Genomic DNA, 144,179 nt, shown 5'->3' on the forward strand with positions numbered 1-144,179 from the left:
TGTTTTTCTAGAAATATATTCTCTTTGTTATGCTTGTAAAAAATTAAAACATTTAGGGTTTATGAAAGCTAAAAGAGGAAAAGATCTTTCAATAGGAAAGGTCCTGCCAGCCTGAAAATCAATGCTGTGAAAGACAAAAAGGATCCATCATATGTAGGCCACAGCTGCTTATGCCGAAGTGTAATTATAATAGAATGGTTTAGGGTGGAAAAGACCTCTAAGATAATTGAGTCCTACCATTAACCCAGCACTGCCAGGTCCCTTGCTAAAACATGCCCCAAAGTGCCACAACTTCATTTCTTTTAAATATCTCCAAGGGTGGTGACTCTACCACTTCTCTGGGCAGCCTCTTATAGTACCTGACAACCCATTTGGTGAAGAATATTTTCCTAATATCCAAACTGCACCTCCCCTGGTGCCATTCAAAACCATTTCTTCTAATGTATTCCTTTTTACGTGGGAGAAGAGACCAGCCCCCAGCTGGCTGCACCTTCCATTCAGGCATCAGGAGAGAGTGATGAGGTTTCCCTTCAGCCTCCTTTTCTCCAGGCCAAACACCCCCAGCTCCCTCAGCTGCTCCTCACCATTCCTGTGCTCCAGACCCTTCCCCAGCTCTGTTCCCCTTCTCTGGACTCCAGCCTCTCAATGCCTTTCTTGCAGTGAGAGGCCCAAAACTGGACACAGGATTTGAGGTGTGGCCTCACCAGTGCTGAGTACAGGGGACAGTCCCTGCCCTGATCCTGCTGCCACACCATTGCTGATCCAGGCCAGGGGCCTTTGGCCTTCCTGGCCCCCTGGGCACACCTGGCTCATGTCCAGCTGCTTTTACCAGCACCCCCAGGTCCTTTTCTGTCAGGCAGTGGCAGAATTATAGTTGCTGATAAACCCTCAAGGTGAAGTTGATACTTTGAACTTTTGACCTGGTTTTCAGCATAATGAATTTCATCAGTTTTTAAGGCAGAGAGGAAACTACTAGATCATTCATAGGTATTCATTTAAGTCCTTCATTACATTGGAATTTTAGATCAGTGAAGATTAAGTCTTAAAGGGCAAATGTGTGTATATTATATGTATGTATTAATATGTTTTATTCTTCCTTCACCTAAATGAAAACAAAACTCCATTGACCTCAGTAGAAGAGTATTCATATAGAAGTTTTCTAGAAGTAAGTGTCTAAAATAAGGTTTTCTTCAACTGTATTAGCTAAAAAATTTCCAAGAAAACATAACAAAATAAGATTTTTTCAGGATATTTTCAATAAGATCTTTATTAATTGGATATTATTTTTTTAAGTAATTCATCATCAAAGATTTCATCCTCCATCCTTTAAAACTGAATCTTAGAGGCATCTTCGATGGCACTCCACATCTGGGCAAAATAAAGCTGATGGGTCCATCTGGCAGAGCATTTAGATGTCAGTGTAGCTGCACTTCACAAGGACATGGTGTTATCTGGAAGAGAAGCACATGTATTTTCACTGGCATGAATACCCTCAAATGTGCTAAGAGAAATTAGCCTCATAATTTTTTTTGAGCATTTTTGCACATATTTACCACTGAGTTTGGATGATATACCAGAGAACTCCATTTCCCAGGTCATGTGCACAAAAGCTTGTTAAGTATGTTAAGCTTACACTGGGAAAATATATCAACAGAAATTTCTTTAAATGAAAAGTTCAAATCAAGCCAGAAAACTTTGAAATCAAGCAGTGACATGCAGCTATATATCAAGTCTATATAAAGTCTATATGAAGTTTTGCACAAAGTAAATGCAAATGAAGTCAAAAAGAACAAAAGTAGTAAAGTAACACAGGAAAAATAATCCAGACAGAAGAATATTTAATGAGGATCCAAGTGTTTTAGCCAAGCTAGGATATATGCATGACTTCATTCTAATAAAAAAAGGAATTATGAAATTGTCTATGGCTTTAAATATAATACAGGAAATCTGATAAAGCTGAAGAGCTTGACTCCCATCCTGATCCTCCTAAAGAAAGACTTGTCAGGATCAGTGAACTATGTGTGAACCTAAAACCTTGCGGGAAAAGGACAGGGGAAAAAAAATCAATCTACATTTCTCTTCTGTTCAATGGAACTTTAAATAATGGACTCTATTTCACAACACAGAATTTTTGGAGATTGAACTTTGATTTAGTTAGCAGTCCAAAGAAGTACAGATATATACATGATTATATTTGCCAGGAAATCAAAACATTTTGCTTTAATTGTGGCCTGACATGACAAAGATGGATGAAGAAATAACTGGCTTAAATCAATAGCACTGCAGTCATGCTTACTAAATTTTTTTTTTAGTTCTCCTAGAATATTTTGGGGCATGTGTTTAGTAAAGACTAGGATAAGTATTCTAGGTCAGTGGCATTCTAAGGGTCAGAAGAAAATATTTAAATGGATTTACTTAAAAGCTGCAATAATAGTGATGAGGAAATTATCTTTTTTCCAGATGGAAATTAAACCACATTCTTACCCATGTGGTACCTAGGTAATAAAATACATTTGAGCAGAAAAATAATTAATGTCTAATCTTGGGCTTTGGATGTCCATGAGCAAGGCCAACAAGGATAATCTGCACTCACACAGTGCTTGTCATGGAAGGAAACATTGAATGCTTGTAGTGGGTGACTCTGTTAGAGGATACTGAGGCACCCACCTGCTGGCCTGAGGAGAGTCATGAGCTGTATGCTGCCCTCTGGGAATTAAAATCCATTGTGCTCTGAGAGGGTGCCCCAGCTTGTGGTGAGCACAGACTATTGTCCACTACATTTTTTTCTTTTAGGTACAAATGACACCTCAAGCCAAAAAAATGGGTAGGATCAAGGAAGACTAGAAAGCTCTGGTGAGGCAGGTGGAAAATAGTAGTGCTCAAGTCATCTTCTCATTCATTCTACTGATTAGAGAAACAGGGAGAGTCAGAAGCAGAAGTATAGTGCAGATAAAAATTGCTGGTGCCATCAAGCAGGTTTTGGCTTTTTGACAGTGGATTGCACTTTAATGATTGCAACCTCTTAAGACAGAGATGGGATCCACCCACCTAAAAAGGGTAAGAGAATCTTTGGCAGCAGGTGGCCACTTCAGTCAGAAAAGCTTTAAATGGAGGGAATGGATTCTACTTTTCACACTGTCTCCCATAATATCCTCATAGGTCAACTCAGGAAATGTGAGTTTCATGAATGGGCAGTGAGGTGGATTAAGAACTGCTAAATGGCAGAGCTCAGGATGACAATCAGTGGAGTAGAATCCAGTTAGAGGTTTTTAGTCAGAGGCATCCCCAGCGATCAATACTGGGTCCAGCCTTATTCAACTTTCTTTTCAATAACCGGATATAAAGGATAGAATGTACCCTCAGAAATATTGCTGATGATGCAAAACTGGAGGGAGTGTCTGGAACACCTGAAGGTGGTACTGCCATACAGTGTGACCTTTATAGGCTGGAGAGTTGGGCAGAGAGAAACCTGAAGGTGTTCAACAAAGGGAAACATAAGGTCCTGTGCTGGGAAGAGTGTGGCCAGCAGTTTGAGAGAGGTATTTCCTCCCCTCTTCTTGGCATTAGAGAGGCCACATCTGCAGTATTGTGTTCTATTCTCCACAGTTCCAGAAAGACAAGGAACTACTGGAGAGGGTCCAATGGAAGCCCACAAAGACGATTATGAGTCTGAAGCATCTCTGTTCTGATGAGGGAGATGAGCCTGATTAGTGTAGAAAGAGAAGGCTGAGAGGAAGTCTCCTTAACACATATAAATATCTCTGACGTGGGTACCAAGAGAATTGTGCCAGACTCTTTTTAGTGGTGCCCAGTGATAGGACAAGTAGTAATGGCCAGAAACTCAAACATGAAAATTTTCATCTCAACATAAGAACTTCTTTATTTGGAGAATGGCAGAGCACTGGAACAGGCTGCCCAGAGAGATCACGGATTCTCCCTTTCTGGAGACATTCAAAATCCACCTGTTCTTGTGAAACCTGCTCTAGGTGACCCTGTTGTGTCATGGAGGTTGGACTAGGTGATTTCCAGAGGTCCCTTCCTGCACTAACAAATCTGAGATTCTGTGATTCTGTGAAACAAAATAAGAAATAATACATTCAGAGAATTACCTGAGACGACCTAGTTCTAAAATAAGTGGCTCAATCAAACAATTTCTCCTCAAAGGGAATTGATGAGAAATCCCAAGGAGAGATGAGCAAGGTTTGTGGATGGAACCTGCTTATCCAGAGGCAAACAGTTTTTTCAAAAATTCATTGATGGTTCATTTCAAAATCAGAATAAACCCAAATTTATATGATTTGTGTATTTTTCTGTGCAGAGTATTAATTTTTACAAATGTATAACTTTTTTCAGTAAAACAAAAATCTAACTCTTTAGTCCCAGGATGACAAGAAAAGACATGTGTCTGTGATTTTTCCCCTATGCCAGTGCTTAGGGAGGAAACTTCAGGCCCAATACACTGGCATTTTTGTACAGCCAAACTACTGCGAAAGTGAAAACAAACTTCTGGCTGTGAGAGAAAAACACTGTCAAATTTTATTGTAGCAGTTTAAGATATTATGAATGCTGAAATTCTGTCTTGCCTTTCTGACAGAGGTCAGTGCCCTTGCTCTGCATCAGAAGGAACAAGTGTCATCTGGTCCCCACGTGCTACATCCCTACAATGCCCATCAGCAGCTGGAGCTAAAAAGTCAAGATCTGCACTGATGGATCTGTGTTCATTTTTATTGACTGCTGCAGGGAAAGTGTAACAAACCACCACCCGAAATGTTTGTAAAAGGAATTGCAGGTTTTCATCTGCGAAAATCATCTCAGCAAAATTAAGAAATGGAGTCACATTGTTGAGTTTCACCAACTTTAAATCTTTGAGAGATACAACGTGCTTTATATTCAGACAGGAACAAAAAGTTCACTTAGTTTATGGAGTTATTGATGGGATTTCACATAAAATGAAAGGTTTGTCTCTTTCAGAAACGGTTGTTTTACTCCACTTGTCAGTGTTCTATTGAGGTTACAAAACACTGCTTCATTAGTTTATTATGCAGAGTTTCAAAAAATTCCAACATATTTGATTTCAATCTACAAAAGTAGAGATAATTCCTTTTTTGTTAACTGTAAAATATATCTGCAGAGACTTCCAAGAATGTGTATTTTCTTTTGTGAGAGTACAATTATTTTACTTTGAATTTTAGGAGAAAAATCAAGTTTATAGTAGGAAAGTCTGCTTGTAGAGGAATGGATTGCAGGGTCCTCACTGCTTATCGATGTTAAATTAAAGCATTTTCTAGAGTGTGTTAGCCAATATAGGCAATTAGCAATTAAAGTGATAGATATGGTAAAAATGTGCAGATTAAAAAAAAAAAAACCAAAATCACAAAACCAGCCAAACAGCAAAACAAAACAGAAACAAAAAATTGTCCTGTAAATTTAAATGACTCTGAATAGTATTCAGATTGTATAATGTCTTCAGATTGAAAACATACTGAAGAAAAACTTTCAGCCAGCTGAAATTTTATAGCAAAAATTAAGTTTCACTGAAAAATGCAAAATTCTGACATACTAAATATTTTGCTTAAAATAAATTACTTTGGTTTCATCAAGTTTTGCTAATCAGCGGGCAGCAGATAAAGACCTAGAGCCCTAGTGGGATGTCACCTGCCACTCTGATTATCTGGTCAGTTGGCAAGGAGGCTCCTGGAGGGCTCTGGAAGCACAGAGTGATCAGTCAGGAATCCCTACCAATGGATGCTGCTCCACACACTTGGCCCATTCATTTTCAGCAGGTGACAGCTTAGGGCCTTTTTCATAGGTTCTCTTGTATTGGAGTTACATTAGTCTGATTTCTGGTAAGTACATATCAAGGGAAATTAAAACTCTACCAGAAGAGAGCTGGGAGTTTTAAATTTTATTTTTTTTTTTTAATTCATCTAGGAGTAGGGAGAAAAGATACATTTGTATTCATTTTGAGCCTCTCCTCTCCTCTCCTCTCCTCTCCTCTCCTCTCCTCTCCTCTCCTCTCCTCTCCTCTCCTCTCCTCTCCTCTCCTCTCCTCTCCTCTCCTCTCCTCTCCTCTCCTCTCCTCTCCTCTCCTCTCCTCTCCTCTCCTCTCCTCTCCTCTCCTCTCCTCTCCTCTCCTCTCCTCTCCTCCCTTCCCCCTTATTTTATTTTTCTAAGTTAAAAGCTTAATTTATGCAGCTATGGTGCATATTACAATAACTGCCTCTTCCTACTGAGGAAGGGAAATATTGTATTTCTTTTCAGTGCCACAGATTCAGTTCAAATTTCAGTCTGCTGGTTTGTGATATTCAGATCAGTGTTGCATCTTCGGGGAAGATATTTTGGTGCAAAGCTTTTTATTTATCCCTTTCCAAAGACACAATCATAAGCCAATTTTCCTTCTGTCTAGTTTCATTAAATTACCTGATTTGAAAACAGCACCAGTGAAGTACCTAAACATCCTGCCTTCTCTCAGGGAATTAGCATTTTCCTTTGATGTGGTTCAAAGTGGGAAACCACATTAACGTGGGATCCAGCCAATTTCTGCTATTGCATTGAGATCAGCTGCAAAAAGTGCTTTGTACTGGCCTCTCCGGCCAAATGTTAGCTTGGCATATTTCACAAAAGAGAAGGAGGTTTAGGTAGGGCTTCAGAAAAATTCTGTCCTGAGGTCTGATACCCCAAAACAGTTTCTAAGGTTATAATTAATTGAATTTTATTTGATGTGATCAAACACAGGGCAAGAAGAAAAACCTTGACCCATATCTTTGATATTTAATAACAGAAGAATGATTAAAGGCAGGGATAGAGTCCTAAGGACTTCACAGGCCCATTGGTCCTGCCAAAGGCTCTTTACACCACCTGGTCTATCCTATGGACAGCCAGGATACCATGGCAGGGAGTAAAGCTCAGCATCAGAGGCAGAAAGCTTTCTCCATGTATTCCTGCATACAAGAACCCTATTGCAAATCAAAGTAAAAAAATCAGGTGTAAAAGCTGTTTATTAAGCCAAATAATATTTTTTAAAACCCTGTCTAATGTTCTAGAATGTAGTCACTTGCAGATCACAATATAAATGCTTTTTGTCACAGTGTATTTGGGTTATTTTATAACTTTTCATATTTAAAGGCTGTTCTGACGTAAAAAAATGAAGACAGAAAACTGAAGATCTGTGTACACCACTTTCAGCACATTCTATTGTGACCATTCTCCGCCAGAAGCCAGTTAAACTCTTTGTGAGCAGAGACCCTCAGTGTCTGAGTGCATTAGAAAGGACTAATAAGTGAAGTGCATGACTGCATTAGGCAGCAGTTAGAATGGAAAGGGTTTACCCAGAGTGGCAACACTCCAACTTCTTTTCTTACAGTCTGGCTTATAGAGGAGGTGTCATGTAAAGAAGTTGTGAGCAGCTGTGGGTCTCCCACCCAATGGCCAGGGCAGGTGGCCAGGCCAGGACTTCTCCGGTGTCATTTTCCCAAAGCATGCATGGAAGATGGTGCCTGGAGCATGCATTCCTGCTCTTTCATCAGGGTCCGTGCTTGCTGAGCAAACACTGTGGTGATGAAGGCCCAACTCTGAGTCGTAGAATGACTTCACAATACAAGGAAAAAATCCAGCAGTTCATACCAAAATCCATCTCTGGTTAGAGGACCTGCTCATATTTTCTGGAATTCCTCTGCACATATTCTCTGCTAAGATTTGCCAGTTATTTCAAAAGAGAAAAAAAATAAAATTTAAAAAAAAAAAAAGAGCAGTGCTGTTAGCTCTAGGGTGCTTGTTGCTATAAAACAAATAACCTTTCTTCAAAATCTGTAACAATAAACACTAGTCTCACAATAAACAGTAACTAAATATTTCACTATCCTTGAAGTTCTATTGTTTCATTTATAAGAAGCCTTGGGTGTCTTTTCTCTCAAGAAGAGATGTTGGAGTTACATTTTGTAACTCCTACCAATCAAGTAAACCCAGTAAACCCATATAAAAAATAAAAAATACATTTCAGCCAAACCTTCCTCTAACGTACAATCAGGACTAGTAGAATAATATTTTGCATTTAACATAGTATTATCTTTGCCATACAATTCAAAGGTTCAAATGTCATACCTAATTATCAAATAATTAGAAGGATAGTATTCCAATTAAAATATTTCATTTGTTGTGCAATCAACCCTGTTAGTGAAGAGAGAATATGTGTATATGTACAAACTAGTGTTTGTTTTCAGTGATGATTTTTTAAGAATGCTTGAATGTGAGCAATGATCAGTAGACATCAGAAAACTGTGCTTTTACTTAGCTTAAAATCAGGCCACAAAGGCCTGAAAGCTGGAGAGAAATTATTTACTTTTGTTATTGGTTTTAAATATGTACCTCATTTAAATACATATCTAGTTTAAACCAAAGGGAAAAAATAAACAAAGAAAAGTTAGGGCATGTTTTACAGTAAAGTAAGTTAAGACATGGATCAAAGCTTTCTCTGGGATTTTTTCCCCCTAATTAAAAGCATTTACTATTGTCAGCTTTCCCCAAATTCTCATATTCCTATCAATCACCAGCCTAAAGTTGTTCTGAAAGCAACTGAAAAGACTTCTTGTTTCAGTAACTAATTACGCTGTGAATACTTCCCTAGGGGAGGTCTAAGGCCCAATAATAGGAGTAACTTTTATGAAAACAAGCCCAGTGACTTTGCCTGCTGAGAGCTACATTGAAAGGCTTTACCAAGGAGATAGATTGGATTCCCAGTGCTGTTGAAAAAACAATCCGTTTGCAGGCTCCAGTGTACCAGAACAGCTGAAATACCAAACAAGCATGTGCACGTCCTAATTAATTAAATCTAATGATCCTGTCAAATGATAGGATTTTCTACAACATAAAGAACTTGGATAAAAAAACAAAATTGAAAGTTCCTGCTGAAAGACAATGCATCAGTATGGTATCTTGTGATATTTTCTCCACATTTTCTTTACTGAAGAGGAGCTGTGATCCATTTGTGAGCAGATCTTCTGAACAGCATTTGCTTCCCAGAAATCCTAAAACTGGAAAATGAATTACCAATGTTTGTTGGCAGATACTCAGTTGGCCTCTTTCATCCATATTTTCGCTGTCATTTTGTATTACTCTAGTTTTTCTATGTGTTGTTTACCTCAAGATATTTTCATCATGCTAATGTCACTACTTTTCAATTATGCATTTAAATCCTTTTGTAAAAGATATCTACCTCAAAGCACTTCCATACATCTCTCCATATGAAACAGTTCTGGCCTTCTTTACATAAATGAATTTATATCTTTCTTGGAATGATCATAACTTGGAGCAAATCTACTGACCGTAAATGGCAAAACCAAGGACAAGCCATTGCTGGAGCAGCCTGGTCTCCCAGCTGGTGTGAACTGGTGTATTTCCATTCAACTGAAAGGATGCAGATTAGCCCAGCTTCATTGATTTTGCTGAAATTATGCCATTTAACAACAGCTGAGACATGAAGCCAAATGAGAATATGATATAATTTAGAGTCTTTCTGGTTCCTTCTTAGTGAAACTGTTGTAGTTGCTCTTTGCATCAAAACATTATTTAAACCCCTCCTACTTCCATTAGTTTTATTTTATATATTAATATATTTTCCTCATGTTTAGGGGCATTGCTATTTCCAAATGGCTTATTCTGGTTATCATATATTAAAATATGTTAGCTATCACCCCTGACAAGATATATGCTACTGAAAACTCTCAAAAACTTAAGTGAAAACTCTTTTTAAGGACAGAGTAAAGAAACCAAACAAAAATTAAAAAAAAAAATACAACGACAAAACAAACACCAGACAACATTAAAAAAATCTACAAGAAAACTAATAAAACATGAGAAATCTCCTTACAAGGACAACATGGACATGTAGATTCCAATTATTGCAGTAACTTCAGCTTCAAACTATTTATTATTCTAATCAAGTCAGAACTTATTCAGGTACACTGATTTCCCAGCTACAGCCATACTCTGGCTTGTTCAGGAATGCAACACACATGATGATAGAAAACATCATGAAAAATTAGGGAGCGTCTTTCCACTCACTATTTCACATCTGAACCTTCTTATGATGTAATGGTAGATAGGAACATGAAGAATTTTATTTCCATAGTACCATACAAAGCCTTTATGTCAGAGTAACATGCATATTTTTGATTCATTTAGATGGGGAAATGCAGATACCCTATAAAACATAAAACTTTGCAGCTTCAGTTTTTTATTGCAGTGTATTCTTAGACTCATTTTTTGCTTACATAACTCACCTGAGTTTGATAAAGCCATTTCATTTTCCATTTGTTTCAACTACAATTTGTTTTGTGGAGGACATCATAAATCTTAAATGAAATGTAGTTGAGTCTTCAGTTATGAAAAACTCCCATAGGATTCCTCAGCATACAATTATTTTGTATTCTATTTAATTAAGCACCTAAATTATTTGCTACTTTATGGACATTTCACATCTGTTTGCAGAAACCATTTATTACAGGTTAAGTAAGAAAACAATTAAGGAAAAACAAACTAACATTAGGGTAAGACAGAGGACACATATTGAGACAAAGATGGAACACTGGTAATAATTTGTGATCTATATATGGCCTTGGATGAGGAACATTATGTCATTTCTTTCAAAGCTCTGTATGCACATTTAGGTAATTACAAGGCAGTCAGTATTAAATAGGAAACATAAAAATGGATCCAGAAAACATACTTGTAATACAGTACACTCCTGTTAAATAAGCTGGGATGTGAAGGAAGAATACTCAAGTTAGCATCTTTCTAGCTAACATCTGCAGACTGTGCTCAGTTCACATTTTACTAAGAGAAAGAATAAATTATAAGAATTGAAGTACATTAAAAATGACAAAAGCACTTAGGTCTTGCACTATGCAGCCAAAAAAAATCATGAACCTTGACTGTTCTATGGGTTTTATGTTTTGTTTGATTTAATATGGAAAAGCACAAACATAAAAAGCAGCAATGAAAAAGCTTCCCTAATCACTATGTTGCATCTCCCTAAGACAAGACTGCATGTATCTTGCTTTAAGATAAGCTTCCTAAGTGAGGTTTTTGAGTGAACAAGTTCCTGTTGCCTGAGGTACAGCATAGAGGTAGAAGTTAATGAGATAGTCCCAGAATAGCTGAAGGGTGAAGGTCTGTTACTGGAGGAATGTGTAGCTAAGTGGTCAGCAATGGTAATGAGGTCCACAGGTGGACGAGGATATAATCCAGAGAGACTGGAGCTGGATGCTTGCCCTTGCATGATGAGCCTACATCTAAAGACAACCTCAGCACGTAACAGCTACCAGAGGGTAACCCTGTTCCCTCTGTTTCTACAATGCATGAAAGAAAACACAGGCAAAACACAAAACTTAGGCAAAAGACTCTAAGGTAAAGTGAACCTGATAAAAGTAACAGATAAGTAAAATATGGAAGTCTTCTATGAATTTACCAACATGTAATGTATTTCCAGCACACCTGGAAACAGTAGAACAGCTATCTGTAGAGTTGTTCACCAGCTGTAGTCCAATAGGAAGAAATATTTACAGCTGATTCTGAGAATTCATAGATGTAGTGACCAAAGGTTACCATCAGGGAAGATGTGTTGTACCCTTCATTCAGTGCCAGTTTGTGACACCAAGGTAAACTGGTAATGCCAGTCTGTGGCACTAGAGTAATCCATCTATCTCAGCCATACTTTTATTACCTAGAAATTAGGAAAAAAAAAGAAACTTCATAGTGAGCATTTAGAAGCATAATTAAACCCATTATTTAAGTGCTGAATAGCAACACTGTGATCCAAACCCAGGTGCAAAGTTTGCTGCTTAGAAGGTACAATTGTAATGCAAGTCAACTATAATACATTGTTTCCAGATGTAAATTTTATAGAAGAAACTGATAAAAGTCTACAGAAGGGATAAAAATAAGCTTGGCACCTTCCTAGAGGTAAATTCCTGTAGGTGGTAGAAAACAGAATCTCCACCCTCCTCTTTCAGCAGCATATGACACATTTGACATCTGTACAAGTTCTCTCGAGAGCTTTGAAAGAGGTTGTGCTACTGCCAGTATTAGCCAGATACTGTGTTGTAAATCTGACACAGACTCCAGCTGAGTTACTTGCAATATTAAGCCCAAGGTAATATATCACTCACTTTCCACAAGAGCCAGTGCTGATCTTTACTTAGGCAGTCCTGTACGAAACACGACAAAAAATCATGTAAATTGTAGCTGCTTCATGCTGTTCTTGTTAGGAAGGTATACAAATAAGACTGCATGACACAGAAGATTAGGAGAGGCATTTTAATAATGAGTACATATTTTGCCTCTTGAAGATATTTAAATTCTCTGCATTTTTATTTAAGTCCATGGTGAATCTTTAGTCAGTTTTTAAAATAAGCAGCTGCCTGAGTGCAATTTTGTTTTGAAAAAATATCTTCTATTTTTATTTTAAAATAATTTTTTAAAAAGCAGTCTGTCTGAGGAAATCAGAATTTTTTACCTTGTGCCAGGTCTAGCCTGATGCCCTCCTTTAGTCTATCCCAAGAACAGTTGATATCAGTTACAGATATCACTGAAACAGGAACCATTGGTCAACTCTTCTTTCTCTTAATTTTGAGAATACAAATTATCTTTTCCTGGCCAATAATTACTAAATATGTGCTTATTTGGAGTTTTAACTCCTCCTTCTCTTTCCAGATGGTACTGTCTTTGTACTTATAATTTATTCTCCGAGATGGGGAGAAAATGGGGTCTTCTGCTGAGCAGGAAGGAAAAGGCAACATTCTGAGTGCTCTTGACCATCCTTACACCTATGATATAGATCATTCTATCCTTATGTCATTCATTTTCCTTTGACAGTAAAAAACATTTCACTGTTTCTATTTCACAAATATGTTTGATGTGAATTACACGAGGAAAGGTGTGAAGGGAAGAGAACAGAGAAGGAAATAATTGGTGTTTTAAATAAAAATCCTTCAGCACAGATAATGGGGCTTCTAAATATTAACTCACCAAAATATCATCTAGAAATCTGTATTTTAATAGTGTGAAGAAATTTAAACTGGCAGCAACATCATTCCTTTTGTTCTTCATAATTATCCTTGTGGCAATTCTAATTAAAACAGATGTTATTGAGGATAAATAGCAAGTACATTTATCATTCTCTTGATAACAAAAATGAGACATTCTATATGGTTTGAAATTTTCCTGTTGTTTTTTTTTTTTTTTTTTTAATAACACCTTAAAATAAATCAGCAAAGGTCAAAAATTATTAGGACATTGTTCTATGCTTTCAATTTTATTCAAAACAATGGACAGAATAGAGAGATGACAAAAAAATAAGCCTGCTTTCTAAGCACAGATTTCTTTACAGAGGACTGTGCTTTTACCACAGGCAGAAAGCCTCTAAAATTAAAAATACATTTGCTTACCTTTCAAAACCATCTTTTATTCAGGTGATTTTCTGCTAGAGATGAATGGAAAGAGTTTTGATAGAGTTTTAATTAACTTAAACCAAGACATATTCTTCTCACTTTACTTTCTGTGCTCTCAGAAGCAACTTCTCCTGTGCTACATCACAAAACAGAGGGCTTTGGCAGACTGATGCCTGCAGAACAAAGATTCTCTAAAGATCAGCTGGCACCTGCACTCTGAGTTTACTCACCCAAAACACATGTGAAATTAGTTCTCCGGTACAGTGTACTTACAGCTTGTAAAACAGGAAGATGGTGATTTCAAATGCATGCAATGCCAAATTTGAATTAAAAAAAAAAAAATATATAGCCTTATACAGTTAATATAGTCAGTAGTTTCATTTAATATCTTTTGCATTCTATTAATACAGGCAATGATCAGTAATTCATACATTATGCTGTTTTTATGGATTTTGACTTGAAAACCAGTTTGGTCTAAATATTATTTTTTTTCTTTTTTCTCTCTACAGTGGTAAGAAATTAAATTCTATGTTGCAACACTGATGTTTAATGTCATTTAGTCCATGCAAAAATTGATTGAAATAGCACTGTACAAAGATAGGCAATGCTGATAGAGGGGCCAAAATCTTAATCCAAAGGTCAGATATGAAGTTTGTAAGTCAAAGTCCATCATTGTCAGAGCATAATAACTTTCCAAATATATTAATTTCTCATTGTTTTTCTTTGTTACCATCTTAGTTTGGTTTGTTTCCATGGGTTGGATTTTTTTGGGCGATTTCATCTGGGTTCTGATTTTCTATGTGTTCTTCCCACTTCTGTTAGAATGAGGATGGTCTCAGGCTCAGAAGTTTGGGTCTAGATATGCCAGTGTCCACAGTCATGCTGATAATATGAGGCAGTAGCAAATTTATACTCTGAATCTTCATTTTATGCTTTTTTCTGTGTGTGATTTTACTTCAAGGAGGAAAGGAATACATCAATTTTTAACTTTTGTTTAGACTACTGCATGTGTAATATAAAACACATAAAAATAAAGTGTTTCCTGTGAGAAATAACTGATTTTAAAAGGAGAGCTCTATAATTATTTGGCCTCAAAATCCAATATTCTCGAAAGAACTTCAATAGTATTAAAAGAAAAAATCCTTTCAAAGGAAGAAGGACCTAAGTGTAAAAAATCCAAAACAAACAAAAAAAAACCTGTAAATAGAAAAATAAGAATTTTAAGCTACATTTATATAAAGAAGCACAAACATGGAACAAACAAGCACTAAATTAGAAACTTGCTATAAGGCTGTTTTGTTGCCCATGAGTATGTATAAAGGTGATTTTTTTACTTAAAGTAGCTGAGTAGTTACTTTGCATGCAGTGGGCTAACAGAGAAACAATGACTATAATAATAGAAAAAAAAGGGGTAAATTAGATTGTGTGATCACAGCAAAGAAGGTTCTGGCACAGTGGTTGACAATGAAAACAATGGAGAGTGATGCAGAAAAAAGGAGGAGGACTTAGATTGCCTGCCTGCTTCCTGCATGTGAGGAAGTTGATATGTGAGCATATCAAGTAGAAATTAATGCATATAGGTGTCAGAGAAAGTCAAAGAGACTGAAAACAATATCGTCAAATGGAAGTGAATTAATGAAATATTAAGAAAAATCACAGCTCCTTTGTTAAAAGAATAATTTTTCTGTGAATAGAACTGAAGTTTCTGAGACTGTCTCTACTGTCCTGGTCCTGTCCAGAGTACAGACAGTAAACTTGAGTACAGCAGTGCAGCATCATGTTATCCTTCACACGCCCTAAGGAAAAGAAAAAGTCTCCATTCATTCCTGTGATCAGGACAACTCAGAATGCTCCATAAGGCAGACCTATCCCATAGCACAGGTGCAATATTGCTGTTAAAATCAGTTTTCCATTTCCTAGGCAGTTTCTACCTTGGAATACCTATTCATAGATAGATATTTTATATCTATGTAAAGCTTAGGGTTAAATTCTGTGGGGTACTTGCATGGTCCAACCTTTGGTGAATGATTTGCCTTGATAACCTGGTGAAATGAAAATTTGATAAGTATTATGTATATCTGGACTGAATACTCAAAAGTTTCTAAATCCATTTGCCTAAATTGATTTTGTAAAGTGGAGGATAACCATCAACAGGATTAAAAAGCAATCAGGGAATTACAAAGCTTTTAATACAAAGCAGGAATTAGCCTGATAAGACGTATAAAAACAATGAGAAAATTCATATCAGGAGTAAGACTCTAGAGTGGAAACATCAGGAGTGAAACCTGATTTGGCATTTCTAGAGGACCCTTTGTGCCACCACTGCCCAGCCCAGACAGAGCATCCTGAGTGGTCTCCCTGGCCCTCGGGAGTGGCTGCATCCCTTGGGGGAGGGACATTAATGGGCGCAGGAAGCTGTGGCTCCCACATCTCCAGTGGTGTAACAGCAGGACAGACCCACTGCTGGGACACTGGGGTGTGACTGCCAGCCCCATGCTCAGCTAGAGGAGCTCTGCTTTAACCCTCTGCACATCTCTGCATTTGCTCACGTATAATCACAATTTAGTGTGATTAGAACCTCTGGAGATAAATTTGTGACAAGATGAAGGCATCTATAAAATTGTACAGGTTTAACAACCTGTGTCCACTACTGAAGTTATTCTGTTTTACTACCAGTATTGATTCTGTATGTACAATTCACTGATTACTGGGTAACTGTTTGTTTTTTTATGTGTCAAGAAATTGTTTCAATCCCAATCTTGTTTAAATTATTTTTACTTTGACAAATTCCCAGTGTAAGAACTCATTTAGTGACATCACAAAGGTTCATTAGAGAGAAAAAACAAGATTTGTTAACTAAAAACTATAATAAAAATGGCGATGTTTATGAACTATTTTGTTTAAAAAATCAAATATGACAGAAAATTGGTCAAGAAAATGAAGAAGGATATCATTATAATTTATCACTGATCACTGTAGTATTTCCTATTGACTGCAGTAATTGTTACTGTAGTGCAACTGAGAAAACTAAACAGCATGAAGTCATTATTCAGCACGCTGTTCACTAATGTAAGAGTTTCTCTGCATGTTGGTAACATGAAACACCAGGTTTCAGTATTTTTTAATGAGTTTACGAAAAGAGAACCTACATTTTTACTTCACTTTTCAGGATATTTTTAGACTTTTGCTTTTCTTTTTGCTTTATAGCAACAACAAAGTGCTAAAAATCACTAAAGTTAAGAACAATTGCTCAGTGTTCCTGATGCTCATTATCACCACTTCAACATTTACTTCTTTCTTTCCCTCACTTTGATGATACTGTAATAAATCTCCTGGATGCTTTCACTAGATAGGATGTAGGTTGCACTTGAATAAACCAAGATGACAACATTATTAATAAATTAAATTTATCATTATTAGTTAAATTAAATTATCAAAAGAAGAATATATGATAAAGTAGTGAGCAAATAGTCATAAGAAAGTTGGAAATATTCAAGTTGGCAGGATTTGATTAAATTCTGCTAGGAACACTAAAGGAGCAAGCTCACGCAGTGTCCGAACTGTTAGTGAATAAGAGTTCTTGGAATAGAAAGAAGGTCTCAGAGGGCTGGTGGAATAAAAACCTAAAATGTACTTAAATTAAGAAAGCAGAAAAGTAGTGTAAATAGAGTTACAGAGCAGTGGGTCTTATTTTGTTTTCAGAAAAAAAATTCCTATATGTTATGAAATATTTTATAAGTTTGTAGAGGGAAAGAGCTCAAATTTATATATTTAGACTGAATAGTATAAAACCGTTTGATTTATTTGTCTGACAGGATAACAGTGCTGTTGGGTAAGGAATGTTCAGTAGATGGCTTAAACCAGCACTTGAGGAAGGCTGTTGATGTTTGTATGGCAACCTCTTGGATATTTGCCAGAGTAGGTATGCAATTAGGTGAAAAATTATACTCCAAGGACTATCTACATATAGTTTTCAATAAAGGTTGAGAAAATACAATTTCAAAAATTTAGTAAAAGATAAATCTCTACATATTTTTGCTACTGGCCAATTTGACTGGCCAGTTGACTGAATAGACAACACATGTATTGCATCTGCTGTGGTTGATGAATTCCAAGCACTCGGTAGGAAGAATTGAAATTTGAATAATCTTAACTATTTGGAAAAGGCATCCAAAATTAACATTATGAAGTTTAGTGAACACTAGTACAAAGAACTGAACTGTGGGAGGTTTTAGTTAAAATGAGAAAGATTAAGATTGTGTTGGACTTAGAACAGACAAAATGTACAAGATGATACAAGAAGGAAAATCTTAATCTGGAGTGTAATCAGCAGAATACTGGATGAAGAGCATAGAAAGTGTATGTTTATCCCACTTAAGACTTCTAATAGTGTACTGCATCTGCTTCCAGTAACAGTTTTTACAAATAAAACTAATGGAAGCCCACAGAAAAGGGAAAAAAAACCAAACCAAACCAAACCAAACCAAACCAACAAAAAAAACCCCCCAAAAAGAAAAAAAAAACAAAACCCGCCCAAATGAAAATATTCAAAGAATAAGACTTCTTATTTTGAAAGGTTAAAGAAATGTATTTTCGCTTAAAAAGAAGGAAAAAGGTGTATGGATAGTGCTAATGGTCTTCCATCATATAAAATATGACTAAAAAGACAATGCTGATGTATTTAGCAACCACAGGATTTATCTATTCAGGGAAGAACAAGAAAACAATTTGGCTTTCAAAATAAAGGAATTAAATTAGTCATTAGGAAAACTCTGGAGTTTTTGAATGCAATAGGTGACAAAGTAATGAAAAAGGAAACCTAAAGTATATCTCTAAGTTTGGAAGTTTTGGGTAAGTTTAGCAAACCTCTATCAGTCACTGCCCAAAGGTTACCAAATAATACTGCTCTGAAATAAAAGACTAAAACCTTCTTTGATGTCTTGGCATTCTTTTCTATGCCAGATGCTGCCATTTTCTTATTGACATTTTGGAAAATTCCAAGTGGTTTAGAGTAACCACAGGATTTATTTTATTTTTTCTTCAAATCTTGTACATTTTATTCATTGCAAGCATATTTGAGATAATAGTACTTTACTCAACATCACTGGTTGCACTCCAATTATGTTTTTATTCTCTGGAGAAAGTTTTATAAAGACGTGAACTTTGAGGTCAATTCCAGTAATAAATACAAAACCAATTGTTGATTAAATTATCTATCCAGCAGAGCATAGTATATTAGTAGTGTCTGATTTATTTGGTTTGTGTATCAGTCTGCATTTTTTATCTGTATCTCTTATTTTTCTATAAAAATAAACCTAAGCTTTAGTTGCTGGGGATTGTTTTTTAACTTGTAGATGAAAAGAATTGATGTTTCCTTTTTTTTACTTTTAGAAAAACATACACAAATGATAAATCTAAAACTTTTAAGATCCTTCTCAGTCTGAAACTACTGCTGTATTGAACTTTACTACAAATGGAAAGTAACTTTCCTTGTCAACAATAGTTTCAAATAAAAAAAGCAGTATAGTCATACATCTTTTTTTTTTTAATTGAATGTTTCTTCATTCCTGCTGGGTGTATATACATACACAGTATTTTTTCGTAATTAAAGATCGAAATATGAAGATGATTCATCAAAGCTTACGTACAAGGCAGTGGAGAATTAATTGTATATGTCAGTGAATAATGAATTATATATGCATCTCTAAAAATACTATATGCAGTTTTGCTTAACAGTGTGTTAATAATGTAGTTCTTTCAGAGGAATGTATTTGATGAGCACTGCACATTTAGAAAACCAGATTTGCCCCTGTAATTGTGAAAAGGTAAAGAGACAATGTATTTATCAAGAGCTGCAAATCCAAAGTTCATTAATTTGTAAACCTTTTTCTCAGAAAGTTAAAATTAAGCTGAACTGCAGAGTGCACATCTCATTTATTAAGGTGCACTGACACTTCCCTAAACCCTGGCCTGAAGTTTAGCCAAGTGAACTGACCAGGAGAAACTGGGATGTAGGAGTAAGAAGTTTTAATGATTCTCTCTATAAGAAATGGTTGCATTTTTCTGGTGGTTAAGGGAGGGTGAGGCAATAGACAGGCAAAGCCCAGAGGTGATTAATTGGGAGAATTTGAGACCTCCTGGGGAGTCAAATCTTCCAATGTCATGTGACAACCTACCACAGCCTTGGTAAGCTGGCCTGAGCTGTGTTACTCACAGCACACGAAGTTGGAATGCCAAAGGCAACCATAACAGAAGTGGCAATTTTAGCTATAGGTATAGCAAAACTGTGACTAATTTAGGAAGGCATTTGTACCAGGGAGGAGACAGGGGTGAAGAAAGGAAATGATCAGTGTGAATGGAGGAAAAATAAGAATGGGAAGTGCAGAGGAAAGAGGATTAAAAGGGTCCAGATGGGCAAGAGAAAATGCAGATCAATGCATTTGCCTAATTGAGGCACCCGACCACTCTAGGCTGTCTTATTATAAACAATCACTCCTAGCAACTTTCTGTGTAAACTGCTGTAACCCCTCTCTGATCTCTGTGTGCATTTACATGTGTGTATGCATAACTTTTGCTATCAAATTATGGGCTGGACTAGCCAGTAAGAGGATACAATGAAAAAGTAGGCCTGAGCCAATGACTTGGTAAAGGGATGGGGATCTGCAAAGGGATATGAAAAGAAGTAGAGTTATGTGGTAACATTCCAGGTGTTTCAGAATGTGGCTGTGTCAGTAAACCAAAAGATTTAGGGCATGTGTATCCTTCACTGAGTGACCCTAAACTCTGATCAGCCAGAGAGGAGGAACAGATCTGTGTTGTGTTGACCCCCTTCATGCAGTCCCAGTGAAGACACTGCTCTCTGCTTATGCTGGTTTCTGTGGCTGCCCATGCTTACACCATCAGTGGGTGGGTGATGAGCACCTACCAGGAATACTTGCCACTGTTCACTGGACCTGGGAGCCACAGCAACTTGTTTATATCACAGTGGGTCTGACATAAATATGACTGTATTGGAACAGGAAAGAAAAATTTCCTTTGTCCCAAAGCCCACATATTTAGCTCCACATAATAGAGTTGGTATGAGGGGGGTCAGGAAGAATGCTTCCAATAGATTTCCTGGTCTGCTATGAGAAGGAACCCACCTCACTACACCCTGCTTTCAGGGAGCTGTAGAAGTAATAATGTCTAAGCCAAGCCTTCTATTCTCCAGGCTAAACAACTCCAGTTCTCTCACCTACTCTCCATAAAACTTGTTCTCTCGACCCTTCACCAGCTTCATTGCTTTTCTTTGGATTCACTCACCTCACCACCAGAACTCACATAATGGTATCCCACAGCAATATTGCCCATATTCCAATAATCCCTAAAGGGCATTGGAAATACAGCTCTGCAGCTTAAACTAAAATGGATGGGTTACATCTACAAGGATATTTAGCTTGAGACTTTTTTTCAGAACACACCCATTTCAGGCTGCAGCCTGCTGCTTTCCTTCACCTTGCAATAGATATATTTACTGACACCTGGTGCAACTTATATTGCTTTTACAGTCCCTCAGAACTCTTATCTTTAAGTCATCAGGTACAGAAAGGATAATGCCACAATGGACATAGGCAAAACAATTCTCAAAGTAAATGTGTTTGCTTATCATGTGACAGTTCTAAATACCATTTATAGAAGTATAAATGACAAATATAAGGAATTGAGGAACTTGTGTTTCCTTCTGTTGTACAGAAACACATCTTTCACAAACTTCCTGGACTAGGCTGAAGGATGGAGCCATAAGGAAAAGCAATCCAATAATTCTCTTCTGTACTGTCTTGGGTGTTCTGGCACCTGATAATGATTAAAAATCATGCATGACTAACTCTGGACATCCAGATGAACAATTTTGGAGTATAATTTAAAATAGTTTAAATCAGTTTTATTGCCAAACCTTGATTAAAATATGCCTTGGGTAAAAAATTAATTTAAAAATTTACATTCTGTGATACTGAAAGTAGGAGCAACTTTTTCAGATGGAACTGATGTGAATTCCATATATGAAATATACACAGATAAAAGACTTGCTGTGTTCAGATCAGTGATAAATGTGTGATGTACCTGTTGAGGTGCTGAGCAGTTTTCATAAATGTCCAATTCTAAAAAGCCTACAGGATAAATTAATTACTGCTAAAGAAAGTTATAATTAATTAGGTTAAAAGTAAATGAATGTTTGCAATACTTCTAGAAGAGTCTCCTGATGTTCAGATGATCATGAGAAAATAATTTATTTGTAGTGCTGTAATTCATTTTCTAAGTTGGGGGAAATGAACAAAGAACAAGGAAAGCTATACAGAAAGCATACAAATGAAAGGAACTGAAATGTCTATCTCTTACAGCAAATTTCTATAAGAAAGGGCAGCTTGAGAAGGGAATGTATTTATGAGTTTCATATAATCTAATTGTGTCAAAAGTTACATCAATAAAGACAAGCATATCAGGAATTAAGTCACTATTTCTGCTCACATTAAGATAGAGAATATTTTCTATGATGAATTTTGCATCTTCGTACTCACAGCAACATATGGTACTGTAGCTATAAAGCAATTTAAATATGCTCACACTGTCAACTGAAAGAGATTGACAGTGTTTTAATGTAAAGAGCTGCTATCGTACTCCAACAAACTTTAAAAATTTTTACTCTCTTGATAGAAAAATAGTCCTTGAAGACTGTTACAGAGATCTACTACCTAAACACTATTACACATTTCGTGCTTTAATTTACTAAATTGTTTTTATAGAAGTTTCTTCTTATTCACTCCTTCTCTTGGTTGATTCACTTAGTGATGTCACAAGTCACTCCTTGTAGTATCATAGCTGTTTCCATGGAGATGGCCTGTGATACCACCAGCACAGACACTTAAGGAAAATGACTCAGAAGGGAAATGCCTATGGATCATTGATATATATATACACACACTCATAGATCAAATCAGAGCTATAACAGATGCAAATCAAAAATAGTAGGTGCAAAAGTTATCACTTACTACAGGAAGAGTATCACTTACTATATCTATGTCTGCTGCTGTCAATTTACTCAGTCTCAGAACTGAAGACTTAAGAAACATACCCAAGAGTCATCATGGTAAAAGTTTTATGAAATGTTTATTTATAGTTCATTAATCAGGTACTACTGCACTTTCTAGTCTAGCACAAAGGTTGCAGAGCACAACTTATGCAGTCCAGAAATTCTATAAAAGAGTCACAGCTGAAACAAAGGGTAAATTCCTATATAACCATGAGGATAGAGGTGTAAAGGTTATCTGCACTTGCAAGAAAATCATCTCTGGACATAGAAGCAATAACCACTGGGTGGTTTTTTTGGTGGTTTTTTGTTTGTTTGTTTGGGTTTTTTTGTTCTAAACCAGGAGTATGTAAGGCCCATTGGAAATTTAAATTCTAAATGGCATGCTTTTGTAGGAGCATTTGCCCTCTTAGTTGATCCTGCTTTTGCTAAAACACTGTCTGTACACCAAAGAATAACAGACATCCACATTCTATGCTGCAGTTGTAAATTGACTTTGATGCTGTTGCTTCCAAATGTACTTTCTTTGGCGTTAACTAGTTTTAATATATTATTACATAATAATATGTAATTAGTATTTTTAAACTTATAATAAAAAACTCACATTCACTGCAAGACGAACCCCCTTCTCTTTGTTTTCTCTTTGCTGAAGAGCCAGGCAAACCATATTTACATTAAAATTGAGCTGAAGTCCTAAAGAGTCATAAATGTGATTGGTGAGTGATCTCCCTGTCCTTATCTCCTATCTGTCTGCATTTTATCTGAAGAACTGTCCTGTTGATGGATGCAAAGGCATTATTGTTCTGTATTCTCCCTGTTCTTTACAGGAGGATTATAAGAAAGATCAAAGTGTCATAGAATGGTTTGGGTTGGAAGGGAAATTAATGATCATCTGTTTCCAGCCTTCAATGGAGAAAGATTTTACACCAAGGCCTGTAGTAACAGACAGGACAAGAAGTGATGAGAAACAGTTTTAAGCTGGAGGAAGGTAAGTTTAGATTGTACACAACAAGAAATATTTTATTGTATGGGTGGTGAGACACTGAAACAGGTTGTCCACAATTGTGGATGTCCCATCACTGGATATGATCAGGGTCAGATTGGATGACACTTTGATTAATCTCTTATAGAGAAAGATATCCCTGCAAATGGAGGGTAGTTGGAACACATGGTCTTTAAAATGCTTTTCAACTCAAAGTGTAAAATTATTTCATTATTAAGAATCATTAATGAAAAAGAATCAATAAAAGCATGTCTAAATTTACTAAATAAATAGATTAATTTCAAGACATCTGTAATTCCAAATTTTCTGTTTCTATTAAATTCAGTGTATTGTGAAGAACTATTTTCTTTCTAAAAAAAATTCAAAAACCCCATGTGCATAAAAGTTTTTTCTTTGAACAGATGGCAACTTAAACTATATGTCATAAGAGTGCTCATGCATGTTAATACAGACTACCTACTCCCCCAGGCCCCAGAGGAACAAAGCAGTTGTTAGGATGTAAAATAAGGTTGACTTAAATACATGTCACATTGTATTCTACAGAAAAAATAAATGCAGGAGTCTGTCAGGAGCAGCACATCAAAATTACAAAATCTCTTTTTAAATAATCAAAAGCTCTCATTATAAAAAATCTACAGCACTGTTAAAATGGCATTGCCTTTAAAACCTATAAAGTCAAGTGGACCTGTCCAAATGATTCCTATCATATTGAATTCTCCTTAAAAGCCTTTTAATCTTACAGAAAGTTACTATTCCAATTCTGGATGAAAGAAAGTGTCTTCAAAGAATGCTTATTAATAAATCAAAATTAATGGACTGCTTAATATTTTACCATGTCATTCTACCAATCAGCAGCCTACTTTTACATAGTGAGAAAAACAAAAGAAGTCTCTGGGCATAGAAGCAATGTATTCTATAGAATGCATTGCATAGAAGCAAAAGAAAGATGTATTTTACTACTCTAGTTAATAAAATGTAGCATCCTGTCAATACCAAATGCGTGGAAAAAATGGCCATATTGAATGTAATGTTCAATAGTCATAAATTCTGGTAAAGTAAAGCCCATATATATGTCTCACACTGAGAATTACAATACAAAATGAGCATAGGCATAAAATGAATGGGCTACAGCAGACAATATGAGATTATTTTTTTAATTGAAATGTTAATTTTATACTGTCAAAAAATAAAAGGACTCTGGATATATGACTAAATTGTTTTAGTGGAAAATGTGAATCATCTACAACCCCCTCCACTGAAAAAAAAAAAAAAAAAAAAAAGTCTGGAAGTTCCTAGAGTTTTTACTCTCCATGAATGGTCAGGTAAAGCAAATAATCTACCAATAAATTTTCAAAATTCTTAGACTCCTATGGTATTCTAAGAGTTAGGATCCCTGCTGTTTATTTTAACATATATTTTAATGAATTTGCTGTGCAGAAATCACAGACCAAGCAGTGAAGCTCAGCTGGCTTTTGAACAGAGGCAAAGCCTCCAGAGAGGTCAGTTATGTACAACATTCCCTGTAGAAGCCTGTGAAACTGTTTGCAGTTTTGCACTTAACTAACAGCCTCAGCATGGACAAAGTACAGAGACCAATAACCATAAGGACAGGGTGACATTTTGGATATGACAATAATTTTATGGGAAAAGCATTGAAGTGAATAGAATTCTTTGCTGCAATAATATGTATTACCCTTATATTGACATTTTATATGTTCCATACTCAGTGACTGGAATTGTATTTTTATCCTAACCTATGCAATTTACATTATATGTTTAGAGTTAAACACAAGCAAAATTCAAATTTACTTTTTGCACTTTGCAGAAATTTCCAAGAGAACATTCTATCCTCTTTTTTTTTTTTCTTCACATTCTGTAGAAATAGTGGCACAGCATTGATGTGAGGTTTATTCTGCAGTATGTTAATCACCTTAAACACACATGCGGTCTGACTTAGCTTCCTGAAGTACTTCTAGTGCTGCTGAAGGGAGAGGAACATGTCTATGTGGCACATGTATGCTGCTACATCGCAAAAAAACCTGCAGCTTAATTCTTGTATCTACCAGAACATAGAAAATACTTGCAGCTTTGGTCACTGCCAGAGTCTCTGCTGAGTCACTCCTACCAGTCCTCTGAAAAAAGCCCAGGTTGTGAGAAAGCAGTTCATTACAGGTATAGCTCAATTCCCATTTTAGAGATCCTTTTCTTTCAAACAGTCCTGCATTCTCATGACATACCCAGGGCATGGATCAGACACTGGGGGCCAGGGGGGTTGAGGTTCACCATCAGCTGTGTGACATCATTGGCTGGACACAACCACTGTCTTGTACCTTTGACTCTGGAGAGAACACAGACACCTCAGTTAAGGTTTATTTCTGATATTTAGATGCAGAGAATTGAGTGAGATACAACATTTTAAATAAAACATACACATTCCTAACAAGCTAGTAAATGGGCCAAACTCTTGGTCTCTATTGCCATGTTCCCAGCAAAGTAAAGATGTCTATTTTCCACTTGTCTCAACTGAGGAACAAGTTGTAAGACAAAACCCATAGAAACACACCTAAATTTATATCTCAGATATTGACAGATATTTAGTTGGAAGTGGGCTCATAGACAGTTTTTGCAACATGATATTTACTTAATAGCAATTAATGAGATGATGTGAGATGCACATGCAGGAAATTGTTTTGATTCATCCTCTCAACAAATAAAAATTATGCTACTTACACCAATTTTCCAATGTGTAACCTGGTGTGATGGCTGCGAACCATTGTGATAAAAGTTGAGTAACTTTCTTTTCAGGGAATAGTTTATTATAGAAAATTGGAGAGTAGGGCAAATTGTGAATGAGCTTGGGAAATCAGAGACTGAATAATCTCTCTCAAAAATGTTTTAATTAAAATTGGGTACCATAATACAATAGTATTTGTTGTACAAAAAGGACACTTTCGTTTCTGAAACTTTGATCAAAGTGGATTGAGTATCTGAACTCTTTTACAAATATATAAAAAAATTCCTTATTTGTCCTTCGTCTTTTATTGGTTTTTTTTAAATATTCAAAAATGAACAAATGAAATAGACAAAAAAATTTAGTATCCCATTTAGTATATAATTTTGTTCTAGTATGTTTTTATAACTTTTTCACTTTTCAGACAAAGCAAATGAGAATGTAAAAAAGCACCAGATGCATGTTTTTTTAGATTATTTAAACCCTTTATATCTTCAGAATAAAAAATAATTTTAAAATCCACAAAAATCTCCTCTTATGAGAAGAAACTGAGGGATCTGGGCCTATGTATTCTGGAGAAGGCTGAGAGGCATTAACACATATAAATATCTCAAAGGTGCGTGCAAAGAGGATGGTGCCAGACTCCTTTCAGTAGTGCCCAGTAACAGGATGAGGAGCAGTGGCCAGAAACTAAAACTCAGGAAGTTCCACCTCAACATGAGGAAGAATTTGTTTATGCTGAGGGTGGCAGAGCACTGGGATGGCTGCCCAAGGAAGGCATGAAGTGTCTCTAGAGACATTCCAAACCCTGGACACGTTCCTGTGTCCCCTGCCTTTGGTGACCCTGCTTTGTCAGGGGGTTTGGACTGGATGGTCTCCTTCCCAACCCCAAAAATTTTGTGATTCAGTGAAGTAGTGATTAAGGATATTAGTACAGAATAAACCTCAATGTTCAGGTACTGATTTAGCATAAAAATTAGAGCTGTGAATTGTTATATCTGTACTATTAAAAAAGAAAGGTCAGGCAGAAGTCCTGACCCTGAACCCAGATGGCCTCTGTTGGCTTTCATCCATTTGCTGAGGGCTAGACCTTTCTAGAAGTTGTTGTCTGTGAGCACTCCTATGACCTCTGGCTACCACTGGTTCCTTTGTGTCCCTTATCTCAAGGTCACAAAATGTACTTGCATCAGTACAATGACAAAATTTTAATAGACATGTTTGGAATAAAAATAGATTAGAATCTAAAAGAGGAGTTAACAGTATTAACATAATTCTATTATAAAATTGAATCAAATATATTGTAATGCATTACAAAAGAGAGAAATATCTATATCACTATGGAATTCATGGAGGAACTGAATGCCTAGAGGAAGACCTGTGGCAGTGATGGAAAGAGTTATTCTGCAATGAGCAGTGCTGGAATATTTATACAGCATAGGAGAACTTACTGTTAAGATCATTTCCTCACATTAACTTGTTACAGGCAACATATTAAAATTGCTTTAATCTGATCATCCCAAATTCATTAAGAAAAGTAAACAATTCATAGTCTAACGTTTAAGATTTCACCCCAGAATTCAAATAATTACCAAAGAGCAACAAATTTTAGGTTGCACAAGCACTTGTGTCACCTCTGTGTGTTGCAGTGGGTCTACGATCCACTCTTCCATTGCTAAGTTGTTCTAAGTAATTTTTGTTTTGAGGTGTCATTCCCTGTTTTGTACAAGTTGCACAGATAATGAGGATCAGAGTTACTTGAGTGGTTGTCTTAAAGACGACTTCTCTCTTCACAAGTTCCATATCTGAAAAGTAGATTTGGAATGTGCTCTTGGAATGAGATCCAGGTGGAGCAGGCCAAGGGAGTTTGGGTGTGCACTCCTGTCTCCTGGTTGTTCAGTGGCACTTCTTTCTTGTAGGCAAACCTCACTGCAGCTTTTCCAATCTGCTACAGGGAATGCTGAGACATCTTCCAGCACAGTATGAACCTCATTTTACACAAAAGCTCTTCAAATAAACCAGGGGAGGATATGCATAAACCATCTCTTTTCCAAGATCACTGGTTTTGGGTGCTGTTGATTGTGATTATGTTCTTTCAGAGCCAGCATTTTCTCAATCCTTAAGAACTTCTTTCTGCCAGATTCACTAGCTAAATGGCTAAAGTGTTTGCACAGATATTTCCAAGCTCAAACAAGTAGCAAAATATATTTCAGGCTAAGGAGTTTTATTTTTTGTGCACATTTGCTAATACTTCTCTGTTATTTTTCTTCTTGAGCTTTTATCCAGCAAAGTGGAAAAGTACAGGGGAAGACATTCTGCCTTTTCATTGTGTGAAGATTTCATTTCCAAGTAAAATCCCTCTTTGATAAGGTGTCAAGTATGAACTAAACAAACATAATCTCCTTAGAGAGCCAGCCATGCAATCAGAGCTAGCACTATAGGGGTACTTTTTAGACTGAAAAAGAGAGAGTACATATTTTAGAACATAATATTTACTGAACTGAAAACAAACTATGTTTCTTGGCAAAAGCAAACTACTAACATTTTAGGAAAAATATTTAATTGTTAGGCTGTTACACTGAATCTTCATGATATTTTCATTTAAAATATGACTTTTAACTATTTTTAACTGTACCATAATTTCAAATATATTTATGGATTAAAAATTATGATCATTAAAAGACAAAATATTTTCTACTCCCTGACTGAAGTCACTTTAATCTTTAATTTACACTTGAACTTCTTTTAGTACATATGGAATAAATTTGAATAAAAATAAAAATTGAGAAAATTGGAATGTTACATTTCAGCTTATCATAATGGCTTCTATTGTTCTTTCAATTTACAGTCCTTTACTGCATCAGAGCTGCCTCCTCAGGAACTGTTTAAATATTGCAGTACATGAGAAGCATTTACTATTGACTACAAAAAAAAAAAAAAAAAAAAAAACCTCAACAAAACCTATAGCTTAATTCTAATAAAACCACAGAAAATATGTTATGATAAAGAGATGACAGGAGGCATGAGGGCAGACAGAAAAACTCTGGATCAGGAGAGTCTAAAAGGAAAAACCACAAAAGATGAGCTTAAAAAGTTAGATGAGAATGAGAATTGAATACTCTACAAATGGAAAGAAAGACAAGCAAAAATAGGAAATATAAGATGAAGTCTTACAAGTTAGTGGCTATTGCTCATAATTATCAGAGTAGCCTGAAAGAACAAAAATCTGCTACAAAAATCATGGAGACAAATAGCTTATATTTATGGTTTTTATTAAATAATAGATATCCAACACTGGGTACACATAATACAGTTGAATATCTTAATTAACAAGATACAAAGGAATAGTTATAGAGGAATGGAAGAAGTTAAGAGAAATTTGGGAATTTAAACATTTCTTTTTTGGGGTATTTTAATCCTTTCATTTACCAACACGATATTTGTCCTTAGTCACTACAGACTTACAAGAGATTTGGGAGTCCCAGTTGTATTTTTTTTTAAACTGCTCATCTGTTAGATTCCTCTCATGGCCAGGTGTGAGGCAGTGAAGCATGGAAATCTGCCTCCTTCTTCACCTTCTGGGCCTTCTGTTTTGTGATTTCAAGTATTTTAAAGGGATTTCTGTTCCTGCTAGTCACATGGTTCATTTCCCAAACCGTTTAGTGCATTTCAAAGGTGCATGCATAAATCACCCAGGAGATTTTTGTGGGAAATGCAATTCCATATATAAGGTGCACTGGTGATGCCAGCTGGCTGTCCAGATCTACTTCACTGCATACCATTTGCAGCATTTCTGGACAGCTCATGTTTACTAAAGAGCTTATTGCCAGAGGTTTTCTTCAGCTACTGTTCCTCCCCCTGTCATATGAATTTGTAAAAATAAAGGTGCATGTTTTAGGGGTGAAAATGCAGCTTTGATAAAAGCATAATAAATCTGAATTGGATAGTAAAAATATTATTATATCTTACTTTCAGAGTCTCATAACTTCACAAAAGAAAACACTGTTCTTGTTCAAGATTTATCCTCTGAGGCTTTTTTCTCATTCTGAAATTTACATTTATCTTTTTCTGTGACTGTCACAGGCCCTTCTTTCTGCCTTCAAAAATCTTTTGCTTACTGTCCTGGAATGGCACTGGTCTGTGCTTCTGTCACAGCTCTGCATAATTCATAATCCTGGCATCCACCTCCTGAACAGTAGTGGAAAATATTCTGAAGATTAATGATTACATCTGTGCAAGCTCAAGTCATTGTTAAATTAGGAATTTTCAGAGGGTTCCTTGAAATTTATTTAAATATGGATTTTCAAAAAATATTTAGGTAAATAGGGAAATCCCTATCATGCACACTGAGATATTTTAAAAAGTCCCTGGACACATTAAGTTTCAAACACATTAGGTTTCAAACACTTTATGAGAGTTTAGGCTTTGGAAATCTTATTTGGCAGATGTTTTCGTAGGTATCTCACTATCTGGAGTGCTTCTAGGCATTTTTTTAGGAGCATTTGCCAGAACATATAAAAATCTGGGTCTTGCTAGCACAACTGAAGAAATGAGCACATCAAGTGCATTTGCAGTTGCTTCTGCTGAGTATCAGATCCTCATGTGGTGGCAGTAACAGTGTCACTGTACTCTATTTAAACTTTCTGATTGCTGAGCTTGTGGAGGGTGCAGTCAGAGCAAAGTACAGTGTACCTTATTAAATCTTCTTCACTACTTCTGTTCTCCTCTACTTCCAGAAAATAATTGTAAATTATTTGCAGATTTTTTTTAAGAAAAGGAAATATTACATTAGGAAACACTCTTTTAGACAGATATGAGTTTCCACATATCAAAGGCAGACATTAATTGGTAATTTGTATCAACATGTGAATATATAAATTATTTCATGTGTAAAGAATTACTTCATTACTTCAGCCTTTGTGTTTTAAAGATTCAAGCCCATGGGTTTTAATTATTTGATGAAAAAAATTTATGGGTTTGAATTTTTTTTAAGGAAAGAGAAATATGCGAGACATTTAAATGTGCTATTTTCCAATCTGATATAGATATGGAATCAGATTTATTGGAGCACTTTTCTCTGACTTTGGCCAGATGAGCCTCAAAGCAAGATCTCTTAGGTGCTGCAGCATAACAGCTACTCCTTCCTAGAATCTGTTGCAGTGAAACCCCAGCAAGAGGTGGCAAAACCTTCATTAGTTGACCCTTACCATGACATAAATCACTGTCTGTTTCATTAAGTTGAAATGGTGTAGCAAAATTGTACAGCTGTATACCATAAGAAGCACATATAAATTTTGTAATTGGATCATTAAGATTTAAGAAAATTTGACTTCGGGCACTCAGTCTGGGCTGAAGAGATCCAGTGAATCTTTGGGCTTTTTAGAAGACATTGTCCTTTGGTTCCTCAAGTGTTTTACTTTATCTCTTAATACTAAAGCAGTTATTTACTAAATAATATTATCTTTAAACTTAGCAAAAATAGAATGAACTCATGAGTTGCCCTAGTTTATTTTCTTTCACAGAGCTACTTTGTTAGATTGCTACTAAAACCAAGGGTGAAAGCATTAGCTCCTGGCAATCATTTCTTGGGAAAAAGAAAAACCCTAATATTATCAAAAGATTTTCCATAACTAGGAACTTAAATCTCTGGACAAAAATGTGGCCCTGAGGAGTAATTATTTTCCTAATAAGATCTTAGATTTCCCTATTCACATCAAAATCCTGTCTTGAGAGCTATAGAGGAGTACTAATATTACACTGAAGAAAAACATCCTTCACCTTTGTCTGCAGACCTTTCTGCCTCAGAAGATTCCTTTTTGTGTAGCGTCCTGTCTTATTTCTCTGGAGTAAAACACTAACTAATTCTATGCAGAAGACTCACAGAGAAAAGGATATCTTAAGGAATTTTAAAATGCCTCTTTCAATGCACCTAAAACATCAATCTACTGAAAAGCCTGTTAGTTCTGCCCAGTAAAAATGCCATTTGTGTGGGATCGTGTTTCCATCTGTTGTGGAACTCTGTTAGTAGTGATAGGATAAATAATAGAAGATGTACTGATACACTAACTACTGACAAATGAAACAGGCCAGTCTTTTAAATCTAAATACACACACAGCCCTTCTCTGCAGAAACACAGACATGCCTTAACAAATCCCAGTTATTAAAATGCTTATAATTTATATTCCTTTGCTAAAAATAGCTGATGACCCACCAAATTATTAACTATTCAGATTATCTCATACTTGGGGAAGAAGATGGCAACCTCTCTTTCTCATCTAAAAAGCCATATATGTGTTTTTCTGCAAAACACATATATGACTTGACCAAACAGAGGGTAGCACATTGTAAATATGACAAGTGGATGCTGACTTCAGATTTTGCCGACTGTTGACACTCATTGCCTTGCTTTCTCTTTTGCAACAGAATATGGACTGTTTACACCTAGGCTTTTTCAGTGCTCCTTCCGTAAGGGTCCTGTAAGTAGCCATGGATATCTGGATTTTCACTGTCCTATAGTTTAGTGAGCCAATTGCACCCTGTAACTTGGTTTTTAAAGAAGTTTTTACACACACACACACACACACACACACACACACACACACACACACTTACTTTTAGTGCCTTAGTGCTTTTGCATTTCTGTTGCTTCAAATACAGTCGTGTATCTACTCCACAGTTAGCTCCTTGGTTATACATGCTGTAATATGTTCTCCTATTTTGCTTTCTGTATGAGTTGAAATAGAGACATTGTGCTTTCACTGATGCATTATTGGCAGGCTCTTCCATACAGTCCTTTTTCTACATATTTCATGTCTGATTTTCTTTCATATGTTGACACTAAAAAGAGATATGAAACACCACTTTACAAAGGCCAGCAGTCCCTCTACCACAGACTTCTTGACAGTCCATGACATTGCTGCAAGACTCAGATAACATCTTACACAGCTTGATGGGTTTTTTATGCCTAGAAAAATGTCTTAATCTCATGTGTTTGTGTTAGGTCATATCATAGGAATCATTTGTTCCACTTGAGTCTTCCCTGTGAGCTCTGTGGTTTGTTCAACCAAATTAGCATCCATCCCATTTGTACAGATCTGCTCACATCACATGCTTGTTGTAGCTTTGATCTGTTTGATCTATTTAATAGAAGAATTAGAAGAAATTGGAAGTGAATATTTAAATACTAATACTACCTGTATTATTTATTGTTGGTAATAAGAATTATTGTTAATAATAAATCTATTTGAAATTTGAACTGCATGGCTTAGGAAATTTTCACTAGATTGTTTAGAGAGCTACACAAGTATGGCTATCAATCAACCTTGAGTCTTTTCTCATTGCAGTATTCACAAAATGTCAGCAATTATAAAGTCAGCTAACAGGAAAGTATTTCCACAGAACTGAATATATTCTCAGGAAATGAATATCACCTGAAAAATGTGTGGGAATTTGTTAGTGTCAAATGCCTTAGAAACAAATTTACCTTAAAAAAGAATAATCTTATGATTATTTTATGTTTTCAGAAACAGTAAAGAGATAGATATATTGGGCTTTTTCTGAGATACTGATAGTAAGAAAAAACATATTAATAAAATTTTATTGTTGGTTGAATTACTCAAATCTGCCAGGGACAATATTGTCTAATAATAGAAGCAAATAATTACAAGGTAGAAATAGGGATCTCTAGCTTGTATGTGTGTAGCAATCTGCCACTGACAAAATTGTACAGATATTTAAGCATCACTATGCAAAACTTTTCCAAAGCTAACGAGAGTACAAAACCCCATAAAATTAACAGTGTAAAAATTATGACTGTGCTGAAATAATTGTAACTGAAGTCAACTTATAGCTGGTTAATGATGGTGACTTTATCCCCTCTTGGAATAAAGACCTGCTTTTCCATTCAAACTTTTCACGTTTCTTATTAATAGCTAAGCATTTGTATGCTGCACAATGTTCTACCTATACAAAAGGAATGCTCCCATCATGTTACTTAAACAGTGGCAAAGTTAAAGCTGAATTAAGTCCAGATTTTTTGATAACAGGAATTTTATATGAAAAAACACAAAGTCCAAAAAACCCATAATGATGACATGTGCACACATATGAATATGTATAGAAATTTAAAAAAAATAATGAAAAATACTGAACTCACAACCTCAGTCACTCAGTACTTCTTTTCTTAATATACAGAGAAATTTATTTCTTAACTTGCACCTTCAACTTTCCCAGTTATTCATGATGTAGAGGAAATTTTTTCACTTTTGAAAAAGACACATTTAATTTCCACTTATGCTTGAAGGCCAATAAGCAGTTTGACTGTTGTTCTTCCAGCAGAGATGATAGCACAAGTTCCCTTACAAAGACGAGCTCACATTAGGACTTAATGGTTTTTATCACTGCAGAACATACAGTCCTGCATAAGGTTTGCTCTTTGGTGGAGCAATGTTTTTTCCAGTGACTGCAGACCTAGGATCATTTCTAGGATCAGCACTCTAAATAGAGTTTATTTTTTTAAATGTCCATTCTCTGCAGCCTTGCAAACACTATTTTCCATTTTTTGTTACCTTTTGGTAACACAGATTTTCTTCTTCCATCTCTTCAATCTAGAGCAACCTTTTAGTGAATCTCCACCTAAGCAACCATCCAATTAATTTCAAATTTCTCCTGAAAAAAAGAATACAATTTTGTTCTTCCCTCTTATTTTTTTTGCTTCTTTTCCTGGTAGAGCGGATTCAGGAACTACAAGATATGCATGGCAACTTGACTACTTTTTAGATAAATTAGCAATCATCCCTTTATTCCTTCTCATGCTTTTGCTGTGCAAAACTGCAGCAGAAAAAAACTTAACCTGCCACAAGCTAACTATCCAAACCAAAAGTCCTTTTCATTATTTGTCATTTTTATTTTTAAATAACTTTCAAATAATAGGATAGTAACCTTAAATAGTCAGCTGAAGCCAGAAATACATGCAAGATTAAAAGAAGTGCCCACCAGTGAAAAGAAAAACAGAACATGGCTGTTATCCAGGGTGATCTAAAGCTGTATGGGCTATGATAACAATACAATTTAAAAAAAAAATTATATTTGTCATATGTCCTCAGATGCAATCAAGTAGCTGTGCAGAGTAAACTGTATTAGGGTTTATCTTTTGTTCCATGTAAAACACATGAAAATTATAGTTTTCATTCTTCACGAGCTTAGCTGTAAGACCTTCCAAGAAACGTTAATGATTGCAAAGCTTCTGTCTTCTTTGCACCAACAAGAGAGTATAGAAACACCATGTAAAACATGAATAGCTGAATTTTTTTTCCAATAGTCAAAATATTTTCTATTGCCTACGTTAAATAACACTTTTCAGTACATCTCTTTGAGATGCTTTTTGTGCCAGGAAGATTTCCATAAAAATGAAAGCAGGCTTGTAATATTTGCTTAGGAAAAAAACCCTCTCTTATCAAATAATGATACTGGTAGGAAATGTTCAAAGTTGTTGAGTGTGTTCTGCTGACTCATATCACACCATTGCAAGCAACTTGTTACAGGAGGCAGGATATGAGACAGAGGGGAAAGTGAGAATAAGATTCTTAGGAATTCTCTCTCCTCTTGCTCTTTTAAAACCAAAAGTGTCTCAGCTGATTTTTTATTCTTCCATCTCAACTGAAACGATGGACTGGAGAAAGAGAAATACCTCTATATTTATTTTTGCTACCTATATTAAAACCATCTTAACAATTGGCTGCAGTGAAGTTTTTCTCCTTTTTACAAGGGAGAACCTTAAGAGGTACATTAATCCTAACCTTACAATCAGACGAATCATCTGAGTAGTTTAATAAAGACAAGTATTATTGCTATGGTCTTACTGTCTTTTGCAGGTAACTGGCAACTTTTTCTTTAAACTAAGCAAATATCATGAGTTTTTTGAATGGCTGCAATGTGAATTTATAGCAGAATGATACTTTATAACTTTTGCTTTCCTGATCAGATATAGAGAAAACACTTCTGTTAATAGCCTACTTCTTAAACTTTGTGCTTCATTCCACCAAACTCCATAAACAAAGAAAGGCTCTTATGTTTCTGATGATGTTCAAATAAATAGCAACTAAAAAAGGTCAATTGGAAAACTGAATTATCATGTTTTAAACATATTAGAATATCTTTCAGATATATTTCATGTCAGTTAAAGGAGCTGATTCTTGTGTAGCTCTTACCCTTTTTGAAATGCAAAATTATTATTCTGAGATGCAGATAAAATGCTGAGGCCAGACCACCCGAAGGAGAAGCAAAGACCAAAAAGGAATTAAAAAAGAAACAGCTGAAGGTTTGGGTTCAAACCTTACCAATTCACAAATGAAGAGAAAGTATAAATAAAGCAAATTAACTAGAGCAGTGCCACCAATATTTTATTTGAAACTAGATGGTATCAATCACTCTGTTTAAGCCCAGCTCACTTACTCCCTCAGTTATTGCAGGGTAACCAAGTACAGAGACAGGTTTTCAGGCAGTATTTCTCATCAGAAACACAGTAACTCAGTTTGGCTTAAATGCCTGTGTTAATATAAAGAGCTGGTGGCCAGACAGTTCAGCACGCATTTCCAAAAATTCATGCTCTGTATTCAAAGCCTGTTTGTTTCACTCCTGCAAGCAAATGCATGCTAGAAGTTATTATATTTATAAATTGAACAGAATTTCCTCAGGATTTTCTCCTCTGGTTGAGATGATCCCGAGGTGTGTTAAAAAGTCTTTTTTCCCCAGCCCAGCTGTCCGAGAAGAAATCAGAAGTCTTCGCCTGTCATTCTCAAGATTGTTTATTATTTCTTATCTAAAATATTTTCTGTCTGGCCTGCTAAGGTCTGTTCTGCAGGTTCTGCAGTCTGAGCACACTCTGCCCACCCCCGGGCTGGTGTTGTCTTTTATACTACAAACTACATATTCAATATTTACAGTTATTTTCCAATACCTATCACCTATGTTGGACAGTGACTTTCTATTCTAAACCAATCCCAACATGCCACCATCACCAAGAAGATGGAAGCTAGGAAGAAGAAGGAAGAAGGACAGGACAATGCCCAAATCCCTCCATCTTGTGCCCTAGACCCCCATAGTCAAATTATTCAAAATTCCACCTTTCACCCTGTGACAACTACTGTTATGCTACTTAAAATTTTGTGACTTGTAATTCTTCATATAAGGTTGGTAATTTGCTCCATGGGTTAAGATCGAATTCCCAAGTGTCTTTGGCTTCCTGCCAGGGTCTCCAACCCCCCTGCCAGGGCTTTGAGCCATCCAGGGCATCCAGAGAGGTGTCCTGGGTTCCAACAGAATTTGACCTTTAACATGGCACTGTGTTAAAAGAAGTCCAGTTAGTGCAAAGACAATGGAAAATTTCTGGAATCTTAAGGCACACATTTTTCTATTTAATCTCCTTAATAATGTGCAGATATTCAAAATTACACCTATTAGAAATGTTAACTTTCTAACCATGCATTGTACAGTGGTGCTGTGAAGAAACAGAGATGCTGCCAAGAGCTTCAGGCTAAATTATTTTGGATCCTAACTCATCAGGAGGCTTCTGTTCTGAAATGCTCCACAGAGCTGGCAGGACAACCAAATAAAATAAATCAATAAACTCTTGGAGCTGGTTTTAATTGAAAACTATTAACATTTCAGAAAAATATAGAGACATGAGGAATTTAAAAATAATGTAGTAGAAAAAATGCACAAACAAAGCAATGTAATAAAAAACACTGAAAGAAAATCAAAACAACTCAGCTTAATTCTGGCAAAATATCAAAATGAGGAGAATAAAATTTAAAAAGTCCTGACAACTGTGAAGAATGTGAATGCATAAAGTATGAGAAAATATGGGACACTAACAAAGGTTTATTTCAAAAACCTTGAATGTTATCAACTTTGTATGAACACATTTTATGAATATTTCTACAAATACTTGTATTTGTTTTAGAAATTAAAAGAAAAGCTAGCTGAGTTGTCATGGTTACTGCCCCACAGATACAGCACATCAACAGTGGTGTCAGCTTTTTCTTTTTTTTTTATCATTACAACAGTTAAGACATTAGAGTAATGCTATTTTATATATTCTGTTTTCTGTCTGACAATATGCCTTGAGCTCTTGCTATCCGAAGAAATCAATGGCAGGGAGTCAACCTTCTGATCCACTGAAATTAGTGCATTCACATATGTAACTCATTCTTGGTGTTCATTCTTTATGCAATGGAACAGGGGGAATATACTCCTCTTCACCTGAGAATAAAATATTGTCTTTAATGGCATAGGCATAATCTCTCTACGATCCTTCCAACATACATATTTTTAAGAATATTCTCATTTCTGAAAATCCCTTGTCCACAGTTTTCCTTTCTATTCAAAGCAAAAGGTACTCATCAGTTTTTCCAAAGTCTGTTTGGAAGACAGACTGGTTTGGAGAGGGGAGGAGGATTTTTAGGCAACACCTTTCTCTTTGTCTCACAGACTACATCTGTAACCAGATGTAAGAAATTTAATGCAAGATGGGGGAGTGCTAATGAGATATTTCATAATCAAATAATGGGGGGCTTCTCAGTAGGATAAACACTCAGAGGAATTTAAAGAACATTTCAAATAGAAATCAAAATTATTTTCATTAGTGCCTTCTATTTGTTTTCTAGTAATAATAGTAATTAAGACCACTCTTTAAAGACCACTTTTTCTTAAAAGACATTGTTGATCCCAGATAGGGCAGTGAGCAGTTCGTTTGTGTGGTCTCTTGGCACAGTCCTGGTGAATTTCTGACCTCACAGTCCAGCTGAGCCCTTGCCTCCTAAGTACTCTTTGGCTTAGACTTGTTTTAATAAAATGACCACTTAAGCAGATTTTATAGTATCTGCATGAACAGAAAATGGTATCTTTCGGCACCACACTATTACAAACAGTACAAATAAATACTTAACTATTCTTATTGTCCTAGAGATTATCACTGCTGAGATAGGTCCTTGTTAAACAGTTATGAGTCTTTAGTGTATACACTTAAGAGTTTTCCATTAGGCATTGTTTTAAAATTCTGCTTCACATGGATAAGAATAAATGCAAGCCTTTATTTATATATCCAGAACAGGCAATCCAGTTGCAACTAAGTATAAAATTCATAGATGAGAAAAATGTCTCTAGATAACCCTGAAGACTGTAAACTAGAGTTAGTCTTTCACCTCTATTAACTTGCTTTGTGAGGAGATGGTAGTCAAGGACTGAGGATTCACACTGTGATTGTCCTTCTTCTCCTCCAGGAAATATATTTTCTCTTGTGGTTAGTCTTCCCTTCAGCACCTGCCAGGGGTCCTACCCACGTACTCTCACTCCAGAGCCATCCAATCCTCTTTTAATGGGAATGAGAGGTTTTCAATTCCATAGGTATTACTTTGTTAGAGTGGAAGTTCTCCCTTCTATTGTTAGATTTTCCTTTTCACTAGAATGAAAGACTTGGTATTCGTCATTGAGAAATGCTGAACTTCACAGAAGATATGAATCTGTGCATTGAAAAATACTTAATATAAACTCACAGCCATATGAATTATATGCAGATTACCAGGAAAACTTGGTTAGTGCAGACACTGTGGCAATCAGCCACGCTGAAATGACTCATCCCCAGCCAATTCCTTTCGGCTTATTATGACAGCAAGCAGTTGTATTTCTCAGGCAGAAGTGTTTTTCTGCAACTTGCAGACTATTTGCAGCAGAAGCAGTCTCTACACTCCCACTACTTCAAGCACATATCACAGAGGACCCCAGGAATTAGATGCCAGCTGGCTGGATGCCATATTTAACTTAAGCAAATTTTAATGAAACTATTAGCAGGAAGGTCTCTTCTGGGTCCAGTTGCCTGTTGCAACCACAAAATTTCTGACTTTAAAGCAAGTATTGTTATGACAAGAAAATAGGTATTTACAACCCCCAATTATCTGTCCCATTGACTTGTGGTGGAAAACACTGTCCTTGACAGAATCTGCCAAATCAGGTGGTAAAACAGACTGTGCAGATTGGAATCATGATGTATTGATGGTGTATCTATTTCAAGCTGTTATTTGCAATTAAAGCTTAATTGTCAGCAATCTTAAACATTCAAACAACTCCTTTTTCCTTTTATGACATGAAAAATATTCTTTAGAAGAGATATTTAAAATTCAAGCTTCCTTATTCTCTCTCTTTCCTTCCTCTCTACCTATGAGTTTGAGCAGGGATATTTAATTAATTAATTGCAATTGAATTTCCCAATGTGGACTATTAATTTAAGTGTTAAATTGCATTTTTCTCTATGCATCTCCAGTTCCACAATTTCCTTTATTTTTTGTGTCTGATGGGGAAAAAAATCCCCAAACCCAACCAGGACCTAAATACCACTCCCCCCAAACCATTCCTTGATTTTTCATCTTCCCAACATTTTAATCACTCTCTAAAAAAAATACCACAAAAACAAATTATGATTTTACACATGAAAGAATTTCCTTTGTGTTGATCTTGAAATGCTGAATCCTGTATTCCAAACAAAGAAGTCAATTTATATATATATATGATTGAAATTAGTTACTTCTATGAAACAGAATAATTTTTACTTTTATCAGTAAAAGTTCACACGTAAGGCTTTTGAGAAATGCAAATCAATTTATAAATTTAGAGTACTGTCATACAAGATGAACTAAATTATTATATAGATACAGTTCCTTTTAAAAAAGAATAGAATAGAACCAATAGAGCAGGTGACAATAAATGTAATGTCCCTATTCCCAGAAATGGAACATTTCACACAATTAACTGCTCTACTCAACATTGTTAGCTGTGGCACATGAGCACTGCTATTCAAAATACTATAGTAAAGGGCAATAGAGATGGTTATTCTTCTCCTTTCAGTAATTTTAATACTTTTAAATGTTCTGTGAAAAGGGAATTAAAAAGTAAAAATAAAATCTAAAAATGCTTATGACATGAGACAGAAAAATGTAATAAAAAATCTAATGTTAATGTTTTGACAAATTTCAAAATATTAAACACAAGATGAACATGAAAATATATTACACATTGAACAGCCTAAATGAGTTTTTGCACCCTTCTACAGTTTCACTGCTATTTGGAAAGGATTTTTACTATGAAAATCTGTCTTTTCAGACAGAGAAAATAATTCCTCTGATTATGGTATCTATGAGACACCCTACTTAGAAATTTTAATGCATTCTTTAGTCATCATAAGTAGTCCAATAATGCTGAACAATAAAACCACCACTTATTGCTTCTAGCACATCAAAGTTGGGAGGGCTTTTTGGGGTAGTTTTTTTTTTTTTAAACTAAGCACAATATTTGAGGAAGAAGAACTACAAACTGGTTTGTTGCTACACCATGGAAAGAAATATATTTAGCTGGAATTCCAGATCCACCAGATTTCTTCCCCAGTGTTGCATTCCTTGTTGCAGGTGGATTAGGCATTACTTTTACCTGCAGTCAACAGAGAGTGGCTTTGCCATGAGGACCCAGCTGAAATGTGCTGGGCACACGTAATGGCTGGATAGGGATCTGCCAGGAGCAGGTTCCTGCTTCAGAAGTCTCAGATAATAAACCGATTTAGGTACTTTGAGTAAAATCCATGAGCCTGTGAGGTGGGGTTCTTTTAATGCAGGTTATCCTGAAGCTTTAGTGTCAGCGTTCCACAAGTGTCTGTCTAAAATTAGAGAAGTCCTAAAAATGTTAGCAAATATTTTCCTTCAGACCAGCACTTTAATTGCTCATAGAAGTTTTTTGTTTGCAGGTATTAAATCACAGATGCAGGCTTCTCCTCTCATCTTGTTTGGCACCTGTGAAAAAAACCCAAATAATTCCTAGATAATCCTGTACTGTAATACCTTTATCCTAGGAAGCATAATTTCTGTATTTCTTATGAATTTCTTTTTTCCCTAGTAAATTTCTAGCACATACATATGCATAGTAAAATAACACAAGATATTTTTTAAGATTGTAAAGAAAGATATGCTCAAAAAAGATAGATTTTATGTGGTTTTTAACAAAATATTTTACTCTTTAATTCCAGCATAACGTAAATCTAGTATTTTTTTAAAATGAAAATGCTTCTGTATATATCTGTGTGGCTGAACTTGTAATAGCTGAGGATTTATGTTCTATCCGTTTTAATTTTGTTCTGTTTGTTTAAATGTCTGCATTAATTTTCAGATGCTGTGCTGTTGGGGTTTTTCCACCTCCCTAGAACAGGATGGAAAGCTAAAATTCAGGCAACTTTTGTTTTTTCTATTTTAGGTAGGAATGGTGGAGAGTTTTCTGAAGGGGAATATGGAGGTGCTGGTTCTCATCCATGGAGGCAAACAGAGGCAGAGGTTTAACCCTTGCTGTGCCTTTGCTGGCTGTTCTGCCCCCTGTGCAAAGCCCCACTGCCTCTGCTCAAGCTGCCAGGGGCAAACACCTGCCCAAGCCACAGTAGCTGCATTTTGCCAGCCAGGGCTCCTTTAGGAAGTTACCCTCACATGTGGCCACAGCAACAGGAACTCTGCCACATCTTAAAAGCTATTGCAGTGAGATTTCCCAGGTGTTGTCTGTCAATGGAGCCTTATCTGATATTGGTTTTTTAATAGAATGTATGCTTTGCCTCAGTCTAGAGTCTAAACAGCAGCCTATGGAGCAAGAGGTCTGAATTATCTCTAAAAATAGGAGCCACTGTGTTGAGCTCTGTAAATACTTTCAATTAATTTCATTATTTACAGGAGATGATGTGTTGATTTATTATTCACAATAGTTACTGTATTTTTCCTGCTGATGAAAGAGGACTGTCAAATTATTTTGAACCCAGTTGATGAAAACACACTATAGATATGATTATCATGATAACGGAGGGAGAAAAGGTCTCCATCCCTCTGAAAAGACTGTATTATTGCAACAGTAATGAAGTAAAACCTATATGACTTTGCTTTTTTATAGCAAACACATGCCCCAAGTATTTTATAATGCAGCTTACATCTTATGTAAGAGGAAACTTTTGCCACTAACTTGACATAATATATAATAAAACACATTTTCTGAATTATGCATGTGTGTCAATGCAAAGCTGAACATGAGCCAGCAGTGCCCTGGCAGCCAGGAGGGACATCCCTGTCCTGGGGATACCAGGGACAGCATTGCCAGCCAGGCAAGGGAGGGGATTGTCCTGCTCTGCTCTGCACTGGGGTGGCCTCACCTCGAGTGCTGGGGGCAGTTTTGGGTGCCACAACATAAAAAGGATATCAAGCTATTAGAGAGTTTCCAAAGGAGGCTGTGAGGATGGAGAAGGGTCTGGAGGTGAAGCCATGTGAGGAGCAGCTTAGGACCCTTGGTCTGTTCAGCCTGGAGGAGACTGAAGGGAGACCTCACTGCAGATACAACTTCCTCATGAGGGGAACAGGAGTGAGTACAGATCTCTTCACTCTTATGACCCGTGACAGGAGTTGAAGAAATGGCATCAAGCTGAGTCAGGGGAGGCTTAGTTTAGAAATCAGGAAAAGGTTTTTCTCCCAAAGAAAGACCCAGGTTTTTCCTGGGCAATGGAACTTTCCACAGGGTTTCCAGGGAAGTGGTTACAGCACCAAGCCTGTCTTGAGTTCAAGAAACATTTGGACTCAAGTGTGTTTCTTGGGGTGTCCTGCACAGGAGCCAGGAGTTGGATTTGATGATCTTTGTGGATCCCTTCCCATTCATCATAATCTATGATTCTCAGATTCTGTGATATACTTCAGTACATTGCTTTGATGCTCCTGTAAGAATGCTTAATGCTGTTGCATTCCTCACCACTGGCAGGGGCATCTTTCTCACATAAAGATTGACCACAGCTTCTAGAATGCTGCATAACCATGAGTGCAGACCTGGGGCACTAACCTCAAAGCTTATTGTACAATTTAGATAGAAACTGCAAACATTTTTAACTCAGAATATGTAGAGAAACTGTCATTAGCTTGAAGTTTTCTTTAGGATGGTGTTTAAACACAATTTCTTTTGTTTCAATGGAAAAATGTTTCTCTCTGCATCACTGTAGACTTTGACTCCAGATAAACTGCAGTTCATTAGATACCTTGGTCTGTGCTGACATTTGCTAACATCATTGGAAATAAAGATAAATTTAAATTCAGACATTATTTGAAACAGCTATGTGATCTAACCTGCCAGATCCAAGGCAAAGACTATTTTGGATAATACACAACATGAATATATTGCTGGAATTTTTGGAAAGTGAAATATGTTTCTAAAAAACAAAACAAAAAATAGATATACTATCTACAGTAACAATCTGGTCAGTACTATCTAGTCCATCACTCCACTTTTCAACAATGGGGGAGCCTTCCAGAGTAAGATGAGCCAGAATGGCAGTCCTCACTCAGTTAGAACTAAATCCGAAATTCAGGAATCTCAGCCTGAAATCTGACTGACTTTCCAGTTCCTAATAGGAATATCTGAGAGCCATAGTTCCACTGCCATGGGAATCAACATTCTGACTATGCATCCTTTGGCTTGCATGGTTGCAAAGACCTAAAGAACCTCTCCAAAGTTGTTACTGCTGTTATACTCACAGAATAAAAAATTCCAAAAGGGAATAGTCCACTCAGGTTCAGTGAATAAACCACACTGGTCTACCTGTGTTTATAAATCTGCTGGCTAAGCACTGAGAGTAAATGCTGTTCTCAGTAAACTGCACCATGGGGTAAAAAGGAAAGCTCCTTTGCCATATCTTCCTCATGGCTGCCATCCTGTGGTTTTAAGTGCAAATTATTGAAGGTGCTCAAATACTTTGCTGAGTGTCCAATTGAACTCCTCCATATGAGTAAGGGCTGAGCTCACTGTAGGGAGGAAACTACAGTGCACCAACAGCACATGAGCCTCACTGTTGGCTCCCAGCATGGATTCTCCTACCCAAATGATCCCTCTGATCCTAAAGAAAAGCTAAAACAGGTAAAGAAAAAAAAAGCCTTCCAAAACCCCCAAACTCTTGCAGTCTTAAGCATTCCAACGTGTCTTTCAGCACAGGAAGGGTGACAGAGGATGTGGAGGCTGGAAGCGGAATCTGTGTTTTTTTAAATGTTCCTTATGTTTCATCACCTTTGAGAGTCATTTTGCAGATATGCAGTGTGGTTTCAGAGAATTTTTTTCAAGCACAAGAGAATACATTAATTTTCAGTCTTAACATTTGCTTGGAAATTCATTCTTCTGAGCATTCTGAAGGGGTTTGAGACATCAGACTCATTTGAAGAGAACAGCTACATACCAGAATACAAGCTACAGCAATATTTTGGAGGAAAGCAAATGTATCAAACATTGAGTCTCTTCAGCATATATAAATTATATACAAAGAAAACTCTAGGTAAAAAATTTTCAGTGTAATCAGCACAGATGTGCCAATACCCAAATTATATGAATCAACTTAAATTACTAAGCTGTCTCAATGACAATTATCCAAAATATACCTGTATAATTTACCATCTCTGTTTTGCTAAATGTCCCCAGGAAGTTGCTGAAGCCAAGAAACTAAGCAGAAAAGCAATACTTTCTTTGTATCTCATGATTTACAATGTCTGTTTTAAAAGCAGACCTTTCGATTTGATGTACAAATAGTAAATGCACTCTGGGGATAGTTTCCAATAGATTTCTCAAGCTTATCCATCTATTTGAAACACTTAAAGGCAAATCACTTGACAAATATTTCCTCTCAAATACTACAAGGAAAACATTTAAAAAAGTCATTGCATCTTTTTACAGTCCAGGAACAAATTTAAGCATTCAGTCAACCCTTAAAATAGCTATCTCATAGACCCTAAAATAGCTCAGAAAAAAAGAACCCAAACCATTTAAAACTAAGTTAAACAAATCATAATTGTTGCTTGAAGACTAAACATGCCATACAATTACTAACTGTCAGTACCAAGCTATAGTAAGTACCCTCAAATGATAGAAAGGCAATACAATTTGAAAAAATCAGTGCATGGATTAGGAGATGCAGAGACAGCTATTCCAAGAAGAAGTAATTCTTAAAAAACATTAGAAAACTTGCAAGGAACAAATTATCATAGTATGACGGACAAGACAAAGCAACTGATAAGATTTGTGGGCATGGAAAGACTTGAAAATGATGATATTAGAATTCAGCAAATATAGCTATTTACAGTGGTGCTATTTTCAGCTAACATTGTGCTAGTAAGGTGTATGTCTTGTGATGAAAAAAACAACAAGAGCAAAAAAGGAAATCTGGAAAACTGGTGGTGTTTCAAGAAAAATTGGATAGCAGAAAGCATGCTTGACTGGGCTGACTATCTCCTCTTTTCTTCTGCCAATAATCTTCATGCCAATGAATAATAAAGGATGACATGTAAAAGTATAACTGCTAGCAGCCAGTCACTCTAGAATTTTCAGTTTAAAAAATTGGAAGAAAAAGAAACATTAGACTATGCAAGTTATTGTTATATAGCAACGGCAAAGCAGAGTGCATCTTTCAAATGAAGATGTAAATATCAAGAAAAATGCATAAATGTTTCAAGTAAAGAAAAGGATTGGTAAGAAAAAAAATTTCCATACACACCTTTCATGGTTAATATTCACCTTTTTCTTCTTTGTTTATTGACTTTCTTCTCTGTTTATTGACATAAGATTGAATATTTTGAAAATTTATTCCAAAGCATCTTTCAGGTCTCCAGATATTTATCCATTGCTTGAAAATGAGTATGGAAGTTCTCCAATAATTTTACTAGTAAGTATTTCGTTGCTTGACTATACCAAGACAAAACCAATTAGGAACATGTAATTTATAAATATTAATGACATCCAGAGAACACATTATGCCAAAACTGCATAGAAACAGAAATTATATAGTCATCATCTTATCTGAGAGAAAACATTACCCATTACGTTTGTGAAAACCAAGACAGGAAGAATTCATTCAATAAAATTATGATGAAATTGCAGTGGTTAATTTCACAGCCAGCCACTCAAAGGCTTGATTTACTTTCTTTTGTTTTTCAGTAGAGGATTATACCCCCTAAATTTAAAAAATAGGAATTAAAATTGATTTTTTTCTACTAACATTACTATGAAAACAGACAGTATTATGAAAATTATTACAGACATTATGTCTAAGCCATAAATATGCTTTCCCTATATATTCAGTTGTGTTACCATGCTAAGACAGCTGGTATTTTAAATACTCTATATTTTCCATATTATATTCTATATGCTTTGCAGAAAAGGAAGAAAAATTAAAGTTTACTTATCAATGTAGAAAGGCCAAATTAATAAAAACCTTCTTTTGAACTCATCTCTGTATATTTTGAATTAAAATTATTTTAATAACATTACAGTTAGACACTCAAAGGCATTTAGGTGTCTAAAACCAGCTTCTATAGGGTTTTCAAGAGAGCTTTAAAAAGTTAGGAACTTAATTCCCACCTTAGAGCTTCTTAATGCCTTTGGCAGTACTCATTTTCTGGAGTGAGTCCAGCACAGGGTCCCCAAGCACATTAATAGATTGGAGCACCTCCCGTAAAGGGAAGAGCTGGGAAAAATGAGACTGCTTAGACCAGAGAAGAGAAGGCTCAGGAGAATCTTAATGTGCACAAACACCTGCAGGGAGGGTGAACAGAGGATGAGGCCAGGCTCCAAAGGTGCCCAAACTTAAACACAGAAGGATCCCTCTGAACATCAGGAACAAATCTTTCAGTGGGAGGGTGACTGAGCCCTGGCACAAGCTGCACAGAGAATTTGTGATGTCTCCCTTCTTGGAGATGTTGAAAATTTATCCAGATGTGGTCCTGGACAATCTAGGTGGACTAGCTGGCCCTGCTTAACAAAAGGATTGGATCAGGTGACCTCCAGAGGTCCCTTCCAACTTCAACCTGTCTGTGATTCTGTTTACATGGTCAGAAAGGTGAAAAAGGAGCTTAAGGAAAAGTACAGCAGGCACAATAAACCTTATACAAACACATTTTTACATTTAAAAATATTTAATTATCCACAGCACTATGCTGTCATGCATTTCAGGGAGAACAAATATACAAGATCACAAATGCAGTATATCTTCCTATGCCTATGAAGAATGCATCATCATTCCTTGAACACGTTCGATATGCAAATAATCTATATAAGGAAAAATACAGCAATAAAAGAAAAATAATGATAAGATCAGTTAAACACAACAATTTCTAAAGTAAGGTGAGATGCTATGTTACTTTCCAAAACCACATGATTAAAGTCAGTGACTAAGAGAAGACTTTAGATTAAATATCTCCTGTAGGCAATGACAGGGGCTTTTTAATTTCTTCAGATGTCTGTGCAGGTGACTAATCAAAGCACCAGTACTAGAACAGAAGGGTTGTGTTGTGTCCTTCTCAAGGCCAAATAGCTCACTAATATAACAATTCTTGTAGCTGCACAGATTTTGGCTGGCCAAAAGATGCTCAGGATAGGACACAAGAACAGGCATAGAACTTCCTCAATGTACATAGGTTTTAACTGCAGAACATTGAGGCTCAATAGGAAGATGTTTATTATTAAATATTTTTATTAAAATATTAAAACAATCCTTACATGCATTTTTCCTACTTTGCTTGTCTAGACTCTCTTTGATACTATATATTTAAAAAAAAAAATCTGAAGTGTAACATCTTGTGGCAGAAAGTTCCATTATTTAATTATAAATTTTTGTTTAAAAACTGGCTTTTTTAATTCACTGGTGTTTTTTTCCTGTCCTTTGCTTGCTACTTAAACAGGTACTTAACATTAAGCACATACATAATCCTTTCATGACAATGTAAATTAATTAAATGCTTGAATATAAAGCTGAATTATGGTTTGAGTGTCTAAAAATATTTTCACTCTGCTGATTAGCAAAGTTACAATAGTTACAAGGCAACTAGAAATTCTTGAGAATGGAAAAGTGCTGCCCAGTTTTAATCTTGCTCAAATTGTTCTGTGAAGGATTAGATCACACTCCTGCTTTGCAGCTTATCTTTTTGTATTGCTGAGTTGTACAATCATTAATTGTGCAATCATTTAGAATCAATTTCTTTCAGAAATTTAAGTTTAAAGACATTAAACTGAAATGTAGAATCAATAGGGAGGATGTGCTGATTCTCAGGAGTTTCACTTCTCAAACTGAGAGTAAGATAATTTCTGATCACACAGAACTGCACACGGGCGGGTCACTTGCTGATTCACAGAAGTGCCCCTGCTTCTCTCATGTAGCATTCTGGGTGAACTGAAAAAGGGAGAACAAAGAGCTGCTTGTAACCCAGGATTTCCTCTGATAGACTTGTTCCTGAGAGTAGCTCAGATCTGAGGTAGGGATCAGAAAGAGGCACCATCATCAGTGCCTGAACCCCATTAACTTCTCATCACTTGAATCCAGGATCTGCCTCACAAGCTGGAGGCAGAGTCTCTCTGAGTCATTCCCACTGTCCTCAGACCTCAGGAACACAGACACCCAGTACAATCATGGATACTCACCCTTTTCTCCAAATATAAACTCTATGTTTCAACTGCTTTTTCAAAGTCTTTTCCTGAGGACTGTGATAGGGCTTAAAATTTTATATTTACATTGGTTTGCATTTCAATTCATTACTTCAAACTCAACTCCTCAACTACTGTCATTGACCATTGAAACAAAACACACAATATTACTCAGAAAACATGGCAAAATCCTAGTCAATGAATATACATTTTTTTAAAATATTTGCAACCTTGAACTTTAGCCATAGAAATATCTTGCACCAGAGCTTGCTACTTACTGCCAAGTTTTTTTTTGGTCCCCTGCTGTTGCAGTAATTCATTGCTAAAGACATGCATTTCTGAAGGAGTTTTATTTTTGTCTCCCCACAATTTACTTGTATGGGTAGACATCTGAGTACCAGTTAATCTTTCATTTGCACATTCTTAAATTATGTTTGCTATTTAATTGTTTCTCATTGATGACTGTATTTTTTTTCTTTTTTCTTTATTTTTTTTCTGACAGAATAGAAGAAAAATTATGGAGATCAGGGGAGAATTAAATAAGAAGTTGATATTATAATAAAGATCTGAGTAGGCACCAGAGACCACTGATGCCTGTTGCACAGGTAAAGGTCACTGAGGTAGAGCTTGGAAAAAGAATCTCTAATAGAAGCTTAACCAGATGCAAACCATAGAGAAAGAGCAACATTTAAGAGGAGAGAAAACAGGTAGATTAAGTGAGAAAAATGGAAGTGAAAACTACTGTGATCTGATGACAATACAAAGGACTAATAATGAGCCATTATGATGCTAAATCATTCAAAATATACTGTTCAGAACAAATCTTCAGCTGATCAGGAAAATTAGTTGCACTTTTTAATCAACTTGCTGATCATTTGATGGATTCACAGTCCATATTTTAAAAAGTTATTGAAGAAAAGCTGACAGAGATAAGAAGGATGCAGGCTTTTGGGTTTTTTTTTAATGGAGTCATCATGTGGCACTCCATCCTTTGTGCACACGACAACCTGTTTGGGACCAGAGGAAGACAAAGCTCACTGATGCTAGAGAAGTCTATTGTCTGACTCAAGTGGTGGGAATTAGATTAATAGGAAATTCAAACTGGTAGAACAATATGACTAATCTGCTAAAATTCTATTAATTTACTATGCTATAGCTAAGGAAAAATCAGGTTTACCTCTAAGCAGGACTGAGCAAAACTTAGTCTCTGTTTCAGTAAATATTTATTCATGCAGTTTCCATTCCTTGCACCTGCATTATTACTCTCAGAAAAGACCTAAAAACATATAAATTTCTATTTTCCCTCTGTAGCTGTACTCTGAACTGCTATTTATCCAGTTTTCTGCCTTCTACAGCCCTGTGCTTGACCATGTATGACATTTTCATATCACAAATCAACAATATAATGACAGATAGAGGTTGAATACACTCAAAATGGCACAACTAAAACCAAGGTCTGCTTCTTTGTCCAACTGATGCTGTATTGAGTCACATTTCAGATTTAGCTGTTGTCCTGACTTCCACACAGCTTCAACTAATATGCTATGTAAAGCAGAAGCTACAACATTAATAAGGCATCTTAATTTTCAACAACTATTTTGATTCACCACTGTTTTAAAGATAAAATTTGGTGTTTTGGCTTTGCATGTTGGGTTTTTGGTTTTTTTTTTTTTTTTTTTCCTGATTTAACTCCATTTATGGAGTTTTGTTATTGCACCAAGAGCTGAGGTATGGAGGATTTCTACAAAGCAGACTTTTGTGATTCAGATCTTATTTCTCATGATGAAGCTATGATTGCTCTTGGGGGGACCTGGCTTTCCAGAGAGGAAGGGAATACTACAGTGGGAACAGGGATCTATGCCAAAGGCAATATTGCTCACTCATACTACACTTGTAGCTCTGAAAGCCCAAATAACTGTTCAGATCTCTCCTTTTGTTGTTAAGCATTGCAGCAAATCACTTGTTTTTCTTGTCCTGAGGCTCCAACTGCTTTCATGGTTATTTCATTGCTCTGTTTCTACCTTGCTGCATGCTTTCTGCAGATGGGTATTTTCTTGACTATACTGTCAGTGCATAATGGCCCTTGGCACTTCCACTTTAGAGCCATTACATTTAAATGGGAAAATGCTTCAAGCAGCTGCAACTTGGCTACTGTATTTTCTTAGGGCCAAATGGTTTCCTGGTGCACAAAAATCCTGAAAAATTAAAAATGCACTCAGGATCTGTGTGGATTGCCATGTCAATTAAAAGGTACATACATATGCATCACTCAAGAAAAAACATTCCTGTGTCCTGAGAATTTTATTTTGCATCTGTTATTACTGCAACCATGAGTTATCAAGGACAGCCTACTGTGTTCTGTGTTACCTTTTGAACAACATTCCAGGATGTGTTCTGTCTTGAGATACTAGTCCCAAACTTAGTTCTCTTTTGTTCCAGGATGTGCTGTAATGTTATGATCTAAGTAAGAAGGAAACTCAGAAAATCCAATTTATTAGAGCTTGCACCACAAGGACATAATAGTATGGATAATCTTAAATCTCTATATAACTCCAGGTGGTTTTGCTTCTCATGGATCTCCAATCCATGTACAGCACACTGGGCAGACCCCATCCATGGAAAGTTCTCCCATTTCAGTCACTGAAATTTGTTCTTAATGCAATTACTGCACAGTGAAGTGCAATACAAGCACAGCACATGCTTGGTCACAGTCTTGTCAACTTTCATGTGGATCACAACTCCCTGGTGTACAGTGGTCTCCCAGTCAGGAGCCTCCTCTGGTGTTGGCTTTCCGTGGTCTCCAGGTTCCTTCAGGGCATGTCCACAGCCTGCAGGTGGGTATCTGCTCCACCATCTGCAGGGGACAACCAGCACCCCCAAAGTTTTCTCCAAGGGCTTCTGGCGAATCTTTACTCCAATGCCTGCAGCACTCCCACCCGCTACTTCTCCATGGCTCTTTGTGTCTGTAGGGCTGTTTTGCTCATATTCTTATTACTCTCTCCCAGCTGCTCTTTTTCAGTCTTTCTGAAACAGGAAGTTGCAGAGGTACTACCACTATCACTGTTTTACTCAGCTTTGGCCAGTGATGGGTCCATCTTAAAACTGGCTGAAACTGGCTCTGTATGACTTCTCAAAAAAGTCACCCCTGCAGCTCTCCTGCTTGCAAGCCTTGCCCCATAAACACACTACACAGGCCTTTAGAACATTTCTAAGGAACACAGATAGGGCTCTCTAAGATATCTGTCATCTATCTATCTATCTACAATCCATCCATCCATCCATCCATCCATCCATCCATCCATCCATCCATCCATCCATCCATGTTCCTTTGCAACATGCATGTTCCTTTCAGTCTTACATAGTTGCATTTGTTTATTTGAAACACATTCCCACTTAAAAGGAATTTCATCCAAATCTCAGTTTAAAAAAAAGTAAAATTCAAATATAAAATACAGAAGGACCAGATGTTTGAAATATCAAGGCAAAGAAAATAAACAACAGTATATTTGCATGTTTGAAGACTCTGGTCATAACAGCCAAATTATTCTGAATTGTCTAAGTTAAAACAAGGATTGCAAATTGCTGAACTGTACTACATGACTGAAAATTCTGGCCTTTACTCATGCTTTCCTTCATCTTCTTTATATTTTGCATAATTAGCACTCTACTCTGATGATGAATTCAGGGTAGGGACTCACTAATTTATGCTGTTGCGTTACCTAAATAATTATGAGCTTTTTTGCCAAATCTAGAATATCCCTTCTACAAAAGTGAACATAAGTATAAAATAAAAGTAGAATAAGTGCTAATGCCTTAGCCCCAAAATGGGGAATGAGAATAGGAGGATACTGTGAGACAAATCTCCATAATCCATATGCTGAAATAAGAAAACTGGGAAGAGTAAGGAAAGCAACAACCCTGCATATCCATCAGACTACATCCTTGACGCTAAAATGGAGTTTGTTTCCCTTCCTGTACATTGCAAGAGCTTCTTATATAATTGCTAGATGAGTGCAGATCTTTGCAAGAGATGAAAGCCCATGGTTTGGGACTGAAAGGAAATTAACAGTGGTGTCCTGCTTTCCTCCTGATAGAGCTGTATTTTCATTGCTCACTGTTTTCCCTCCAGTATTTTTGACATGAGGAGGAAGGACCTGGGTTAATATAATCGGTAAAGCAGAGCATGCAATGACAGGATTTTATGAGGACTCTAGGACATGGTTAAAGTTCAGAAATGATAAGTAGTAAAATGATTGCCTCTACTACCAAAAAAAAAAAGAAAAAGGCATCTTCTTGGTCATGCTACGTAACTCTGTGTTTGCATATCTGATGTTATAGCCCTCGTATGCTAAAATCTGAGGAGTGTACAGGATAACAATATGAATCTTCAAAATTTTATTGAATAAAATTTTCTGACTTCTTGATGAGAAATGACCTCTTACAGACCTGTTCTCTTCTAATGGCATTGGAACAGGCTATTCTATAAGGACAATTGAACAGATACCTATTTTCGATATTAAGTCATTAAACCCTGTGTCTGAACATGATTTTCCCTTTTTTCTTAAATACACTTAGAGAAAATTAGCATTATTAGATTACAATGTCTTAAATAATATTACTATGAACTCAATATACAATTCTTTATTTAAAATAAAAAAAATCAGAAGTTTCTACAATAATAGTGGGAGGTTTTTATTATTATTTCTCTGGAATTTCCAGCAAATTAAATGAACCATAAGGTCCTTTGAAGTTCCTTTATCAGCTGAAAAACAGATTGAATATTCCACAGCTATTGCAAATCATACATTGTATCTAAGCTGTAACTCACCCAGTTATTGGTTGTGGTGGTAAGGGAAATATCCTAAATTCTATGTGGGACACCCAAAAGATTCAAACAAAGGAGGTATATTTTGGATTGCCATATTAGACATTATCTATTTACGCACATTTGATAATGAAATAACACAGATATTTATAGTGAAGGAGATGTAAACCTGGGACCATTTCATTTAAGAAAAGCTGGTGTGATGTGCTGACACCACATCACCCTGCATGCAATTTAGAGTTGGTATTTTCAATACACAAAGCCATAAAAAGACACTTGTGTCCCCTTCACCTTCTCACCCATTAACCTTATTCATCTGTCACTGGCTTCCCCTCACTCAAAAAATCTTTCTTGTTGGCAGAAGCCAAGTGACAGACAGCAAAGCTGTAGCGTACTCATGTCCACTTGACATGTCCTTAGAGAGCTTCCCTTGTGAACTCTCCCACCATTGCTTCATCCCTGCCAACACAGCTTTAAAAGGATAAACTCCATATTGTAAACAACATCTAAATAGGCAGCTGTTTTGTGAGTGTAATATGTAAAACTATCACAGTAGGCTTTTCTATGTATAGGTTACCTGATTTAAAAAGAATGTAATTCTATTTATAAAAAAAAAAAAAAAAAAAAAAAAAAAAACAAAAAAACAAAACACATTTTCCACAATTAATGTCAATTTTCTCCATGGAAAGACTTATCCAAAGATATTGCTAGAGACAGGATTTTCTCACAAAACACAAAATGTAACAAAATGTCCCCTATTCCATTTCAACACAGTATATGAAAAAAACTCTGAGCTGGTAAAAGTAAATAGGAAACTGTGGAAAGCAAGTTATTTGTGTCTATAGTTTTGCTCCAATATATATAGTTTTGTTCTGTAACTTGTTAATGGAAATAAAATATATAAAAATATAGAAATAAAACAAAAACAAAGCCAAAACCTAATCAAAATCTCCTGTACAAATGGATCAAAACAAGGCCACAGAAGAAGGAGTCTTCCATCTTCTGACTTATCTACATTCCTAAAAGCAGCAGAAAGATTGAATTAGAGTAAATTAGACCACATTAGGAAGCAGAAGAAGGAGGTAAGGAGGAAAACTTATGGAAAATGGTCCCAGAGCTCTCTTTTGCAAAGGGTGAAGTCGTTGTCATATTAGGTGAATGGCAATTCAGTAACAAAACTGCCACCACCAAAATTTTCAATCTATTGACACAAATATGTACACACTGAAATACACATATATAAAAAAGGGAAAATATGGGAAGCAAAGATTTCCTCTAGCTCTCTATTAATACTTTTGTGAAAGCTATGGAGATAACACTGCAGATTTGTGCACTTGTCCATACATAAAAATTTCCACTGCTGTCTAGAAAACGTCTATGACTGCCAAAAGCATTTGGGTGGCACTTGGAAATAACTGCAATCTCACCAGAAGTTACAGACACAGCTTCTTAATGCTTACCTTCAATTTGGGACACATTCAAGCCCACACATTTCATTTTCACCAAATCCAAAATGTTCTTGGGAAGAATGTGACATCCCTCCAAGGTCATCCTCTCAAAGCAAAAGCAAAACAAAACAAAACAAAACAAAGCAAAACAAAACAAAAAACCCAACAAATCAAATCAAACAAACATGAAAACCAAAACAACCAAACCAAACAAAAAAAAAATCCACAAAACAAACACATCCCACACATGAAACACAAACAAAAAACAAGTCATGTTTCTGCTACAAAACCATGTAAGTCTTTGTGTTTGTGCACAAAGTGCAGTGCACAATTTCACTGTCCTCATGTGGAAGTGATATGGCATGTGAAATCACATGTAGCAGTCTGTAAGGAGGTAATTCTAAGGTGAGTGTTGATGTCTCCTCCCAAGTAACAAGTGAGAGGATGAGAGAAAATCGCCCTAAATTCTGCCAGGGGAGCTTAGATTGGATATTGGCAAAAATTTCTTCAGAGAAAGATTTGTAAAGCATCGGAACAGATTTCCCAGGGAAATGAAGGAGTCACCACCACTACAAGTATTTAAAAAAGGTGTGGGTATGGCACTTGAGAAAGTATTTGACAGCAAATATGATGGTGGTGTTAAGATTACAGATGACTGATAATCTTAATCTTATTTTTCCAACCTTAATGAATCTTTGATTCTATGATATATGTCCACACTTACACTATTCTTTCTAGTTTCACTTACACTCAGTGTCCAATGATAAACTGTTCAAGAGTGCGAATGTTAAGGTTGAGAGCATGATTGACCATCTTAAGGTAGATATTGAAAATTAGCCAGCTCAGTAGGAATCTGTATGTTGCTTTTTTTTTTTTTTTGTATTAAAGAGACCATAAAATTACCAGTTAATATATCCAGAAACTACACACTGTGCATGTATTTATACATATGTATTCGTATAAAAATCACCTATAATTGCAATGTCCTCTGAACAGTTTCAAGAGGCAAAAACAGCTGCCAGAGATTCATTTTACATAGATGCTCTCTCCTCACTACATTTCAAATAGCTATGGTCCATTCACCAACTGCAAAGTGGAAGAAAGATAGGAAGAGGTTAGAACCACCAGAGAATCTATCTAAAATTATAATCCTTGGAAAAGAGACTGTACTTTCACAGCTGACCTGCTTCACAGGTATCATTCAGACTCCAGGATGTAAAATTCACAATTTCAACACGTTACCAAGAATTCCTTCGATGCATCAGTAGCTATCAGGAACATTCAGATACTAGAACAGAATGTATTTGTTAGCTCACGATTTACTCTACACCATTTCTGAGATCAAGTGGTATGTTGAAGGAGTTGTACATGTCTGACTCACCTTGCTTCATGCATGATCTTCTGCAGATGGCATAAATGCAAGTTGTTCTCCAGATATATTGGCTACTCTGTAGATGAACAGGGATCTGGGCCAGTTTTCCCCTAAAATCAGATGAAATGTGTCTTTAAGCTGTATGTGCTACCCTACCTTTCAGTTGTTATGCTAGCCTAATACAATGAGACACAAGCACCTAGTCTGTTGCTGCCAGAGAGCTGGAATATGGGTTTGTGGTCTGTGTTAGGTAAAGTGCCTCCTCTTCAAGATACTCTTGACAAAAATAAGTAGTAATTTATATATTAAAAAAAAAAAATCTTGGTTTTCATTCAGCTCTTAAAATCTTTCCACATTTTTGTAAGTAAACAACTTGTAAAAGAAAATAAAGTTAGTCTTTACAGACTACGGTAATAGCAACAATTTTATTTGTCTTTAACTGCATAATTTTATCAGAAATAAGTATTTCCTAGTCTTGTACTTTGTCAGAAATATTAAAATAACACTATTGTTTAAAAAGGAATTGTGGGAAGGTATAATAACTTTTGGATACTTAAACTACACATTTGACACTTTTATAGTCTGAAAGACTCTAAAAAACTTGTGTAAATTATTTTGCAAAAAGACTAGAATTAGAGATATAGAGGCATGAAATTGTGCTTGCTCTGCAGTTGTATTTGTGGTGCAGGTGAGTTCCACAGCAGCTGTGCCCCTATGCATACCAGGGCACTCAAGTGATCAATTCCCTGGGCAGACCAGCTGAGACAATTTGTTGATAAGAAACAATGGATTGACTTTAGCCAAGGTGGTTGATTCAGCTCCTCTCTGCCTGCAAAACAAATTATTAGACTAATTCATACTGGATCTCTCTAAGTGTGAATTTCAACCAGTTTTAGAAATCCCCCAGGCATCTCCTGTTGGACTTAGTCCCTTTTGTATTTTTCAAGTGATTTTCATGGCAGAGAGGACCAAACTGTGGGTATGTAAAATGCAGTCAGGTGAGCAGAAACTGTTCCTACAGATGCAGAAATGGACAGGCAGGACATTCCTGCCAGGGATTTGCAAGAACAGGAGTGAGCCAAGGCAGGGGCACAGCCTCTCTGGCCACACTTCAATCCCTCAGGGCATCAACAGGGCTGGCAGGAGCACGGGCTGGTAACACCATCTGCCAAGAGCCAAGACAAGAAATTTTCAATGAGATTCAGAGTCCATCCAGGGAATCTTTTCAAAAGCAGAAGGAGATGGGACCAGAGGTCTGTTACAGCTTTTTACTTCAAGTTAAAGTCTTGATTTATGGAAGGAGGGAGGCTTCTAAAGTCAAATAATGTGACTATTAAGTGTGGGAGTAATCTTCCCATCTTGTACAGGGGGAGGGAGAACACGACAGGGAAGGTGATTTTCTCAGGATGAGGTTCATTCTTTGCCAGAGGGCTGTGCTGGCCCCTGGAGTTTCCCTAAATACAGGAAGCTCAATTGCACAATTCATGGCAGATGTTGTAATACAAAGAAAGAGATTTTGAAGTTTGTCTGTGCTTGGCTGAACTGTTTCTGGTTTTTGTTGTGTTTTTTCAGTAACACATTTTAGACTATCTTTTGTATAAAATATCACAACACAAAACTGGAGGTAGTGGCAGAAAGGACTTAAATCCTGTGTCTTGTATTTTGGCCTCTATCTTCCAAAATATATTCTAAGTACAGCTGTATCTTTATGTCCAGAGTAAGGAATGGCAACAAATCTGTCTCACAAAGAAAAGCAGGATAAAATTTTGCAATGAGAGAGTGAGACTATTATGTCACTGTTGGTCCTTCAGTCCTATTTTCTGGAATGATCAAAAACCAGATAATTCCTACCCAACCCAAAAAACTATGCTTAGTAAGTTCAAGGCTTCAGCAGAAAATAACTATGGGCTTCTGACTGGAAAACTATCTTAATAGGATTCAGTAAAAAAAAAAATGCTACATTTAATCTCATAATCACAGTCTGCTTACTATCATTAATGATGTTTTTCTTATATCCCCAAACAAATCATGATTAATAGCAAAAGGCTCCAGGACATAAAATGTAATTTATTAATTATCAGACTTCTGTTAATTAAGAGCTACATTTATATTGTACCATCATTAGTATAACATTGTTTTTAGTATCACTGACATGAAGAAGAGCAAGATTTAAGTCTGAGATTCATATCTCATCCATATGACAACTGCATTTATTACTACTTAAAGCATCAATATTTTTACAATACATCTCTATGGGAAATATGCAAATGAATATTAATAACTTCATGTAGAGACCAATGTCTTATTCTTAATATGGAAGCATTGCTATATACCAGTCATTAAGAACACGTGGTCTCACATGTTATAGCAGAGGTAAAAACAGGGGCATGCATCCTAATTGTTGTCTTGAATCCCATAGAGATTGGATCCCGTCTCTGGGTGTGAGAAGCATGCGGCTTCTTTCCAAAAAACTTTTTCAGTGATACAAATCCATTAAAAGAATAATGAGAAACCAGAACTGAAGCATGGATTAAAATCATGTGGTACTACAGAAAAAGAAACTCAGTATTTTATTTTACTGAAACAATGTCAGTAAGGATATTGTACATCATCTCATGTAACCATTCCCACGTAACAGTATCAAAATCTCTGCAGAGCAATTCAGTAAATGTTTATTTCTGCTGTTGGTAACTGTCTTTAACAGGTAATCCCATTTTCCTTATAATCCTTTTTATAAGTGTGGAAGGTGCATTCATAATGTGAGCCTTAGCTATCAGCAGAAAAACATGGATCAAAAGCTCTGAAAAAAAAAAAAAAGTGAGAGAAGGTTCCTCTGGAACTGACATCCAAACTGCAAGCAAATATGTGGTTATATAATAATGTTTATTATATTCATGGGTAAGATTTTATGCTATTCTTATTTGAATACATGAAAAACTAGATTCAAAAAATAGGTTTTTCACCATAGGCTTAAAGGAAAATGGCAGAATACATTAAAAATTCATTTTGGGCATAGTTATTTTATACGTAAAGCTCTGACCTGTAGTTCTGGGAAGATGGGAGCTAACAAACAATGACAGGAGAATAAAACATATTTTTCCAATGTGCAATATTTTCATCTTTCCATGTTTTTTCTCTAATAATTTTTTGAGTAAGATGAACAAAAACATGTATTAACCTCAGAATTTCCTGTGCTGCTTTTTTCAGTGACACAATTTTACATGAACACAATTCCTAAATCATGTCACTCATGCAAGTACAACTGTAGTAAGACCAAACCGGTTTTCAAGAATATGACCTATGTACAACTTAAGTGGCACACTTCTACCACTTCTCAGGGACTAACACAAAAGACAAAAAAGAAAGGAAATTGTTTGATTTTGGGGCAAAAGCTTTGCTTTGGCCAGTGATACCCAAGAGCTGATGACTAGAAAGGAAGAGGCACAGCAAGAGAATACTGCCGGGTAAAGGACACATTTCCTTCAGGCTCTTCTGCTCTGAAGAAGGAAAACAGTTTACTTGCTGTGACAGCTGAAAAGGAGGGAAATCATTTATCTCCTGGGTGGTATCTTAGCAGTATCACACTGCCAGGCAGAGAGGGCAGAGCTGTAGGAATGCCCAGCAGCCCTGGGACTGGGCAGGTTGGAGCTCCCTGCTGCAGACATTCCCTGGGCTGACACTTGGTGTCAAGGGACCTGTCCAGGGCCAAGCCGAGAGCTTCTGTGCTGCCTCCAGCTGTGGCAAAGGGCTTTGCAAGCCTCACATAAATGGGTCTGGGTTGGGGTACGTTTTGCTTTTGTTTCTCCCTCGGAGCACAAGACCTCAGGCTTCATTCCCCTGTCATCACTTTTGGTTCTGCCGCCAGAGGGCACGAGGAGCCAAACTATGGTGGCTTCACAGCGAAATTCTTCTTTTCCTGCAGAAGGAACAGAGTGACTAAACTGGGGTTTGTCATCTCTGCAGCCCCTAACCAGGCTGCTGATCGGGAAGGAAGAAAGTGGAGGTTTCCTTCAGAAGGGAGGAAATCCAAGAACATACCCTTGTGCATAACTTTATTTATGAGTCTTTCTGTTTGCACGTTTCATCTTCTATATCCCAGGTGATGTGTGTGGGAAATAGTCACAGCTTTGTCCCCTAGCTGCGGCAATTAATTCCTCCAGAAGGATAAGGTCACATTGTGCACCTATCCATGATCTTTTTTCTGCTGCCTTGTGAAGCATGCCAAAGGGAATATGGCCCCATAGTGCAATGTTAGCTTTCTCTTCCATGTGCTGCATGACTACTGCCTTTATCATGACAGAGGGCATATCCACAACTTAGATATTCAGAAATTCTAGAGGAAATTTGGGCTCATCAGTTCAGTGACTACTTCACTGAAGTTTCAATTTGATGAATATATTACCCCATTATTTTTTTCAAAATCCAAAACATTCAGCTTCTCACAGGCAGGGGAATCACTTCCTTAAATTTAAAGGTATCTTTCTAAATGCATCGAAGAGAAAATTAAATTCTGAGGTGTGGAGGAGCTTCATGTTGGTGTCTGTGATAAATCCATATGGTGCCCTCCGTAATAATGTTTTCATAGACAAGGAGAATGACAAGAACCATGCCCCTTCTGAAGATGCAGAGAGTGGTCTGTAGGAAATAGGTAACAGTTGAAAATGTTAACAGCAGCCCTTACTGTTTTTCTTGTCTATTTCTGATGATCCAGAAGTTGTAGCAACACTCTTTTTTCATTATTCTTGCATGGTCACCTAGCTACAGTAGGAAAGTTGGTTTTTTTAAAATATTCCTTGGAGAATGATGATCAGTTACTCTTTTTTAACACCTGAAAATATGTATTATAGTTTCTCACAATTAATAGATAATAAAGCTTTCTGCAAGTGTGATTTTTTAAATTTGTGGGGAGCTTAACTGAAGTCCTTAACTGAAGACAGAAAATCCCTTATGAATCGGATGTAGTAAATATGATTGTAAGTACGAAGTAAATATAATTGTAACAATTTATGAAGTAAGTATGATTTTAATTTATTCTGCTTTAATTTATTCTGCTTGTGAAGTGTCAAAACCAAGAAATATTTTTCCAAGTATACATATCACAGGCAACTTAGTGTCCTTTTTAGAATCCAAAATTATTTTGTCATGTAGAAAGAGTTGCAGCATCAATCTCAACAAAATACAGAGTGCTCTTTATAACCCCTGAGAGATGTTCCAAACCTTACCTCCAGGCAGATGTGTCATGGGAAGAGTTGCTCTTAGAAGTGTCTGAAGATGTTTCTGTGTCACCATATGGGTAATTGTTTATTGTTTTAAACATTTATGACCAGAGGTTTTAGGCTGAAAACAGGACATTTTTACCTGCAAAAGCAGTTTCCCATTTTCAGATTTGGAAAACCAATTCTCAGAAGTAAAAACAGACGGTTTGATCCAAAATACTTGCATTGGAATCAAGGCAGAAACAGGAGCATGATGTCCCAATGTCTGAACAGCTTTTGCCCCTCCTGGAGCTATTGATCTCTTCCCCACAGACAGAGGAAAGCTATTCTTTGATCTGTTTTTGATGACCTGATAAAAGACATTTCTGAATTTCCCTGAATACCTTGAAAGAGAATGTCCTCTTAATGTCTTGCCAGATACATGTGCTGAAAAGCTGTCACAAATTCATTAAAAATCTGGAGACTAAAAAGATGTTTTTCAAAAGAAAAAATTTGTTAGTGAAACAAGCTGGAGGGTTTATTATCCTCTAAGTTTTGAACTTGCCCATTTCCAGGTTTTCCTGTTAAGTAGTGATAGAACATATGAAAAAAAAATTACTTGGTATCTGCAAACCAGCAGGAGCAGGCAAGGATACCACCCATACCTGGTGAAGACACTAGGGATGCCACTTTTCACATTTTCACTATTTGGATGTAGGATTAAGAGAAAGTTTTCAAAAACTACGCTTAACAGGATGTAAGATAGCTAAGGTGTACAGCAGAGCTCTTCAGCAAACCTTGACACGTGGAACAGAATGATCAGGTAAAGTGAGATGAAGTCTCATTCTACTTGGACAACTAAACAGGAGTTGTAGACCACGAGAAGGAACATGAGTAACCCGATAACATTTTTCAGGAACTATTGGACAATGTGCAGGAAGAATGCATGTGTGAGCCTAGATAAGCCAGGGCAACAGAAGCACATTCCCCCTTGAGACAGCCAGGAAAAATTCTGTATTTAGCAAAGAAGTCCAGCCACACCATATCACCAAATATTCTTTCCCATTCACTGAAAGTTTATTGAATATTTTTGTGGATTTTAAATTTATTTTATATTTTTATCCTTCTCAGGTCTCACTTGCTAGCTGCTAGGGCTAAAAAGTTCCCTTGCTCTGTTTGTGACTGTAATCTACTATGTGGTACATATGTATTTGATGCCCTTTCACCTGGTTTCATGTACCATAAATATTTCTTTCATAAAATGTTTTTTGTAATTTCTTTTATGAACTGATTGGTGCCACATCTTACTTTAGCTCTAGTTATCTTCCTGTGTTCTGTCTTTCAAAGATGAAAAATTTCTTTTGTTTTAAACCAATGACTCAGAAGGATTGAAGTTTCACTTTCATAGGTCTGTATCTGACAGAGCTGAGGAGACTGTGGTTAGAAATTTATCCATGTAACAAAAGGTGTTACATGTAAAATACATCCACAAGTTAGACTTTACTGTCTTGTTAAAAGAATTGAGGTGGAAGTTTTTTACTGTATTAGTATCAAGGAAAAGGGTGAATATTATTCTGCTTTAATATCTTCTTTTAATTTTGTTTTACAAGTTATTTTTCACAGGCACATGTTCCTACCAAAGCTGTTTTAAAAGCCATGTTTTTTTCTGAACCCATCTTGCCTTTTAAAAATACAGTCCAGGAATTCATGGATATAATGTTTGTCAGAAATATGTGTACAATGCTGTCATTCAGTTTGGAAAAACAATGTTTATGCACCAAATGCACTTACCTTTGAGCACACACATGACAATCACTTTATTACTCTCAAAGTTGTTTTTCAGTGAATTGAGTAAATTGTACACGTCGTGGAGCTACTTAGATGCTTGAAAAATTGGAAAGACACCAACAAAGCTTTCTACCTCCCCAGGAACATAGGAAAAGTCTTTTAATAGATATTCTGGCAGACATAACTAGTAAAACACAGCTAAAACAGGCATGTAAAAACTTCCAACAGAAGGTGAAGAAACAGCTGTTGAAGAGCCTTTATTTATCAGGGACCAGAAGAGGTGATGTTATGTTTGATATTTTCAGCCTTTTTTCTTTCTTCCTTTCAAATGTTGCTGTTTTTCCTTTGATGGTTAGGTCATCTTTATAAAATGAGGGTTGACCACAAGCACATGTTCCTGGGAATTGCTCCTTTTCTTTCTGGCTCTCAGTTTCTGTAGGAAATGTGACCTGTATATTGAAACAGAGGGAAGCATCAGGCACCAGGAGGCACCACCAGCTCAGGCTGTCCCTGTCACACAGCTGCTGTGTGACTCCTCCAACTCTGCCCGTGGCCCAGGACACCATGTCAGCCACGTGGAGTTGTCAGCTTCTGTCCCACTGACACCATAGCAGAAGTGGTCCCCAGTTCCTCACAGCCCTGTCCTGACCAGAGAGGGGCCATGTCAGCACAAACCCACCTGTGGGTCTAAATCCAGGTCCAGCCTCAGTCCCTCCTGAGCAGCTCATGGTGCCCAGGGCTGAAGCTGTCCATGTGCACCCCCAGGTGCCAGCTTCTGTCTGGGTGTGGAATGGACCTTGGCTGCCAAGTTCTATCCCATAGGAAATCCTTGATGCCAGCCTGGTCGTGCCATGGCAAAAAGACCCCAGGCTGTTGCACTAATACTGTGTGACCACAATAGTGTGTGGCTGCTTTGGGGATGAATGAGGAGGTGCCTGATCAGACTCAGAGAGCTGTCTTCTTCTATGAACAGAAAATGATGGATGGGATGGGATGGGATGGGATGGGATGGGATGGGATGGGATGGGATGGGATGGGATGGGATGGGATGGGACAGAACAGAGTTGTATGTTGGCCAAATTCACAGGGTTGGACATTGCCCCACACCTCTTCCATGTCACTTCCACACAGAAGAATTAAACTGGAGTGGCAGCCTTATAAAACAGTCACCCAGAGCCTGTAGTTTGCTATTGAATTTTATTTCATTTTCACAATTAAACTGACTTTTTTAATTTCAATAAAAGTTGCTAAATAGGTGACAACATCACTAAACAGCAATTTTCATGGCACACAATACTGTGCCAGCAGTCTATATAAATTTGGAAAAAAGGCCTGGCCCTGATCTCTTTCTTAAATCTGATAAGGTCCCTGGAAAAACATTCCTCTGAACTGATCTGAACTCTGGGACACAAATGGGCTCTCTTCTAAAGGAATGTCTAGACTGGAGAGATGATAAAGCAGAGTTTAGTCACTCTGTTCCTTCTGTAGGAAAAAGGGAATGGTTTCTTTGTGAAGCCACCAAAGTTTGGGTCCTCGTGCCCTCTGGCGGCAGAACCAAAAGTGATGAGAGGAGGATGAAGCCTGAGGGAATGTCTGCAGGAAGCCTAAACTTCCCTAGCACCAGGGCTGCTGTGGCACTGCTGCAGCTCTGCCCTCTCTGCCTGGCAGTGTGATACTGCTAAGATACCACCCAGGAGACAAATGACTTTCCTCTTTTTCAGCTGTCACAGCAAGTAAACTGTTTTTCTCCTTCAGAGCAGAAGAGCCTGAAGGAAATGTGTCCTTTACCTGGCAGCATTCTCTTGCTGTGCCTCTGCCTTTCTAGTCACCAGCTCTTGGGTATCACTGGCCCAAGCAAAGCTGTTGCCCCAAAATCAAATAATTTCCTTTCTTTTCTGCCTTTTGTGTTAGTCCCTGAGAAGTGGTAGGAGTATGCATGTAAATTGTAGGTAGGCCATAATCTTGAAAACCAGTTTGATCTTACTGCACGTACATATGTGTGAAATTATTTGGGGTGTAGTGTGGTTACTTCCCTAATTTTTCTCCTCTCTCATGTTTGATAATGCCTTTACACTAACTTGGCCAATCCTATTGTGTGTAATTCCTTATAGATGGATTATTCCAATAGGCTGGCTACTGCCTCTCCCATACTCCATTTCAGAAGCAGTATGCTCTGAAAGAGCTTAAATCAGCTGTCCAGCCATGCTGGGAAGGGCAGCCAAGGGCTGTTTCAAATGAGACAGGAATGGCTGTACATAGCATTATTATCCTACGACTCCTCAGGGATGCCAGTAGAAAATTAGATTTACACAAAAAAACTTCACAGAAAAGAGCAGGTCAGGAAATACTCAACATTTTGGACATTTTGTCTGTCTCATTCAAGAACTGATTACAACAAAAGAAACTGGAAAACTGAAAATGCTACATGTGGGAAATATCTTTTGTTCCCCTGCTTTTGATTCTTAGGTCCCCTCATCCCAGAGGAAATAGCAGGAAAGTTAGAAAGAAAAGAGAACAGCTTCTGATCAGAATTTCAGGTAGAGTAACTATGCTGATGGTAGATTTCAAAGGCCTTCTGTCATTTGCCTTTAGCCCTAGAGTGCAACAGTTTCAAACCTATCATTAATTTATTCTGAAACAAATTGTGTGGAAGTAAATCCCTATGGGATTCTAGACAACTACAAAAATGCATATTATTGTAATTGTCAAATGTGACTGCATATTCATTGTGGCTGACCCATTGGAATTTCACCATGTTGAGTTTATTTCAAGCCAGAACATTTCTATGTTTTGAAATGTTTACTGTTTCCTTATATACTCTACCATTCTATGGGAACATTGTCCTCAGACCATCATGTCAGTGGCAAAAATGCCACTTGAAGATGCTTGATCATGTTCTTGGCTGTAGATATATGTGTCATGGCCAAAGACAAAGTGTTATGAACCAATTCACAGAATTAGAATCACTACAGCTAAACACAATTTCTAGCCTTTCTTTGTATTATTTGCAGAAGAAGTGTTGAAGGAACAGAATTTTTATCCACACTCAAAGGCTATTACACAGTGTCCTGGTTTGTTGGGAACAGACTTCATTTTTCACCCTGGTAGCTGATACAACACTGTGGGTTTGATTCATTATGAGAATAATGTTGAAAACACACTGATGTTTTGGCTGTTGCTGAGCAGTGCTTATCCTAAATCAAGGCTTTTGCAGTGCCTGATGCTCTGCCAGGGAGGAGCTGCAAAAAAGAGGAGGCAGCACAGTCAGGAGAACTGACCCAAACTCCCCAAAAGAATATCCCATACCACAGGATGTCATGCCCAGTATTTGAACTGAGGAGAGTTAGCTCAGGGATGGGCCTGGGCATCAGTCAGCAGGCGTTGTGAAATTGTATTGTAAATTATTTGTTTTTATGGTTCTGCTACTCTCTCCCTATTCAAAATATTTTTAATATTATTTTTGTTATTATTGTTGTTGTTGATACTACATTTATTTATTTATTTCATCATTTATTTATTATTATGATTATGTTTTGTTTGAATTAGTAAATTGTTCTTATCTAAAACCACGAGGCGTACCTTTTCTTTTAAATTCTCCTCCCCACTGGGACATGGAATAGGGAGTCTGGAGAGTGAGCAAGAGGCTGGCTGTGGTTAAACCATGTCATAAAGACATATTGCTCTCACCAAGATATACAGAACTGGAGCTTCTAATTTACTTCCTAGACCTTGGTCCTTATTTCTAATTCTGGCTTTGAGGTTTATAGGAATTGAAGTTTAAAAATGCATTCACTTGTTAATAAAATTATAAATAAAACAGGTCATAAAAAACCCAAGGATTCCACCCTCTGGCTAAAATTGGGAAGAAATATTCTCTCCCCCCATGACTTTTATCTCTTCCTTTTTTTTTATCTGACAGTGAGCACTTGGAAGTAAATATTGTGCACAGCCACAAATGCCTGTGAAAATCAATCAGCTCTTTTAAAATAAGTAATTTCCTTAAAACAGCAAAAATTTATTAATGCCACAATTTACATTGCAATGCAGTAAAGGGAAATGATGTTTTGTTATTTAAAACATACCTGGGTGGGATTCAACAAAGCGCATTTTGATAAAATACAAGCCCCTTATGTCTGTTTCAAAGATATATTGAATAAAACCTTACAACTATTTTTTTTTCTATTTTATTTTCTTTGCTTAAAAGACTAAGGTATAAAACTGCTACCACGTGAACTTTATTTACTGCATACCAGCTGTCATAATTATTCTTTACATGCTCCTGTACTGATATTTGTCACTAAAACAAAACAGCAAATTGTCAGGGCATGTCCTGGGAGGTGAGACCACAGGGAGTGCCCTGGGAGTTCCTCACGGGGCAGGATCTGGCTGGAGACCCCCCTGCAGCAGCACTGCTGGACAAGGGCTGATGGCCCTGGGGGATCCTGGCCCTGGGCCAGCAAGGACAGCTGCTGGGGATGCCCTGAGAGTCCCAACAAGAGCCATGCTAGCATATAAAAACATACCAACATGACATCCAACAGTGTCAGACATCACCATGGAATTGCAGATTATCCCAGCCACCAAATGATAAAGCAGAAAAAAAATCAGAAAAATCAAACAACGCAAGACAATTTCTTCATTCTCCTCATTTTTCTGTCATAAATCTGAGTCCTTACATTTGTAAGAAGCCTTACAAAAGTTCTTTAACATTTTGGATGAAATTTACTCGCTCTTTGATATCTTTAAATCCAAAGTCATGCTGAATTTATAATGTTATGACTGAGAAAAGAAGTTTGCCTTTCTTGGAAAGCATTTTGTGCCACAGTGCATGAAGAGTGCTGTAAAAATAAATTACATTTTAGCTTCATAGAGCACTTCCTTCTTACACAAGTGCTCCCATTAAACTAGTAAGGTTTGGATATTCAGCACTTCTGAGAACTGCATCTCTGTATGTCAGGTTTTTATATATAGTTTAAAATGCCAAAATTTAGCTATTCATGTTTGATGATCCTGGCCCCTTTTTAGAGATGTTATAGCAGCATTCTAATTCTAATCATGACCCAGGCTGAAAATTCCTGCTAACGTGAAAAATCAAAATGGCTAATGAGCTTGTAGAGGGTTGGTCACCAATAAGTAAAGGCTTGGACGCCAATAAGTTTGATCTCTTAGAAGAGAAATGGTTTCCAAAGTTGGCCATTTTTTCTTTCCCTCATGTCTATAAAGCCAACTCTAAAGAACTAGCTAGCCAGCATTTCTTTCATTGTTCTCTTGGGTTTTGAAATTGGAATGCAACCTTTTCAACACATCTAGCTAGAAACCTAACCTTTTATGTCTAAAGATGATGTGTTTAAAGGTCTGGAGGTGGACAAAGGAAGAAGAAAAATTCTTCTTTTATTTTAGTATTGCTCAGTTTAGTATTGGATATCTGAATGTGTTGCACACAGAAAATAACATACAGGGAACCTGCAAAACACAGAATGTTTGCCTCCAAAACAGGTTGGGATTGTTTTGGGGTTTTTTTGGTTGGTTGGTTTGGTTTCTGTTTTTATCTTTGGTTTTGTTTGTTTGGGGAGGATTGTTTTATTTTGGTTTGGTTTTGTTTATTTCTTTCAAACACTGGAATTGAATTGTGTAAGTTGTGAAGATCCCACATACGGTTTTTTAATTTTAATAAATTTATTCTCTTTTCAAAACAGGAAAACTGTGTTTCTGTAATTCTTGCATAGCTACATCTTCTTTTACTGAAGCTTTCTTTTGATCTTCTGAGGAAACTGAATTCTATCTTTATACTTAATTCTTTCATGCTTAAATAAATCTTGTTAAAATACTTACAGGCAAATTCTCATTGTCTTCAACACAAAAACAGACTGTACAAACTAGAGCTACTGACTGTCCTTTTAATTCTGAATCTCGTGCACTGGGAGTTCATGAATTTAAGAAACATATAACGCAACAATCCAGAGACTCCTCACCTCTACTTAGTGGGAGTCAGATGACTTTTGTATCTCTTGGTTTTATGGTCACTTAATATTGCCAGTAGTGAGAAATGGAAGACATGCTTGTGTTACTACTACAGGAATTATCCTCATCACTGGAAAGCCAGAAAATAATGCTGACATTGTCCAGACAGAACCAATTGCAGACGTTGCTGAGACTGCCATGAGTTGGGGAACAGCTGTCTTAGCAATCTACCTACCTCACTCTCAGTCATCATAAAAAAAAAAAAATCCTGATGAAATTTTTGCTTCTCTGTCAACATGTATTCGAACCTAAATTTACAAATTCTAATCTATGCTATAGTAAAAAAAAAGCGGGTGGGGAAGAAGATTCCATCACAAAACAAATTTACAGATGTTCCTCTTTATCAAAGCAAAATATAATTTTTTTGAGCATGGTGCTATGTAAATTGTTAGGTTTTGGGTTTGGATGGATTTGAAGGAGTAACGCAATAAAAATTAAAAAAAAAAAACTACTCACCTGACAAAAATCACTCCATACAGCCTTAATATTAATATTTTAAACTGATTGAAAACAGAGACAAGATCCAGTATAGGATACTGTTCAAATGTGTTGCACTCCATAAGCACTCCCCATGAAATTAAACACACTGCCTTCAAGAATGACATAACTCTAAAATTAAAAAATACATTTAAAATTGCAGAGGATTAGAATGTGAGAAAACAGTAATATGTAAATGAAAACCTCCTTCAAGACAAGGGAAACAGCCTGCAAAAGAGTTGTAGAAGGTTGGCAGGTGTGAATACTTGCAATTCTCAAATAGAGTAGCTCGTAACTAAGTATGTTTCAGACTCTCTTTCCATTTTAACATATTTGCTCTGAAATCAACAAGATTTCAAATGAGACACTTATACTTTTGCACAAGGAAACAGAAAGCAGAGATAATCCTTGCATTTTTACTGCCTCTGCTTTTTCCTCATATCACACCAGCAATATCCCTGGGTTTAGGGGAGACATTCCTTTTTTTTTTTTCCCTAGTAATTAAATTAGAAACTGCACTAAAAAATTGTGCTTTTATGACCTTTATCCATTCTTTTCTCTGACTTATTCTGATCAGATCTTTGAATGTGAATGAGGTTTTTAAATGCAAATGGAGGCCTGTTTCAGCTTAAAATCTGAAGTTGGTTCTTGGAACACATAAAGCTTTTCTTTCTGTTCCTGCAACATCAAAATTTTTAAAAGAATTTTTCTAACAAAGCTACATCACTAGCAGCAACCTCCTGCAGTGTGGTTGCACCTAGGGAGTGAAGTAACAGAAAAGAAAGTATCTTTCTGAAAAATGAATTCATTTGATGAGTGGTATAAAGATGACACCTAACCTCTACACCTGACTGTAGGTAAAAGCTCTTTACCCGAAACCAAATACACAATAATAGAATTTTCCACTCCATTTGGTGCTCAGTCATTCTGCCTGAACTCACTAAACTTCTGTTCAATGACTGCTCATAATTATACAGCTTCACATCTCTGGTGTGCACATCACATGGAAGACCAGCTGCAGGTTTTAATGTCAGTGGAAAGATTAATTGAATTTTTTAAACTCCACAAAATAGTTTCATATTTATCAGAAGATGAATAAAACAAGTTTTCCAAAACTTTATTTCTCAGTTCCTATTTGTGTATATCTTGTATTTTCAGACTATTTAGCATCCTTTTCTTCCCTTTTCTTTGTACTGGTAATCCACTTGTGCTAAATGACTTTTCATAAAAATGACCAAAAGAGACATATTTTGGCACAAAAGAGCTATTTCTTATAAACTAATACCTGTATAATACTTCATTAATACTTCATTTCCCTAGAAATATGTTTTTTACAACATTTTTAAAAATCTGATAGAAAATAGGTCATTTCTGTATAAATGTGAAATCCTATTGTTGGTGCTAAAAAAGAGGCCACTTCCTTGCTCATAAAAAAACTCCTCTCCTTTTTTAAAATTTAAAAATGTCCCCCATATGCTGTGGACACAACTACATGCTAAGCAATACTAGGATTTATAATAACAAAATAAGGATGAAAACGGACTTAACTTATGGATTATTAATTAAATCTAATAATGGTCTAATAACAACTGAGCTTCTCATAATGGAACTGAATCCAAAAATTCTGAAGTCCTGACTCATTCCTGATTCAGTCATCTGTTGATTTCAAACCCCTGAAGTTTCATTTTGAATTTCAGTCAGCTGCACTTGCCTGTTATATCTACCAGATCAAATATGAGCAATGACAGTATTGTAATAACTTTGGTGGGTTACAGTTAGATGAGGGAAAAGAAATACCATTTATTAGACCAACTAAGGCTAGGTTTTATCTAGAGAAGCTGAGAAAAATAGTGAATTATAAAATGTGCACTTTGACACATCTTGATTTCATAAGAATGAGACCTACATACTTTGAAATTCTTGATTCCATAGAGAGGAACAATTATTTTCTCATACATGGCCTTGTTAAAGTTGTATCCTTCTTCAGAGGTCCATTCTAGAAGACTGGAAAATCAAAGCCCTGGAGCACAGCCTGATATAGTTTATAATATGAAGAAAGACTTGAAAGCATACACTTTTTTTTTATAACTGATACCAGTTCTTATATTAAAGGTATTTACTTTCTCTTTTAGGAAAAAACCAAAACCAAAACAAAAAAAAAAGATTAACCTAAACAAAACAAATTTTAAAAACCACTAAAAACTGAGAAAAACCAATCAGGAGAAGTTCAGCCTCTTTTTCATGACAAATTTTTGGATGAAACATGAGAATTGAGTTATTGTTTTATCCAGTGTAGCCATCACAGTCAGTGGAGTCTAGGGATCTATTTATCTCCTTCTAAAGTAGGTATTTGCTTTGGGAGAGCTGAATAGTTTTCTTTCTCTATTGACTGTATTGACTAGATGGCCACTGATTCTAACAGGAGCTTAGGTACCTGGGCATCTGTAATCATTTATGTTGTAAACACCTAAATACAGCAGGATGACTCTGCCCAAACACAGGTTCCTGGTACCACTGCAGTGTTACCCTGCTCCCATGGATAAATCTGTGTGTTATGTGTGTTAGTCACAGCATAACACACAATAATGGCACTAGAAAAGTTTGTTCAAGCAGCTTTCTGTGTCTGACTCGGGAGGTGAGTCCAGCTGTGTGTTTTTTTAGTTGTTAGCAAAGTTCAAGTGTGGACTGATGAGCAGAAGGACACCAGCACCTACAGATGTCCACAGTCTGGCACGATGGCTGGGTAAGGGCTTTGGTGTTCCACGGGATCAAATCAGTGGATTATCCCTCTGATACAAAGTGTGGGGATGCACTCTGCAGAGTGCAGGTGCTGGCGTTGCTCACCAGTACCCTCCTGCTGATCAGCCAGTGGTGAGGGATCCAGCTGGCTTTCTCTGCAAGAGCTAGGTCTGTAATGACTGCTGCTGACTGGACCCACAGAAATGAGCTGCAGAGCTGCATCCATCTGACCAAGGCAGCAGGAACTGGGAACACCAAGCGTGCCAGATTCAGCTCTGAGCACGCTGGAAATGTTGAAGTCCAATTGCATTAGCTCTTCTTTTACATGGAGTAGCGAAAAGAGGAAAATGCAAAATTTGGAAGACTCATAAATATATGAAATGGTATCCTTAAATGAAACCAAAATGAAAATGAGCAAAATAATTATACTTTTTTTAAAATTTATTTTGAATGGGTTTTTAAAATGTTTGGTCATTCAAAACAACCCCAGTCTTACTATTTATATCTGACAGTCAAATCACAGTGTTGGGCACATTGTTTAGGATTCAGATATAAACTGCCATATTTTCTTAACACTTTGACCCTTATATTTGTACTTTCTTCATTCATTATTTATTGTCCTTGGTCATACCTTTTTTTTCCCTTTGATGTGCTGCTAGAATTTGCCAAATTTACCAGGGTAGAATTATAGAGCTGTGTAATCATGGCAGTCTCCAGCACTAGTGACATCACTGGTGTCTCCTCCAGTTTTATGGCCCACCAGTTTGTCTGTGATCATCATGGCAACCTGTCATGTCAACTCTGCAACAAAAACTTTCCTCCTGAAGTTTAATTCCCAAACAGTATCCATAAATGTGTATTTCCAATTTTTTTTATCCCATTTTAAAGATTTGACTGTGTCTTAAAAGTTGTGTTCTGTTGCTGTTTATCCTCGGTATCTCTCTGTTTTCTGTATAACTTACTGCAATAGTTCAGAGCCATCTCTGTTACAAGAACTGCTGTATCATGCACAAACAGTGGAAAAGGGCTGTCTCAGAACGAGTAAATGAAAAACAGTTTAGAAGAGGTGCCATTACTTTCCAAGAAATATAATGCCTTCAGTAGAATGTGGTTTTTGATATTTAACATAGACTGCTAAATGTAAGTAGGTCAGCTTCTGTGTATACAAGATTTTTCCCCTAATTCCTGTGCATATACTAACAGCTTAAAGATGTTAAGTCTCTCCTGTGTTTTCACTGTACATTGTTGTGCATTTTAGTGATAAAAACCATGAAACTGCTGCTGGTGAGCTTGGGAAGAAGCAACTTTCTGTTGTGCTCCAACTGTCTAATCTTCTAGCAGTAGCAGGGAGCTGGAATTTTCAACTAGAATTTTTATGCAGCATCAGATCTAGCTAATAGCAGTCATCTCATTGCAAGGAAGTTATTCAGGTGTTTCAGACTAAATGTCGAACAATACAAAAAAAAAAAAAAAAAACACAAAAACAAAACTACACAAAACCAAATCAAATCCATGACCAAACAAACCCAGAATTCAGCAAGTGCATAATAACCAGTTTTATTGAGCAAGGCTTTACTCAATTATTTGAGTGAATTAATGCATTTAGCAGTAAAAGCTATGCTCGTCACATCTCTAAAATGTTTATCTGCCTCTTAAGTATCACCTTACTTTTCAATTCCTGCACATCCTAGTTTCTTACTTGTAGAGATTTACATCATTAAGTTCTTTTTCCAGTTAGTCTTTGGCATATATTCAGATTCTCCACTTCAGTTTGATCTACTTTCCTTCATTTAGGAAAACTGTCTACTTTCTCTTGACCAGTACAAGGATAATGTTCATGCAACTGTAGTGATTTCCATTGGGTTACCTCAGCTCGTACTGACACTGTAGATGAAGGAGGAAATAACAGAGAAAATGAGATTGAAACAATAAATCCTTAGTATTAGATGCATTCATTTTTAATTCCAGATTTTTAAAAATTGGTAAGACTTATAAGGTATGGATTTATATAAGCATCAAAGTCATCCAGCTATCTGTATCTGAAGGAAAGATAGAAACAGGAAAACCTCTGTGTCAGTATTTTCCATCAGGTATGAGTGTCATATTCTACAGAATTTGAATGTGTGGGAGTTTAAGCCAAAAGAACAAGTTAAATGATAGAAAATCCAATGAAAAAAAACCTGCAAAGTTAATGAAATTTAAAATAATTCAGGATTTTTTTTCTGTATAAGTTTTGGGGAAAAAAGTCTGGACAAGGACTGCGGGGCTCAATGTCAGGTCAGATTCAATTTTAAAGTTTCATCAGAGCCAGGGATTCTAATATTCATAGCCTTCTGTGCCTTCAGTTTTGTGCTGTACCATAGTTATAATATATTACCTCTTTTCCCAGCAATTTTTTTAGATATTTACAATTAGAATAAATATTGCATTCCTGGGATCCTAAAAGCACAAAGGACAGATTTGCACTAATTTAGAATGTTCTTGCCATCTGCTAATCTGTTAGAATTTGGACTGATCAGGTGAAATGATTGCAACAGAGTATTTCAGATATTATACTTTGCCTCTTTCATAAAATGAACTGTTTACTTTCCCTTTATATCCCTTGACTCACTTGATCTTATTAATTTTCATTGGATTGAGAAAATCAAAAGTAAACACTCAAGCAGGAAGGATCAGAGTAATCCACCCTTCTTATGAGAAGAGAGGGGTACTTGGAAGAGTAGAAGGAGAAAAAGAAAAAAGAATCTTACAGAGGTGTGAAAGGTTCAGGACAGACTGGTTCTCAGCAGCCAGTCAAAGGAGAGAGGCAGGTCCCAGAAGGACGTTAGGGGGCAGACATGTATTTATTACCAAACAAAATTCTGGGGTAGCATCCTCATCCATGTCCCTGTAGGATGACTAGGAGCTCAAAGCTCGGCTCCCTGAGCTATCAGCCCATGCTGAGACTAGAAAATGACACCAAGTGTGTCACCCATCAGCACTTCCTCCATGGAAAAGGGCACAGTGGCAAAAGCAAAGAAAAACCCCCAAATTCACCTTTTGCTCCAATACCATGGCTCCTACACTGACTGTAAAAACTATTGCCTGAGACAGCTTGGTAGCTCTGAACTAAATTACTTGGAATAGGAGTGTGTCCTAGGGAAATGTCACAATTTCTGTCTAATGTTCTTCCCAAGCAATCATTGAGGGCCACTGAACTCGCCACTGGACTCAATCAACCTTTGATTGGGAGTTTTAGAGACATTCCTAATTTGTCAGATATCTTGGCCTAGAAGCTAACTTGTGATGGCAATGACATGATCTCAAATAATTGCCTGAGACTGCTGCTACTCAAAACATCCAGAAACAGCCACCTGATATCTTCCTTCTTTGCTCAGAAGAGAACACTCCTGGGGAATTTCCAAGGAAGATGAGTTGAAATTAAAATAATGATGAATGCTATAAATAATTGGTTTGCTTAGAGATTCTGTATATGCAGTGAATGCTGTGGAAAAGATATAATTAAACAGCAGAGATTTTCCCTGTCCCAGTCCTAGCTGCTGTCTTCTGGTTTAAGATATTATTTTACTATAGTTGACTGGTTTAACCCCAGACACTAAGTACCATACTGTGTCTCACTATTTCCTCCATCCCTCTCCAGTGAGATGGGGATAACAATCAAAAGAAAAACAGGAAAAACCCTCATAGGTTGAGATAAGTTTAAAAATTGAAACGAAGAAAAATATAACACTAATGATAATACCAATGCAGATGCTGACGCAAATACTAATAATAATTGAATTCACAAGAAATATTGTGATTTCCTCATAATTGAAAAGTGATAATATTGAATTTTAGAACTTTTGCATCACATCTATAGGCATGAGCAATAACAGGTAGAGGGCATATTTGTAAATTAATCTTTATTTTTATTTCCTCACACATGAGATCAAGGATTTATCTCTTAATAAGCTACTGTTTTAAGTTCTGCTCTAATAATACATACTTTGGAGACAGAAAATATGTTTCTTGATTTTTACCTATGTACTTCAACAAAGTGTGAGGACAAGTTAGTCTTAAAGCTCTTATCAACCCACAGAGCTCTTATCATGTACCGCAGAGAAAGGAGGTCAGCGTGCAAAGGTTCCTTTGGAGAGCATTCCAATCGCAGCTCTCTTCTGTGAAAAGCTCTGTTTGGCCTCATTCTTCTGTGGAATCTCAGATTTCTCTGTGCTTTGACCCTGGCGCAGGGCCCTGAGATTTCTCTCATGAGTTATGCCAAAGACCAAGGTGGGAAGATCGTTTGTAGGAGAGTTCACATAACAGCCCTCTGGAAACCTCACTGGACTGAGACTCATTTCAGTGCCCTGAGTGCACTAACAGGCCTTAATTGTTCTGAAAAACTTCATCTGGGTCCTCCACCCCAGCAGCCTTTACCCAGCGGCCTGGGAGTTACATTAAAGTTCAGAGCTGGGGCTTGCCCCTTGCCAAAGTTGAATTCTGTGTTTGCACATTGTGTGTGCATGCATTTATTTTTAGTTACATATAAGCGAACACTGAAAAAAATAAAACAAATATCCTAATTTCTTGGTGCTACAAGACAGAAAGCTACATAAAGATATGTTAAATGTGTTCCTAATTTCACTTAATGACAATGCTAAATCTCCAAGCCCTTGTAAAATTTCAGAGTAATTTTTTTTCTTTTCCTTTTGAGGAAATAAAAAAGAAAATGCTAAACAGACTAAAAGACTAAATAGCCTAACCAAAAGAAAAGTGGCTTTTAAAGTCCTTTCTATTTTCTAATACAAATAATGTTGTCATGATAGTCTCTATTTTTATTTTTTTTTACACAGAGATGGCTGTGAAAACTAAAGAGGTAATCAAAGTGCAATTTTTGTTTTGTTGGCAATTTTCTACTTTTTAGTTCTGTTTTTCTCACTGGAAACAAAGAAAACTTTGCTTTATTGCCTAACTTAATTTCAGAAAACTTGATTGTTTTGAAACTGCATAGAGCATGTTTCAAGAACTTTTGTACAGGGATTTGGCTACCCAGGTGGAAAGCTAGCCAGGCAGCCAGGCAGTTGGAGCAGGCTGCCAGGTGGGAAGCAGGGCAGCTGGACAGCCATGACAACCATGAAGTCCAGTGAGACAGGCAGGCAGCTCCTTACCCAGCACTGTGCCAGCTGGCTTGCAAGAGGTGGAAGGGAAGCCTCCCTGTCTGCCTGGTTTCCATAAAAGATGCAGAAAAACCAGCTTGTTTCCAAGGAAAACAGCATTTTTGTGGAATCAGAATCCTCAGGTGGGAAATTGTTGTAGAAATTGTTCAGCCAGGAGCCCAGGCAAAGCCAGAGCCATCATACAGGAGGCTGATCTGGGGGTCCTTCCAGAAAGATCAGGGCAACAGGGCACAGGGCTGAGCAGAGGCACTTCCACAGTGCAGCTCAAGACAGAGCTGGTTGTCTGCTCTAGGGGTTACTCAGAGCTCCCAGAAAAATCTGACAGAGAATACATGAACAGTCCTTCCAGGTAAGGCTGGAAATAGCAGACAAAGGAATTTAATGCACTCACAATCATCACACCTGGATAGAGCGAAACTGATATTTGTGAAGTCACATCTGAATTCCATAATGGGGTGATTTGTTTGCATCTTTTTATTGTCTATATCAGTTATGCATTAAAGATCAAAGCCAAATAGGAAGAGAAAGGATATAGAAAACTAAAATAGAATGTGGAGTTGGTAAATCCAATAGTAATGAATTCATTATCTCTGCAACTGAAAATGCAAAGTGCAATAGTCATATACATCCCATATTTTCCATCCACAAAATAACGCTACATAATGGTGTACTTTTCAGAATATGGACTGTAAAACTGAGTATTAAAATCTATGAAAAAATTACTGCATCTTTGAAGACAACTCTGATCTGTAGTATATCTTTCTAATAATGAACTAGTGTCTCTCTAGAAGAGTACTCACTTTTATTCACAATATTAAGCCACTGAAGATTAGGTGTGCACAGGGCATTCTGTTGACTTCAGTTATTCTAAATATCATTCAAAATATGGGCTAAATTTCCAAATATTAAACACTGAAGAGATGTAGAGATTTCTACCAGTATTATGTGAGTCATCAAATTTAACAATTCCAAAGCAAACTAACTTCTCACTGAAGCCAGCAGGGTTCAAATGGATGTTTACATTGAGTTATCTTTACCTCCATGTGTTTTACTGAACCAGAACTAGTATGCTTGAAAGTGGGTGTTTCATTGAATCAAAGTTGAAATGAAATTTCCTTTGCCTTCAATGTGAGTAACAGGGATTTTGATTTGCAGTGAAATTTGTTTCACAAAAAAAAGGCTGTAAACACCTTATTACACAGATGCAGCAGGATTCCCTTCCTTTCCTCTGCCTCCTTCTATCCCTCTTTTTTTTTCAGATCATGGTTCATTTTCCTGCTTTAGATCTTTAGCCTGCTCTCTCTTAAATCTGCCATCTAACTTGTGGAAGAAAAAATGTGGAGACTCTAAATATACAAACTTTACATTCACTTATATGTAGGACTCAGTTTAAATGTGCTGCATTTTTCTGGCTACGTACCATTATTCATACCAGAATTTATAATGAAATAATGCAGGAGGGCAACCTTAAGGGAGAAGACACAGCTCCAACATTACACAAGTCAGGGAGCTGCAGCATCACTCAAGACTGCAGCTGCTGGGGCCTGAGACCCTTCACTGCAGGTGGTTCCAATGAGCCAATAGCAGCCCCCTCTGACTCCTGACTCCCTCGTGCTCACATGGGATTCCTCTTTCTTCAGGCTCAACCCTGTATTTCCTGCAGAAGATTTTTAGGTATCAGATTTTGTAAAAAAAAGGAAATAATTTAAGTGTGGTACAGCAGTAGGTCCGCTCAAGCTGGGTGTCTCCAGAAAGGGACCCAGAACAAAGAAATCCCTGGGCAAATAGACCCTTGCCATTTATGCACCCATCCTTCACATGGTCTCCACACACCTTTTTAGTTCAGTGGTGATTTTTGGTCTGGGGCCCTCTGACACCTTATCAGATTCTTTCTCTTCTGTCCATTCTGTTGGGGCATTAACTGCTATCATCTTGATGAGTTGCAGTTTCTGCTGACATTTTTAGCCTCCCTCCTTAGCTCTGGTGTGTGCTTCTTGTGTACCTGCTCCATGGCAGAGCCTGGGAAACTAAAGTACTACAATTGGAATAATCATAACTTAGCAACAACTAAAACTTCAGTGTGTTATCAACATTCTTCTCATACAAAAGCCAAAACACAGCATACCAGTTACTTGGAAAATTGTTAAGAAAATTTACTCTATTACAGCAGAAAGCATATCTAGGTAAAGGTCCCCAGCTTATGGCCTAAGGCTTCAACAAATGCAGCTTCTCAGATAAAGCAAACAGAGCTAGGCAATCAGCATACTAAACCACACAATATTATAACAATAAGTGACTCATTCTGTTTAAAGCTTATTTATTTAAGCCAAACAACTAATGTCCCACAACAGGCACAGGCACAGAAAAATAGAGTTTTATTTAAAAAGGATTTTTGAAATGGCTATGTATTTGTTTCCCATAATGATTAAGGAGAAGAAATAACTGTCTGTAAATTCCTGGCTTGTGGAGATCCCTCCAGAATGAATATTTAGACAATGCAGTGCTTTTTATTGTATTATTCATCCATGTCCTAAAGAACTTAGTGCCTGAATTACAAGGTTATGGAGGGACATATAGATCCACATGCACCTATCTGGCTGACACTTCCTGAAATTTCACAGTCTATCTGAATCCCTTAGCATCAAATACTGAGCAAAAAATCTATCTGTTCCAGATCCTTCCAGTAATTTCCACTCTTAAGTGTGATAAGTGACAGAGTTGCCAGACCAGGTGGACAGGTGAGATTCCTACAGCTACTGAGTCTGAACATCAGTCCCGTGACACTCCTACAGGCAGCAGACCAGCATCCTGCCCTGTTTCTGCTCTTGGTCAAGCAGAATTACCACTGTACTGGGGGTAGGTGGCTGTGGTAATCACATTTCCTCTGACCAGAGAGAGACATAGTTCTCCCAGGATTTTCCGGGGAAGCTGTGAGAAAGCTCAGAGAAAAGAATGAGAAATAATTCTTATCTTCACTTGCTGCACCTGTTGTGCACATGTGGAATGTGTTATGGAGATCTGTTTACCAAAGGGTGATTTCTTAATTGGCCACTGGTGATGGTGTTTTGAAATCAAGGACCAATCTGGTCTAACTGTATTGGACTGTTGGCAAGAGCAATAAGTTTCTTAGAAGTAGAGTATAATATAATAAATAAATTCAATGCTAATTATTCCCTGTCCAGGGACTCACTGCTACGATAGGTGGCAAAGGTTTTTGTTAGAGAGGGACAGTGGGAATGGGGAAGTGAGTGCAAGTTCCCATTGGCTGTATTGGGCCAATCACAGGACAGTTTTCCTGCTTCTTTGGGAAAACATGTTTAAGAAGAAGAAAAAAATTTCTAGATAGGTGGAGAAGAGAATGAGAAATTACAGTGCAAACACTGAAGTCAGAGAAGGAGGAAGAGGAGGAGGTGCCTGAGGTACTGGGGCTGGCATTCCCTGCAGCCTGTGAAGAAGACCATGGTGAAGCAGGTATTTCTGTGCAGCACATGAGGGAACTCCATTCTGGAGCAGATGGATACTTCCTGAAGGACCTGCAACCTCTGCAGAGCCCACACTGGAACAGAATTTTTACCTGAAGGATTTCAGCTGGTGGGAGAGACCACTCTGGAAAAGAAGAAAGTGTGAAAAGGAAGGAGTGGTAGTGAAAAAATATTTTGTTCTTACCTCCACACACTCACCTCCCTGTGCTGGTCAGGGGTGAGTTAGAGGAGTCTGGAGTGAAGGACTGACACTGAGTTTTAAGATTTTTTAAAATGTTTGTCTTCATTCCTTATTACTCAAATCTGTTTTAATTGTCAATAAACTAATTTGGCCTACAACTGTTAACTGGCTTACATAACTGCTAGGCATCTCCCTGGTTTTCTCCCCATGTCCCACTGAGGAGGGAACTGAATGAGCAGCTGGGTAGACATTTGGCTCTTAGCCAGGACTAATCCACCATTATCAGAAAAAATCAGATTTAATTAATGTCCTCTTTCTAGGAAAACGAAAAAGGCTCCTAGAGTGACTTGGAGGCATAATTTGGATTGTCTTTATTTTCTATATTCATAAATAGTGCCTCTTCAGATTTTAGTGTTGCAAGATTAAATGTATCTCCTACTTTTCAAGAAAGATCAAATCTTTCTGTAGTACATTACTTATAGTCCTACCTACAACATTTTCCAAAAATGTCACTTTATATAAGTCTGATATAAAGCCCATTATCATTTAATTTGGTAAGCTTTGAATAGCAGTTGAAATTCCAGAACAATTTTAAGGAAATACCATTTCTAAAGAGCACTGTTATAAATAATTAGAGGAGTTATGGAAACAACTTATTAATGAATATTATACAACTTTATCTAAAAGATACTGCCGTATAGGGAAATCAGTCATCTTTTCTGTATCTTTGGTTAATGATTTGGAAACAAAGAAAATCTGAGTTTCTGTCAATGAGAATGTATTATCATTTTGCAAGTCTTGAACTTATTGTGACTAGCTAAATCTTGATTGCTGTATGGATTCCAAAAACTGTGAAACCACTGGTTTCGGTCAAAACTATACAGATTTCCACTTCCACTGGGAGTATGTACACGTGAAAAAATTTCTACTCATTTATTATTTCATATTTTTCTTATGAACAGGGTGAATAACAATACCTATATAAAAGGTAGGTAGTTTTTCATTTGTGTAAGAAGCTATCAAAAAAGAGGAATTGCTTATCTCCTAGTCTTTTCTATCATATCTGACACGTTGCCTCAGATACTGTAGTTTCCATGGTTCGTTCATTGTGAATATACACAGTTCTCAAAAAATTAATGTAAATACTTCAGGAATACAATTAAGATGGTTTTTCCTTAATGTCTACCTTGAGGGAAAAATCATAACTCACCATCTCTGTTGAAATGCTTAGATTTATGAACAAGGAGAAAAGAGTGGGTGTTGTATACCTTAACTTCATCAAGGCCTTTGACATATTCCCCCAGAGTAACCTTAGAGCTAAATTGGTCAAATAAGAACTCAGTAAATGGGCAGTTGAGTGGAGGTGAGTCAAAAATTGGCTTTCCCATTGGGATCAAAGGGTAATATCAGCAATAGAAACTCCGGTTGGCAGCTGGTTACAGGTGATACCTCTCAAAAATCAAAACTGTGACCTTTTAAAATCTGGACAATAGGATCAGACAGATTTGAGGGCAGAAGGTGATATGCTGACAAGGCTGATATTCAGAGTTACCTGACAAGTGGGACTGGACAAATGGGCTGATGGTAACATCAAGAAGTTAAAAAAAAAGTAAATGCAAAGTTGTGCTCCTGAGGGGGAATAGCTCCAAGCACCAGTACCTGCTGCAGCCTGCCTGTCTGGAAAGCAGCTTTATGGAAAAGGGCCCGAGTCTTTTTCCACAGGGGTGGGGGATCCTGATGGGTATAGGGGGAAACAAGGATGGTTTACCCTGAGGGGAGTAGCAAGCAGAAAGATCACTCTTCTCTACTGAGTCCTGCTGAGAACACGTCTGGTCCAGATCTGGGCTCTGCAGCAGAAGATAACATTGAGTTCCCAAAACTCTGCCTCGGTGCCATGACCTTGCCAGTAACAAATGGTTATGTGCTGACCCTTACAAACTTTGGCTGTAAGAAAGGGGAGATCCACTGGTGAAAAATGTTTATGTGTAGATTAGTAACCACAGCAACCTAAAAGGAACATGAAGTAAACAGCATCAGTAGGTGAAAAGGCTGAATTAAATGATCAAAACTAATATGTAATTGGGTGACTCACATACTGCATTGGAGCTTTACAGGAGGAAGCATTGGAGTGGGCTTTTTACAGCCGGATCCACAAAAAAGTAAACTACATGTTTTACCCAAATATGGAGTGCAGAATTGTAGAATATTCTGAGTTGAAAGGGTCCCACAAGAATTGTCAAGTCCAACTCCTGTCTCTGCTCAGGGCAGCCCCAGGGTCCCACCTGTGTCTGAGACCGTTGTCCGAATGCTTCTTGAGCTCTGTCAGGCTTGGTGTTGTGACCATTTTCCCGTTCCAGTGCCCAATGACCCACTGGGTGGAGAATCTTTTTCTAATATAAACCTCCCCTGACACAATTTCAGGCAGGCAGCATGACCTCTCCCTTTTCCCTGCTTTGAGCCAATACAAATGCCATTTCCCAGATGTCTGATGGGGCAGGTGTAGAGAAGCAGGACTATGTGTCTATGGCTGGCTCTGTCTGAAGATAGGCTGAATTTGTAACAGGTCATGTGTGAATGGAATAAATCTGTTTCAAAAATTATTAGAGGTCACTGAATCTGGTAGTCGAGGTTAAACGACAAGTGAGGCTGAGAACAAAGTTCTGATATATGCAAACTCCCATAGAATGTGCACTCTGACACCATTCATACACTGGAGAGAGATCATCAGGGTGGTCAGGACACTGGAGAATACAGCTTTGAAGAGCAGACTGGGGACCTTGGCTTGTTCAGCCTTCAGAAAAGAAAGACCAGGGCATTCTTTCTGATGTACTGCTCTACAGCTGCAAGGTGATGATGGAAGATGTAGAGCAGAGTAGGATGCTTTTCAGAAGGGTGAAGTGAAATAAGAGGGAGCAGACATATAAAATTTTATAAAACAAACACAAAGCTATGTGTTCCACATTGCATTTTATCTTTACTTTGTATGAGAATTGAGAAGTAGTAAAGAATCGGGTCATAGAGCACACTTTCAACATCTCATTTATTTTGAACAGGAAAGAGCCAGTGCATCAGAAAAAGACCTCTGGGATGCTTTTTTATATGCATCTCACACTTCCATACATTTAAATTTATATTCAAGAAGCCAAATACAACTACTTTATGATTCTATGATTTTTGGGCAAAAGAAATTCTAATCTGTGCCATCTTCAAAACATTATTTTACTAAAAATAGAGTAAAAGTGATGGTGAAAATCTGACTTGTAAAATTATCTTCTGTCTTAAAACTCTGTGGAGAGATTTCATTGTCCCATCAGCTCTAATACTGAAAAAAGAATAATTATATATAAAAAAACCCTAAAATATTGGTGTTTGTAGATTTCATCATCAATAAAAAAATTAACAACCCATTATCTGATCTGCATATTCTCAAAGAAAAATGAGCAATATATTTAGTGGGAAAGAAAGGAAAAACTTGAACGTTGTTAATTGATTCCAGGGTTTAGGCCATTAGTTATGATTACATAACTGTAATTTGATGTGTAATCCCGCTGCTAATATCTATAGTTTCAAAACATTTTTAGGAAAGTAGCACTTTTTTTTTTAAGATTATCCAATGTAGCTGTTTCCTTGTTCTTCTTATTCATATTGTCACAACTAAAATCCAGATGAGCTGATAAGAAATATCAGACTACTTCAAGAGCACAAGCAATTTTATAAATTTTTTACACCATATTTGCTTTAATTGGTAGATGATTATTTTGAGTGGTGTATATATCAGCAGATTTTGAAAGGCTTTTTCTCTAACAAGTCAAAGCTGCTGTCAAGCCTACTGCCATACGTCAACAACTAATCTCAAAGCTGTGAATGACAGCATTTACAGTTCCTTTGAGCAAAGACTTATAGTTTTATAGAGACATATTCATTTATTAAAAATAAAAAGAAAGAAAACTGATTTAAAGATGTCATATCAGTTCAGGGGTTGAAATTGAATTATTTTTTGTCTTTAAAAAACAACATTTACTATGAGAAGAAAATGTAAAAATAATACTTGAGAATTTATCTACTAATGCTTAGGAAGAAGTTTGTTGTTCTCATAGGAACTCAAGGTGCTTCCATACCTCTTCGTTTTGCAAAATACCCAATGGTACTGCTGGAAGTCATTCATCCTCAGAGGGTTCAAGATGATTACAGGAAATCTGTGTGAATAAGTAGGGTTCTTACTGCAACTGATTTGAAAAATTTCTCTTGTTGCCAGAATTCCAAATGGGTGACAAGCTAATCCATAGGACTACATACAAATTTACATTCTATGCCTTTCCTCATCTTACATATATGCGTGTCAGATGTCTATGGAAACTAAAATACAGGAGGCTGGTTTGTGTTATAGTCTCTTCCATGCACTGTCAGGCCATGCCTTGTGCTGACTTCCAGAGCAAAAATCTTGAGAGGGCTCCTGGGCCTAACATTTACAGACTTGAATTTTAAAATAGCATCACACCAATAGCTGCATGAATAAAATACCAATTCAATCACGTATGCACAGAGTGCTATCTCAAAGCACTTGATAAGCCAGTCAAATAATAGAAAGCCCAACTTTCGAGACCTTTGTCACCAGTAAGTATCAGTTTCATGGTCAAGTATTTGCCTGCTTGCTCCTGGTGCAAACATCTTTTCAAAAGACGTCATTGCTGGAGCAATAAGCTTTATTTCTTTGTCCTCTCCTGCAAGTTATTGCTGAAGAAAACAGGATTCTTACATTGATTTCAATGGGTTGTATGTAATGTGCCACTTGTTAAATAATGTCTGGCAATTTCTTAAGTCAGCAGAAAATCAATTTTCATGTAAATGGTATTAAGTGTGAAGTATGGCTACCTTATTCAGGTATTTGCTTATTTGAAAGAAATTGAAATTTCAAAACTTTACTTTTTTTTTGTTCTTGTTTAAATCCTGTAGTCTTCTGATGTTAATTAAAAAAAAAAAGAAAGAAGGCAAGTTTTTGTTGCTTGAGATTATATCAGTATATATATTTTGTCTTAATACTTTATACTGAAAGACATTCTCTGTAGTTCTGAAGTACTTGGTCATATACTCCAACAGAACAAAAGGTAAAGGATCATCAGTTTCAGTCAGTGGCAGACTAAACAGAATAGGGAATTCCTGTTGCTAAATACAGTAAGATACAGTTTAGGATTGAGATAACTAGGCTGGGGGAAAAGCTTTAAGATATGAACAAGCTTTCATTGTACTGAGGCATAAAAAGGCTGCAGGATTTAGGGCAAACCATCTAATTTATCTTCCCTTATGAGAAAAGGATCAAAAAAAGTTAAGGATAATGTTTGGGGTTTTTTTGGTTTTTTTTTCCCAGGCCCCAGGAAAACACAGGCAGGGTTTTTTCTAACATTTATGACATGCTGGCCTAGATGAGGGATTGTGTGGGACCTCTGTGCAGCAAAATGCTAAGCTGCAGTAGGACTCACATTGCATGAGAGCACTCAGAATGCTCCATCCCAGGGCAGAAACCTGCACAGGTGGGGCTGCAGTTCAGAAGGACTGCTCCCCATGCTGCCAGCAAAACTCATCTCTCTAATCACCAGTACCACAGAGCTCAGGGGATCTTTAACCACTTGGCCAGGTGACAATGGCTGAGACCCTTACAACAGGTGAGATGAGGCAGGCTGGGACAGGCTGCCAGCTTGTCCCTGTCTTTGCTCCTGCTCCTTCAGCCAGTGCTCCTGGGGATTTACTGACACAGACATTCCTCCTTGGGCTGCAGCTGCCAACCACTGCCCAGCTCCTCTGCTGTGTACCAGGAGGGAGGATGGAGGGGGAAAAGGGAAGGCAGAGCAGAGCTGCTGCTGCTGCTCCTGTTGGGAGCTGGACTGAGAGGCTCACACTGAAAGGAAACACCAGCAAGGAGAAGTGAGGTTACAGAGCACTAAAAAAAAAAAAAAAAAAAAAAAACAAACCAAAAAATTTACCAGCCTTGTACCATTTCTACAGGAAAATGAGGAGAAACAGCAATCTGTAGATACACCATTAATTATTCACTCTTTTCTCTCAACAGCTAACAGCTCTGATATTTTTCCAGCTACAGTGGTAGCTGATACATAGAAACTGAAAACACCTGCTATTTTTCAGACCAGAGGACACAGATTAACACATATTTTCTCACAGAGAAATGTTTGTTCTCCTGTGAATCAAGCAATTTAGATATTTTACCCATGTTGGGCTGTTTTTTCCTCCACTTGTGGAAATGCTGTCCTCCTTTTACCTCATGTAAAGTATTGTAACTGAGCTTTTTGTGAGTGAGAATGATCTTTGTCTTTTACACGAGGCTTACAACTTTATGTGATGTCTTCAGTCACTTCACAGATTCATGGTGGCAGCACCACTGCACCATCACAAACATCAAGGAAATGTGTTATGTCTCAAAAACAAAGCTTGAACAAAATTTAAAAACAAAACAAAAGGAACAAATGATGACAGAAATACTTGTCATACAAAAAAACCCCAAACAACCAAACAAAAAACCACAGCATAAAATACATCCTGAAATGACAGTAAAAGACATATTAGTAAAAAAAAATTGTGTCCACTATAGGTGGCTGTTAGAAGAATTAAGAATCTCTAAACTTTTTCTTTGCTCTTGAGCTCAATGATGTGACATTTTAGAATCATTCCTTTTTAAATGCTCTCCAAGCAAATGCATATTAGCAGATCCCTACAACCTTCAGCTTTACTAAAATTTTTTAGTATCTGTATTTTGTCCTGGATAGCTTTAAGACCTGACATTTCTGCATGGACAAAAGGTATATTTCCTTTGACAATAATCCTCTATCTTACACAGTCTGTAAAGACACAGTTTAAATAATTTCTGGTTTGCAATTCAACATGCAAATAGAAAATGAATGCATTATTACATAATTATTTTTTCCACATATCTATAAATTTTGTCATTGTAGCTATTTTTTGAAATTTATTGATGTTTAGGCCTAAATTATTGATCATTTAATGTATTTTAGCTCCTAGGGTTAAAATTTTAGCATTTAATATATTAACTTCTATGGTTTCTCCTCTTTCTTTAGCCTAAATTTCTCTTCTGCCTACTTTCTAGTTTGTTCCTGATACAGAACCAGCTGGACAAAAATGATCTTCCAACTCATTTATTTGATTTTGGTTCAGGACCTTTTTTGTTCAACCTCTTTACTCTTTTTTGCCTGACTTAATTTTCTCAAGGTCTTCATTGTCTCTTTTTTCCCTCTTTAGCTAATAGTCTTCCTCTTTTCTGATATTCCCATGAATTAATTCTTTTTTTATCCTTCATCTGGTGACTTTTTACCTTCTACCTTATCTTCAAACAATAGCTTCATCAGGGCTTCCTGCTTCAAAGACACTTCAAAACCTGTCTCTCGTCTTCTGGTTATGCTGTTCTCCTGCTCTTTATTTTTCTTATTTAGTCCACCATTCATCTTCAAATGCACAAGTGTAAAATTCACAAATAAATATACATAAATAATTGAAGCAAGAATTTTCTTTGTTTGGTGGCTCTTCAGCTGAAAGTTTAATTTCTGGACCCATCCCAGAGTTGTTGTCACTGGGAAAATCTCTTCAGCTCCTGGGGCCTCTGTCCATTTTCTTCTTCTCAGTGCCAGGAAGAACAGCTGCTGTCTTTTTAATATAGTTTTTAATATGAGAATAAACAGATGTAGGATTATATCACAGTCAGACAGTGCAGTACTGGGGTTGTGTAGAAATCTTAGAGTGATGAGAAGTTTTGGCATTTTACACACGTTTTGCATGGGTTTAGGTCAGCAAAGTGAAACACTTGTAGTCTTGTGAATTCACAGAGCAGAAGACTGCAAAGCACCTACTGCTACATACAGAGGGTGCAAACAATGTCTGCCCTTACCCAGTTTATTAACAATATCAGAGTTATTTCTAATTTGTGAAGAACCCCAGCACTATTATTAATTATCCAAGCATGCTAGGTGTGGAGCTAAACCTATGAAAAGGTTTAAGATCATCTACAGCTTGTTCTTCATTCTGGGTTTCACAAAGTAGAGATTAAATTCATTACAGCTTGAGAAACAAGAGCTGTTTTACTCTTAATCTCAAGTTATTGAGAAAAAGAAAATAAAATTATGTATTTTGTTTTGTTCACCATTGTCTTCATAGTGCAAAGATGGATAGTTTTGAAAACTTTGAAATTTGATTCTGAAACATTATCAAATTCCAACCCCAAACATATCATTCTTGTTTCAGACAACCTTTTTCTATAGTAAGAATTTCTAATCTGTTTAAAACACCTTATTCTCTTTTCCAAGATAATTCTGTTTCCTCACTTATTTCATCAAATCATATTGTAGAAACCCCTTTTTTCTTTTACAACTGATTTAAATTTTCATTTCACACATATAATTTGATAGTTGTAGAAGGAGCGAGGAAAAGGCAAGTGGTAATTAAACACTTCCTCAGTAACTATGATCATATACTTTTATATTGCCCATAGAGGTGGTTGAATTATTTTCTGCTTTGCTTTGCTCTAAAAATCTAAACAAACTGTAAAGTGACATGGAAGCAACTTTTCTGGAGGGAAATCTGTGATTTCTGCTCTTCATAGATGTTGACACAGTAGGTTTGATGTTTAATGAAAAGCTATTTTTAGCCACGTAGGAAGAAGAAAAGTCATTAAGATGTAGGCAATTTGTAGGTTATTAAACCTTGGGGAGTTTTGGTATACCAGACACTGCCTGTGTCCTCCTGGTTGTAAATAAAACTACATTGTCAGCTGTGTCCATATGCACTCAACTAATGAATTAATGCAGAAGCTGATTAATGCCATAACAATGATTTCCTGACCACTGGTTTACATTTGAAATTTATATGTACTGCAAAAATACATTTGTGTAGAAGAAATTTCTTAGAAAAGCATTTCTTAATAAAAAAACAACTAAACAAAACCAACCAACCAACCAAACAAAAACAACAGAAAACCCACGCACTTCTGCATCTTCAATATGGTACTTTCAATATGTTAAGAAAAAACAAACTCTTTCTGTGTGATCACCATAAGAAGATTCTCTGTCTTCCAAGACGCACATAATGAATCATTCAAATATACTAGCATGTCAAATCAAACTAAATTCATTCAGGGAAGAACTCTTTGTTGTGAAACTAAAGGAAGATTAAAAAAATGAATAATAATGGTGATATGTAGGTCATAAATCTGTTCCACTGGTTTTCATATAAAAGACTGGAAGATATGTTTGCAAGAGTATCAGTAGCTATACCGTAATGAAATAAACATAGTATGGGTCATAAAGGATTTATATATTTCATTTTAGAGAGCTTCAATAAAAAGTTTGATATAGTGTTGGAAAAAATAAACTGTGACTAAATTCTGACTTCTTTCTCTTCTTTTCTTGTTGCAGTGTGTTTGTTTGGGTTACAGGGAAAAAAAAGACTAAGATCTTCTCAAAACATTTTTTACCTTTGCTCATAATTCAGACAGAAATCTCTGGGAAATAATATATTATTCTTACAATGTATTAATGCCAGATGATTATCACAATATGACCTTAGTAGAGAATTTTCCATCTGTCCATGAATCCTTTTCTTCCCAGTTAGAAAGGAATGATTCCACATTATTGTCCCTGTTCTTCCACTTGAAGCTGGAGACGACACTACCTGATGGCTGTGTATGTAGATGGATGCCTACATACATGAGGAACAGAATTTATCCCCTACTGCAGTACTGCTACACCCAAGAAAACACATTCAGCATTATTTCTTTATTTTATGTGGTGTGTTTAAGTCCACTTGAAAGTTGAGAATGGATCATTAAAGAGTGAATGTTACAACTGCACAAAACTATTTGATATGGAGTTATAATTTTCAGTTATATGGTCCCATATCTGCCAAATTTGGAGTGAATGGTGATGGGGAAGGAGTATGTAATAGATGGCAGCCCTGTTCTGGGGACAGTGTGGATGTTTCCAACAGTAGGGGACTTTCCCTACCTGAGCCTGGACAGTGCACTGAGCTGCTTGCTCCAATGGGGGGCTCATGAGATTGACAAAGGAAATTATATTAATCCTTAGTAATTACTTAGAGTGGAAATATCATTGAAAATATCAGAAAGTAAAAATAAGATGAGATGCAGGAGAAATTAAAGTTTCATTGGATATGATTTTTTTTCTGAATATAAAGATCAGATGGAGGTAAACAGGACTTCTTTACAGTATATCTGGTAGCAATGGATATTATTTATGAGGAAGCTAATCTGAAGGCAGCTCTATGATGCTTGCAGGTTCTGTAACATTTTCTGTGGGTGTTCTTTTTTTCATTTGATGCAGCAAGGGCTTGAATTTGAAATTGTATTTGACAAAATTAATGTAGTACAACAAGGGAGGTATTTTTTAATCACAGTCCCTGAAAAAAGTAATTAAGCCTTAAGCAAGTAGGCATATGATAGTTGTGTTTCTAGTTCTGCAAAGCACTTAGAAAGAATCCACTTTTAGGTGAGATGTCCTTTAAGGATGACAGTTCTACAGTTATTACAGAAAATTATAGTCCTATAAAGGACAGATAAAGGTCTTGTAAAATAAAAGAGGTGGAAATGTTTTATAGTGGCTTCAAATGTAAACAAAAGTGAGAAAGCTATTAAGATGTTACTTGCATCAATAGTACAGGACAGATCAAATAGAGGATTAGGTACTGTTGGCGTACACAATTTAGACTCCAGAATGGTATTTAAGACACTCTGAGAAAGGGGACTTTATTCTTCATTTTTTATTTTTACTTCATCTGAAAGTACTTTCTGGAAGATCTTCTAGTTTACTGGCTTCTTATTGGATATGTTTTGCTAACCACAATACGCTCAATAGAATAATTAACATTTAAAAGGAAACTTGGTGTAGTCAGGACATCTTTAAATAGTTGCCAGGGAAATAAAGGTTCATAAATATTTGAATATGAAAATAAAAAACTTGTAGAACACAAAACCAATAGTTGACACTAATTTCTTTATAATATTTGCTAATACATCTTCAGAAGGTTCACAGTAAAATGTAAACAAGGTAAACTTACATTTTGCTGCTTTATTTTTTCATCTGTTAGAGGAAAATCTACCATTCCTATAGAAAATGATGGGGTTTGGAGTGAATTTTTTATATGTTTTTATTCCTTCTGCTATGTAAGTTAACACTTATCAGCTGCACTAATTGGATAAAATGGATTAGGTCTCAAAGGAAACTTCACATTGCATCTCAGTAGCAATGAGCTGTTTTGTAAGGTAGAGACTTATCTTGACAAAACAGTTTTAGACACCTGGAGAAGATGGAGGAGGAAGTAAAAAAAACTTCTGGAGACTGACAGTGCAATATTGCAATACTAATTTCTTCATTTTTCTTCATATCATTATTTCAGGATCCCTCCAGCAATAGGGGAGATGGCTGCAATGTCATTGTGTCCTGCAATACTTCAGTATCAGAAATATGATGTGTATTAAAAGTGACAAAGTGACAAAGGAGTGGAATCTATGCTAATCTAATGGTTCAATAAAGAGTTAGTGAAATTTCAGAGTTTCTTTGTGATTCTTCAATCAGATGCATATATGTAGGTATATATTCCATCTTAGAAAACTAAGATATCAGTTGAGGGAAAAATTATGTAGACAACAATAATAGCAAGTGGGATAATTCAGTTTATAAATTAATGAATAGATGTAAGATTGGATTGAAACCTAAAATATTTTGTTGCTGCTATATGCCTAGATTAGTTTATCTCTCTTTCTTCACTCATATATACACAATGATGCTAAACTTCAAAAAAGGTTTCATTCTCTGTCAGAACATAGATGTTTGCAATATTCTTACAAAAGATGATACACAAAACCTTGCCAAAGGGTTAATTATCACCTTTTGTAGTCAGTAGTAATGAGTTTTAAAAATATTTCCATAACTTGAATTTATGGTAGAAAAATTGTTATTACAAAACTCAGGAGATTGTACTAGAAAGATTATAGGGATATTCAATTAAAGCCAACAAGGCAAACACAGTCATACCTTATTTTTGATGAATCCTGCAACATGTGTTCATAAACCATCAAGGCAGTGGGGAGAATTGAAGAATGTAAATGTGGATTAAAACTAAGGAAATGGTGAAAGACAGATACTGTGATCTGTGCTACACCAAAGTACAAGAATTACTAAACTCCTGTTAATAAAAGTGAGGTACAATGTATGTGAAGTTATAATGCAATAAATGCCCAGTGTGTGATCACCATATAAACATCTAGTAGGAGGAAGGACTTGACCTTCTGCGAAGAATGAAAATACAAAGCAGCAACCATTTAGGTTGCCCAAGACATTTAGGTTACCCAAGTCTTCCCCTCTGTAGTCCTGTCCTTAGACATACACCATCTTCCAAAATACCTAATTAGGCTAAGATAATGATGATGATCACATTTTTGGTCTTTGCATGTGCACAGGTGAAAGGATACCGATGAAAGACAAATCCAGATTTGCTGTTGAAGGTCTACCTATATTTTTACATGAGATGAGAAATAACCGACCCCAGGGCCCTGGAGACAACTGTGAAAGGGATCTCCAGCACAAGTTGTCTTGTGCTCTTGTGCTCAGAAGTTCTCTTTTGTCTTGCAGGAAATGATGGGGCATGTGGGATGCATTAGGAAGTTGAGGGAATGATCCTGCCCCTCCATTCTGCCCTGGCGAGGCCAGTCTGGAGTGCTGCATCCAGTTCTGGGCTCCTTGGTACAAAAGAGACTTCAAGATCCTGAAGCAAGTCCAGCAGAGACTGACTAAGATGATGAAGGAACTGGAGCACCTCTCCTGTGAGGAAAGGCTGGGGAGGCTGGGCCTGTTCAGTCTCAAGATGAGACTACTGAGAGGAGAGCTCAACAACGTATCTCCGGAGATTTGATTTTGATTATCCAGAGATTCTTAGAAGAAATGGGAATTGAGTAAATATCTACTTAGCTATTAAAGATGTGACAGTCACATAAATACATGCAAAAGATGAATTGTTAAACTTTGTCAAAGGAGGAGCAATGAAATGGATGTTAGATTTCCGGTTTCAGTAGCACAAGCCTATGTTCTATTACAGTGTAAAAATAACTCTCATTATTAATATTTTTTAAAACCCTTTTTAATAATAATTGGGTGCTCTTCCTTTTCCATCAGTAAAGTTGATCTTGACAAATAACACAAATGCAAATATTTTGATATATACAGAAATTTTTCACCTATGTTTCTTAGATTTAAATGGATCTATAAACATAAAAGAGCTGATACCTGCACTTCCCAGTTTTAATTGTGTTCTGAAATGAGACAGTGTGCCTTATAAACTCATAGAACATGCTTATCTAGTAAGGAGAGCTTATTGAAAGAAGATCACAAGGAAACTGTTACAACTTTAAACCTTACAGCTAAAACAATATTATTGCTTCATAGCAGGTATTACTTTAGTTGTTTGCATCAATAAAGCTGAAATACTCATTAGAAACTGTTCATTGAATTAGGCTTGTCCTTTATTTATGAAGTGTTTGCAAACCAGTAACTTTGTTACAAATTAGATTTATCTTCATCAGTTTTCCATTAATGGCTATTGTAGACACATTGTATATTATCCTCTAGATTGTTAATCTCAGGAAAGTGAATACTTCTTTGTTAGTCAATATTTGAAATCTGCTAATGGAACTCTGTGACAGATGACTTGCTACAGGCATAGTTTCTCTACCCTGATTAGATAGAAAATTAGAATCAGTGCCTGATGGTCAATATTTCAAGAACAGCATGCAGGAAGTGTTACTATGTAAGACTTACAAAGAAAACTAAGCTTTGTAAACTGCATCATTCAGCAGTATTTCTAGTCTTCATTTGCACAAGTGATACTATGGCTATTTATGTGATGTGTGATGGTGTCAAAAGGTATCTTTCTTTCAAAAGGTGTTTGTAAATACAAGATGGTCCAATGACATTTTCACTGTCCTTATGAACCCCAAAACTTCATGGTTTTTTTGGTTGGTTTTTCTCTGTCCAATAGGGATGCCACAAATATTAGGATCTGCAAGGACATCTTAAAAAAAAAATCCATTAGTATATCTGGGCTCTGCAATTTTATCTTAGAGTACCTAAAACTAAAATGTTATGACAAAACAGGAATATCTTTTTCAAGAGTTTAAAATCTCTTCTCATCATCTGATCAAGCCTTATTTTCTTTTAAAAAGATGCATCTTATATGCAAATTGCTGACCCTTCCTTCAGCTTTTTAAATTTTCTCCTGGGTATCTTACATAAATCTAGCAGGCATTCCTCTGGATATTAATATTTATTCATTACAGAAGACAATACAAACACAATCACACAAGTAGGGCTTCCTTGTGAAACAGTCGTATTCATATGCATTGTAGCTTTTAAATGAGAACAACCTGAAAAATCCTAAATGGTAAAAATAGCAGCACATTATACAGTATTTCTATTATTTAGGTTGAAACATAAGGATGATTCTGCTTGAATGTAGGCTCCCTATTCCTCTGCAGATTTCAAACATAATGTGACCTGCACGTGCGGGTCTTTTCAAAGTGTTGCTGAGCAAGCATTCACACCCAAAGTTTCTCACAAATTGCCTGTTTCTCCACTCAAGGTCATGCTCTATTAAAACTTTGATACTAGAACAAGCATCCCAGAAGGTTTGCTCTGAACTATTAGCTGCACATAGCCAGACTGCTGTAGCATCAGCTTTTCTTCTGCCTGATCCCTTACAGAGGAATTTGTTATTACAGAGTATTGTATGGATCTGCTGTAAGCACTATTGTTAAGCCAGGACTTGTTAAGGTTGCACAGCGGTCTCTTCCACAATAGCTTAGAGAATTAGAATGTGATATGGCCTCATACAGCCTCATGTTTCTGCTAACATTTTTCAGCAATAGGTAATGCTTTATTTCCAATACATATTTTGCATTGTACCATGTCAGCACCCCTGATTTCAAATAGTCCTAAAAAACTGATTACAATAAACCTACAAGCTCCTTCACAACATTTCTGGGTTTGACTAAAGTTATATGTCTGATTTTTACCTGAAAATTAGAATATTTTCAAACCATATCTATTTGGTTTTTGTTTGGATTGTTGTTTGTTTTTTAGTTTTGTTTTTTTTTTCTTTTCAAATTACTGACCTGAGTCAGATTTTCCAGCAAAGACGATAAAAGATACTCAGAGCTCTCACTTCTTGGTTGATTAGCGTGATTGATTAGCATGTTCCCAAAATGTTCTGATAAGGAATTTGCATTGCCACCTTGTGCATTGCTTCTGAAATCTTGAATCTACTACTTGGTCAAAATTTGTTATAAGAAGAGAAGGCTTAAGAAACATCTTTTTGCTTTCTTATGAATGATGTCGACAAGGCAGGTTGCAGTTCATGTCAGAAAAAGAGTTAGAAAAACTGAATAACTGCTGCCCTTAAACTTTTGTGAAAGTCCATGGGGATATCTTTCTGTGATCTCACGCTGGGAATTTCCAAAAGTTTTCTAGTTTTAAATTAACCTTTCCATTAAATGTGTTCCTGTGCTTGTGGTTATGTTATATTACTTATTGTATTTCATGTGCTCCTCTTTGCTTTTATCCCTTAAGCCTTGCCTTTCCAAGATGAACTATTTAAAATAACTATTGAAAGGATGGGGCTATAGGTAAGCTGCTCACATACATTTTCCGCTAGGAAATAATGTGCTACATTGAAGTTTGAAATTGTTCTGTTTCATATTATGTTCATATCTTAACTATCTGATTTTTTAAACAAGAATAACTTGCATTTTAGGAGCTGTTTATAGAACATTTTTGTTATTAGTGTCCTATCTGTCACACAGCCAAGAGAGAAAGAAGAATCCGTGCAAATGACAAATAAACCCAGCAAGTTAATTTTCTATGACCAAGTCTTGTTAATAATTAATCATGCTGAATTCCTAACCTATTATGGTTTAATTAGAATGCAGATTTGACTCTAATTGAGATGAGAGAATGGATTAGGAAGAGGCTTAGAGAAATAGAAAAAAAAAGGCCATATCTGAAATTCAGCAGTGATTCTTTATTAGGAGGGATGAGCAGACAAAGATGCTTATGCATCACAGAAAGTGGTACTTTTAAAGAAAAGCAAAAGAGAGTATATTGAAGAATAAGTCCAATAAATTGCTGCCTATTAAAACTGTCTCCCAGGCCCCCAAAGCAAGAGCACTTTAGGTGCTGTGTTATTATCTACTTTAACAGTAGTGTCACTAAAAGACATGGAATGTGTGCTGAAACACGTGTGATTTGCTGAATATGTATTAAGAGATCCACAGCTAAGATTTCTGTCCATCTCGCAGCTGTAGACATGGCAGTAATGAGAAGGTCATCTCCCAGGCATAATTGAGGTCAGTAGATTATTGCTCAAACCAACAATATAGTGTGACAAGGGAAAGAACGAGCAGATTTAGTTCAATTCCTTGTCAGCAAAGATATTGCTTTTTGTCCATTTAATGTAGGACAGGAAAATCTTTACAGAACAAAAGCATGTCTGAATGTGGCAGTAAGACCATCCATTTCTTTGTTATACAAACCCCACCATTAATATACCAATCTCCAAATTCAACATATGATGTAGAGAATACTGCAATGTAGTCATAATTACCTAGAGAACTTTTTTTCATCATCACCTAGGTGCTGCAGAAGAAAAACAATACTGCCACTTAATGGAGATTTAAATAGGTAAGCACTATGCTTACAGCAGCTGTTTAGCTCTTTTGAAGCTATTATAATACAAGCAAAGAGAAATATTTCCCCTGCCTGTGATCATTTTCAGTTACTGACCTACTCAAATTGTAACATGCCTATAGAAATGCTGCATCCTTTCAATAATGAAGATGCAAACTTAGGGATAGCTTTTAATTTTCCCCCACTTTTTCACTTGGAATGCAATTCTTTCTGCTTTACAAATTCAGTCCATTATGTAAATAAAACACTCATATCAAACACAGCCTGAGAACCACTTAAGATGACAATGTTAAATGTCTTGATGAATGTCAAGGACCTCTTGAAGGAAATACAGGAAAACTGTGGTCAGAGCTATGTTGCATTCATCATCAAAAGGTGAAGATCGCTGAAGATCAAGATCATGAAGTCTTCCTAAAAGACACTAAATCTATTCAGCTCTAGTCCAGATACAATCACAATTAATCAGATTTTCTAGCAGCTTGACAGGAAATCCTCACACTCTAGGTCTCAATTTCTGTTTGAAAGAAATACTCAGCTGATCTGGAAAGTTAAGCCTCTTCTCTTGGATAAGGAGAGTTGGGCAGACCTATCTGAAGTGGGTTGTTCTTGAACTGAAAAAATTACCTTTCTGTACAAAGAGAGATAATGACTGCAAAATCTACTCTTTGGGGATTACATTAATATTATAAACAAACCTTAGTTATGTTACTATTCTGGGATTTCTAAGCACTTCCTAGGCGGTATCACCTGGATATGCATTCTGCTCATATGCAGAGCCCAGCACAAGCTGAAGCCTTGGAAGCCTTTCTGTCCCCCTCATTGCCTTGTTTCTGATGTGAGCCTTGCTGCAGAGTTTGGTGTGGGAGGAATCCCTCTGTCTGAGGGAAGGAGGAATCAGCTGGCCAGCACACTGTGAGAGCTGCCAGCAGCACGACTGCTGGGAAACGAAGATCCTTGAGACCCCAGGTGTGACTGTGAAACAGGAATGTTGACTTATAGATGCAGTGAAGAAGCTGCTGGACTGAAAATTTAATCTCTTTAGGTAAATGGTTATTTCTGTGTTAAATATCCTTTTGACTGAATGATTCAATGGCCTTTTTCCTTATGCTTTTTCACCATTTCATTAGCTATCATTCTAGGCTTAAACTCATCAATTCTGCCCAATGCACCCATTTTTCCTAAAAACCCGTGTTTCAGAATTACATCATTGCTAAGGTAACCTTTGGGTACCTGTTTCACTTTGGCAACATTTCACTTTGTACTGTTACAAATGTAAATACATTATTTAGGACTATGCAACTGCATTCCAGGTCATAGTGAATCCCACTAAGCAGAGGTTAAATAATAAATCATGAAGTTCTTCATGCATTGAATTCACCTCAAAGGAAAGGGTTACTTATAGCTCAAAATTAACAGGCAAACAAAACAATAAACAAGGTATGCAGTACAAAAATTGTCAAAACTGACTATTTTTTAGCAATAATTTTTTCAAGGATTTAGCTATACTGCTGCAAGCTGTGTGCTTGCCATTAAATCAAACTGGCTATATCTTGTCAGTATAAGATAATTTAGCAGAAAACTTCTAGAAAGGCTTTGAGAATTTGTTATTCACAGAACTGGTCAGGTTGGAAGGGACCACAGTGAGGTCATCTGGTCCAACCTCCCTGCCCAAGCAGGGCCATGCCAGAGCACATGGCAAAGGATTGTGTCCAGATGGTTCTTGAATACCTCCACTGAGGCAAACTCCACACTCCCCTGGAGAGGAAAGTTCTTCCTCATGTTCAGATGGAGCTTCCTGCGTTCCACTTTCTTCCCATTGCCTCTTGTTCTATTGCTGAGCACCACTGAGAAAATCTGGCTCCATCTGTCTGACACCTGAATGCAGTCCTTTGTTGTGCTTTTATATACCTTGAACAATGATTTTACTAATGATAGCAATACAAAACCAGGACACTGGTAGTGAACAAAGGATAGAATGATACTGTCAACCAATAACTAACTTTTGTTTTCATCTTAGACAGTTGAACTAGAGTCTGGATGATTTTTCTTCACAGGATCTCCAGTTACTACCACAATAGCTGAGATGCCATGGCTACACCAAATGGTAAGAAAGCCATGCAAAATGGAAAGCATGGATCTGCAGAACTGCAGAACCAGTGCCAAGGATCTAATGTCCACACTATAGACATTAGATTTTCATTTGTCTCACTTCTAGTCTAGTCACATAAAATGAACATATTTGTATCTGGACTTTCTCTAGGAGAGTCCCTTGAGTTTCCAATTTTTGCTTACAGATCTTGGAAGACAAAGCTGTATCACACCCTGGGTTCAACTCACTTCCCTTAAAATAAGCAATATGGCATCACTGGATGTTTTTGGAGGTCTACCTGGCCTCCAGCTGCCTTTGGAAATTACTCCAGGCCTCCTGTCTGCTTCCTGTGCCAAGACCCTTGAGGTTCTTTCACGTACTCTCAGGGGTGTAACAATTGCACTGAATACTTAAATAGGAATAAGTGAATAAAGAATGGATCTCTGTAAGTAAAATGGGGAAATAAGGTGAAGAATAATTGTGATGAGCTCACTCTTTTAACAACTTGATGCTTTTTCATATTTTATTGGCCTGGCTATGGGGTGGCAAAGGGCTCCTTTAGAGTACTTCTATCTCTGATTAGAATAGTCAAACATTTTTTATTAACTCTGAAGAAAAGACTGCATAGGCTACTAAGAAAATACTGTAGAGTGATTCAGAAAGTAGAGATGTTTATTGAGGAATTTTAATGACCTAAAGTCTCCATACTCCAAATATAATCTGTTTTCCTTTTGAAGGCATATATTTGGATATTGGAGAAGGTCTGGCAAAAGCTGAAGCATGTACCTGAATGGAATGGTACTAAACTGAATAGAGATGGGAAAAAATTTTTTAGATTAACGGAGGAAAAAGTACGTCTTTTATTAGAGGAAAAGGTAAGACTAAATGCAAAAGCTGTCCTCCTCCAATTAAGCTGTCTGTACATATTTAGTAGTATGGCCATCATTACTTCAGTACTAAACACATCTCAGCAAAAAAATATTTCAATGAGTTAAATTTTTGTTTAATTATTACCCAGATAAGCTTCTCAATTTAATATATTGCTGAATATAAACAACATTTAAAAAATTAGAACCTGTTTTTCATACTCAAGAATGGAAATATATTGTATCTCAGGAGTCACAAACCAATTAAACAAAGGAAGAAGAAAACAAATAAAGATTCCATGTAACAAAGGACAGAAATAAAATCTCAATCAGGGGAAAGTAATGAGCAGAATCATGCTTATACCTGTCTCTACCAAGTGAAAAAAAGCTGCCTACTGAGAATATAAATAAGACAAATCAAATACCTCAGGACGTATCTGAAGAAATTTTATTCTTATCAGATAATGAACTTGGGTTTTGTGATGAGAATGCTAATTAATTCATTTGTAATATAGATAGCAATAATAAAGATAAAGTGACTGTCCTGAAAAGATGGATCTAATTCTTTGCTAAAGTTAATCAGATATTAAAGTGACAGAAAAAACATAATGTAAAGTCTGATATCTGTCTTAATAACAGACGCCTATAACTTTGAAAGCAGACTTTGAGAATATCAATATTGAGATGCTGAGACAAATATAAGGAGTTAGTCTTTTGAATTTTAGCTTATCTCTTAAACTCAAAGATAATGTAATTCATTTAGAATATGATCCTGAAAAGTTTTGCTAGAGTGACTTTTTGCACAAGTATATTTTCAACCTCAGACTTTGTTTACACAAGACAAATTAATATCACTACCTCTCCTGTCCAAAATCTCTCCGTGTTCCTCAGAAACCCATAATGGATAATTAATCATCAGATAAAATTTAGGGAGACTAAAAAGCACAGCTTGACCTTTTGTTCTGAAACCCTCATCTCCATTCTGTACCACTGTGGACAGCATCATCAGATCTGGAGTCCTATTTGACTTTTATCATTCTAACTTATCACGTTGATTCTCTCCTCATTTAATACATCAATGGCACAGCATTTTCTGTTAATATAATTCTAAATTTTACCAAGCTCATATAATTTTACTTTTCAGTACAGAAACATCTTCATTGTGGTCTACATAAGTTGTCCTTCTAACAACCATTCAGGATACTGCTATGCAATTATTTTTACAGTTAAAAATGATGTTATTTCTCCTCTGATTGTCTTTCTAGTGAGTGATCTTCTCCATCACATAAACAACTGTTTTGGGGGCAGTAATGTTTAAGGGTCAAAATGCTACACAGGTGTTCTCTTACCCTCCTCCACAGAACAGGGGGAGAAAATGTGATGAGAAAGCTTGTTGGTCAGCATAAAGACAGAGACCAGAGTAAGTGACCAGAGAGGTCACTTACCTGTTGCCATCATGGGAAAAAAATACTCAGTTTGAGGAAAAATTATTTCTTTTTTGTAAGCGAAATTAGATTTGAGTGGTAAGAAACAGACACGAACCTTTAAAAAGTGCCTTTCCCCATCCCACCTTACGAGGCTTCCTTTTACTCCTTCACACTCAACTCCTCTACATTGCACTTCCTCCCACCCTATGCAGCACAAAGGGAATGAGGAAAGGTGGATTTATGGTAGAGCATATTTATTTTCTCCTTATTTTTTTTTCCCACATAGCACTACAGTCATTACATTAACTTCCATTCCTAACTGGATTCATTTCTCATGTATTTTTGCATTTAACCTCCTTTGGGGAGACAGTAAAGTTAAGAGGGACCACAGATTTTTTTTTTTTTTTCAGTAAAATGGCAGCTGCCTGGCACCAAGGAGTATTTTTTTCTTTCAGAGTAGGATAGAGGACAAAAAGTAAAACCAGTAGGGCCAATTTTAGGACAACAATGACAGCAAAAAAAAATCATAAAAGGTCTTGTAATTAGTGCACAGGGATACAAAAAAATTCTATAATTTAAGCTCTATAATATTCAGTGATATTTAGAAATTATACATGTCCTGTTAAATAACAATTAATTGTTCAATCTGTGGAAGAATCTATATGAAAATACAACTGTGCCTTCTCAGTTGATATTGACTATCTGTTAAAAAAAACTAATAGAAAAGCCTGTTATTTTATATTAGTGCATGCCTAAATTGCTCTATTTTGTCACAGCAGTGTTTCTTATTAGTATTGGAATACATATTTACTTATTTCCTTTTTTTACAGGGCATTTTCTAGTTTATTGCATTCACAGTCTTTAGAGCCAACTAAGATAAAATCAGTGTCTTCAAAAACACTTAGTAAACAAGGACAAGGAGTTATTCCTTGGTCATGAGTGTATTCAGCAAAAAGCATTCCTGTGAAACAAGCCAAGGGAAAGGGAAAGGGAAAGGGAAAGGGAAAGGGAAAGGGAAAGGGAAAGGGAAAGGGAAAGGGAAAGGGAAAGGGAAAGGGAAAGGGAAAGGGAAAGGGAAAGGGAAAGGGAAAGGGAAAGGGAAATTCCAAGTCGCTGGCCAATGAAATAACTGGTGTGGATTGCCCCAGCTCATCCTCATCTGTTCATAGTCTCCATTGCAGATGTTCCTCTGAATATTTTTTACACAGTAACAATGTGATTTCATCAGGACTGTTGCATTGCAGTATGGAGACTGTGCTTTTATCAGGCACAGATGTTGCACTCACCAATTGGCTGTTTAGCTTTCTGCATGTGCATTATCAGCAAATGCTTACTGGCCACCTATATCACTATTTTCTACTAGAGTTATCTATTAAGATTTATGTGTTCCCTAGCATAAGGTTATCAACTAAAAACTATAAAGCAATGGCTGGAAAAGGAAAATTCACATTTCAGTGACAATCATGTGACATATCCCAACTTTACAGATGAGAAAATATTTTCTGAATCCTCCAGCATGAGGCTGTGAGGCTAACAGCACTTTGGGATAAAAAAGCAAATGGTACTGTCACAGCAGTCTGGGGTTGTGTGTGTGTCAGGTTGAATACAAAATGAAAGGCAGACTCTAGTCCTAGAAGTGAAAGACAGAAAACTTAAAAATGTAAGCTTTCTACAGAGAAAAGCACTGTGCAACACCAGCACTGGTATGTGCTGGGTACAATACTCTCCCTCAGTTTCCCTCAAATTCCACTGGTCTAGTCCTGAACAAAACAAGAGAATCTGGCAGCCAACCCATTCACCAGATCCTACAAAAGGGATCTCATTCATCATCTTTTATTTCCTGAGGAGGTGCCTGCTATGAAATTGTACACACTTTTGCAACAAACCACAACCCACAACCAGAGCTTTCAGTGGCACTAAGTCAGTAACTCAAATGAGCCAGGTCATTTGCAGCAGGAACAGATAACTTCAAATGGCTCCAGGATTAATTTGCTGATACAGAAGACAAAAGGGGTGTGTGTTGTTGGCTGTCTACACAGGAATTAATTTTTTTCCCTTATATTATTGCTGATACTTTCCTTGATACATCTCTGAAGGGGATTTTCTAACATAATTTTTGGCCTATAAAATCAAATCAAGTAAGCATATATCTAAATATATGCTCAGAATTATCCCTAAAATGAAAATAGCCCCAAAACTATACTTGGTTTGGTTAGAGTTGCACTAACACACCCTGATACTTTAGCTGATCTATCTCTATGATTTATTTTTTTTGGTCATATTTATTCAGCTATTTGAATTGTGTATGTCTGAGTCTCTCTCATTCATGCATAGTGAATACTGGGAGGACTGGTCTGTCTTTTGGAAGTACCTACAGGAAACTGTAAAACATCCTGGACAGTTTATCTGCATTTAAATAGACACAAAATGAAGAGGTCACATCCAAAGTTCTCAGAAACCTTAAAGTTCCTGTGGTAAACAGTGGACAATGAGGCATTAGAACATGAGTAAGAAACCAAAATGTCTTTATAAGCTTTTTGTTAGAAGCAGATAAATTACATTATTTTCAGTCCTTTTCTATACACATCACAAGAAAGATAAAAATTTCTGATGTGCTTAAACTAAAATGAAGTTAAATAACCGAGTTTTACTATAAATTAATTCTAATATAAAATATTTTTGTTCATACTAGCTAAGGCTTTACCTAATAATATTTAATCTTAACATAATAATAATAAATTTCAGAATAACAATAATATGAAGTCTTAAGAATTCGTAAGTAGGTACAAGGCAATTAAATAATAATGTACTCTTATTTTCAAGTTTTCATGAGCATATGTAAGGCTTTCATAAATCTAGGTCTGCACATGCTTTAGTATTTTTTTGATTGTTCAAAATTTATTTATTGTAAAATTTATTGTTTTATTTATTGTAAAATAAAACCATGCAGTCAAAAGAAATATGTAATTATCTTCAGTTCAACAAATGAGAGTCCAAACAATGGGAAACTTTGTCACCTACTTTCACTGCAGTCAGGGGCTACTTCTTGCATACCTATCTTGCTTTCCTACCGCTGCAGGGAAATCTGCTGCTTTATATAGATCATCCCTACCTACTGGCAATGGCAAAACATGAAAAGAGCTGGATGCAATTTCATAGCATCTGACTGTGGCTGCCAAAGGCCTTTCACCCATCAGCTTGGGAGCAGCTGCTTTCAGCACAAGCACAGAGTTCTCACACTGCTTCTTGTCTGAGAGCTGAAAAAAATAAAATAATTTGGCTAGAGGAGTGACAGTTTTACAAGGCTGAAATAAACAATTTTAAACATCATGATGATTTTCTATCGAGCTAGAAAATGTGCATTGATCAATACAGTAATTGGACTATAACTCAAATATCAAAAGAGTATTCAGGCTTTTGCAAAAGAAGGTAACAGTTCAGGCCATCTCATATAAGAGAGCCATGTTTTATGTATCCACCCCTTCTTTCTTTTCAGTGACATCTACTGGAACATGCCCCTTTCCTAGCACGGCCTGGCCTATTATCAAAAAACAGCATGTAATACACATGTTCATGTTTGGTACTGATTGAGGTTAATTAGTGGTTCTTCTTACATAGATGTCTGGAATTATAACAAAAGGTTCAAAATCTACAATTAACAGTGGCAAGTAACCTATAATTTTTTTTTCCAACTCCTCTACTAATTCTGATAATTATCCACTGCACATTTGATTTCTTGCCATTTTCTTTGACCTCTTCACAGCAGAGATGAAAATTTCATTGTTTAGGTAAGAGAGCTACCATGTAGTCTCTTTACCATGAGAGACACAGCAAATTAACCTCTCACAGTCAGTTTGGGAGTACTACCCCACCAAGACATAGACAATTAATCATAATTCTTTATCAATTGCACTGCATTAAATGTGTTTGAATTTAGATGCCCTGACATTCATAACTGTCAAATGAAAAAGGTATTTTAATCACAGATCTAGGACTGCTGAATTCCATTTAAGACTAGTATATACATTTTATCTCATAATTTCTATATTAACTGTTCAGAAAGAAAAATTATTTAGGAGAAAATTATTTATGCTGCATTTGCTGTAATACTCTCCATGGCAGGAGAATCCTGAGGAACTATTCTCTCATGAGCATATGCAGATATAAATTTTCCTGAAATTTGAACTACAGATCTCTAAGGTAAATCTGAACCTTGAACCTTTGGAAGCTTGGGATTGGTAACCAAGACCAGTGTGCTGGATTCAGTGTCTCATTTCAAGGCCCTTTTGAACTCCTTCTGTTAATACTTGAATACTTCTGCAAAATATTCAGGGAGCATTGAGATATTAAAGTTCCATCTCATTAAAACAGAAGTAAAAGGGATCAATGAATCCTTTCAAGCTTATGCTGTCAGGTAGTCTGCATGTCACTCTCCAAAATGCACTTTAAAAAATGGAAGGTTACACTACTTCTCATCTCTGAAGGGAGATAGTACATGGCACTGACATTTGTCCACTAAAGCCCATTCAGTCTTTTTAAATCTTTTCAATAAGGGTCAGGGAGTCGGAATTCCCTCCTGTCAATCACAAAATTATATTATGTTGTGCTGTACCAAAGAGTGTTCACAGCAGGTTAGAGTTCATAGAATATGTCTCAAAACTCCACCCATGGTCCTGAGCTTGCAAGAAATATGTACAAATACACATACACAGAATTATACCAGCACAGTTCCTCCTTTCTTGACTAAAGTCTGTAGTCTGCATCACTAGTTATTGATCAGGGGAATTATCGTAAATATTTCAGACACATGATCTGAAATGGATCCACAATGAAGAACCTCAGACCCTTCTTACAGTGAGAGAAATGGCTTAGATCCAGTTGCTGTATTCCTTCTTAACTGAATTTGCTGTATGGATGAAAGAATCCCTTACCTGGTATGGCAGCCCGGTGGACATCCCCTGGGAATCTCTGCACTTCCTCATTTTCCTGTATGACTTTCAGCCATTCAGCTTGACCTCATGGTGAGCTGGACTCCTGAGCCAGCATCCAACCCAGGCCCTTGGTTTTCTGGTTAAATTGTGAACCATATGCAGAGCCCTGATGCAGTTCTGTGAGTATTCTGTGGTTTGTTGACAGGTTGTCACAAGCGTAGATGCTCATGAGCCAGTGGTTTATTTCAGGCTGCCCATAGACGTGAGGGAAGTTATTGAGAGTATGTTCCTCAGACATTACTGACAGGGAACCTTCGTCTTCAAACAGCAATGAAATATGAGCCATTCTGATTCAGAAATAGGAAATCAGAGTTATGCACCTCAGAAAAATGGGTTCTTTAAGTTCTTGGGACAGCAGCCATTGTAAACAGAACTTTAAAAACTGCAGATGTAAATTTCTTTTCTTTTAATAAACTTGAATATTTCCATATCCAAATGATTATCTGCCTATACTTGTCCTAAATTAAGCACATAAACACTGTTATGTCAGCCATATGATAGCTCTTAATGCATAATCCTTCCTAACTCTAAGACAACTTTGCATACATTTATTTGGAAGCCCAATAAAGCGTTCCATTTTTGCCAGTTAATGTAGGGACAACAACTAAAACTAGAGTTTTTTGATGATAAATGCATTCTTTATGTTAGTTGAAGACTATTTTGAATCTGCTGACATGCCTGTCCTTCCTAGTAATTCTTAAAAAAGAGATATTCTCCAGCATGCCACATGAACTCCTGGAATAGTTACATTGATGTCAACAAAGAGGTACTGGAAGATACATCTATGAATAAATGGAATTTTGATGGGCATAATGCAAAGTTCTCTTTAAAAAAACACAATTTTGAAAAAGAAAGCCAAAACACTATGTGAATTTTTCAAATTATACCGTCTATACTTCTATTGCTTTTCAAGTTTTTCACAGTCTTTATCACAACTAACTCAAACACTTGTAGATGTCATGAAGATTGTCATCCTCCTGTCAGTACTTACCAGTTTAAAGAAGATAATCTTTGCTTTATATTTTGTCTCTTCCTTATTTTTATGGCCCGTGCATTGATTTTCTTCTCCACTTCCTAAATTTATTGAATAAACTCACCAGAGGTATTTCTAGGACTTTGTGAATGTTCAATTAAATTATACCATCTTTTTTCCTGACAGATTGTTTTGGCAAAATCATAATTTTTTTTAAAGATTTGGCAAGAACTTGATTAGAAAAAAAAGCATTTTATCTTATTGTTTCAAACTGTCTATCATAATTGTAAGGTCTATAAGTTAAAAAAACTTCCCAGTTTTGAAGCTTGGAATGCCAGTTACTGCATAACATTTTCATCTCATGTAAATACTTTTCTCCATAAACATAAATATTCTGCCAAAATTGCAGAATTCCAATTTCTATTTTAGGACATGAGGGCAATTTAGGTATAAAACGTAAATTCAGTCTGAAGCACAATGGTCTCTCCACTGTACTGCTGCCTCCACGGAGGGAAACTTTCCATTTCCCTCCTTATCCAGAAGATATTTAAATATTTTGTGCAAAGTGAAACAACTTCAACAGGTCACTGGAATCCGGCTGCCCTGGTAGGCAGCAAGTTCTGTAGCTGGAGGGTTTGGATGGCCATGAACTCCTCAGCCAGGGCATGGATCTTGTGCTGGCAAATCCTTGTGATCAGTAAAGGTTGTCTCTAGTCTGGGTACAGATTGGGCTTTCAGGAAAGGTAGAAAATTCTGTAAATTACATTGATTACATTGATTTTTCAGGCAATCTGAACTAGTCTCCCAATTCATTGCTTAAAAAAAATTGTTACAGAATCATAAATTTTCTTACAGAAATAAATATACTTCTGAAAGATATATAATCATGAAAAGTGTATATTAAATGTCTTTGGAGATTAAGACTCTCTGTTATATTTCTATTGAACATTCTTTTGTCCTCTCCCTCTGCTGCAAACACCAAATCTCTGTCTTTCAAAAACTCTTTGCCAGTCTTAAGTTGAACATCTCATAAATTAGGTTGGAAATACAAATGTAGAAACAATCTTCTCCATATGATTACTTTCCCTGACAAAGTTTTTGGAATAAATATTTGGGTTTAGTTTTACACTAGAGGAATCCATTATGTGTGCTCTGATACTGGTCTGTGACAAGAAAAAATTATATATAATAAAAGTAGTGAGGTCTTTTTTTGAAAGTGCACTCCTTTTCTAAACTATTTGATGTAAAATAACCATAGATGCACGCTGGTAAAATACGTACCTTTTCAGTTTTTCAAATACTGGGCAATAAATTTGTCTGCTAAAACATACACAAATATGACAAAATGCATGAGAGCAATACTTCAGACAGTTAATAAAAATTCTAAACTATATTTTGAAACAAATACGTCTTCATGGAGATATTTACATGCTCTAGTTTGTTCCCACATAAGCAGATGGAGTTTCAAAAGATAAATTTTACTTGCTCTAATGCCAGATATATATATACCTGTTGCTAAGTGGAAGTTGGAGGGGATTCCTCTAGGACTACTCTGCGAATAAGTGCTCAGCTAAAAGGATCTTTGAAAATGTAGACATATAAATAAAAATAAGTCACTACCAGTTGCACATGAGGAAAATGAATTCAAATATACAGGACTAGATGTTTTCAATCAATATCATTATGTAAAACCAGGAAGGTCTTTAAGAAATATTCATTAAATAATCAAGACATAATATTATGCTAGTCATTAAAAAAATAAAAAAAACCTCATCAATTTCTAGAGAAAAACCACATTGATTAGAAAAAGTTGTTATGAGACCAGACAAGAGATTTTGTAGTGACCAGATCTTCCTACAAAACAGTGTTGGTAGTGGATCCTCAGCTCACCTGTTCCACTCAATACATTAATTTCTTTTGGTCTGTGCTGTATCCTAATGCAGACACACCTTTTCTCTTCCTTTTCCATTCCTCTTCCTTCTGAATTGATAAGATGGGAAATTAATCTGAGAAACAGGCTTCTCCCTATGGCGGTTAACAACATCTTTGAGAAAGCTAGATATGTATTCAAGTTCCTTTATTGAAGACGCATGTCCTTAGAAAACAGCTTAAACTGTTTTATCTTTAAGACCCTGACTGGGCAGTTTTTTCTTCCCCTCTGCCCTGCGCAAAGCTTTGGTGGGCAGGAGTGCAGCTGCAGTTTGGATGGGTGTTGCACTACAGTGCAGCCCTTCCTCCATCAGGTGGGCAAAGGGAAAGCTGCTGCACTGCTCCTTGCTGGAATTTTCCTAGCCTTTTTACTCCTCCTGCTTCCCCCAGTAATTTTTGTTCATGAGCTAGAAATTTCTCAGGTCGCCACATAATTGTTGATGCACAGATAAAAAGAGAAATGTCACACTCAAATAGAAGAGCATAAGCCTCACCAAGTGTCTCAGAAGGTATGAGACAAGGTCAGTGTAGGGTTACTACACTTGCCAAAAACACACTGGAGACAAAGAAGCTCTCTGCCTAACTTAACAGAGAGATTGTTGTTTCCATGTTTGGGTGCCTTCCCTCTGTGATTGCACATGTACCTTTGATTAGGGAAGAGATTTCTGTTTTGTGTTATGTAGACTGATTGCTAGAAGTCATGGTGGCCTTAAATACCTTGCTATACTCTCTCACTTGACTGAACACAAATCATACTTGTGCAAATATATGGAATAAATCTTGATTTAACTCCTCTGTTAAATCAACCTGTTTTCTAGGCTTGAATAATATGAGGAAAGTTTAGGTCCTGAAATTATGCAGAGGTAACTTTCGTATACAATACAACATTTGTTCTTTAGCTACATCATATGAAGTGCAATTCCTCCACTTTGAGGAAAAAACAACAAAACCTCCCACTTTGCAATAAAAAGTAAACTTTCAGGACAAAATTTGTTTTCCTGGACATGAACTTGATTGCAATTTTCAGTCTTAGAACAAATGCACCTAGCTGAATCCCTTCTCTCAAGGCTCTTCCCGGATCTCACTTCTCTCTGCCCTCGTACCATGGCCTATTGCATTGTACTCCACCTTCTCCATGGGACAGAGGATCCATTTATACTACAACTCCAGTGATATACTCATCTGTACTGCTATTTCATACCTTCATGGTATTTAGAACTTTTAATGGAGGGGATGGGGGAAGAAAGGCAATACCTTCATTATCAAAAAGAGGAAATCCTTAAAACTACACCACTTTAAGGATTTAAGGAAGTCCTTAAAACTACACAAAAGTTCACACAGTTGTACCATGTCTCTCCACACATAACAAAATAGCTTTCCCTGATTATTAATACTATATGTCCACAGACCAGATTTTTAATTGCAAATTTAAGATAAAATTCACATGAGAAAATGTTCTGTGTTCAATAAAATGCAGACTATTGTGTCTCTAGCCTGTTTGTGTAACTTGCTGCACTTTAATAAACATTTCTGTCCACAGAAACAAATTCAGTTTGCATTGTCTGAGTTATAGTGGACGCAGTAGAACACATTTGCAAGGAAGATTTGTTACTTAAACCATGCATCTGTGGCTCAGAGTGTGAATATAGTAAATCATTTCAGTAAAGAGGTGCTGTCTTTGGGCAGCAGTCTAGAGTTCTGTTTGCACTGAATATTACATAATAGCAATATGCATACTATTTTTTTCTTTCTCCATTTTTTCTCTACTCTACAACAAAGGTGATTCTTCAGCTTGCTGTCATCTGCCTCCAGTCTTTGAAAAAAATCTGAAACTTCACACAAGATAAAAAATGAAAGGCAGATGGAGGTGGAAACATGATTGCTCTCTCTTTTAAAGAATTTTTTATTAATAAAACAGGACTGGATTATCAGGGCATAATTATGTCATGTTGGTTATGTTTTGTTCTTGTCATGCATATCAAATGGGTAAATCTTAATACAAACAAGTGTTATTTTATTGAATGCTATTATTTACTCCCATTTTCTTCAGTAAACATATTAAAAAGAGAAGCACATATTGTGGAAGTATCTGTAAAGGTGCCTTGACAAGCTCATTCAGCAGATCAATGCAACAACCTTGAAAGGACTCTTTTCATAAAACTGTTGGAGCTACAAGAGTTTTTGTGGAGATGATTTTGAAGTTTATGGATTTGAATAAGAAATAAAAACATCTTCAAGGCTTCCCAAAATGTTGAAGTGTTTCTATGATTTTGAAATGCAACAGGTAACAGTAAAAATCCTGAGAAATTCTCACTTAACCAGGTTTTTTGCTGTTACCCAGAAATACTCAATATTGTTCCTATATCCCGATACCCAGGAAAGATAATTTTGGTTTGAGGTCCAACTAATACAATTACTATGTTCATTTTGATTAATATCATAAAACTATCTATCAGTAGCAATGCACCATTATGCATCTACTTTAAATAAATCACTTTAAAGAAGCAATTAATTTATTTCTTCCCATTGACAAAAATGGAAGTCCATATAGATGGTTCCAATGTAAAATAACTACATTCAATCAGATGAGTGTCATTTCAATCGTTCAGACATGGATTCTTGATGCCACATGACATGTGTTGTAGGTCTGGATCCTGGGATCTGACACACCAGGTTCTGTGGCCTGACAACCCTCTTTTCAAATATTAATAGCTGTCATTCACTCACCTTGTTCAAACAGAAAAAATAAAAGCATGTAGCAAATCCATGTGTATATTTTTAATCTTTTGCAAGTCCATGTATAATGCTGTTTATGTCACAAAAATCATCCTTTGGCTCATGGTGCTTCAACATCTACCACCTTTGGCTCATGGTGCTTCAACTGTTAGCAGACTGCTACTGACTTCAAAGTGATGATTCTGCAGCTACTGATGGAGAATCTCAGCAGAAAGAAGGAGGATCATGGAAGTGTAGACAATTAGCAAATGTTTTCACAGTCACCAGAGAGGGTGAGAGCAGTATCTGAAGTTTACACTGCTTTATATTACATTACATTGATGTTTCAATGATTGCCACCAGTGCTGTTTCTACAGTGCTTTTGTGGATTATTTTCCTGGGGTTGTTGGGTTTTGGGGTTTTTTGGGGTTTTTTTTTTTAAGTTTTATTTAGCAGCCAGTAAAATGTTAATTCTCATTGTATTTTGACAAAATCATAGGTAGTTGTGATAAAAGCTTCTTTTCAGCTGCCTGCCAGCATTTGATAAATAACTTAAAACTTTACAGCATGTTTTTTTTAACTGATCTGCTGTGATTTGGCAACAGGTGAAGCAGGAAAAAAACAGAGTAATTCTAAGACATTCATATGCCCAAAACTTAATATCCCTAAAAGCAAAAATTATTTGGAAAATAAAATCTAAAAAAGGCTTTAAATACCTAGGAAAGATCTTAGACCTTGTCTGATTACACTGAATATTTAACTAAGCACAGGCATCTCCTGATGTGAAAGGTTAATATAAAATTTGAGAAGAGCCAAAGCACAGATTCAGGAAGTTAACAATCAGATTCCTTTTACAAAGATGGGATTTAAACACTAGGTTTGGGCAGAGTATCCCAACACCTGGATATGTTTACCTTGTAAACATATGTAAGTATGTGTTTACAGACCTTATGTTTACACCTTGTAAACATAAGACTACACCAAACAAGCATCAGCTTTTTTCCCCTGAGCCTCTCATGACTGGAAACCCAGAGAAAGTGTACCTGCTGTTGCTCACACTATCAGACTGAAACCAAATACTCTATCAAGTCTCCATTTAAGTAACTGGTTTTTAACATATCATAGCATTATATAGTGACCTGTATTCCAACTGTATGATATGAATGTTTCATTTTGCACTTCAGGAAACTACAGCTGTCTTTGTCCTCAATCACAGAATCATAGAATATGCTGAATTGGAAGAGACTCACAAGGACCATCGAACTCAGGTCCTGGCCCTGCACAAGACCAGTCCTCTTGTTCTGAAGGACTGCCAAAATTTCAATGTTTGAGTCTCAAGCATTTTCCTAATTCAGATTCCACTGAAGTGGAAGCAAACTGTGACTATAAAATGATAAGAGGTGACAGGAATAAAGCAAAACCAGGATACAAATAGAGCTTTTATTGGTTTTTCTTAATAGAAAAGCAAGAGCTGTGATGGCAATGCTATCATGTATTCTGTTTTCCACTCTCATCTGACTGAAATAACTTTTAGGTTCCTGGAGAAAAACCAAATTATAATAGGAACATTTCAGTGAGAGAGATTGTGGAAAAATACTGAAAGACAAAACTCAGCAAGGAGAAGTGCCATGTTGGCAAAAGTTCACCAGAAACAAACTGTCTGCAAACCTTAGGAGCAGGGACTTTGAGGGAACTTGGTGTACTGCCCTGGGAGAGGCAGGAAACAAAGGATGGAGTGGCACTGAGGGGTTGTGGTCATGTTCTGTTTCAATCAATGCAGGTAATGGGAATTAAGCCAAAGGAATGACCTAAACAGCAACCAAAAGTTGAACCATGTTTCATCGACTCGAAAATACATTTGAATTTTTATGTCCTGGATATGTTAATGAAATAAAAACATGCACATGCTTTACATGTAATTACTAAAGTCACTCAAGCTCCACCTAATGATGAAATTTTCTCTTCTTTCTGAAAGAAAACAATATAAATGTAATTCAAGGGAAAAAGGAGATTGGAGAGTCTACTTCTGTATACTGGAGGTCAAAAGGATGTACCCATCTGCTCCCCTACAAGAATGCCTTTTACATAAGCTTTCTTCTGCAGTAGTATTATTGCTTATGATTTCTGATATCAGTGAATTTATCAATGGAAATTTCTGAACCTCATCCTGTCACACCAATCAATAAATTGCAGTATTTGTGGATCTGAATTCTTAATGAACATGCCTAGGCTTACAGTGGAACTCCTGCTATTTTTGCATCTGGGACCGCAAATGTGCCCGGACTTATCGTGTCACCACCACCCTATTTTTGCATTTGTGGTCATGAGAGTTCTAATGAGGCCAGACTTGGAGTGCCAAATTGGTTACACTGCAATATTATCTATGAAATTTTCCTGGGCTCTTGGACAGACAGAAAATACATCAAGTAAGAAGGGGAAGACTCAGCTGTGACTGGTCTGGCTGTGTTTGCAGGTAACCAAGAAAAAAACAGGGACTCCCTTTCCTAAATTTTTACTGGACAGAGGTCAGGCAGAGGTAACTGTGTGGTTCAACAACTGAATTTTTCTCCACATGAGCAATGTGTTCAGCAAGTTCCTACCCAGTTAAAATTGTTTTACTAGAACAATTGCGGACATGCTCATTTTTCAGAAGATTTTTGTATGTTAGGAATATTTCCTATTCTACTTATTCTATTTGTATACAATTGCATTTGCTGTTGAAATGTCTTCAATGAAAAAGCTATTGAAATAGAGCTTTCCTTTTCTCACCACCAGAGATACCTTCAGGATTCCAATTCATCAAAGGCAGAGCAGAACATGAGACCTTGTAGCTTCAGCAAGCAAAGAGTAGGGAAAAAAATAGCGAAAAAATTGATCATGAATAAAGAGTTTCAGAATAAATTTGCATTTTGAAAATATAAAAAATTTTCACTTTTTTGGGAAATGGACTTTGCTTTCTTAAATATATGCAGTTCATATACAGCATCCATAAGAGAAATGTGTGAGATAATGAGACAATTTAAAAAAACATTTTTTTGCCGTCTCTTATGATAAAAACTACTGAACAAGAAATGCAGAGACACATAAGCTGGTTTTGAGACAGTATTTTAAAGTAAAGGACTGTAGGGTTTATTTCCAGTGCTGTCAGGGTACAAAGCTGATTTCAAGGAACATGCTTTTTATTGCCAGTTTTGAAACAATAGAAGTCTCAATGGTTAATGAAAGTGTCTAAATAATGTGGCTCAGTACAAATTTGCTGTACAAAATCAAAGGTAATATAATCAGTTACTACTGAATGTTAAGGGAGCTATGATTCTAATGGACTCATGTTCTCCAAAAAAAAGAAAAAAATGCAAATTCAAGGAATAATTGATCATTTTTTCTAGTTAGTCTTGACCTTGTGATCTAATGTTAAAGCACAGCTGTGTAGCAAGGCCCTTTTCATGTTCCTTTTCTTGGAAAGGAAACATGAAGGCAATAGAGATTTGTGCAAAGGTCCTTTGGATCCAGTCATGGAATCACAGAATGGTTGAGATGGGCTTGTATCTCTGGGGATCATCTGATCTCTTAACTACCCTGCTCAATGAGATTCTCCTAAAGCCAGCTGCTCCAGATCCTATCCAGACAGCTTTTGAATATCCTCAAGGATGGAGACAGCAACCCTGGACAACTTGTGTCAGTGCTCTGTCATCCAAAAAATGCAAAAATGTTTCCTGATATTCAAAAATATGTTTCATATGTTTCATTTTGTGCTTATTGTCTTTTTTAAGCTTCTTTAAAAATTTAAATACAATAATTTGGGATGGGATCGAAGGAAGAATAAGTCCTCAAAATTACAGTAACTCACAAAACTGTTTTCTAATGATTATTAATTCATTTTCCTTTTTTTATAGAATATTTCTGCCTTTGTTGCCATCTTTTAAGTTTTTGGTTCCATATCATCTACTGAAATGAAATTTTGAACCCTGTCAGACTTGAAAATCTTTGCAGGAATTTATATTTTATATTCAGATGGCACCAAAAGACATTGAATTCCAAGCCTTTTCCAAGCATATTTCCCTGATGCTTGAGGAGACAAACAGGTTTAATATGTCCCTAATGTCACTCCAGTGACGTCTGTGGAGTTACAGAAAGGATCAGTTTAATCCACTTAATATTATTGTTGAAAATAAAACAGAAATGAACCAAAAAAGATTTACCTTAGCAACTCACAAAAATTCCATGCAAATTAGACATTTAAAAACAATAATGTCTCTGAAATAAATGCATATATGATAAATCTGAACTTTTGCTAAAATCTTTATCTAACATTTATGTCAAGAGTACTAGAGCATTGGAGGAAGACAAGCACTAGTAAAACCAGATGTAGATGGCTTTTCTGGGATTTGAGATGAATTGTAAATCAAATCTGAAATATTCTCTCTAAGGTGGCTAATTTTCCAGCTGTGCTTGGATTTGGCCACTGAAGTAACATTAAAAATTATTTATGTGAGTTCTTCAAGCCCACCATTTAGAGTGTATATATTTCCAAGAGAATAAGTCTAACAATATTTTATTCCCATGATTACCTGAGGTAAAAGCTGGTGGGAAGCTCCTAATAAATATATGTTTTATAGTAATATCATGCATCCTTTCAGCTGACTCCAGAAGCAATATTGCTTTCAGGGATTATAGATATCAGTAAAAATACCTGAGCTTCTATTTAAATTAAGTAGATTTTTTTTCCTAGAGCTTTCAGTGAAAAATAGCAAGCACTCAACTGAGCAAGGGGCAGAGAAGAGAAGGAGTTTAAGTAAAATGGGCAATCAATCTTTTTTTTAATGCTTCATTGAATTGCACAGCCCCTGCAGTAAACACCACAAAACAGGAGCAAGTTTTCAAAATTATTTACATATATATTGAAATGTATGTGTAAATTTACATTGGTTGTTTTAATGCAAAATATCTTTGTTTGAAAAAATGTAGGATATTCTTGGGTGCCAGAGCAGTTGGAATAGTGACAAACAGGAAAGATAAAATCTCCTTTTTAGGTCTTCCCTAGAAAAGGAAAAATATAATTCTCAGCTCTTGGAAACAACCACAAAATACAGCACAAAAAAGGTAAAACAAAAATATTATAAACATTTAAAAATAGTCTCTTGCTTGCGAATTTTCATCAGATTAGGAGCTCTGGTCATTCACTGTCCCTAAAACACTTAGTCTTAAGTATTCAGAACTTTCATCATAGATTACATGCACATGACAGGCAGGCAAAATCCTGCCCTCAGATCAATGAGCACATTTTATCTGGCAGAGGCTGGGACTGGGGGCTCCATGCAGTTCCTGTGTTTCTTGTTATTGCTGCAGTGCCATCAGTGACACAAGTACCATGACAGGAGAGTTTATATCTTTTTTTTCAGTTGCACTGGAAACGTCTGATCTCATTTGAGGTCCTTCAGTAAACCCGCTGCATTGTAGACACATTTTACCCACATCAAAACCCTTCCTTCTTTTTCTTTTCTATTTTTTTTTTTTCTGAATAAGATGGAAATTAATACTTCTCTATTCCCATCCTTTTCTCCTTCCCCCCTTGCAAAACAGGATAGAAATACTAATTGTATTCTTCAAGCAGGATAGCTGAGCTCTCCTGAGGCAGGAGACAGAGCCCAGAGCACATCACAGAGGTTGATCTGTGCCAGGCAGGAGCAGAGCTGAGCCTTGCAGAGCTTGGGGGGCAGTGCTCTGCACTTTCCTTGCACAGTAGACCAGACAGCCTCCAGCATCCTAGACCATATCGTGCCTGCAATCACACATAATGTTTTCAACACCTACTCCTCCATCGGAATTGTAAATTAATTCTCTCTTTTTAAATCTCTCTCAGCATTTTGCATAACCAGAAAATAGCAAGCAAGAAAACACGTTTTTCTCCTGAAAAAGGTAACTTGCTATTCATACAACTTTTTTCAAACTTCCACATTACAAAATTTGTTTCTCCTGTGTTTTATATATTGCCACCTCCAATGGAATGAAATAATACGTGCTTTATTTCTGCTTCTAATCCTCTTCTCTCTCTGAGTGCCGTGCTGTTTTTGACTAAAGAGACAGAAATTTTTGCAGACAATTTGGAAGTCAAAAGTAAGAGGAAATAGTTATAACTGAAAACACACAAGAATTTAATCAGATCCTACACAGAGAATGAATAAAAAGACATAGCTTTCCAAGAAGGTTAGTGACAGTTTTTCCAAATCTAGAAAGGACAGTGTCATTTTCAGAAGCCATGTAAACAAATATTCCAGGATCCCTCCAGAAGAGCCTCATGGAGCCCTTTGATACCCTCATCACCCCGTTCTGCTGAATGTTCTCCTTCTATGGGGTCAGTGGGAACAGACACCCCAACAGAGGAGCATTCTGCCGAGGGACCAGAGAGGAATGGGAGATACATTCCTTACAGTCTCTTTGAGGAACAGTACATAATGAGGAGTCCCTCCTTGAGGAGGAATAGAAAACTTGCCCCTCATAAGAAGCTGCTGTGCCACTCTGCAGGATGATGTTAGCCATGGGAGGAGCGATCCTACCTGTCAGCAAGAGCTGTACATTTCTTTGTCATCTATAGGGATCACTCCTATGGAGGATCCTCCTTCCATCATATTTATGTGATCAGATGTAGATAATGCTGGTAAGCACCAGAGTCTGGCCTATTTTATGTCCTAGTAATGCTTTTGTCTCCAGGCAGCTCAAAGAATTAAATGAGTAGGGACTCCCCAGCCAGAATCCTAACATGACCTTTGATTTTGAATTTGAATATTAAATTCATGAGACTGGGTTCACAGCTATAAGAAGCTGTAGTTTCCATGCAGATATCTTCCCCAAAGAAATTTTTATTCATGGTGTGTAATTGGATATTACATTTTTCTGGGAAAACTAAAATCTGTAATTTCTAAAAAGGCTCTGCAGAACTTTACCTCTTCAAGCAAGTACACTGACAGACAGACAAACTGCATTGATTCCTTTAGATTATATGGGTAGGGCCTTTACCTGGCTTGAAATGTGATATAAATTTTAAGTTTCTTACTGCAATCCTATCAACATACATTCAAAAGAAAGGGGTTAGACTCTGCTAAGCAAATGTGATAAAACAGTTTCTTTGGGTGATGCTGCTCTGTGTGCCTTGAGGAAGAAACGTGTCAGTGCATTTAATAGCTATGTCTGCTTGATACACACACATAAATCTCAGGTTTTCTGTAAAGAAAGACCATTATTTTTTCACTCTGGTTGACATTGGGCCAGTTAGAAGAAGTCGACTGCAAAAGAGGCTAAGAGCTGTGTCTGGTCAGGAAATGAAAAATTTCAGACTCAAAGAAGAAAATTATTTCTTTTCTGTAAAATACATGATACATGATACATGTCCCACAGAAGTTTGTGATGTCAATAACATATCTTACTGGCTTTCCATTAAATCAGGCTTAGTCTGTTTTAAGTTAACTTTTTTTAGTTAAAAGTGTGTATACAATTGAAGAGTGATATAACACATTTACACAAAGACTGGCTCATGGATTTTACAGGTACTAGAGTGCTCAAAGGAAGCATTAAGGTTCAGGGCATCAAGGCATTTCAAAATGAAGTGCCTTATGCAAAATGAATAACATGGCACCAATAATGATCTGCATAAAGAAGCATCTTTGGTGCAGCTTTACACAGTCTCCCCGTCTCCCAATGTGCAAAAACGAGTTCACTTTGTGCTTCAGAGAGGCTTAAAAGAAGCACTGGGTTGAAGAAACCCACAATAAAAATGTCGACGGTATGGCACAGCAATTTATTTACATTACTGATATTGCTGTTCTCATCTTTGTGAGAGCTCAGGAAAACTACTCTCAATGAAGCATAGGTTCACAATTTCCCATTTGGGGTTGTAATGATTTTTTAATGATAGCTTGAAATTCAGCTGCACAGTCAAAGGTGATACCTACTACCAAAACAAATGAGAGCATTGGTGATTCTGCTGCTGGGGTGCTGCCTTTAGAGGTGATAAGTGGTAGAAACGACCTGTGCTGTGCTGTGATGACAAGGTACTGTATAATCCCTGAATTATTTTGTTATCTATGGAGAGGTAGCCTGCTGTCTTTCATACAGCATTGATCTTTGTGATGCTAAAGAATGAACCTGCTGAAAACAAAATGCAGTACCTCAAAAAATACACCTTGGGTAAATAATGAAGATCCAGATTTTGCAACAAAAAACTGCTTGAAGGTCTGGAAAAGGGAGGCTGTAGGACAGAAATATTTGGTCATAATAGTCATAAGAAGAGGATGAATTTTGAAAGCAGCTAGCAAAGATGTTTTCTGTGATACTTTTTTTTCCCTTTCTTTTATTTATAAGGTTGAAGAGCTAAATGTCACCCTTTTTCTGTGGAGTTTAAACAGTGAAAGACAAAAAATAGTCTTTTTGTGGCTTCCCTAATAATAAAAAAGCAGGTTTTGAAGATTCTTGGCAACCGATCCTCAAATCAGTTTTCTAGCATGTTTAGACTTCAATGTAGACTCTCTGTCAAGACTGTTTCAAAATAAACCTTTTAATTCTTTTAAATGGAAAATGCACACCAAGGTCTTAAGCAAGGAATTTGCTAATTAGGGTACAAAATAGAAACATTTTTCAAGAAATTTAGGGAGAGAGAAAATTATCTGAATATTGTTTCAGTGTGGGATGTCACACAGTCCAAGAAGAAGCAACAAGAGAATAAGTTTTTTATTGTTGCTTGTTCAGCCTTAAGATAGAAAAGAGCAGTACATTTGGATTTAGTGATAGAAGAATATGTTTCATAAATATTTTCCCTTCTTATTTATAATATAATAAAATATTTTCCCCTTATATGTTTTAAGTGATAAAACTGACACTAAATATTCTTACAGATAAGCTCTTATACCACATATCTAGACATTGCAAAATCATTTTCCAATGGCAAATTCCTTGAATGTCTCTCACCATACAGATAGTAGGGCTTCCAAAAATATGCAGAATGGTCTACCACTAAATTGCAGATGTTTCATTGCAAATAGAGTCATAAATTGTCAGTTATAGAAAGGTAAGTTTTTTGTCAAGAAAGTTGCCAATTGTCTTTGGCAAGGAAGGAGCTGGGACATTGCACTGAAGATGCACTGAGTGTCCCATGGAACTCCATTAGATTGGGAAAAATTGGGTATCTTTTCTCTTCCTTATGTAGACTCAGCTGAACATCTTACAGGACACTGATTTGGATGGTGAGGCTTCTTTTCAAGTCAGTATCCAGCAAGAATTTAGGTCACTTGTCTTTTGGAATACCAAAACTACTAAGCTATTGGTTATTCTGTGTTTTGAGCTGTGGGATGTTCTCTCTTATTTTGGCCAGGATATTCCATTATGAGGTAAAATCCTAATCATTGGAAGGGGCATATTCTTGCAAGCATACCAAATATTGTCTAAAAACTAGCAGCATTTACTCCCCAAAAATGCCATGGAGAAAATATCTGATCACTTCTCATTAAGGATTTCAACCTCATTTTTTGTCAGTGTCTTGCCTATTCCTTGGAAGAGAGTCACACCATGAATTCGGTTAGAATCTATGTTTTCCACACTGATGTAAATAAATTACAGTAATGATGGCACAATTAACCTGCTCTCAAATCAAACTGTGTTATGGTCAGTAGATAAGCAGACTCTTCCTTCCACTCTCTACATAATACGAAAATTTTCCCTGGCTTTCTAAAATGATGAAACTTGACATAAATTTAGAGGAAATCGAGATAACACAGGCAGGATTGCTAATGCTCAGAGAGAACAAAAAGCTAAGTACAGCAGCACAGTGGAGCTTCACAAATAGAAATAACTTCTAGAGCAAGGGGCCATTGAAAGTCATCCAAAGGTGAGAAGTTACCACAGCAGAATGAACCAAAGCCAAGCTCTCTGGAGCAGCCAGCACTTCTATCACAAAAGGTAATAATTATAAAAATATGTAAGAATAATTAAAGAATGCTAACTAGATCAATACCATAGTTCCATGAATCAACTCTCCACCTTATTCTCCTACACCAAACCCACTCATCATCACCTGAGTGCCTCCTCCCCAATCTTGACCCATTACTGAACAGTCACATAATCAAAGGAGTGCTGGCTCAGCCATGGACCTGGTAAACCTTGCAGAGGACACTTAAGTCAAATGATACATTTCCCAGCCTGTGCTTCTGCATCCCAAAGTCATTGAATGCGTTATCAAAGAGGCTCAGGCTCCAATTCCATTTCATTTATTTTTTTGTATTGATGGAGTTCCAGCTCAGGAAGCTATGTTTCATTCTGTTAAGCAGCATAATATTAGAAAATGGAATTTCCTCTTCTATGTCCCCCATTTTACATAGTTCCTTGTTTCCAAGAAACAAAGATAAATCAGACAGAGATCCATGAACAACCAAAAATTTCAGCTGCCTAGGTCAGGGTCTTACTCGTTTCCACAGGTATTACAATGAGGTATTTGAGTAATTTAAATCAACAGAATTGGTTTTGTCACTATAAGTTCATAAATCCCTACTAAACTACCTAAAATGCATGACTGCTGAACAAAATCTCACAGCTGCTCCACTTTTGTCTGTTACTATAGACTATATTGCTCACAGTATTCATGTTGTACTCCAGAGATAATTTTGCATCAGATTTTCTTTTCACAAATAAACTCAGATGGCTAAGTTCAGCATCTATGTTTGGTGTCCTTGGAAGGAAGGACCTACTGTCATAAAGAAAAAGCATTGCCTCTTCTTTGCACAGATCAATAAAAATTCTAAATGAAAAACAATAACTAAGGTTCTTCCATAAGCTCTTGCTGTTTTATTTCATTTAAGGGAGACAAAATGAGAAGATTTGAATTTTCTTCATTGTGCTAATTATGAGTTGCTTTTAATTTGTACATTTCACCAGACAAATACAGATTGTGTAGACCTGTGTCAAGAAGCTAAGGGCAGATATTCTTTCTCAATCTCATTTTTCCTATGCAGGATTTTAGGGTTTTTTCGTCCTTCTAATTACCTACACAAAAAATTATGAGTATGTGTACATTAGTAGAAGTTTTCTTATCTGTTTAGATATATTTAAATAAAAATTGTAGTTGCTTATATTTAAGTAGTTTTATAAATTGAATTTGCTTTTTACTTGGTAACAAATGCACACTAACTTCTTCCCATCTTGTAGCTGTTCTGTACAGACTTCATAACTTGCCTCTTTGGAGCAATTTTAAAATTTTCTAAAAATAATTTCCCTGCAGTTAACAATATTTCACTGAGATTTTTACTTTGACCTTGAAGCAGGTATATTGTAAAATATTTTAAAAAATATATAATGAATAAATGTGCAATTTATCTCATACCTCCTGTATGATAGAACATCCAGTAAATTTTCCACTGTATAAAAATAACCCCTAACTATTAAGTCTGGTTTTCATCTTAATGTAAATCAAAATGCTCCATATTTAGAAGAACTAAAATTATTCTATTTGCTTATAAAGCTTCTCTCCAATTCCTGAAAAATGACATGCATGAGGGTTTAACCAGGTGCCAAAAGCAAAGTTTTGTGTTTGTCTGCTTGTGTGCAGCTGGTGAGCAAAGATTAATAATGATCATGGTGATTACAGTCTTTGGTATTTTGGGGATTCTCACCTCCCTCTCAGATCTAGAATAGATAATAAATGAAGTACACAGCTGCACCCTGTAATTTAGATGTCTTCTGCCTGCATTTCTGTGATCTGATTATCAAAGACAGTTGTCTCTAAGTCCTGCATAATTCTATAAGAAGTTTAGGTGTTCAAAAAAGATTTTGTGTGTCATGTTCCTCTTTTTGTGGTTTTTTTTTTCCACACTGGACACTTACACTATTGTAATTGTATTTGTTTGCAATTATGAATTAGTCTAGATTAGCACTTAATTAGACAAATTATATAGGGCAGGATCAAATTGATCTGCTAATTTTACAGCTGTTACAGATGGGGCTCTGAGTCCTGTGGTGGCTGAAAATGTGAGATAAAAAAAGCGAGCTCAGACGCCTCCAGGTAAATGAGAAAATGAAACCTATCTCCCACACCCATTAAAGCATTACCCAGTAAATAAAAAATAGATGCAGCTTCCTCCTCTAGAGCAATTTTGAGTTATTTCCTAAATAGAAAATTCTGGAAAACCTGTATTGAACTAAATTATTTACCAAGTGTCATGTGAAAATTGTTCCAGGATAACATAAGAGAAGAGAAATAACTTTGGGTTTTTTTCCTCAAATTTCCTGTAACTGAAAATTTATTCAGTAGACCTGAGTTTCAGAGACCTGACATCTCAGTGTTGCCCACACCTTGTATTAGGCAAAACAATGGTCTTCTGAGGGCTGACTGCTCTCCACTAAAATGACTCCTGCAGGTTGATGTAACTGATTCATCTTCAGTCTCTCTTCTCTGGTAATTCAAAACATTTTACTCTTCCTCTATATGAACAAACCATTCTCCCACATGTATAGAAGCAAATGGCAAAGTAAGGTTCTTGAGTACTTTCTAACTCTTCAGTTAAAAAGATACTTGTTCTCTTACTTCTGATACTTGTTTTTTGGTTTTGCTTTTGTTTTTGTTGCTTTGTTGTTTCTTTACAAATAAATTTATTTCAGCTATATAAGGAAATCTGCAACCTGATTTTCCAAGTAGTGATCTTTGGAGATATATTGCCTGAGTATTTTCTACACAAAATATTTGTGCATATTTGTATATATTTGCTCTGTGGTCCAGGAACAGTCTACAGCTAGTCCTGCCTCCCAGAAAGCTTTCCCACACTCACAAAAACCCAGAAGCCCGGGTTTCAGAAGCCACCAAAGTTTGCCTCACATTACTGGTGCAAAGAGAGGACAGATTCTGCTTCCTTATTTCCCCTCTACTGGGAGCAGAAAGAAGAGTATTTAGAACCTTAGTGATTAAAACTTAACAGGGAAAAAAAGAACTTAACTTTCTTACCCTCTGTGACAGCAGCAAATCAGCATTGTCATTTTCTTTAAAAACTTGGTGTGAGAATGCACACCCTCAGGAGAGGTGCTCAGTAACTCTTCGCACATCATTATCTTGGTTCAGCTAGGACATTGCTTACTGAAAGGGACATGCATGACTTGTGCTTAGGGGTAACTGCTGTGTGCCTGTTGCCACAATGGGTAACTCTGCTGTTTCACCATTAATTTTTATATGATGAAAGAAAAACCACTTTGAACACTCTTAAATACTTCAGATTACATTCTAATAAAATTCAATAATAAGCTTCAATAGCAAGAATATTACTTTTCTTGTTGTATCATTCCCCATTTTTTGATGAAAAACCCCTAAATTAAATTTAAAGATTAGTAAACCTCAGTGTCACACAGTTTTGGTGATTCCTATAAAAATTTGTGTAACATATCAAAATAAATAGTGTCTTTTTCTCCTGAGGAGTGTACTATAAAGCTGCTGTACAGGTATCAATTTCCATCACTCTTTATTTAACTTGTAAGACTCCTTTTGCCACTCAGGTTGCAAACTTTCAAAGGATCAGAGACCCTTGGATTTAGTACTTGATAATCCTTTCTAAGGCCTGTAGAGTTGACATATGGTGTATCTTCAGCTCTGAAAGAAATGTTCTCTCTATGCTAAAAGACTGTGCTGTGTGCTTGGATCAGCCAAAATAAAGTGTCCTTTAATAGCTTACATGAGATATAATTTGCTCATTTATTCATAGAGACAGAAATTCCAGACAATGAAGGACAATTAATTTTCAGAAAACTAAAAAATAATTAAATTGATGCCTTTAATGTATATGTGAACATACTCTTTTACTAAAATGGAAATTAATGAGTGAGAAATATGCATGTTTTCAAGAAGGAATTAATAAGAATAAAAGCCTGCTTTCCTATCGAGATATGTTAAACACAATTATTAAGAGCCTATAGCCTATGGGAACACAGGTGAAAAGGATTGACAACATGCCAATACACAGAGAAAAAAACAAGTTTCAAGTTTCCTGGTAGCTGTTATTTCACCTCAAGTATTTTTGGAAAGTACTCTGATATTCATAAATATCAGAGCTTTCCTTGAAGTGATTAAAACTTTTCAATATAATTTGCAGCTTTTCTACTTCCTTCATTCTGTAAAAGTTGTAATACCCTTAAGCATTCATGTATGCATTCAGACATTTAAATTATTTAAAATTGTGTCCCTTCCCCCTAGTGTATGTTGAATATTACAACTGTACAAAACTGTGAAATAATATGACACATTTACTCATCTACTGTAGGAAACACTACTCTGAACAGATTAAACTTAGAACTGCATAATATATATCCACAATCAAAAGAAAAATAATTCTGCTAAATTATCTATAGATCCATGGAAAGCAATAAATCCTTCAGAGATGTTTTAGGTATTGTTGGATACAGCAAGAGTATCCTATAGTACCTGTACACTAAGGGTATCCTATACACTAAGGATAAGAGGTCCCTAACAAACATTATTGCAGAATTGGCAAATGCAACCAAAAAAGTAATAAATGGGGAATGAAAAAAAAGGAAGATGATAGGGTTCAAATTTATTAGTTAAAGAAAAAATCCAGCATAGTTAAAGCCAGAGGATCATATTCCCTCCACATTGTTTCCACTGCGATATTTTTTCTGATTAATGATCTATTATGAAAGGCATAAGCTCTGAATAAATTTCCTCTTATAAACATGCAGGCCTTATTTATCAGTGCATTGTATCAGTTTTTCTCAATTTTAGTTCCACTTCTTTCAGTGGAGTCACAGTGAGGTATGAGGGTGGATCACTGTAGGATATCAGTAAGCACAGGCACTCCTAAATTAGAGCATGGTGAATTATTTCTCCTTTTCCAAAACAGACTAAAAATTTTGAATGTCCATTTTCTATTTTGTGTTATTTGATCAACTACTTGCATATATAGAAATGTGAGGGTGAGGAGAAGGTGGATCTGAATGGGACAAGGATTATTTTTCTTTTATTTCCATTTATTCCAATCTATATTTTCATAATCAAAGAGTTGAGGTTGGAAGGCACCTCTGGTCATCACCTGGTCCATCTTCACCAGTTCAAGCAGTTTCACCCAGAGATGGTTGTTCAGAGACATGTCCAGAGTTTGAATATCCCCAATGATGGAGACTCCAGAACCTCCCTGAATAATCTGTTCTAGGTCACACTCAAAGATATAAACAAATATCATGCTGAGCATGTGCAAAGTATACCATGGACACTATGTTAAGTATCTCTGATGTTTCTGACTGAGTTTTGGTTGTAGGAAGACAAGAAGTTAAAAAAAAAAAAAAAGAAGGCTAATTTATATTAAATTCATAATTTGCAACTCTTTAGACACAAACCTCAATTTTATTTTTCAAAACAGACAGGTAAATGTCCTAATGAATCACCATTTTCATCCTGTCAAAGTGACTCAAATTAGATATTTCATCAATGTTTTTTCTCAAACTGAAAGATTCCTAGTAAGAGTCAGAATAATGTATGAGATGATGTGAAATAGAAAATAATATCTCAATCAACTTTGTTTTAATTTTAAAATTGAAAAAAAATAGTTATGCATCATTGATGTGAAAACAAAAGAAAATAATTTCTACTGTAAATTTGAAAACATGATTTTTCTAAGAATTATCATTGTCTAAGGTTGCAAAATATCTTTATTAATATTTTAATGTAAAAAATATATAATTTTTGTAATGTCATTCCCATTCATCTCTTTTTTCTTTCCTTTTATTTTCTGTTTTTTCTAATAAAGACAGTTGCACCTGAACAGACAAGGTCCTGAAAATAACAAATTCTTTTGACTTCGCTTCAACACAGTGTAAAGGTTAGCAAAACCCTATAATTATGCACAGTAAAAAAAAAAGTTTTGTTTTCCATTTAAAAGACAATTAAATTTCTTCAGGAGCATTCAATTTCTTATTTCTAGGTAAGCTATTAGGCAAATCTAATCAAACCACACTAATTTCTGTTGTCAGGGCATTACCTGCAACTGTGTGATGGTTGATTCTAACTCCCCAGGTTACTTGATGGCTCTTAAATTTGACACAAGTCTAGATCAAGATTCACATTTAAAGAAGGCCATTACTGAGTCCCTGAGAAATAAATTCTTCCAGTTACAAACTCAGCTTGCCTATTTATCTGTTAAAATAGTTGGCACGGAGCCATTCTGGAGGATGGACACCTCCAGACTATATAATTTGGGACAAATTGACTATTGACCTGTGAGACTCCTGCATGCTTGGGAAGGGGCAGGACACCTTCCCTCCTGCACAAGGCTTGCTAGGTGTGTTTTATAGGTGAATGGTCAGATTTGAGATTCCCAGAAGGGAATGATCTTTGCTATCACTGTGTCTACAGTAGCAGGTGTTAAGGATATCTTTATTTACATCAATTCACACAGCATACAATCCCCTCTTTATGTCCACACCAGTATTCCAACTTTTTTTTTCCTAGCTACTTGAATAAAACTTTAATCTTTATGTTCTTATTCCCGAATTACGTGCTATTATTATCAACAACAGTGATAAGTATTTTTAGTGCCTGGAATAGGAAAGGACATGCTGAGGGCCCTTCCCAGTTTTGGAGCTAAACTGTTGTTGAATTTAGCAAGAGGTGTGAGCCAGCAGCAGATGCCTTTCTACAGAAGTATCTTTTTGCCATTTGTGAGGGACAGGGGCTCAGTTCACCCATTCTTTTCACTTCTGGGCCCTTAAGAGGCAAGGGTTTCATCCTCTTCATGGGACCTGGGGTGGCCCAGCTCTGACACAACCAGCAGGCTGCCTTCTCATATGTCACAAATATTTCCATGAGGTTAGGGCCTTAGTTGGATATTTCAATGAATCCAGAAACATGTATCACAGATAAATACAATAAACTTCACAACACTGAAAATTTTCCACTCAGGTTTTCAGCCCTTTAAACACTTGTAACCGTGCAGTTGAGTACCAGAGACTTCTACAAAAACAAACAAGCACCACTTTTCTTTTTTTTTTTTTTTTTTTTTTTGTTCTTTATTTAGGGATTGTATTTGGTGTCTCAAAAAAAACAAAATAAAAAGAAAAACAGCCTTAGAGTTCTCTGAAATTAGCAGAATGTTAGTTAACTAACGTTTTAAATTTTCTAGGAGGGAATTATAAAATGAACCTCTGATGCCACATAGAGGTGAATTTAATGCAGTTAGAACAGCTGACAACAGAAAATCTCATATAAACACTGGAATACAGATAATTTTAAGACTCAAGCTAAAGAAGTACATATTCCTCAGATGCAGATTTCTAATTAAGTCTTCCAACGCTCTAAAATATCATCACCACCCTCCTTCCTCTCCCTAAATAAACATTTGAACGAGCTCTCTGCAGCTGATAGGCACTACAGAAGAATCAATTGTATTTTTCATTCCTTGCTACCACTTTTTAGACCGCTCTATGTATTTTGGCCAACAGACTCTTTAAATCTATTCAAGAGCAGTATGTGCTCCTGACCATATACCAGCCCAGTGGAGTAATACATGCATCAATTTATCTCCTATGCATAGTGTGTTTCCAGTTACCCAGGCCCTTGAAATCGTTGTGGCTGTGCATGATGCTCCCTAGAGGTGGCTGTAAATTACTGGTGTGTGAAACTGCCAAGCTAACAGAGTTTTGTATAATTTACTGCAGCCATGAGCCAAAGCAAAGGAAACTATTTGTGTAGGGTCCAGATTCTGCAATCATCTCATATGAGCCTCTCCAGTGTACTCAGCAAAGAGAAGGTGCTTTTTTCAGTAAAAGAGACAAACATACAGGTGCTGTACTGCCAGTTCTTTGGCCATGACTGTGTTATAATCACAGAACTGTCATAGCTGGAAGAGCTATTGAAAATCATCCAGTCCACTCTGTAATTTAGCACTACCATAATCACCCCCAAACCTTGCCCCCAGTGCTGCATCCAGACACCTCTTGAATGCTTCCAGAGACAATATCCAATCACCTCCCTGGATGCCTGTTCCAGTGCCTGATCACTCTTACAAAGAAAACCAAAAATTCTAATATCTAATCTGAGCCTCCCTTGACACAATTTGAGGCCATTTCCTCTTGTCCTTTCACTTGAGACTTTGCAGAAAATACCAACAATCTCCTCTCAGGTAGTTGTAGAGAACAATTAAATCCCTCAGAAGCCTCATTTTCTCCAGACTAAGCAACCCCAGTTGCCTCAGCCTCTTCTTAAAGGACATGTTTTCTAGACATGTCTTTGTAGATTTAGATTTCTAGATCTTCACCAGCTTTGTTGTCCCTCTCTGGAGAAAGTCCATCACCTCAATGTCCTTTGAAACATACTTGGAAAGTAACAGCTTTTTGCCTAGAGTCCAAAAGGGAAGATCTCATAAATAAATTTATTACCTGTATCACTCATAGTCTCTTTTAGTCAGCTGACTAACACCTATTGCAATGATTTATTATAAATTAGCAATGAGTGTCCAGAAGACAAACAGAATTTAGGAGAGGCTGAGGTAACAAAATCTATAAAAATATGTGGATCATTTTCATGCATTGCTGTAAATACCCATGAATATTGAGTCTTACTATAATATCTGCAAAATAATCTCCATTTGATGTATAGCAGCTACTACTTTCTGTGTGATAAATTGGATTAAACTTTTCTATATGATAGCTATACCACTTTCTAAAAGAGGATGGAAGACACTGGCACATGGATCAACTGGGCAAATATTTCATGAGTAGAAACACCAAATGTTATCCAGAGTAACATTTATGATGATGATACAAGACAGGCCAACATCAGTTCCCTCACTAGAACATTTTTAAAATATTCACTGCTGACAGTAAGGTTTCTTATCCATACATATTAAAGTTACACTTTTTCCTTTAGAAAAGTGTTGCCAAACACGAGGATGTTCAAAGGCTTATGTCTGTCATGTTTTATATAGCAAAGGGCTGGCACCAGAGATACATTTCTTGGGGCCATGGATTTAATGGTGACATATGATAACAAATTTCTGGTCACTGTCAAATATCAGTATAGGATGCAATTACTGGAAACCATTAAACATAAAACTTCCTTGCAGCTTCCCCACTAACATTCAGTCACCCACCAAACTGCAGGTAGCACATGACATATATCAATCTACTAGTAAAATCATATTATTAATATCTGGTCTGACTTTTGAGACTAATTTTCTCAACCCACAAAAAAAGACATCTTTAATACTGCACACCCCCTGTGGATGAGCCCCTGCTGAGAAACTGTGCTATACTATGTCAACCAAGTTAAATAAATCATATTATGTGAAAAAGTGTGAAATGATGTATCAAGTCACAAGAATGGTGCAGCAGAATCACCCTAATGGTTACCATAGCTCATTTTTATACAGTTTTTAATTTGCTCATGAAACATAAGTACTTGAACTAAAAACAAAGGGAAAAAAGACAAAATCTAAAATCCAGACCACCACTGAGGATAACTCAGCATTGGCACTGTCTGGCCCAAGAGTTTGTACAGTTGTCTTTAGCAGTTTTCAAGACCCTACTGTATATGGCCTTGATCAGACCTTCTTTGATCAGAAGGTTGAATGAAAGGTCTCCTGAGGTGTCCTTTTCAACCTGAAATACTTGAGAACCATATATGCAAAATTTAGGACTGTGATTGAAATACTTTCAGTGGTTCAGGAAGAAAAACCTTTCTACTGATTTTGGATTTTTTTTTTTTATAAATATGTAAAATGTTTTTAACATTTAGGATTTCTAAAAAATCAAGTGTAAAAGAGAATGGAATGAAGCAACAATTTGGCTAATTTTATTTTTTATATTTTCTAGAAAATAGGGTTGAAAATGTACTACTAGGGTAGGATTCTGATGTCAGAGACTAAAAGAAGAATATAGACCTGTGCTTCTGACTGACTGAGCATTTTTTTGATGCAGGCTTCTTATGTATTTAATATATTTTTACATATTCAGATTCAGATCAAAATATAATCAGATTTCAGAGATATTTCTTGATCCCAGGAAATACTTAAAATTAAATATTAGCAAAAAAACTCTGAAAAATTACTTCATCGTTTGGGATTTTAGGAATTAAACATATTTTATGAAACATTGAAATTCAAGAAGATAAGACAAATTATACATTTCAATTTAAATGAACAGAAGCAGTGGAATATTTTCTACTTTGAGCAAAGACCATAAAAAGAAAATGTTAATGGTTAATACACTGAAAGATGAGAGTGAAATAGCCCTTTCTGAACCAGTAGTAACACATTTTAAATGACCCTGTAAACAGCACAACATACACATGCAATGCAGGAGCATTAAATTTTTATTTTTTATCTTCTGAAGTCTACTTATCTAAGATGATGGTATTGAATTAATAAATGCAGCTTTTGATATCAGCAAATTACAACAGCAACTCATTTTTATTCTATTCAGAAATCACCTTACGTTTGACTGAGAGAATAATGAGATTTGAACTCCCATAATAACATTCAGAAACAACCTCTTCAAGTCCTTTCAGGCAGCACTAGCAAATAGAAGTTGTTCAAGTGTGTCACAAAGCTGTCAGCATAGGAGTCGAGCTCTGAGAATGCTTTCAGGAGTTGCTTGGTGTGTGTGCAGGATATTTTGAGACCTGATTCAGTTTTAAATGGAGTACCTAGAAAACTTCCCTCTGATTTAAATGAAAGATGACTGTCTTTATAAGATTCCACTTGTTGTGAATGAAAATAAACAGTCTCTGGTTTCTTGTTTGATAAAAATAAAGTGTGTTTAATGTTGTTAGTCTTCAGCAAGATGAATCTTAAGGCAGAGCTCTGACATTATTAAGCCTCCCAGTTTCTGTGCAGACAGAACTGACATGCAGTGGTTTTCAACTGAATTCTTACCTCCCAGTTAAGAGTTTGGAAGGCATAATTACAAATGCAGCCATGTAATAAATGATGAAAATGATGACCCAGAGCATGTAAGTGATACAAACCATATCAAATACTAACTGCTTAATAAAATTCTATTTAGATGAAAAAAGATCTAGAATATTAGATATTTTTGATTGAGATATGGATGTGAATTCTACTGTTCAAAATATTTTTAAACAGTCAAAGAAAATAATTATTTACTCTGGTGGGTCATAAATATGGATAATTCTGTGCTGGATGTCATTAGGTTTCTGGAATTAACTAAGCTCCTATTTGACATTCCTTATGCACAAACTAACTTAGGCATGTGATAATTTTAAAGTGTGTCCATAAACCCCATTGAACTCAATGCTGTTTAGGGACATGTGCAATGTTAAAAACACACTGAGTTGTATTCCTCAATACATGTTTGCTAGCAGTGAAGATTAAGAGGATTTTAATAACTTTGGGTTTATTGATTTAATGGGAAACAACCATAATTTTTTCTGAATATAAATAGCATATGAGTTAAAAAGTCTAGAAAAGAAACCATAAATTTAAGGCACCACAAATAAGTACTTAAAACAAAACAAAACAAACCCACAAGCTCTTTTCAAAACTGACTTGAACCCAGGACAATCTTCCTCCTGTTTATGTAAAAAAAATAGTTTTTATTTTATTAGGTAATTAAAAGTCAATTTCATTCTATGCAATTTATTCAAAGGACAATCCAATATTTTAAGTATTAAAATACTTTGGGAAAGTTTATGCAGAATTATGAGAAAAAAATAAAGCATGTATTTTTCAATGTTTCAAAAGGAACCATTTAATTGCAGTAAGAGCGGATGCATATATGCAGCTACATTGTCTCTTTCTCTTTGAGCCAGTTTGTGGGTGTATTCATTATGTTTGCAGTACTGATCTAGAGAAACTTTATGATTGTTTTTAAAACTACAGCACAGTTATGCCAGGACAGAAAATTCTGAGGTCTTTAGCTCTCTCTTGTTCATTTTTATGCGCATTTACGTTATTTTCTACAGATCAGAACAGCTGTCAAGATATGGCAGTGCAGATATGTATTGAGGAGTAGTCAATATTCCACATTTATCTGAAAAATGTCCCTACCTCCAATTTTAATCATCTTGATAAGATTTAGAAACCATTGACTTGATTTAGGTGACCTATGCCATACACAGAATGAAAAGGTTTCAGAATGGTTCATTATGGGAAGGAAATTTGTGAAATATTACTAACTAGCAAAAACAATCAATGCATTCATAGAAGCAAATCTTTATGATGGATGATTTTAATAGAAATAAAATATTTGTAAATTATTTTAATCAGGATCACTTCATTGTTTTGATTTACTGTGTAGATTACCTCAACCCTTATATCAAAAGTGCAGGGTAGGTAATAACATTTAATAATGGAATAGGAATTACATGCCAATGATGATTACTTCTTCAATCAATTTTGTACTGAGAAAAAGATGAATATCACTCTATCCTGAGGAAACATTCAAATCCTATTTAACTTAATGCTTGTACTCCTTGAACTAAAATAACTTGCATTTCCCAAGAACAGTGAAGTATTTTACAGTTTTATACATGGTACTTTTGTGGTAGACAAAGGAAAATAGATATGAAATCAAAATGTTCTTTTAACAGGTTGAGGGTTTTTTTACCAGTATAAAATTACTACCTTTATTTCAATTTTGTTCAGTGGTACTGTGAGTAGATAGACTATTAAATATCACTTAGTTTGATAAAAATATGGTTTCATTTTTAATTACATTAATTTTATACCAATAGGTTACATTTTAAGTTTTTGAAGTATGAAAGCAAATTACAGCACCCAGAATTAATAGGTATTTTCAGAAGTTCAAATACCTAGTAATTCTAAGGCATCTTATTTTACATCTTGTTCTGACTGAAATCTTTCTTGTTGGTTGTGTCTTCCCATTGTTGCCCACATTCCTGGGTTTCTTGAACTATCAAAAACTAAGTTTTGGTGAGTTGAGTGGCACTGAACTGTCAGAGGAACAAGCAGGGAAGGAGTCCCTTGATTTAGGTCACACATACAGATCCTTCTTCACGTGCCATTTGACTGTTGAGTTTGTCTAGTGCAAGACTTGTGCATCTTTTTCCACTGGGCATGGCAAAATCAGCCAAGCTGAAGTTGTTTTACAGCTCATTACTTCCTCTTCTTGGCATCTGGAAGACACTGGATGGAGCACCTGCTATTTGTCCCAGAGGATTAAAAGCACAAGAGACAATTTAGTTCCAGCAAGCCTTGAGTTTGCTTATATCTTCCTCTTGCTGTGCACACACAGAGTGACAGAAGATGCTGTTATTCTTGGCAATTATATGATTCTTCTGCCCTTCCCATAATGCCATTCCTCTTTTTAAACATTACAGGCATTTAACTAATATATTATTGCTCTTCTGTAAAAATATTAAGCACAGCATTTTGTGGTTCATAGAAGATGTCAGTTGTTGCTAATGCTGGGTAATGAAAAGGAGTTGATTATTCAAAACACATGTGGTGTAATCATGAATGTGGCAACAGCTTAAAATGAGTTTAAGATAAACTGCCAGTTTGTGACAGTTAAACAGTCACAAACTATGCAGATATGAAAGTTGTGTTCCAGTTGTTCCCCTTGTAAAGGAAATAATGAATAATATTTTCATAGACAGTAAAATTTCATAACCTCTGGGACCTGTGGATGCAACTAGAAGCTTTGATCTCCAATTTAATATGGAGAGATCATAATGAACAATTATATGCCACATTTGCTCCAGTTTGCCTTGAAACACTAATTCATGGGCTTGCATCCTGCAAGCACCTGTGTTTTAGAACCAAGATTTCTAAAGCTGAATTTATTTTGGCTCTCAGTAAAGTCCACTGTAAATTTGGACAAGGAGCCAGCCAGGTATTTTAATCTGAAGTACCTGTGACAAGTTTTTTTCCATCTTCAAATGTAATTGAAACTTTCAAATTACTGTGAGAAGAGAATTTGCAAAATTATAATTATTCTTCTTCCTTTTCAAAGATTAAGAAAAGCATGTTTACTATTTTTAAGGCTATTGCCCTCTCTTTAATTTTAATCCACTACTGATGCCCTTGAACTCATTTTTTTATTTAACAAGCTTATCCAAACCAGAGCAACAGTGCATCTGACTGAAGGCGTAGAAACATACATTTGAAGAGTTCACAGAGGCATCAAAATATGACAACTTTTTCTTTTAAGAACCATACTGAGGTGCTGAAAAGTGAATGAGTTTTCGTCTAATCAATGAGAGTGGCAGCTCTATAAGCAATCTAAGCAATACTTGGGATTTGCATAAATTTTTACTAAGAGAATTTCACATCCCTGATATTACTCTACACAGTACTTTTGTCTGATGCAGAGTTTTCACTTGACAGCTTCCCAACATAGTTTGGATCCAGACTAAAAAGATGTTGAAAGCACAAATATCTGCTGATTCAAGCAGCATTGTGTTAATTAAGTAATACTTTTAGCTGTACTTATCAATGATACTAATTACAAAGCCTCCTCACATAGATGTCACTACACACAGGTCTGAACATTTAGGAAGCCTGCTCAAACCAGTGGGACTGTTTATTTAATGTTGTGGCCCTTTGTAAGAAAGAATTATATCTATTCTGAAATAATTTTTTCCTGGTGTAATGGTAAGCAAGAGTTTTGGACAAACTTTTCTCTAATAGTTGATGTGCTTCCTCCTAGGAGAGACACAGTAAAAAACCAATATCATGAGCATTCTCCCTCTTGAGGTAAAATGAAAGCATGCACTGAAATTCTCAACATTCAACCATATAGCAGATCATAGAGAATCAAAACTTTTCTAGCTGGGGAATTCCTGTTAGCCTCCACAAGAGGCAGAGAGGTTTTTAGGCAGAAAAGCTATAATGAGCAACTTAAATCAGCATTTTGGATTGACTCAAAAAACATCAGTTAGGCTACAGATTATGGAACTATTTAAATGAAATAAAATAATTTTCCACAAAGAGTACAAAATAGAGTAGCCTGAATTTAACCAGTTCTGCAATGCTACAAAAAGCAACAGTTTCAATAGTAATAGACAAGCTATATTTTTCATTACAAAAGTCATTTTATCTAAAGAGCTTTTAAAGGCATCAAAATGACCAAAACCTGTTGTGCTGCCCTCACTTTAAAAACATAAAAGATGTTATGATTAAGATCTCAAACCACTAAACTCATTATTTTTACAACAAAAAATTCTAATATCTGCATCGGGACAATCCAGATCTGTTGTACACATGACCAATAGGTTGAACATTTTAGCATAACAAATAATGGTTTTATAGGTAATAACACATATAAAACTATAATGAAAATATGCGTGACTGCCAAAGCTGACACAAATACCAAATACATTGCTCTTATCAGTTCTATAATAATGTGGAAATCAGCATTTTTTAAGAATAAGTATGCATGTATATTTCTTTCTGACTCTGTATCAGTCATTAAGCTCAATTTTATGATTGCTGGTTTAATTTATATCCCTTCAGTTCAGGAGAAGTTAATTAATAATTTAGATGCTACTTATAGCTTAGAATACCTTCATGAACTATGAGTTATGTAAGTTATTAATGAAAGAGCCCATTGCCTCAAATGGGAACAAACTAGTTAAGTCATGTTGAGAGTAGGAATATCTGTCTCACTCACTGAGAGATAAAACAGTACTTAGGAAAATGACACAGAATACTGCCAGCAGAAATGTGTACCTTTGTATTTCCATTCATACCAACAGTGAAATTCTCCTACAGTGACAGCAGCCTTTTCATGACAACATTTTCATCACAGATTTGGAGATGGATGAAGGCAGTTATGAGACAAATTGTTATCCAATACTGAAGTTAAGCCTTTGTTCCAGCTCCTTCAGAGCTTTATAAGACACTTAGCTCACTAGATTCTTTTATACCTTTCTGTGTCTCCATTTTGTGGAATCAGAGCTTGGTAAATAAAGTTATATGAGCCCTCAGGTGATCTGCTCAGAGATCAGATTTCTTATCTTCCTGAGTCCATCCAACTAAAATATCTTTTAAAATTTCTAGCAGGACATTTGGGAATCTCCCATTATCGCAACAAGTCTGGAAATATGAAGATATTGCAGTATTTTTCTTAAAGGCTTTCACAGAGCAGAAATTCTACAAAAGAGAAGTCAGAATTTATAACTTCTCATTTAAATTTAGGGCTTAAAGTTTCAATGTGCTACTTCTTAGCCAAGGAGACAGTTCTGAGACCTCTCACTTTTGTATGTGCACTTGAGAGGAATAGAAAACTCATTTCTACATTTAACCTGAAAAGATAGAATGATTTCTCACTTGATGAGGTGCATTTGTGCACATAGCAGAGGAATTTCTTTGGATGATCAAGAAGAAATTAATTTCTGGTACATTTGAAAAATATGTCTCTCTCCATCTTATTTCAGTAGGATACAAGGCAGCCTACTTCTTCCATGCTGCCCATTGGAACACTCAATAGGCAAAAGAGTTTAAAACAAATGTGCACAGAGCTAATATGTCCAGAAGCCCTTAAACTTGCAATTATCAACTCATCTTTTATTCAGAGTGGGAAAAAAATAAATAGGAATAGGAACATACCTGCTGATGACAAAAAAGTTACAGTGCATCAGATATATCAGTAAGTTACAGATACTGATAATTATTTTGAAGCCTCTGTTGAAATTTAGAATGTCAAATAATAGATAGTTCTCCATATGTGTCTCAAGCTGGAATGCTCAGCAAAGCTGCAGATTGTGGCTGACAGAACAGAAAAAAGCCAATTTGTTTCTTCTTACTTTTAATTAAGGCTCTGAAAGTTTTACACAGCAATGAGACAGCTCCCCGCATTAGCTGTGCTGCTGTTCTGCAGCAAGCAGTACATTCTGACAGGATGCATTTTATTCATGCTATTTTCTTAGATTATCTTCTGCATTTGACATCTATATTTTTAACTAATCAGGGGTTTTTTTCCCTCTCTGGAAAAACACTCTAAAAAATTGCATTGAAGGAGCAAATAGAAGTACTTGGTTGGAAAACAACCTAATTGCTGCTAATTATTAGTGTTGAAGATATAGGCTTTTCACCAGACCTTTATCCTTTAATCCTAATTAGTAGTAGTAGTTTGGGCACATATAACTTGTCATTGACTTTCCAAAACAATGTTTCCATTCTGTTTTCCTAAAGGGATGTTCATTTTTTCATGGTATACTCAGAGAATTGAGATCAAATAGAATCCTGTGCTTGATACTTCAAAGCTTTGCCCTTCTCAATATGATAAAATTTCCTTGGAGGACCCTGAACAAATATTTTTTATTTTCCTAGCTCTTGCTAATATTTCACCTTAATTTTCATTAACAGTCTTACAGACCAGAAAAGATTTTGTGCGTGGATAGCTGGCCTAAATACACTGTATATATAGAACAAATTCTGCATATCTATATCTCCAGATTAATGGACATTTCATCCACTAATTGTAACTCCTGCAATAAAAAGCATGGTGCTTTTCTGCAAAATATTGCACACAGGTTATTTCTGACATTTTATTTACAAACACATAATAGTGAGGTGTTTACACAAAAGCAGCATAAAATTAATGAAATTAAGCATGTAAAATCACTGATTTCTTTAAAATAAGAAAGAATGTTTTATATCTGTGGTAGGTTAACCTTCACTAAAAACACCCACCCAGGCAATCAGTCACTCCCACTTTGTGTATTCTTGAATGCAATATAATAGGTGGGATCAATGACCAGAAAAAAATTAAGCAGTTCTTCCTTACCTGTTAAAAAGAAACTCACCTACCATATCTAATACATATGTTCACTTTTATTTGCTGCATTTAGCAAATTGTCAAGGAGTCAGACAAGTGCTTTCTTACAGACATTTTTGCATCAAGGATTCAGAACCAAATTTTAAAGGGCCTAAACTATTCCTGTGTTGAATGTGGGACTATTTTACCATATTTACACTACCACAAGGGAAAGAGCATTATCACTTGTCATACCATAGTCAAGAGTTTCAGAGCAGTTGGTAGACAATACCTTTTCTTTTTATCTGGAAAAAAAATCTTGTAAAATAGACATACCCTTCTGAAAAAGAAGTTGCAATCTCCAGATTGTCCAGGTGGCATGCATGGAGCTCTGCCTGAGGATGGGTAGGAAGCTCACCTAGAATCTATGGATAAGGACTAAAGGGACAGCAGGGACAGGAAACATTATAATGGGGATCTGCTGCAGGCTGCCTGACCAGGAAAACTGAGCAGATGATGCTTCTGTAGACAGACAGGAGCAGCCTGATATTCAAAAGCTGTGGTCCTCATGGGGAACTTTAACCACCCTGATACAGCACGGAGGAGCAAAACAGCAGGGCACAGGCAATCCCAGATGTTCCTGGGATGTGCTGATGATAAACTCTTTCTCCAGGTGACACGGGAGACAAAAAGGAGAGGTGATATGCAGCATCTTGTTCTTACCAACACAGAGGGGCTGCTGGGAAACATGGGAAATGTGAAGGAGCATCCTGGGCCACAGCCTGGGCTGAAGTGAATTTCCCAGGTTACAATATAAAATATGTATTCTGTTCCCATCCTCAAGAGCTGTTGAAACCAGGTGGGGCATTGTTTCTTCCTTATCTCCTGTTAATGAGCCCACCAATGCCTTGCTACATGACTCACCCACCACGTGGCTCAGATTGATATCAGCCCCTTCTGAGATGCTCTGCCCAGAGGGGAGGAGCTAAGCATCCCCACCTGGATATTATGTGGAGTTTGGGAGAACAAGCTGCCTGTACCCACTGGTTTCCAGAAGACATGAGCTACCAGAGCCTTTCTACAGGATCACCACTTCAACAAGACCATTTTATCTGGACTGCCACCACCACCCTAACTAGCAGGGTGTCAGGTTGTATTCTGACTCTCTTGGTGGTTTTTCTTTTATATTGTTGCATGTATTTGGAGGTGTTTTTTTCCATTTTCCTAATAAATTGTATTTCTGACTTGGAGTCTGTCACTGATTTTGCTTTCAATCCACAAGTGATCATGAAGAAGTGGAATTCAGCATCCTCAGGGATGTGAGGAGGGCTCATAAGCAAGCTCACTACCCTGTGCATCAGGAGAGCAGACTGTGGGGTAAAGTTCTGCAAGGAAGAGATGTATAAGAAGGAGATGATCAGAGGGCTGGAGGAGCTTTGCCATGAATACAGTTTTTCATCCTGGAGGAGAGAAGGCTCTGGGGATACCTTCTAGCAGCTTTCCAGTACCTAAATTACGTTTACTAGAATTGAAGAGGGACTATGTGCAAGAGTATGTAGGGATAGGACAAGGGACAATGGCTTTAAACTAAAAGAGAGTAGATTTAGATTAGACATAAGGAAAAAAACATAACTCTGAGGGTGATGAGACACTGGAGCAGACTGCCCAAAGAAGCTGTGGATACCTTGTTCCTGGTGGCGTTCAAGACCAGGTTGAATGGGGCTCTGAGCAGCCTGGTCTAGTGGAGTGTTCCTGCCAATGGCAGGAGTGTTGGAAGCAGATGATCTTTAAGGACCCTTCCAACCCAAACCATTCTGGGATTCCATGAGAAACTATTGGTTCTTATTTTTATGTTGATTAAACAAAAGCTAACCAGGTTGCAAGAAGAATTTGGAACAAGATTAATGCTCAGAGACTGAGACAGCTCTTCAGCTTGCACGGGCTCTCTGTTGTATCTCTTGGGGAGTGCAGGTGTCTCTGTCCCACAGCTCTAGGGGCCAAGACCTTTAGGCTTAAAGAAGCACCACCAAATCATGTCAGTCTCCTGAGTGAATTCACTGCTCCTGTTTGTAGTCAAATTTCCTGTCTCTTACTCCACTAGGAGTTACTGGTAGTATTTATCAAGTGCCCAGCTGAGAGTGCACCTGACAGATTGCTGTCAGTGCACTGTATCCATTATGCACTGAATTCAATGTTTTGTGACTACTGCCCTACTTTCTGCTCTTAATTCCTTAGTTTTATACTTTTGTCTCCTCCAAACTCTTCTAGGATGAATACTGGAGCAC

General features: G+C 36.4%; 1 long non-coding RNA gene across 1 annotated transcript; it reads right to left on the reverse strand.

The window, feature by feature from the left end:
• Positions 1-79,387: 79,387 nt before the first annotated feature.
• LOC135295199 (uncharacterized) lies at positions 79,388-81,675 on the reverse strand. The gene is made up of 3 exons (XR_010357224.1): positions 81,495-81,675; positions 80,601-80,794; positions 79,388-80,424 (listed from the first exon to the last, which is right to left on the reverse strand). It is a non-coding gene; the product is annotated as an uncharacterized LOC135295199 (long non-coding RNA).
• Between the last annotated feature and the right edge of the window lie 62,504 nt (positions 81,676-144,179).

Source organism: Passer domesticus, chromosome 2 (genome assembly GCF_036417665.1).
Source record: "Passer domesticus isolate bPasDom1 chromosome 2, bPasDom1.hap1, whole genome shotgun sequence".
Taxonomy (NCBI): domain Eukaryota; kingdom Metazoa; phylum Chordata; class Aves; order Passeriformes; family Passeridae; genus Passer; species Passer domesticus.